The sequence below is a fragment of the Apostichopus japonicus genome, chromosome 3 (genome assembly GCF_037975245.1).
Source record: "Apostichopus japonicus isolate 1M-3 chromosome 3, ASM3797524v1, whole genome shotgun sequence".
Lineage (NCBI taxonomy): Eukaryota > Metazoa > Echinodermata > Holothuroidea > Aspidochirotida > Stichopodidae > Apostichopus > Apostichopus japonicus.
In genome coordinates this window covers 4,367,360-4,474,770 of record NC_092563.1, presented here as the reverse complement: position 1 = coordinate 4,474,770, position 107,411 = coordinate 4,367,360, and the positions used below count along the sequence as shown (strand labels likewise).

At 37.7% G+C, this 107,411-nt stretch overlaps 7 protein-coding genes across 11 annotated transcripts; 2 read left to right on the top strand and 5 right to left on the bottom strand.

Annotated features, from left to right (window-relative positions):
- The first annotated feature begins 3,075 nt into the window (after nucleotides 1–3,075).
- Nucleotides 3,076–6,795, top strand: LOC139960882 (uncharacterized). The gene has a single exon (XM_071959556.1). It carries the CDS (start codon nucleotides 4,009–4,011, stop codon nucleotides 5,233–5,235), a length of 1,227 nt encoding a protein of 408 aa, XP_071815657.1. The 5' UTR covers nucleotides 3,076–4,008; the 3' UTR covers nucleotides 5,236–6,795.
- A 317-nt stretch (nucleotides 6,796–7,112) lies between these two features.
- Nucleotides 7,113–23,719, bottom strand: LOC139960868 (bactericidal permeability-increasing protein-like). Its single transcript, XM_071959536.1, has 16 exons — nucleotides 23,543–23,719; nucleotides 22,027–22,138; nucleotides 20,307–20,435; nucleotides 19,195–19,268; nucleotides 17,320–17,416; nucleotides 16,419–16,482; nucleotides 15,603–15,666; nucleotides 15,164–15,252; nucleotides 14,692–14,868; nucleotides 13,369–13,434; nucleotides 12,074–12,241; nucleotides 11,793–11,860; nucleotides 11,170–11,212; nucleotides 10,279–10,342; nucleotides 9,532–9,608; nucleotides 7,113–9,298 (listed from the first exon to the last, which is right to left on the bottom strand). The coding sequence occupies exons 1-16, from the start codon at nucleotides 23,646–23,648 to the stop codon at nucleotides 9,209–9,211; spliced, it is 1,488 nt and encodes a 495-aa protein (XP_071815637.1). The 5' UTR covers nucleotides 23,649–23,719; the 3' UTR covers nucleotides 7,113–9,208.
- Nucleotides 23,720–24,321: 602 nt separating this feature from the next.
- Nucleotides 24,322–43,017, bottom strand: LOC139960875 (bactericidal permeability-increasing protein-like). The gene is made up of 16 exons (XM_071959543.1): nucleotides 42,718–43,017; nucleotides 39,840–39,951; nucleotides 38,269–38,397; nucleotides 37,149–37,222; nucleotides 36,132–36,228; nucleotides 35,233–35,296; nucleotides 34,418–34,481; nucleotides 33,979–34,067; nucleotides 33,489–33,665; nucleotides 32,409–32,474; nucleotides 31,100–31,267; nucleotides 30,819–30,886; nucleotides 30,201–30,243; nucleotides 29,309–29,372; nucleotides 28,559–28,635; nucleotides 24,322–28,367 (listed from the first exon to the last, which is right to left on the bottom strand). Exons 1-16 carry the CDS (start codon nucleotides 42,821–42,823, stop codon nucleotides 28,278–28,280), a joined length of 1,488 nt encoding a protein of 495 aa, XP_071815644.1. The 5' UTR covers nucleotides 42,824–43,017; the 3' UTR covers nucleotides 24,322–28,277.
- Nucleotides 43,018–45,077: 2,060 nt separating this feature from the next.
- Nucleotides 45,078–64,010, bottom strand: LOC139960867 (bactericidal permeability-increasing protein-like). The gene is made up of 16 exons (XM_071959522.1): nucleotides 63,682–64,010; nucleotides 62,990–63,101; nucleotides 61,977–62,105; nucleotides 61,617–61,690; nucleotides 56,139–56,235; nucleotides 55,601–55,664; nucleotides 55,287–55,350; nucleotides 54,839–54,927; nucleotides 53,970–54,146; nucleotides 52,351–52,416; nucleotides 51,835–52,002; nucleotides 50,565–50,632; nucleotides 50,362–50,404; nucleotides 47,681–47,744; nucleotides 46,871–46,947; nucleotides 45,078–46,695 (listed from the first exon to the last, which is right to left on the bottom strand). The coding sequence occupies exons 1-16, from the start codon at nucleotides 63,788–63,790 to the stop codon at nucleotides 46,600–46,602; spliced, it is 1,497 nt and encodes a 498-aa protein (XP_071815623.1). The 5' UTR covers nucleotides 63,791–64,010; the 3' UTR covers nucleotides 45,078–46,599.
- Nucleotides 64,011–67,592: 3,582 nt separating this feature from the next.
- On the bottom strand, nucleotides 67,593–78,343 carry LOC139960892 (purine nucleoside phosphorylase 1-like). The gene is made up of 6 exons (XM_071959565.1): nucleotides 78,186–78,343; nucleotides 74,394–74,563; nucleotides 72,777–72,880; nucleotides 71,523–71,698; nucleotides 70,490–70,680; nucleotides 67,593–69,137 (listed from the first exon to the last, which is right to left on the bottom strand). The coding sequence occupies exons 1-6, from the start codon at nucleotides 78,197–78,199 to the stop codon at nucleotides 68,917–68,919; spliced, it is 876 nt and encodes a 291-aa protein (XP_071815666.1). The 5' UTR covers nucleotides 78,200–78,343; the 3' UTR covers nucleotides 67,593–68,916.
- A 7,028-nt stretch (nucleotides 78,344–85,371) lies between these two features.
- Nucleotides 85,372–95,277, bottom strand: LOC139960850 (purine nucleoside phosphorylase 1-like). 5 transcript variants are annotated; one of them, XM_071959480.1, is made up of 7 exons: nucleotides 95,126–95,277; nucleotides 94,584–94,635; nucleotides 93,869–94,041; nucleotides 92,131–92,234; nucleotides 90,321–90,496; nucleotides 89,751–89,941; nucleotides 85,372–88,437 (listed from the first exon to the last, which is right to left on the bottom strand). In XM_071959480.1, the coding sequence occupies exons 2-7, from the start codon at nucleotides 94,601–94,603 to the stop codon at nucleotides 88,235–88,237; spliced, it is 867 nt and encodes a 288-aa protein (XP_071815581.1). In that variant the 5' UTR covers nucleotides 94,604–94,635; nucleotides 95,126–95,277; the 3' UTR covers nucleotides 85,372–88,234. The 5 variants fall into 5 exon arrangements, with proteins under 5 accessions (XP_071815581.1, XP_071815590.1, XP_071815583.1 ...); XM_071959489.1 differs by having other exon boundaries at nucleotides 95,114–95,250; XM_071959482.1 differs by having other exon boundaries at nucleotides 94,973–95,235.
- Nucleotides 95,278–97,952: 2,675 nt separating this feature from the next.
- LOC139960848 (guanine nucleotide exchange factor MSS4-like) lies at nucleotides 97,953–100,606 on the top strand. The gene is made up of 2 exons (XM_071959468.1): nucleotides 97,953–98,202; nucleotides 100,225–100,606. The coding sequence occupies exons 1-2, from the start codon at nucleotides 98,050–98,052 to the stop codon at nucleotides 100,462–100,464; spliced, it is 393 nt and encodes a 130-aa protein (XP_071815569.1). The 5' UTR covers nucleotides 97,953–98,049; the 3' UTR covers nucleotides 100,465–100,606.
- The last annotated feature ends 6,805 nt before the right edge of the window (nucleotides 100,607–107,411 follow it).

Sequence of the window (107,411 nt, the reverse complement as noted above, 5' to 3'; positions counted from 1 at the left end):
AATTGCTGCAGTGAATGATCCACCATGTCCATGAAGTGTCTTCCTAGTTCGGGAAGCAGAGGAGGTGAAATATACTAGTGTTAGGAAGCTGGTCTATCTACTCCCCACCCCTCCCCCTCATAATCCCGTTTTCCCCTTATCCCAACCTATAAATAAACTTCCACTTTAGGTTAGAGAATCAGCTTGGCAAGAGCTACTTCTTACCAACTTTCGCGTAAATATAGTAACTAACATCCACTTGATTCTTGTACCGAGTCCGACAGCCTCGGATTGATCAAAGACTCCCCCCCCCATATCCCTTTCACTTTTTGATTTGGCAAGTTACACTCTTGTTGGTCTGTCGACTGTCTTCCTCGATGTGGCATATTGAGCTTTAGTTTTTAATTTAATGCCCTAGCTTGCTTTGTTCGACTGTTTGTTCTTCAACAACTTGATTAAACTCCCCATTGAAATCTGTATGGTTTGTCTTTTTCGTGTATCTGAGTCGATATACTGTATTGATTGCCATTGTAAGAGAATGGTGTGTTTGCTTTATAGGTAATATTAGACCAAACTTTTCATTATATATTTACAGTCTAGCTTTGCCTCCCCAACCCATATATATATATATTTCTCGATGGTGATTTGCTGTCTCGGTTTGACATACCTTGTTGCTAAGATCTTTACAATTTCAACTGCCGCTAATTTACTCCAAACGAGGTGTTTATACAGAGTAACACCTCAACAATATGTTTCTCTTAATTGTAATAGCAAAATCACAAACATCTAACTCAAGAAAGTTAAATAGAAATGTAACCTCCCAGTCCTTTATAGAGTGGATGTAATCATTCATTCAAATAAACTGTCATTTGCTTGTGAACTACTCTTCCAATCGTCAGTTGGATGGAGTTACTGACTCTTACCTGCAGTGCAAACTTCTTATATAAACAAGGAATAAATTGCAGTGCCGTGCTAAAAATACAATGACAACAATATAAACAGTAAAAGAACATCTTTAAATATTAGCTGATGACATCTCTCAGTGCAAGACTTGATCACGTGATTTGACGAAAGACTTGTACAGATTTAGTGATACAATCCGTATACCTGTCGGATCCCAGGATTTCGCGGAAGGAGTGCCGGGAGGATGGGGGGGGGGTCCGGGAAGTATATGGGGTGGAGGTAAATGTCTGTATATCGAAAGTAATACCAAAAATAGTGGCATCAGAAATATTATTGAAAGGAACTAATGCACGCACACATAACGTGCTAAAAAGTGGATAAGCAGTTTGCTAACAGTTTTATTTTATTTTTATTTAAAAAAATATACAGTGTACTTTGCTATCATCAAACTTATATGTTTGTAGATAGAACTAATTCTTAGTGTCACAAAAATGTCAGCGCGGGGCGTGGGAAGCACGGTGCGCTAAAAAGTTATGATCAAACTTATTATGTTTTTAGTTATAACTAATGTTTACTGCCACAAAAAAATCAAGGGAGGGTGGGGTGGGGGACTTTGGAGCGTGGTGCGTCACCCCTCCCTGCATACTTTCATCAAATATGAAACGAACACGTGAAGTGATACTTACGTTAAATAACCTTTATCACTACATACTTCGTTCGAAAGAAAGACATGGTATAGAGTTCTAAATATTCCCTATGTATGTTCACATTGTTCATTATTCAGTGTAACTTGTGCGTTGTAACTTTGTCATGGTGATTTTCAAGCCATATATATGAGATTCACATGTAATTGGACACCACCTCTGTCTAAATCACTTTTTAGTTACAACTACTTCCGGTTGATTGATTATAACTTGTGGGTTTTTGAGCGAAGTTAGACCAAATGTGGTAATTTTATATCCCACAAATTTCTTGAATCATGTGCAAAACGATATGCCCAATTTTATTATTTCTTAAAGTTTGGGCGGCTGAAGTTACCCCAAAACATTAGAACATTATTTATACATATATGTTTATGTCTCTCATTTCTACTACTTAGGCCTGCATACGATATTACCATCAGTGGAATTGGGTCCACCCAACTGCCTATTCTGTATAAAGAATAAATTGATTTCTTTCCTCGACTCGAACAATGAAATAGGCGGGTCCCCCCCCCACCCTCATTTTAAGATAGGGCATATATTCTGCATTGGCTTTACATATCCTAATAATACAATTGGAAAATACCATGCATACGTACAGCCCGTTCCCAATCTTCAATTAAACAGGCCGGCCGGCCTTTTTGGACACGTTATCGGCAGCGACGAGGGGGGATTTTGGTGACGCACAGCTCATTTATGTGGGGAAGAGGTTGGGGGATGAAAAAACACAGCCAAACTAAAATATGGAAACTAAATAGCGAGAGGAGAAGTTTAAGCAGTTGCGGAATGCGAGATTAGTAAACACTTTCAATATGGACTGTAGGCAGGAAGCAATTCAACAAAACAAGCTACCAAACAAGGGGAACATATATGATGTTGACTCCAGTGGGGAGGCAGGGTGCACTAGACCTCCCATACACCTTTCGAGAAGAGTTTTAGGTTTGCTCTTAATCTGATTGTGAAAGGCGACACAAACTTTACAGTGCAAAGACCAATTGTATACATGTGCCTATATACACATGTGTAAGTTATAGTAAACTCAACATGATCGGCTATGGAGCCATCATGGATTAACTGTGTAAGTTCAGAATAGTTTAATTAGGCCCATTACAGAAATATTACGACTGACACTGAGAACAGAGAAAGGCATCCCTATTTTGTAACCATTCGGCGTTCCTTACCACGTAATTTGCCTCAAACTTCTTTTGTATTCAAATCTCTTGATATAAACGGATTAGATTCTCCCAGTTCATCACATGTTGTTTGTCACTTGTATTGTAACCGTCTAAAAGTGTTCACAAGTTTAACAATGACTTAACTATTGGTTGCTTATATTTTATTGATCTTAGCCTAACACTTATTGTGACAAAAGATACTTAAGTGATCTTATCAAAATGTTTATTTGTAACTTTCTCCCAAATCCTTTTGAACAAGATTACCAAGTCCTTTTGTAAAGTAAGTCTCTGCCTAACACGTTAATACGGAAGTATAATTAAAAGAAACTTTGTTCAATCCGTGTGCACACGCATGATGAAGAAGGGATTATTCTTTACAAGCCAACTTAACCGCGATGAAATGATTACTCCAAATAATTGTTTGTTAAAACCCCTCCTGTTGGTTCATCGAATTCAATAAAGTAACCGATTAGAATCTCGCGTTTATAATACTTGCAAATTAAAAAGAGAGAAGGACGCGCCTCTGATATACACGTAACTTCTTGACAAAATTTTGTGACTTTGTTTAAAGAACTGTTTACATTACGTTTGATATCTAGCGTGTGTAGCGAGACAGGACTCTGTTTGATGTTCTGATTCTGGGGTGTCTATACGCCATCGAAAAGCAAACATTTATGCTACCGTTTCATCATCTCCATTGTGAACTCGTGATCAGGACAATATAACCAAAATCGATTTAATTAGAAGATGTCTTTTCAGTCACCATATGTATGCTCGGATTACATGCTTTTCCCTTTTCTTTCTTTCTTTTTGTAAGTTGTGAGGGTGTGTTTGTTATCAACCTATAGATTCATTCATTCATCACATCAGGACCCCATCTGTTCGAAGTTGTGATAAGCAAAGCATCGCAGAATGTGCTTAATTTGTGGATTTTTATCATCAATTGATTTTTTAACATCGTCTTAAAGCTAACAAGGAGAAGCTGGAGAAATTACAAATATAAAGAAAACTTGGTAAAAAAAATGGCAATGTTTGTTCTATAGCGGTGGAATTATAGTTCGGGAATCCAGCTACGGAGACGATGACGGTGATAGCTATAAGTAAATGTTAAGAATGTGAATCGCGCTCCGCCAGTTATTTATCTGTATGATCAATTCAAAACTTTTTACGTGAAACATTTGCTTTCTGTTCCACCGTACTGCCAGAGTACTGACCTAACGAGAGAAGTTTTGAGTATAAAGTTATCACAAATGGATACGCCATCAGTTGACAAGAAAATTACAGAGAGTTTTCTTTCGGGAGGAAACCATACGACGTTAGCCCAAGCCGATTCCACGAAATTACTGAAAGAAGAACCGTTCGGTAACAAGCATATCAGAGTAGTTAACAATATGTCGATGTTTATATCAGAAAATGATTATCCGATAGATTTAAGAAAAACTTTGAAATCAGAGCCTCACTTACGGGACCCGGACCTGACTGTTGCGGGAAGTCCCACTTCTTCTTTCAAACCACAGACTCCTAATGTTGGCAAGTGTCAACCCAAACGACACCGGGCCCGGACCCGTCATAACTACCAGAGACACCCCAAGCCCCCTTATTCTTACATCGCTCTGATTGCCATGGCGATCCGGGAATCGCCGACGGGAAGGATGACGCTAGCGGAAATCAACGAATTTCTCATGAATCGGTTCCCATTCTTTCGCGGTACCTACACGGGCTGGAAAAACTCGGTGCGTCACAATCTCTCGTTGAATGAATGTTTTCAGAAGATTTTAAGAGACCCCACCAGACCATGGGGTAAAGATAACTATTGGACATTGAAAGAAACAGCGGAGTTTGCATTCACCGACGGCATCTTCTCTCGTCGTAGGAGACGATCTAATGGCAAACCCGACGAAGATCCTCACCTAGTCGTGCCAAATCTTTCCGAGATGGTCGAAAACAAGATCAAGAGCAAATCTTTTCACATTGAGAATATACTTGGCAACCGGGACTCTGACGTCACCACGGCGGCTAATTCGACGGTGGATAGACCGCCGTCTCGCGGAGGGGAAACATCGTCATCACCTCCCATACAGGGGGAGACAAGCATCACTGGTAGGTCCTCGGCTGAGGACGTGCACGGGTGCATACCCGATAAGCCGTCAGTCAACCGGCAACTGTTACCGCTACAACGTGGCCAGTACGTTAATCCAGCCATCGCCCTCCAGATGATGTGGCAACAACGCCAGGCGTTACAACTTCAAGCCGCCGCGCAATTCAATCCGTTTGTGACTCAAATCGACACTGAAACATTCTTAAAGCATCAATCGCTTCAATTAAAAGGAAGGGTAACTCCTAACCCACATGGGTCACCCCTTCCACCGATGACGTCACAGTTTCCTCCGTTCTACCCAATGCACCCTATGGTACCTGCCGATCCAGCAATTCTCGCTTCTCTCTACGGGATGAAGATCGTACCAGTGTACCGATGACGTCAGTGAGTTGTTTTATATAGAATCAACATCTTAAATTGCCAAAAATCTCGTATGTATATATTACTACTTGTAAATAATTTTATATTTTGTCATTACTATGACCACCTGAATTTGTTTGGATTTCTTCAAACATCGGAGAGGTACCACAAAAAAAAAGGAAAAAAAAAAAAAAAGAGATAGAAATGTGCAACATTTTGTAGATAAACGCCTGCAGGACAATTCAGTAAACTGAGAAAGAATTTCTGTCTTTCTTCATTATTACCTATTATTATTGATTGAATTATAATTGATTTCGTTGGAACCATTCTTTCTGTTTGATTCCAGATAGTAACATGTGTTACTTGGTCATAATTGCCGTTAATATGACGTCATCGTTTGTTATCTTTGTGTTCGTACAGTATTCTTTCATATTGATTCTGCTATCACGTGTTTATTTCCTCTTCATGAATGTCACTACATCTCCAAAGATACTATAATTAATTCAAATCTCATTTACATGAAATATGACTGTGCATCTCAGAAGTATATTTTCAGTAAATTCATGTTACTTTCTTTTTATTGCATTTCTATATATGTCTTTACCATCAACGTTTCGGTCCCTGTATCTGTATATTATTTTTTCAAAATTGTAACTCTTCAATTATCTGCTACAAAGTTACCATTCCTTCTTTTTTTCTGCTTAGATCGTTAATCAGTGTTTACATGTTTCATATCAAAACAAATGTTTACATTTTTATATAAAAATAATAGGAAAAAATAGTTGGAATCTGCATGTGAACATTGTAACCTCAAATCAACAAATACTAAAATTAAACAAAAAAATGAATGGTTTCAATCGAAAGCTTTATGATCAAGTCACAAAGATTTAAAGATAATAATAAATTCGGTGTTTCAAATTAATCTCTTATGGACATCGGGTGGGGTGCATGGGTGGGTGGAGGGGGGGGGGTAGTTACACGACTGCATATTAAAACAAGGACAAATTCTCCAACGGCGGAAGTGGCATAACTGTCGTATAGTTTTAACGCGAGTAACCATTTCTATTTTATATCTAGCACATTTTGGGACGCTGCTGTAACGTATATACATCAGCATAGAATGTTTAATCATTTTTTTTATCATGTTGAGATTTTCGTGTTTAATATAATCGGAAATGTAATGTGCCCATTATACTTGTTTATTTTCTTCGCCATGAGACATTACCATAAACCAGAAATATTATTAAATCTTAACTAATCAAATGAGAAACACATGATAAAGTACGCAAGTGCGGTTTTCAATCGATATTATGCCACGAAATACAACAAGCTTAATGTATATGTCTGTATGTGATCTCGTCAAGGAAGAATTATTGTTTCAATCGTATATTGCTCTTTAACTTAAAGGAAACGAAAATTTCCAAAGAATATGTTTCTTAATTGCAATTTATTCAATTTTGGATTCAATATTTAATGAGGTGTAAATGAGGCTACCATGGAAACCATATAGTGTAGAAAGTAAAGGAAGAACAATGTTGGTATTATATATATATATATATATATATATATATATATATATATATATAATATCGATTTTCCAACTCATTACGATTTTCATTTATATATATATATATATATATACACACACACACATATATATATATATATATATATATATATATATATATATATATATATATATATATATATATACACATATATATATATTTATATATAATTGTTTTTATGGAAATTACGGTTTTTACGGTATATACCTATGCCGAAACTGAGAATTGCTGGTTAATTCCGTCTCTGAGGATAAACATAACTTCATGAAAACTTTTATCGAGAAGTGAGGGGAGGTGGGGCAGAATAGAGGAGAGACTGACAAACGACTTCTTCGTGTTCCCATTTGAATTTATTGCCATCATTTTTATTAAAAGTTATCATATTGGAAAAATAATGAAATAAAGTAAGAATAATTAAAGAAATAAGTGACATTGTAAATATTTAAAGTACTATTATTCGCGAGAATATTGTTTTTAACGAACTGCAAACATGTTATTTGGATCCACAAAAAAAATCTCACGTTTTCCGATTGATATTTTATGTTGTTTGTGCATTGATGGGACGTATGCTAAGTCCTTGGTATTCAAACGTTTTTGATTTTTGTCCTCAAGTTTCCCCCTTCATCACCTTAGCGACACCTCCAATGACGTATGCTGTAGCCTGGGAAAGGGGCCCTATCGGGTAAGAGGTATACCCCTTACATTTGAAAATAAAAACCTTCAGTTGGTTAATACCGGTAGTGCTTCTGAGTAGCAAAATGGTGTTATACTTTGCAATTCCTGAAAGAAGTAATTTATGATCAAGAATGTCCCCATTTTTTTCCCTGCAACTTTCGGCGATGAAGTTTTGGCCACCCTTTAAAAGAGTCGTGACATAGACTACCCGTATGTTCAACTATTCCCGCCACTGTGAATAATTGAGGGGGTAATTTCTCAACGCACAAACTCTTTCTCTCTCGGTCATCACTCTCAAAACTTGACATAACTATGTATACACAATTAGCCAGTGTTAGAAAAAAACGTATGCAAAACTACTTTTACTAATGGTCACGAACGATCCACCCGGATGGGCGGGGTAATTCACTGCATATTAAAACACGAGGCTATTTATTAGGCTGTTTATTCTACACTGATCTTCAGCCCCGTTGCCAAGTATCAAAAAAAGTATGACGTCACCTATAAAAGGTGAAAGGTCATAACAGATGAAGTTCCAGTCATATCTGCCTCGATTTTGAGGAAGCAACCAAAAACAAACACGTAGAAAAACAGTCGTTTTGGTAAAAGTCGAAAGTGAAAACTCCTCACACAAATACGTCGTTAAAGCTGATTGGTCGGTAGCCTACAAATTGGGCAAAGTGATTGGTCGTTAACGTTAATGTAACTCAATGACGTCACACATAACGCGCTGCTTAAAGTAAAAACGGAAACAGGATCTCGTCAAACGCACATCATTTCATATTGACCTTACCTGTTTACTAAACAATATCGAGAGACAAAAAAAAAATCAAACATTATAGCAGCTGTGACGTGTATGGCAAGTCCATGCGCTATTAAGGGCCCTCTAATCGAGTCCGGCCACCATGGCTATATCCCACTGACTCCCCTGTCTCCAGGCCCGGCTGTCTATAACCCCAACCTGATAGTCTCCGGCAGGGATAACTTGAAAAGGGCCGGGTCCCGCGTGATCTTCAGAAACACCAAGAACGTGTGCCGGGTATGATGTTATTCAGAGACAAAATCTCCAAAGACGCGAAGTGACGTATTAGCCTGATTTACATATAGCCTGCATTACCTTAAATATATGGATCATAACACGGCGACCTGCTCAGAGGTTTGAGCGCGATATTTATCGATTTATAGTGACAAAACTGGAGCCCATTGGTTTGTAATGAGCTCCCAAGACGATGCCAATGAAAGTATTATGATACGCTGCCATGGTAGCCACCTAGTTGAAACTTACATAACATGAGCCCTCCGGTTTTGGAGTTTGCGAAACATCTTTTTCAACCTGGAAACTTCATTGATATTGTGACCTTTGACATATTACGCTCTTATTATTGGACGTGATTGCTTTATACAATCCATAGTACACCAAGTTGGCGTTTTACATGATTTTATACGCTGTTAACTTTTAAAGTATGATAAACTATGTATACACAGTTTGGGGAGCTTAGGCCATATTGTCATTTTTGGCATTATTAAATGTAGTACTTCTTGTACTGTGCTGTGTCTGTAGTATAGGCCTAACAATTGTAAAATGTATGCTAACAACTATCATGCAATCAAAGCCTACATATGAATGAGATATTTACAGTGCATCTATACTAGTTTCGCAAACCCTGTATTTCTACACACTACGCATGTAGATAATGTAGCATCAGCAACAACAAAGAAAAAAAAACAACGTTTTTCAAACGTATATTCCTACACATCTTTTTGCTGCTGACGGCGAGATTTCGCCCTGGTCTCCCAAAGAGGATCGTACACCATATCCGTTCCGATCTTCACAAAGCCCTGTGGATGAGAAACAGATATATCAACAATCACATACAGACGGGAATAATACACACACACACACCCCACCACCACCCCCCACCGGCACACACGCATATATATATATATATATATATATATATATATATATATATATATATATATATATATATATATATATATATATAAACTGAATTCTACTTTCCTATCCCGTCCATTGTAAAGCGCGAAAACACTCTCCATTTGATACATACCTTGCCTTGCGTTAACTCTGGATTTTGAAGGCTGTATTTGTCGAAACTTGGCACAGGTACGCCAGCAGCTCCCATATCTGTAAATAATTCAATATTTGAAGTTATAAATAAAAAATTTCTTTTACCGAGGTAAATGAAGGAAGCTTTACACAAGCTTTAGACAAAGCATACTCTCGGGCATTCACAGTTTGGGCTTTTTGGAAGGAAACGTTTTTTTATATTTTATTTTTATAATTATTGTTTCTTATTGAGAAGACCACGCACTGCAGGTGCACTAACCATGTATGATATAAACAACAAGCTATATGAGATATATACATACTAATACAAACAAGCACGATCGCCTCTCGACCTTCTAGCTTAGCAATGGTACTGTCGTAGTTCATTCCCTCCTGACTGATTTTACATTACGTGTATCCCGTATAACCAGTTTGTAGTTATGAGCTAACGTCGTCGTCATCGGTGACGTAATTGTTATGTGTTCACAATTTTGATGTAGCGTGTTGGAGCCAGGCACGAAGCCAAAGTTCGAATGGGGTGGTGGGAATGTTGGCTGCTGTCTTTCCTGAGAATACCCCCCACTCCCCCACACACAGACATGCCCGTCGTGGTCACGGCTCTGATTGGAGCTGAGCGTGATGGGATTCCGGGGCTTCGTTGATGTGCTAAAGTTCTTCCCGGACAGGACTACGTATATAGGCCTACAGACTAGATGCCGGATGCCATGCAATTGAGAGTATTTCTTACCGTTTATCTTTGGTATGATGAACATCTTACAAGCAAGCTGGAACTTCAATCTCAACTTATCAATCTAAATAAGAAGAAAATGATTTCAGATGTCGGAGAATTAACAACTCAAAAAATACAGTTTAAAAGAAGGCAAATTTGTTATCCACATCCTCCCATTGTTTCTTACAGATAACGTTTTCCCTCTTTAGCTGCCATTACTAGAAGAGTACTCAGTGGCACATCTGAAATATATATATATATATATATATATATATATATATATATATATATTGTTATCTAACATCATATGCTATGTATACCGGTGAACGATAATCAACGGGCACCCAGTATATGCTAGATTCAAAAGCTGTAGATTGTTCTCAACTATATCTTTAGGGATATTATATTTAATTTTTATGATCGATAATATTTCTCGTTAGACTCGCAAAGTATGGTTTACTTTGTGATGACTCACTGAACGGGGTATCATCTCTTATAGTCTTTGCGACGAAGTTCTATAGTATACAGTTTTTCCTGTCGCGTTAAATCGAGGGCGCTATACTTCTTTACTTGAATAGCTTGTAGTCCTTATTGCACTAGAAATTTTCGAAGGTAGATAATACGGGTGGTGTACTGCAACGTAAGTTGGCTATACATACTACAAAACGTAAATACACTGTCTTGTAACAAGCCTTTAACAGTAGCATAAATTGCAATGGTTTATTGGGTGAACTATAAATAATTACGTCCCCCTATATTTAACTGAGCTAGGTATATTTCTGTACTTTATGTTAGCATGATTATATTGATAAAGAACGCTGCTCAAAATGGTACCAATTCATATTCAAATTTCAAATGAATGATAATAACGTTGGCCCTATTTGTATCATGTAGGTTTTTATCTATTACCTTGAAATCTTTAATGGCGGTCCGAAGCAGCCGCAGATCAGCACTGAAAGAGATTATATGGTTGAACGGAAAATTAGTTGCCAAAAACAAATAACTCTTTTCTTTTAACCTTGATGTCAATTAATACTAAATATGGACCTACTTCCAAACCCTCAACACCAACCCTGTTACCATTCTCCCCGACCGACATCAGTGTTTATGTGTTGGTTGTCAAAATTCGGCGTTTTCCAAACCAAACCATTATTGTTCAAAGTCTAAGGCATGCACTGACTGATCATCGAACAAAAGCATTCGTTTACATTTCTCACCTCACGAATCATAGTTACTGAGTTAATTCTATAATACTTTTAAGTCATTTGAAACATTTCCGTCGCCTAGACACTTTTCACACATCATACCAATCACCTGCGAAAGCAATTTCAGAAAAATTTCAACAAATGTCACATTTTCATATTTGGAATGAACCTTGACTACTCAAATTGATAAACCGCATCACTATGAGATTTGTATGTCTAATCCAGTGTCGAGGATTGGCTTAAACTCAACCCAAGAAACTATACTTAGAACCAATCATCTTTGATGTTAAGTTGTTGTAGGAATCATATCTGTCGTCCAAGGTATACCTGACATAGGATGAGTTCCATGTCAAACTTGATTGCTTGAATCCGAGCTTAGCGCTTAACTTCAGGGTCTGAAATGTAAGATGATAGAAAGACAATCGTCACGACCGTAACCAACTGTCTGCCGAATGCCCACTATAGAATAATAGAAATATATATATATTGCTGACTCCATGGACAAATGAACTTGAAAGAACACTTACACTCAACAAAACTTGACAATATGAAGAACGATAACTAAATATGTACATGATACCACGCACAATATGTATTAGTAGACTCACAGCTTCGAGAGTGAACAGATATGCGAGGGTATTGTTCGGTTGAATGACGTAAGCGGCTACGTCACCAGTCACTGTTGCTCCGACTTTGTCTGGAGTAATACTAACTAAGGGCGGTTGGGTTGTGTTTAAGTTCAGCTGCATCATCATATCCGGGTATAACTTGGCGAGCTAAAAAGAGAGGGAAAAAAAGGGAATTAGAATTAATATAATTTACATAGTCTACATGTCACGTGATTGTTACGCATTTAATTACTTATGACGTAAGAAAGGAAACTGTGTAAACTGATTACAACATTTGTTGGTTATAGTGCAATTAATATTGTTCTATACTTTGTATGGAAGTGTCTTTTATCATTTCACTCCTTTAAGATACTTTTAACGAATGGGTTAAATTTAACTGTAAACGTGTATTGATCGAGCGAGAATTTACTAAGTATGTACGCGCTCTGCTGTGAGGGAGGGAGGGGAGGGGGAGTGTTTACTCAGTGTGTAAGCGCACTGCTGGGGGTGTGGGAGGCAATGTTAGGATCTCAGTCATAGCTATTAATTGATATATAATTTGCTACTATCCTGTAAATATAGCTAAGCATAGTATGAAGAGGTAACACAATTAATTTATTGAAAGTTTATTCGGTGATTTGTTTCGAATAGGTTATTGTTATCCCCTTCGCCTCCCTCCTTTTTCTTGTGTTCTAATTTTGATTAATGGGGGGGGGTGGCAAAATATCGGAGGCCCTGGGTCAGGATCCATTCGGGCCCTGTGGTTAATCCGGCCCTCGCAAAATATCTCAATAAGTGTTAAACTGTGATTCCATATTACAAGTTGTCTGATGCTGGTATAATCTAATGTTGACAGTCCGTTCAAACAAAATATCACTCGAATCAGAACCTCTCACAATATTTTTTTCCATTAGCGGCTGTTCAATGATTGCTGTGATTCAGCCTGCATCTTTTATATATCTGTTACCCGAATGTAAATTATCGCAATTTATTGAAAACAAGGTGAGACATTAATGATGGTTATAAAATCGACTGAAACATTTCTGTTAATTTAAGCACCGAAGTTTTAAAATGTAGATTTACTGCAGTCTTATACCGTAAACAACTTAAACGGCCAGTAAAAAGTTTTAACTCACAGTTAAAACTGGGTCATATCCTATTTATAAATATGTATTTTCATATTTTTATTCTGGATTTTAGTCAACGTAAACTGAAAGTGTACCGAAACTAAATATCTCGGAGAAGGCTAAGTATTGCAACATGCAGAAAGCAGGCCAGAATAGGGATCTACTTACCTGAGGAATGAGAAACTCAACTGCAAACTCTGAAGTGTTTAAGCTAATCTTACTGCTTGGTGGAACCTACAATGGGAAGTGAGTAAACATGTCATAAATTGAGGATCATTCTTGTTTCTCCCGAATATACTGACAAGTCTTATAACTCTCACCGATGCAACTTTAAACTTGACGAAACATTTCCCTACGACCCCAGAGCATCTTAAAGGATATTCCGGACAAAAATACCTTTTATTGATTTATTCTTGATACTTGATACATTTATAATGTTTTCTTAGATGTCAATGTTAACAACTTCATCAAAGACACTTTTAGTAGGTATTTTTTCCCCATAAGATATCACAACGAAAAACCCTGAAAAACTACAACAACAAAATAATTAGAACGTGGTTTTGACCTAAAGAAAAACAAAGAAAGAAAGAAGAAAAGAAGTCAAATTTAGCCAAAGAATAACCCATTTAACTGTCTGATATTTAACTCTAGTAAATATCTCAGAATCACATGTATGTACCTGCAGTCACTAGTATACTTTGCAAACTGGCAGCACATTACTGTCTGATCTATATATACATATATATATATATATATATATATATATATATATATATATATATATATATATATATGTATATATATATGTATATATATATATATATATATACACACATATATATATACACACATATATATATATATGTATATATATATATATATAAATAAATATATATATATATATATATATATATGTTTATATATAGTAAAGTATACTCTAGTAAATGTCTCAGAATCACATGTACGTACCTGCAGTCACTAGTATACTTTGCAAACTGGCAGCACATTACTGTCTGATCTATATATATATATATATATATATATATATATATATATATATATATATATATATATATATATATATATATATATATATATATATATATATATATATATATATATATATATATATATATATATATATATAGCAGAATTGAATAAGCTATAGTTATTTTTTATTGTTGTCATGAACATAAAACTTAAAACAATCACCATCTGTATATTTGACCTTTTCAGCAAGGAAAGAAATACTTAAACTGATGATATTGAAAGTCAGTTATGAAATGTCATCACATGATTATTAAAAGAACAGAAAGTTAAAGATATAACCATGAATTTCTTTGAAATGAAACAGCGAACAATACTTACTACATCTTGTTTAACATATGTATAATATTATACTGGGAAAGAAGCCTCAATTCTGAAGGACATATCCAGCACTGTTAGCAACATAGTCATATTGTGCGTGTGTGTGTGTTAGTGTATACTTACTTTATCCTGTGTAACGTTATACTGAAAGAAGCCCGTATTCTGAAGGACATATCCAGCACTGTTAGCAACATAGTCAGTCATCCACATGAACACCATCTTGGATTGATCTGGATCGCTTGGAATTGTGGGTATCTCATAGGGTGCCTCTGTATGATTTCCTTTCTGGTAGATTTCACCCTTGATGAGATAATTGAAACAAATCGTCACTTTAAATAAAAATAATCTGAAAGTGGTTCTTATGAAATACATGAGATGGGATTACCTTTCTGTTCATATACTTATTATCAAACATTTATTTGACTGAAAAAAAGATTAATAATATCTTGGTAACCATAAGTTACACAATTATGATAACCTGATATTTGACAGCTACCGATTTATTGTGAATATGCCCGAAACAACAACCTCAGTATAGGACACGTATATATGAGGACTAGTTAAATATGTTTATAAAAAAAATCAGTTTATTTACCTTGTGTGATGTCGTCAAGGTAACGTCAAAAGTCGGTGACGTCACCAGAGAATAGTCGATCTCGGCTTTATCAGTTATAGAGGCAACGACTGTAGGAAAGTATATGCCAAAGATAACAAAAGAGAAAGTGAACCAAAAGCTTGTCTATTTCAATTATTTTAGGTTTATGGAGAGAGTTTTATCAATCCAAAGCATATAAGCCTCATATAGCCCTCACTAATTGTTATATTGATTGAAATAGGCCTATGTGGTAACTCGACTAAAGGATGCTTACTAATTCTTACATATTCTTCCGGGGTTGCGCATTAAACGAGGTTTTAACAAACTGTTTTATTTATTTATTTATTACATATCGAAAGGAGTTCTCATTAACTAACGTAATTTATTTGACATGATATATAATTACACCTTTTTGAAACTGCATGAAACTGCAACTTACTCTGAATATTCGCTACTTCCTCGGCTAGGTCCGTATTGACCTCGTTAATCACTGTTTGACAAACCTGTGAAACATAAGTAATAATCATTTTTTGTTTCATTTGCTGATGAAGAAAATATTATCTAAGTTGCCGTTTTGGTATGGTATATATCAACGACAAATAAAATCAATTGATGAATTGTGTTAATAGTGTATATATATACTGTTTCTGATTATTACCGATGTATGGTTTGCGAGCATGGATGTCTGTTATCACTTCCATTGTGTCTGCTAATTTTAAATATAAAAGGAGTCTCGAAATATATAACGCAAAGTTGAACGAGGGAAAAATGCGGATTTTCGTCATACAATGTCACTGTAACATGGGTTGGATGCGTCGTTTAGAACACTAATGTAAGGACTCGCTCATTTTTTTTCTCCAAAGAACGTCAGACTCAACTACAACCAGTGGCGTGCGCAATGCGATGGGGTGAGGGTAGGGGCGGGCGGGCGGGCGGGCGGAGGGAGACCGCCACATCCATCGTCAATTAGGGGATATTTTGCAATCATTCGAAAGACGAATACAACCCACATCTACGGGTCCATGGCCACATCAGGCGCGGGCGCGGATCCAAGGATCGCTGGCGGTATTTTCTACCTCCTCTCTTGCTTCAGCCTCACACAAAAATTCCAAAGTGGTTATTAAAAACAACAACAACAACAACAGGAATCAAGTAGACAGCAGTACCGATTGATGGAGTCTGCGCATTAAGAGGTACTTTGCATTGATACTGATCTAGTCAACAAACTGTTAATACTATATCGTAAAAAACTTACCTGGTGGTTCAAGGTGTCTTGTATTTTGTCAGCGATTTCGGAGTCAAACAAATTGTACAGCCAACTTTAATAGAAAAATAGAAAAAATAACGAAATTAATGTTAAATCGATACTTTACTTTTCGAAATTCTGTCTTAAGCCATTTCCTATAATGATGCTTGTAAGGAGACGGACGTTAGCCAGGCTTCATAGCGTCATCATATAATATGTTACTACAGAAGTACACAGATAACATTTCTATATGAATACCTATTATGAAGAATTCTGTTTATTCGACATTAAAAAAGGGTTAAAGGCTCTCAAACGCTCCTTTCACCACATGCAGCTACATCGATAATGACGCCCGTTCCTCGATCTAGAGTTAAATTAATCTTTAATGTTAATCATATTGTTTTATCAACTTTTAATCACTCTACCTAACAGGTTCATTTAATATTATACAAACTAAGGGAACACTCACGTCTGATTTTGTAATACAATAAACAGAAGTTATAGGGGGCTTTAACAATCTTGGTTTTGTGATTGATTTTTCGTTGACCTATGTATAATAGTCTGTTAATGCTAGGCTACACAGTTCAGTCACTTTGATTGACGAGCTTCTCTTGCTGAAAGAGTCATTCCTCAAAAACTGAATGTCAGTGTTATCGAATTGCAACATGCGCTAATGGAAAGCTGTTTTACTGTTCTTTTTTGGTGAGGTTATGAATGTGACAACATTAACAACATAAACCATATATCTATTCAATATTTGAACTAGTTAATTAATGACAAACTTTGACAGCATGGATTGCATATATAGGTTATGTTATATTTCCTGGGGCTGTCTGCTGTAAATTGGTAAAGATATGGTTTAAATGATACTGTTTGGAATGTTATAGTATAAGACGCATTTTAAACAAACCTTGCACCTCCATGTAAAGTTATGTCCACCCTTCCAGCATAAAAGGCACAATCATTAGATGAGCTGTAAACTGTCGGACGTCCGGTAGCATCCACTCCTGTCAAACATAAATTAACGGGGCGAAAATATCTGGTAAGCACTTAAGTTCTAAGGCTTCTTTTTCGTTTGTCGTTTTCAGTTTTTTATGAAAATAAATATTTACATATTCTAGCTCCTTACTTAGCTGGCGGTACTCTACAATATAATCATATTTACAGGTTCGGTTGGGTGATTCTACGACTTTATTACCTTGCAGAATATCCCCTCACCCCACCCGCTCCTACCAGTCCTTTCCTTGTTCCTCCTTATTCAGGATAATGTCCTCTGGCAACTTCCTTAGAAATTTCAAAATTCTCTATAGACGTATTCTACGTATTCTATATATACGCATTCTACGTATTCTCTATAGACGTATTCTACGTATTCTATATAGACGTATTCTACGTATTCTCTATAGACGCATTCTACGTATTCTCTATAGACGTATTCTACGTATTCTCTATAGACGTATTCTACGTATTCTCTATAGACGTATTCTACGTATTCTAGACGTATTCTACGTATTCTATATATACGCATTCTACGTATTCTCTATAGACGTATTCTGCGTATTCTCTATAGACGTATTCTACGTATTCTCTATAGACGTATTCTGCGTATTCTCTATAGACGTATTCTACGTATTCTATATATACGCATTCTACGTATTCTATATATACGCATTCTACGTATTCTATATATACGCATTCTACGTATTCTCTATAGACGTATTCTACGTATTCTCTATAGACGTATTCTACGTATTCTATATAGACGTATTCTACGTATTCTCTATAGACGTATTCTGCGTATTCTCTATAGACGTATTCTACGTATTCTATATAAACGTATTCTGCGTATTCTCTATATACGCATTCTACGTATTCTCTATAGACGTATTCTACGTATTCTCTATAGACGTATTCTACGTATTCTCTATAGACGTATTCTACGTATTCTCTATAGACGTATTCTACGTATTCTCTATAGACGTATTCTACGTATTCTCTATAGACGTATTCTACGTATTCTATATATACGCATTCTACGTATTCTATATATACGCATTCTACGTATTCTCTATATACGCATTCTACGTATTCTCTATAGACGTATTCTACGTATTCTCTATAGACGTATTCTACGTATTCTCTATAGACGTATTCTACGTATTCTCTATAGACGTATTCTACGTATTCTCTATATACGCATTCTACGTATTCTCTATAGACGTATTCTCTATAGACGTATTCTACGTATTCTCTATATACGCATTCTACGTATTCTCTATAGACGTATTCTACGTATTCTCTATAGACGTATTCTACGTATTCTCTATAGACGTATTCTACGTATTCTATATATACGCATTCTACGTATTCTATATATACGCATTCTACGTATTCTCTATATACGCATTCTACGTATTCTCTATATACGTATTCTACGTATTCTCTATAGACGTATTCTACGTATTCTCTATAGACGTATTCTACGTATTCTATATATACGCATTCTACGTATTCTATATATACGCATTCTACGTATTCTATATATACGCATTCTACGTATTCTCTATAGACGTATTCTACGTATTCTCTATAGACGTATTCTACGTATTCTACTTCATCCCATAACCATTTACATCAACACAATATAGGACGTCCGTGGTACTCTGTTATCAGCGAAAACTGTTCATATCTCAAAATCAGACTTTGGCGTTTACTCTGCAGGGAGGACGAGAAAAGGGCCCTGGTTTCATGTAACAGGGACATTTTGACCTTTATTTGTCCTTACCTATTTCAATGGTTACATAGAGGGTTACATCAGAAATCCAAACGTCAAAGCTGCCAGAATCAGATACTGGAATACTGTTAAATGAAGTATAAATATAACTTCACAGGCACAATTGCATACCAAAACACATTGCATGTATTTCGGGAAACTTTATAAGTAATAAAATAATAAATTACCACAACTTTCAATATAGATTTTATCCCGTGTTATGGAGGCGGGGTGGGTGGGGGACTTCTAAATTTCCCTCGAAGGATTTAGGTAGGGACACGAACATTTATTGCTGGACTAGAGAGATCCTGGGGCGTCGAAGGCGACTCCTATAGAGGGGGTGGAGTGGAGTCAGAAAGTGAAATTGTGCAATCTGAGGCACATTTAAACGAAAATTAGGTTTATGATAGGTTTCAAAATGTGCCAGGTTAAAAACGGTGTGCACCCCGCCCTCATTTAACAACTGAACTTTAAAACAAATAAAATCTCACAACTGAAGGTTTTCCAGAGGTTGGGGGACTTTTTAAGAAAAAGTCGCCCAGGACAGAACATGGGCACGAAAACCAAACTACTGAACGACTGATCCGCTTCTAACCCCAGTCCCCTTGCATCGGGACTGTGACTGTGGGATATACCCCTTCCCTCTTTTGAGCGCACCACTGGGCAGAATTTGCAGGGGGTGTGTGTGTGCATATGGGACCTTTGCCTAACCTATTGTTTAAACTGCCTGCAAACTTATTGTATGGTGTGATTGGAAGTACCAAATCCCCGGTTCACGTGCCTAAAGTCATCGGGACAAAAAAAAAATCCCTGACATCCCGGGGCCAAGAGTCACCCAAACTATTGACCATATAGTTTCCTCTTATTGAACATTCAAGCTACTATCCAATGAAATTACCCGCAACACTGTTTATGCTAATTAGGTATGATAAATAGCTGTACGCAAGGCCTATATACGAGTCGTGATAAACACGTTAGCATGATTTGCCTGCATATATACATGTGAGCATGGGAAGGATAATTGTAACAAATATGCACAACACCAAAAGAGGTCATTACATGAATTCATTTGGAAAAGTAGAACCCATTTACAGACATATACGTACCAACAACATGATACTTACAAGCTATCTAGTTTGTAGCGCCAGTCTCCGTGAAGAGAGATACTGAGACCGCTCGCTGAGACCTTGAGACCAACATCGGTCACGGTAGAGATGGACGCAGACGGAATATCAAACCTGGTCACATGGATACTATATGAGAAAAAATACAGCAAGATAACAAGTTCAATTAACAAGCATGGGTGCTACATGATGTCTGGATCAGAACTCCATGTCTTTCACGTATATATTAATGTCGCGTCATTGTGGATCGAGGATATTAGTAGAGATGGATGCAGACGGTATATGAAACCTGTTAACATGGATACTATACAGGAAAGAAAATATATTCGGACTTATTCATATGTGAGATGTAGAGGCATGATGTGGGGGGGGGGTAGGTGGGAAGGGGTCGGTCGTGCAGGATGGGATTCGGGAAGGGGTTGGATTATTGAAGGCAATACTTCGTGTTATAGTCATATTTGACTTGAATTTACTGTAGGAGGAGCTTGCTTAAGGACCCCTGTATCCCCACCCCTCCCCCCCCCCGGCTACATTCTTTAAACCGTTAACGCTGGTGGGGTTAGACAACTCGTCGTCGAAGTTCAACAACGTGATAATCGGCATGTTTTTAATGTTACCTAGTGAGAATTTAAGAGAATAATGCCGCATAGTTTTGGCGGGAATTACAATTATAGAGACGGCTTCAATGTGTAATTTATATGATTACGTTTACGCGGGACACGATACATGCTCGCGGTACATAAGGCAAAGTAATGCGTGGTTCAGCGGTTAGAATGTCCGCCTAACAATCCGGTTAGTTTTCCGTAAACAAAATTCCTCCAGGAGCCAGATTCTCTTGACCTATTAAAAAATCACCGCAGTGCAGTGATGAAAGCGTAGTCTTCCGTGGATTTGGTATTTTTGGTTTGTGAACTTGGGAAAGGGGTTGTGATTTCGAATGGGGTGCCTTTGCCTACCTCAGTATTTGAGAAAGTGGTCAGATGCCGGGGTATACACTCTCGTCCATCTAATGGGGACGTTAAATGGCGGTCGGTGGAGCAGGAATGGGAGTAAATTCACACCCCTGCCTCGTTATCCTCTGAACACTTATCAATAAGGGAAGGCTTGAAATAAGACGGTGTTCATTCACGAAGACTAACACGGATAGGGTCTCAAGTAAGCTACTGTATAGGCTTCCTGATCTTTGGGTCTCTAAACTAAACTAAACTAAAACCCTACACTTGTATTTGCATTGGAAACTTCAGACTTTTCAGAACGCATTCTTTGGATTCGAATTTCAGAGTTAAGAAGTCAAATGCTGCATTGTGAGGCATATTTATACTATAGGTCTATATAATAAGGTCTAAACGCAATGTCGTGTTAATCAATAATTTTGAATTTAAAAAAAATGAACGTTTCGCCCCCCCCCCCCCTCCCCCCTCCCCCCACTGAACGTGCTTCATTGACAGGAGGCAGGTGACAGATGCCACTTTCCTTGTGCACGCAACTGGGAAAACAAAGTTTGATTAAGAGGGGTGTGCCCTTGTCATGAACGATTTCTAATTATAATTTTACTCGTTTATTAATCGCCAAAAAGATTCTCGTTTGAGAAGAGAGGTATCATGAGGTTTAATCGGGGCTCTCGCCTGCTATGTCGGAACCCTCTCTCTTACCACGCTTGCGTCAGATGATCCGACTGTTTCTAAGATTCTTCAAATGTGTATTCATATGTATATCTTACTTGGTTAACGAGTATCTGATAGTGCCAATCACAACATCTGCACTGCCTGATTGGTCAGGTATGGTTGCCTTGGAAATCTCCTCTTTTAGTTTACGTACTCCAACATCACTTACTGCAAAGGAAAGTTTTAAATTATATATATATACATCTATATAAACACATACATAATAAACAGGGTTAGGGTTAGTTATATATATATATATATATATATATATATATATATATATATATATATATATATATATATATATATATATATATATAGATTCATCACTTGTTACTAAAAAAATAAAAGTAATAAAATCTCTGTGACATCCAAAATACAAAAATATAAAGTCATTTTTTCATTCTCCTAATCCAATGAGTAATGATAAGACACCTCTTTAAATTCATGCTTGCTGAAAATGATGACATATTGATACAGATATACTCGAACCCCTGGAACCTAGCTCCAAACCCCACCCCATCCTGTCCCTCTCAAAATACTCTCAATGAGCAGTATACTAGTGACCGTTCCAACTCATTGTAACAAGAACTCACCCCCCCCCCTCCGGTCCCTTCTCTCCCCTGTAGATATTCCGAATGAACCTCAATTTCAGCAGGAAAATATGTCTGGCAGCACAAACAGTATATTTCCATATCATCACCTTTCTAAATAAAACCAGGACCAGTAATGTATGTCAAGAGATCACACATACTCCATAGCATGATATATATATATATATATATATATATATATATGTGTGTGTGTGTTATGTCAGACTAACATTGAACTAACACATACAGCTAAGCAAAATCAAATATTATTTATTTATTTATTGGGATATCATCAATGTAATGTACTTTCACATGCATGATATACAAGTCCGGGGGTTTAAATATGCAAGTATGAACGTTACTCAGACTATAGAGCCAAACTGGCTTCAACTAGTTTTAACTATAGGGAAGTGTCAGTGATACATCCATGGTCAACTTAAGTTGTCCTGTCTTATAAATCATGTGTTCTATATAGATTTTCAACTATTCTTCCGCTAGTAGTGTATAAATGTCAAATACTTCACTCAGTCTAAACATATAAACACAACGGCAATTATCCTTTCCCATCCATAGTAGACATCAAACTCCACACTACGAAGCAGGAAGCGATTAACGACATCAGATATATCGTGTCATGACAACTTTATGTATTGTAACGTATTGTATTGTAATTTACACAAAACTCCAACCTTGAACTTTTACTTTCTCCGATTTGTAACTGCCAAACCTGTGCCTAGACTCATCTTCACGGATGCTATTCAGTTACACTTCACCTCGATTACAATCCTTTCCTTCCCCCTCCCCTCCCTCAATAAATATGAGAAACACCATGTAGTAAATCGACGCTCAAGATTCTGATTACGGCGTTTAATAAGAAAATATAACCACACCTTAAAAGTTATATGACTCGTGTTTGAGAGAGAAACGGTCCAAAGTTATCGTTTTAATCTATTGATTACACTAGTCAGTTAATACTTACAAAATCGGAGTCCAGTGGGTGTAATGCGGGCCTGGAAGCCTGTTTTCACTGCCAACGAGCTCCCAAGAAATAAGATGATCACGATGAAAATATGATACATTGCCATGGTAAAGTCGTAGGCGTATATCAGTACTTTCTAGACTGACAGTAGAACGTTCAATGATTCTTGTATATCGATGTCACTTTCATTCTATAGTTTATATGTATATTTCCGCAGAGAGGAAACACGAATAACGAAAATAAAAGCAAGCTTGCAAATTGACACAATGCATAGTTATATATAACTGGAACTTTTACTTGCATAAGAGAACTGTCACGAGAAATGGTCAACAAGCGCACCACCCCCCCCCCCCCGATGAAGGAAGTTACTCTTAATATAAAATGTACATAAGTTGTTCAGTTTTCGCTGCTAATCGTCGCGTGACCCCTCTTATATGGAATGTGCGTGGCGGAAGGGGTTTCCCCCACCCATCCCACATGTTTTATAGAGCGTCCCCTACCCTGAATGTACGACGGTTAACTTGTATTCACGTAGACAGATGCGACGTGTGCACAATAACAGTTAAACATATATATATTTATATATATATATATATATATATATATATATATTAATTTATATGTATTGTATTTATGGAAATTACGGTTTTTACGGTATACCTATGCCGAAACTGAGAATTGCTGGTACCGTCTCTGAGGATAAGCATAACTTTATGAAAAACTTTCAACGCGAAGGGAGGGGGAGGTGGGGGAGAGTAGAAGAGAGACTGATAAACGACTTCTTGTGCTCCCATTTGAATTTATTGCCATCATTTTTATTAAAAGTGATTATATTGGAAAAATAATGAAATAAAGTAAGAATAATTAAAGAAATAAGTGACATTGTAAATATTTAAAGTACTATTATTCGCGAGAATATTGTTTTTAACGAACTGCAAACATGTTATTTGGATCCACAAAAAAATCTCACGTTTTCCGATTGATATTTTATGTTGTTTGTGCATTGATGGGACGTATGCTAAGTCCTTGGTATTCAAACGTTTTTGCTTTTTGTCCTCAAGTTTCCCCCTTCATCACCTTAGCGACACCTCCAATGACGTATGTTGTAGCCTGGGAAAGGGGCCCTATCGGGTAAGAGGTATACCCCTTACATTTGAAAATAAAAACCTTCAGTTGGTTAATACCGGTAGTGCTTCTGAGTAGCAAAATGGTGTTATACTTTGCAATTCCTGAAAGAAGTAATTTATGATCAAGAATTTCCCCATTTTTTTCCCTGCAACTTTCGGCGATGAAGTTTTGGCCACCCTTTAAAAGAGTCGTGACATAGACTACCCGTATGTTCAACTATTCCCGCCACTGTGAATAATTGAGGGGGTAATTTCTCAACGCACAAACTCTTTCTCTCCCTCGGTCATCACTCTCAAAACTTGACATAACTATGCAGGGGCGGATCCAGGGGGGGCCCGGGGGGCCCGGGCCCCCCTTTTTGAAAATCCTGATTTTTTTTTTTTTTTTACCGCGTTCGAGGGAAAGGGCCCCATGCGTGATCAGTGGCGTAGCTACGGGGGGCCTGAAATTGCAGACATGAGATCCATATTTTCAGGCTAGGTACATGCTGCTTAGAATACTCGGGAAGTGCCGTTTTCGGCCATCTGGGGGTTTGTAAAGCCAAAAATTTTCTTGGACGCTCCGCGCCAACCGATGATGGCGCTCCGCTTAGATAGTCTTACGTTCAGTCGCGGCTGGACCAGTCAGCCCCCCCCCCCCTGTCACAAATCCTGCATCAGCCCCTGATATGTCATTGAATATTCCACAAAACAACTTTTTATGTCCACGAAACTGTCGAAAAACATGATTTTCACTACTGGTAGAGATATAAAATATTGGGAATTCTGAATTTCCTGCAAACATGCGGCTGTGCCTGTTCAATACTCACTACTGTATCGCCTTAAAAAATGATGAGTGGAAATAGTTTCTCCAGGACCATATCGTATCGTGGGTATCGAGTGCGTCTGATATACGAACGTACGTAGTAGTACGTACGTACGTACGTCTATGATGATATGCACTGTACTGTACTGATAAAAAACATAGGTGAATTTCACTCCATGGGAGTGATCACTGAGCACATTCCGGTATAAGAGTGAATTTCCACTCCATTGGAGTAAATCTTAACTCCTAATAGAGTTATATTCACTCATATTAGGAGTGAGGGTTAACTCCAATAGAGTTAAATTTCACTCTTAATTTGAAGTGCGCCGAGTGATCACTCCAATGGAATGAAATCCACTCATTTGTTTTTAGAGTGTTGCTAGATATATGAAGAAGAAATTTACATACCAATACATGTTATCGGTCATCGATTGGCACAAAAAGCCAGATTCTGATGACAGCTGCCTCAAGAAACCCAATAAATGGCCTAATAAGCACCGAGCCACCAATGTGGACCATTACCGAAACATCGATGCGTGTTAGTCTTCCACCCCCTTCCTCTAATGCTATTTAAGTCCACATGTGGGCATATCCTGCAAATCTACCGGTAGCCCACAGGGGTTTGAGTTGGGAGAAAGGCCTTGACAGCTTGAAACGACAAATGATGCCAACTTCCCTCAAGTTAAAAGTCTGGCTGAGTTGGCAAGGCCAGTCAGCATGAAAGAGAAAAAACTTTTTTGCATTTCTGTCACCAAAGTTGCACATCTTTTTGGTTGCTATTTTGCCTCACAGGTGCCATCTCCTGCGATCTGGGGGGTGCTGAAATCTCAAATTTTCTCTGTACGCTCCGCGCCAACCAAGGTGGCGCTCCGCTTAGATAGTAAACTCCGCCCCCCCCCACAAGAAAGAACAGCCCCCCATGGCCCCCACTCAAAAAATCCTAGCTACGCCACTGTGCGTGTAATTTTTTGTAAAATAAATTTGCAAAAAGAGTACACCATCATTCTGATAAAGTGAAGGTGAGAGGGGCACTCTGACTGCATCAATAGTCTCCATCTGGAAGGGGGCATCCAAGATGAAATGGCCTGGAGTAGCCTGGTAAAAAGTAGTTTGCATCACCACCTACTCCCCAAAGACGTAAATCCCAGCTCATTGCTCGAAATTGCAAATATATGCCCGGCAAACCATGAATACGTGATTTATTGGAAATAAATTTTACTCAAAACTTTCACGAAAAGTAGCACCAGATTGCACCGAGGACCTCCATATTTTGTGAAATTTTCCAAGGGGAGGGGGGCACCCACTCCCCTTAGACCCCTCCCCCAGGACGACGATTAGGCATTTCCCATCTGGGCCCCCCCTTCGGCGAAATCCTGGATCCGCCACTGCTATGTATACACAATTAGCCAGTGTTTGAAAAAAACGTATGCAAAACTACTTTTACTAATGGTCCCGAACGATCCACCCGGATGGGCTGGGTAATTCACTGCATATTAAAACACGAGGCTATTTATTAGGCTGTTTATTCTACACTGATCTTCAGCCCCGTTGCCAAGTATCAAAAAAAGTATGACGTCACCTATAAAAGGTGAAAGGTCATAACAGATGAAGTTCCAGTCATATCTGCCTCGATTTTGAGGAAGCAACAAAAAACAAACACGTAGAAAAACAGTCGTTTTGGTAAAAGTCGAAAGTGAAAACTCCTCACACAAATACGTCGTTAAAGCTGATTGGTCGGTAGCCTACAAATTGGGCAAAGTGATTGGTCGTTAACGTTAATGTAACTCAATGACGTCACACATAACGCGCTGCTTAAAGTAAAAACGGAAACAGGATCTCGTCAAACGCACATCATTTCATATTGACCTTACCTGTTTACTAAACAATATCGAGAGACAAAAAAAATAATCAAACATTATAGCAGCTGTGACGTGTATGGCAAGCCCATGCGCTATTAAGGGCCCTCTAATCGAGTCCGGCCACCATGGCTATATCCCACTGACTCCCCTGTCTCCAGGCCCGGCTGTCTATAACCCCAACCTGATAGTCTCCGGCAGGGATAACTTGAAAAGGGCCGGGTCCCGCGTGATCTTCAGAAACACCAAGAACGTGTGCCGGGTATGATGTTATTCAGAGACAAAATCTCCAAAGACGCGAAGTGACGTATTAGCCTGATTTACATATAGCCTGCATTACCTTAAATATATGGATCATAACACGGCGACCTGCTCAGAGGTTTGAGCGCGATATTTATCGATTTATAGTGACAAAACTGGAGCCCATTGGTTTGTAATGAGCTCCCAAGACGTTGCCAATGAAAGTATTATGATACGCTGCCATGGTAGCCACCTAGTTGAAACTTACATAACTTGAGCCCTCCGGTTTTGGAGTTTGCGAAACATCTTTTTCAACCTGGAAACTTCATTGATATTGTGACCTTAAACATTTTTACGCTCTTATCATTGGACGTGATTGCTGTATATATACATTCGTAGTACACCTTTGGCGTATTACATGGTTTTATATGCTGTTAATGTTAGAGTATGATAAATGTACACAGTTTGGGGAGATTAGGCCATATTGTCATTTTTGGCATTATTCTTGTACGGTACTTTGTCTGTAGTATAGACCTAACAATGGTAAAATGTATGCTAACAACTATCATTCAATCAAAGCCTATGAATGAGATATTTACAGTGTATCCTACTTTCGCAAACCCTGTATGTCTACACACTACGTATGTAGATAATGTAGCAGCAGCAACAACAAAGAAAGAAAAACAACGTTTTTCAAACGTATATTCCTACACATCTTTTTGCTGCTGACGGCGAGATTTCGCCCTGGTCTCCCAAAGAGGATCGTACACCATATCCGTTCCGATCTTCACAAAGCCCTGTGGATGAGAAACAGATATAGCAGCAATCATAAACAGACGGGAAGAATACACACACACACACATACATACCCGCACACACGCATATATATATATATATATATATATATATATATATATATATATATATATATATATATATATATATATATATATATATATATATATAACACTCTCCATTTGATACATACCTTGCCTTGCGTTAACTCTGGATTTTGAAGGCTGTATTTGTCGAAACTTGGCACAGGTACGCCAGTAGCTCCCATTTCTGTAAATAATTCAATATTTGAAGTTTTAAATAAAAAAATTCTTTTACCGAGGTAAGTGGAGGAAGCTTTATTTAGACAATATACTCTCTGGCATTCACAGTTTGGGCTTTTTGGAAGGAAACGTTTTTTATTTTTATTTTGTTATTATTATTGTTTATTATTGAGAAGACCACGCACTGCAGGTGCACTTACCATGTATGATATAAACAACAAGCAATATGAGATATATACATACTAATACAAACAACCACGATGGCCTCTCGACCTACTGTAGCTTAGCAATGGTACTCTCGTAGTTCATTCCCTCCTAACTGATTTTACATTACGTGTCACCCGTATAACCAGTTTGTAGTTATGAGCCAACTTCGTCGTCATCGGTGACGTTATTGTTATGTGGTCACAATTATATGATGTAAGCGTGTTGGAGCCAGGCACGAAGCCAAAGTTCGAATGGGCGGTGGGAATGTTGGCTGTTGTCTTTCCTGAGAATCCCCCCTCCCCCTCCAACACACACACACACGCCCACGACGGTCACGGCTCTGATTGGAGCTGAGCGTGATGGGATTCCGGGGCTTTGTTAATGTACTAAAGTTCTTCCCGGACAGACTACGTATAATGTGTAATGTATACAGACTAGATGCCGGATGCCTTGCAATTGAGAGTATTTCTTACCGTTTATCTTTGGTATGATGAACATCTTACAAGCAAACTGGAACTTCATTCTCAACTTATCAATCTAAAGAAGAAGAAAATGATTTCAGATGTCGGATAAATCACAACTCAAAAAATACAGTTTAAAAGAAGGCAAATTTGTTATCCACATCCTCCCATTGTTTCTTACAGATAACGTTTTCCCTCTTTAGCTGCCATTACTAGAATACTACTCAGTGGCATATCTGAAATATATATATATATATATATATATATTTATATATATATATATATATATATATATATTGTTATCTAACATCATATGCTATGTATACCGGTGAACGATAATCAACGGGCACCCAGTATATGCTAGATTCAAAAGCTGTACATTGTTCTCAACTATATCTTAAGGGATATTATATTTAGTTTTTATGATCGACAATATTTCTCGTTAGACTCGCAAAGTATGGTTTACTTTGTGATGACTCACAGAACGGGGTATCATCTCTTATAGTCTTTGCGACGAAGTTCTATAGTATACAGTTTTTCCTGTCGCGTTAAAGCGAGGGCGCTATATTTCTTTACTTGAATAGCTTGTGGTCCTTATTGAATTTGGAATATTCGAAGGTAGCTAATACGGGCGGTGTACTTGCAACGTAAGTTGGCTATACATACTAACCTTCCAGACTTATTTTGTACAAAACGAAAATACACTGTCTTGTAACAAGCCTTTAATATAAGGCTTATTTTAATGGCTTATTGGTTGAACAATAAATAATTACGTTCCTCTATGCTAGGTATTTCTGTTAGCATGATTATATTGATAAAGAAACCTGCTCAGACTAGTACCAATTCATATTCAAATGAATGAAAATAGCGTTGGCCCTATTTGTATCATGTAGTGTTTTTCTACCTTGAAATCTTTAATGGCGGTCCGAAGCAGCCGCAGATCAGCACTGAAAGAGATAACATGGTTGAACTGAAAATTAGTTGCCAACAAAATAACTCTTGTCTTTTAACCTTGATGTCAATTAATACTAAATATGGACCGACTTCCAAACCCTCAACACCAACCCTGTTACCATTCTCCCCGACCGACATCAGCGTTTATGTGTCGGTTGTCAAATTTCCATGTTTTCCAAAACAAACCAATATTTTTCAAAGTATAAGGCATGCACTGACTGATCGAACAAAAAGCATCCGTTTTACATTTCTCACCTCACGAGTCATAGTTACTGAGTAATTCTATAATACTCTGAAGTCATTTGAAACATTTCCGTCGCCCAGACACTTTTCACACATAATACCAATCACCTGCGAAAGCAATTTCAGAAAATGTCAACAAATGCCAGATTTTCATATTTGGAATGAGCCTTGACTACTCAAATTGATAAACCGCATCACTATGAGATTTGTATGTCTAATCCAGTGTCGAGGATTGGCTTAAACTCAACGCAAGAAACTATACTTAGAACCAATCATCTTTGATGTTAAGTTGTTGTAGGAATCATATCTGTCGTCCAAGGTATACCTGACATAGGATGAGTTCCATATCAAACTTGATTGCTTGAATCCGAGCTTAGCGCTTAACTTCAGGGTCTGAAATGTAAGATGATAGAAAGACAATCGTCACGAACGTAACCAACTGTCTGCCGAATGCCCACTATAGAATAATAGTAATATATATTTATTGCTGACTCCATGGACAAATGAACTTGAAAGAACACTTACACTCAACAAAACTTGACAATATGAAGAACGATTACTATAATTGTACATGATACCACGCACAATATGTATTAGTAGACTCACAGCTTCGAGAGTGAACAGATATGCGAGGGTATTATTCGGTTGAATGACGTAAGCGGCTACGTCACCAGTCACTGCAGCTCCGACTTTGTCTGGAGTAATGCTAACTGAGGGCGGTTGAGTTGTGTTTAAGTTCAGCTGCATCATCATATCAGGGTATAACTTGGAGAGCTAACAAGAGAAAAAGAAAAAAGGAATTAGAATTAATATAATTTACATAGTCTACATGTCACGTGATTGCTACGCATTTAATTACCTATGACGTAAGGAAGGAAACTGTGTAAACTGATTCCAAAATTTGTTGGTTATAGTGCAATTAATATTGTTCTATATTTTGTATGGAAGTGTCTTTTATCATTTCACTCCTTTAAGATACTTTTAACGAATGGGTTAAATTTAACTGTAAACGTGTATTGATCGAGCGAGAATTTACTAAGTATGTACGCGCTCTGCTGTGAGGGGGGGGGGGGGGGAGTGTTTACTCAGTGTGTAAGCGCACTGCTGGGTGTGTGGGAGGCAATGTTAGGATCTCAGTCATAGCTATTAATTGATATATAATTTGCTACTATCCTGTAAATATAGCTAAGCATAGTATGAAGAGGTAACACAATTAATTTATTGAAAGTTTATTCGGTGATTTGTTTCGAATAGGTTAATGTTATCCCCTTCGCCTCCCTCCTTTTGCCTTGTGTTCTAATTTTGTTTAATGGGGGGGGGGGTGGAAAAATATCGGAGGCCCTGGTCAGGATCCATTCGGGCCCTGTGATTAATCCGGCCCTCGCAAAATATCTCGATAAGTGTTAAACTGTGATTCCATATTACAAGATGTCTGATGTTGGTTCATGTAATCTAACGTTAACCGTCCGTTCAAAGAAAGTATCACTCGAATCAGAACCTCTCACAATATTTTTTTTCCATTAGCGGCTGTTCAATGATTGCTGTGATTCACTCCTGCATCTTTTATATTTCTGTTACCCGATTGTAAATTATCGCAATTTATTGAAAACAATGTGAGACATTAATGATGATTATATAATCGACTGAAACATTTCTGTTAATTTAAGAACCGAAGCTTTAAAATGTAGATTTACTGCAGTCTAATACCGTAAACAACTTAAACGGCCAGTAAAAAAGATTGCTAAAGTTTAACTCACAGTTAAAACTGGGTCATATCCTATTAATAAATATGTATTTTCATATTTTTATTCTGGATTTTAGACAACTTAAACTGAAAGTGTACCGAAACTAAATATATCGGAGGCTATAACGATTGTAACATGCAGAAAGCAGGCCAGAATAGGGATCTACTTACCTGGGGAATGAGAAACTCGACTGCAAACTCTGAAGTGTTTAAGCTAATCTTACTGCTTGGTGGAACCTACAATGGAAGTGAGTAAACATGTCATAAATTGAGGATCATTCTTGTTTCTCCCGAATATACTGACAAGTCTTATAACTCTCACCGATGCAACTTTAAACTTGACGAAACATTTCCCTACGACCCCAGAGCATCTTAAAGGATATTCCGGACAAAAATACCCTTTTATTGATTTATTCTTGAAACTTGATACATTTAAAATGTATTCTTAGATGTCAATGTGAAAAAGACATTTTTAAGTATAGGTATTTTTTTCCCCATAAGATATCACAACGAAAAACCCTGAAAAATTACAACAACAAAATAATTAGAACGTGGTTTTGACCTAAAGAAAAACAAAGAAAGAAAGAAGAAAAGAAGTCATATTTAGCCAAAGAATAACCCATTTAACTGTCTGATATTTAACTCTAGTAAATGTCTCAGAATCACATGTATGTACCTGCAGTCACTAGTATTCTTTGCAAACTGGCAGCACATTACTGTCTGATCTAGATATATATGTATATGTATATATATATACATATATAGATCAGACAGTAATGTGATGCCAGTTTGCAAAGTATACTAGTATACTACTATATATTTATAGATTGTCTTTTCCATACCAGAATTGAATAAGCTATAGTTATTTTTTATTGTTGTCATGAACACAAAACTGTCTGATCTATATATATATATATATATATATATATATATATATATATATATATATATATTATAGATTATTAAATATATATATATATGTATATATATATATATTATAGATTATTAAATATATATATATATATGTATATATATATATATATATATATATATATATTATAGATTATTAACAGAAAGTAAAAGATAAAGCCATGAATTTCTTTGAAAATGAAACAGCGAACAATACTTACTACATCTTGTTTAACATATGTATAATATTATACTGGGAAAGAAGCCTGTATTCTGAAGGACATATCCAGCACTGTTAGCAACATAGTCATAGTGTTCAGGTGTGTGTGTTAGTGTACTTACTTTATCCTGTGTAACAATATACTGAAAGAAGCCCGTATTCTGGAGGACATATCCAGCACTGTTAGCAACATAGTCAGTCATCCACATGATCACCATCTTGGATTGATCTGGATCGCTTGGAATTGTGGGTATCTCATAGGGTGCCTCTGTGTGCTTTCCCTTCTGATAGACTTCACCCTTGATGAGAAAATTGAAACAAATCGTCACTTTCAACAAAAAAATCTGAAAGTGGTTCTTATGAAATACATGAGATGGGATTACATTTCTGTTCATATACTTATTATCAAACATTATTTGACTGAAAAAAAAAGATTAATAATATCTTGGTAACCATAAGTTACACAATTATGATATCCTGGTATTTTGACAGCTACCGATTTATTGTAAATAAGCCCGAAACAACAACCTCAGTACAGGACACGTATATATGAGGCCTAGTTAAATATGTTTATACAAAAAAAAAATCAGAATCAGATATCAGATTATTTACCTTGTGTGATGTCGTCAAGGTAACGTCAAAAATCGGTGACGTCACCAGAGAATAGTCGATCTCGGCTTTATCAGTTATAGAGGCAACGACTGTAGGAAAGTATATGCCAAAGATAACAAAAAAGAAAGTGAACCTAAAGCTTGTCTCTTTCTGATAAATGTCAAATATGAATTAATTGTTTTAGGTTTATGGAGAGAGTTTTATAAATCCAAAGCATATAAGCCTCATATAGCCCTCACTAGTTTGAAATAGGCCTATGTGGTAACTCGACTAAAGGATGCTTAATAATTCTTACATGTTCTTCCGGAGTTGCGCATTTAAAGAAGTGTTCACAAACTGTTATATTTATTTATTACATATCGAAAGGAGTTCTCTCATTAACTAACGTAATTTAGTTGGCATGTTAATTACACCTTGTTGAAACTGCATTTTAACTTACTCTGAATATTCGCTATTTCCTTGGCTAGGTCCGTATTGACCTCGTTAATCACTGTTTTACAAACCTGTGAAACATAAGTAATAATCATTTTTTGTTTCATCTGCTGATGAAGAAAATATTATCTAACGATCTCTGTGCATGATGAATTCAACACAGCAGACATGTTGCCGTTTGGTATGGTATATATATATTAACGATGAATAAATTCAATTGATAAATTGTGTTAATAGTGTATTTGTTGTTTCTGATTACTACCGATGTATATATGGTTTGCGAGCATGGATGTCTGTTATCACTTCCATTGTGTCTGCTAATTTTAAATATAAAAGCAGTCTCGAAATATATATATCAAAGTTGAACGAGGGAAAATACGGATTTTCGTCAGACAATGTCACTGTAACACGGGTTTGATGCGTCGTTAGAACACTAAAGTAAGAACTCGCTCATTTTTTTCCAAAGAATGTCAGACTCAATTACAACCAGTGGCGGGCACAAGGCGATGGGGTGTGGGGTGGGGGGGGGCCGCCACCTCCATCGTGAATGATGGGATATTTTGCACTCAGACGAGGACGAATACAACCCACATCTACGGGTCCATGGCCACATCAGGCGCGGGCGCGGATCCAAGGTTCGCTGGCGATATTTTCTACCTCCTCTCTCGTTTCAGCCTCACACAAAACTTCCAAACTGGTTATTAAAAACAACAACAATAACATGAATCAAGTAAACAACAGTACCGATTGGTTAAGTCTGCGCATTTGAATTGCTACTGATCTAGTCAACAAACTGTTAATACTATATCGTAAATAACTTACCTGGTCGTTCAAGATGTCTTGGATTGCGTCAGCGATTTGGGAGTCAAACAAATTGTACAGCCAACTTGAATATAAAAATTTTAAAAAATAACGAAATTAATGTTAAATCGATACTTTACTTTTCGAAATTCTGTCTAAAGCCATTTCCTATAATGATGACTGTAAGAAACGGACGGTAGGCTTCATATAGTGTCATCATATTATATGTTAATACAGAAGTATACAGATAACATTTCTATATGAAAACCTATTATGAAGACTTCTGTTTATTCAACATTAAAACAGGGTTAAATCTCTGAAACGCTCATTTCACCACATGCAGCTACATCGATAATGACGCTTGTTCCTCGACCAAGAGTTAAATTAATCTTTACTGTTAATCATATTGTTTTATCAATTTTTAATCACGCTAACTAACAGGTTCATTTAATATTGTACAAAATAAGGGAACACTTACGTCTGATTTTGTAATACAATAAACAGAAGTTATATGGGGCTTTAACAATCTTGGTTTTGTGATTGATTTTTCGTTGATCTATGTATAATAGTCTGTTAATGCTAGGCTACACGGTTCAGTCACTTTGATTGAAGAGCTTCTCTTGCTGAAAGAGTCATTCCTCAAAAACGGAATGTCAGTGTTATCAAATTGCAACATGCGCTATAATGGAAAGGTGTTTTACTTTTCTTTTTGGTGAGGTTATGAATGTGACAACATTCACAACATAAACCATATATCTATTCAATATTTGAACTAGTTAATAAATGAGAAACTTTGACAGCATGGATTGCATATATAGGTTATGTTATATTTCCTGAGTCTGTCTGCTGTAAATTGGTAAAGGTCTGGTTTAAGTGATACTGTTTGGAATGTTATAGTATAAGACGCATTTTAAACAAACCTTGCACCTCCATGTAAAGTTATGTCCACACTTCCAGCATCAAAGGCACAATCATGAGATGAGCTGTAAACTGTCGGACGACCGGTAGCATCCACTCCTGTCAAAGATAAATTAACGGGGCGAAAATATCCTGTAAGCACTTAAGTTCTAAGGCTTCTTTTTCGTTTGTCGTTTTCAGTATTTTTTTTATTATAAATATTTACATATTCCAGTTTCTTACTTAGCTGGCGGTACTCTACAATATAATCATATTTACAGGTTCGGTTGGGTGATTCTACGACTTTATTACCTTGCAGAATATTCCCCCGCCTCACCCGCTCCTACCAGTCCCTTCCCTGTTCCTCCTTATTCAGTCTCTATAGACGTATTCTCTATAGACGTATTCTACGTATTCTCTATAGACGTATTCTCTATAGACGTATTCTACGTATTCTCTATAGACGTATTCTACGTATTCTCCATAGACGTATTCTACGTATCCTCTATAGACGTATTCTACGTATTCTCTATAGACGTATTCAATGTATTCTCTATAGCCGCATTCTACGTATTCTCTATAGACGTATTCTACGTATTCTCTATAGACGTATTCTACGTATTCTCTATAGACGTATTCTACGTATTCTATATAGACGTATTCTACGTATTCTCTATAGACGTATTCTACGTATTCTCTATAGACGTATTCTACGTATTCTCTATAGACGTATTCTACGTATTCTCTATAGACGTATTCTACGTATTCTATATAGACGTATTCTACGTATTCTCTATAGACGTATTCTACGTATTTATATATAGACGCATTCTACGTATTCTCTAGAGACGTATTCTACGTATTCTACTTCATCCCATAACCATTTACATCAACACAATATAGGACGTCCGTGGTACTCTGTTATCAGCGAAAACTGTTCATATCTCAAAATCAGACTTTGGCGTTTACTCTGCATGGAGGACGAGAAAAGGGCCCTGCTTTCATGTAATAGGGACATTTTGACCTTTATTTGTCCTTACCTATTTCGATGGTTACATAGAGGGTTACATCAGAAATCCAAACGTCAAAGCTGCCAGAATCAGATATTGGAATACTGTTAAATGAAATATAAATATATATAACTTCACATGCACAATTGCATACCAAAACACATTGCATGTATTTCGGGAAACTTTATAAGTAATAAAATAATAAATTACCACAACTTTCAATATAGATTTTACCCCGTGCTATGGGGACGAGGTGGGTGGGGGACTTCTAAATTTCCCTCGAATGATTTAGATAGGGACACGAACATTTATGGCTGGACTAGAGGGATCCTGGGGCGTCGAAGGCGACTCCTATGGGGGTGGAGTGGAGTCAGAAAGTGAAATTTTGCAATCTGAGGCACATTTAAACGAAAATTAGGTTTATGATAGGTTTCAAAATGTGCCAGGTTAAAAACGGTGTGCACCCCGCCCTCATTTAACAACTGAACTTTAAAACAAATAAAATCTCACAACTGAAGGTTTTCCAGAGGTTGGGGGACTTTTTAAGAAAAAGTCGCCCAGGAAAGAACCTGGGCACGAAAACCAAACTACTGAATGATTGATCCGCTTCTAACCCCAGTCCCCTTGCATCGGGACTGTGACTGTGGGATATACCCCTTCCCTCTTTTGAGCGCACCACTAGGCAGAATTTGCAGGGGGTGTGTGTCTGCATATATGACCTTTGCCTAACCTATTGTTTAAACTGCATTCCTGCAAACTTATTGCATGGTGTGATTGGAAGTACCAAATCCCCGGTTCACGTGCCTAAAGTCATCGGGACAAAAAAAAAAAAAATCCCTGAAATCCCGGGGCCAAGAGTCACCCAAGCTATTGACCATATAGTTTCCTCTTATTGAACATTCAAGCTACTATCCAATGAAATTACCCGCAACACTGTTTATGCTAATTAGGTATGATAAATAGCTGTACGCAAGGCCTATATACGAGTCGTGATAAACACGTTAGCATGATTTGCCGCATATATACATGTGAGCATGGGAAGGATAATTGTAACAAATATGCACAACACCAAAAGAGGTCATTACATGCATTAACTTGGAAAAGTAGAACTCATATACAGACATATACGTACCAACAACATGTTACTTACATGCTATCTAGTTTGTAGCGCCAGTCTCCGTGAAGAGAGGTACTGAGACCGCTCGTTGAGACCTTGAGACCAACATCGGTCACGGTAGAGATGGACGCAGACGGTATATGAAACCTGGTCACATGGATACTATACAGGAGAGAAAATATATTCGGACTTATTCATATGGGAGATGTAGAGGTTGTGGGGGGAGGTGGGAAGGGGTCGGTCGTGAAGGATGGGATTCGGGAAGGGGTTGGATTATTGAAGGCAACACTTCGTGTTATAGTCCTATTTGACTTGCATATACTGTAGGAGGAGCTTGATTTAGGACCCCTGCCCCCCCCCCCCCCCGCTACATTCTTTAAACTTTTAACGCTGGTGGGGTTAGACAACTCGTCGTCGAAGTTCAACAACGTGTTAAACGGCAGGTTTTTAATGGTACCTAGTGAGAATTTAAGAGAACATTGCCGCATAGTTTTGGCGGGAATTACAATTATGGAGACGGCTTCAATGTGTAATTTATATGATTACGTTTACGCGGGACACGATACATGCTCGCGGTACATAAGGCAAAGTAATGCGTGGTTCAGCGGTTAGAGTGTCCGCCTCACAATCCGGTTAGGTTTCCGGAATCAAAATTCCGCCAGGAGCCAGATTCTCTTGACCTATTAAAAAAAAACCCACTGTTGGTGAAAGTTTAGTCTTCCGTAGACTTGGTATTTCTGGTTTGTTAACTTGGGAAAGGGGTTGTTTCTGTGCTTTACTTGGTTTCGAAACAACTTTGTGATTTCGAATTGGGTGCCTTTGCCTACCTCAGTCTTTGAGAAAGTGGTCAGCTACCGGGGTATACACTCTCGTCCATCGGATGGGGACGTTAAATGGCGGTCCCTAGAGCAGGAATGGGAGTAAATTCACACCCCTGCCTCGTTATCCTCTGAACACTTATCAATAAGGGAAGGCTTGAAATAAGACGGTGTTCATCCACGAAGGCTAACACGGATAGGGTCTCAAGTAAGCTATTGAAGGCTTCCTGATCTTTGGGTCTCTAAACTAAACTATAACCCTGCACTTGTAAATTTGCATTGGAACCCTCAGACTTTTCAGAACGCGTTCTTTTGGATTCGAATTTCAGAGTTTAGAATTCAAATGTTGCATTCTAAAGCATATTTATACTACACACTATAGGTCTATATAATTAGGTCTAAACGCAATGTCGTGTTAATCAATACTTTCGAGTTTTGAAAAAAACTGAACGTTTCGCCCCCCCCCCCCTCCCCCCTCCCCCCTCCCCCCACTGAACGTGCTTCATTGACAGGAGGCAGGTGACAGATGCCACTTTCCGTTTGCACGCAACTGAAAAAAAGTTGGATTTAGAGGGGTGTGCCCTTCTCATGAACGATTCCCCCCCCCCCATATTTTTACTCGTTTATTAATCGCCAACAAGATTCTCGTCTGAGAAGAAAAGGTAACATGTGATTTAATCGGGGCTCTAGCCTGCTATGTCCCAGCCCTCTTTTTTACCATGCTTGCGTCAGATGGTCTGACTGTTTCTAAGGTTCTTCAAATGTTTATTCATATGTATATCTTACTTGGTTAACGAATATCTGATAGTGCCAATCACAACATCTGCACTGCCTGATTGGTCTGGAATGGTTGCCTTGGAGATCTCCTCTTTTAGTTTACGTACTCCAACATCACTTACTGCAAAGGAAAGTTTAATTTATATATATATATATATATATATATATATATATATATATATATATACATCTATATAAACACTTACATATATATAAACACAGTAACGATAAGACACTTTCTCTTTAAATTCATGCTTGCTGAAAATTATGACATACTGATGCAGCTATACTCGTACCCCTGGTACCTGGGTCCGAACCCCACCCAGTCCTGTCCCTCTCAAAATACTCTCAAGGAGCAGTATATAATAGTGACCGTTCCAACTCATTGTAACAGTAAGTCCACCCCCCCCCCCCCTCCCTTCTCTCCCTGTAGATATTCCGAATGGACCTCCATTTCAGCAGGAAATTATGTCTGGCAGCACAAACAGCATATTTCTCATCACCTTTCTAAATAAAACCAGGACAAGGAATGTATATAAAGAGATCACACATACTCCATAGCATTATGATATTATATGTTATTTGAGACTTTGAACTAACACATACAGCTAAGCAAAATCAAATATTATTTATTTATTGAGATATCATCAATGTAATGTACTTTCACATGCATGATATGCAAGTCCGGGGGTTTAATTACAAGTATGAACATTACTCAGACTAGAGCCAAGCTGGCTTCAACTAGTTTTAACTATAGGGAAGTGTCAGTGATACATCCATGGTCAACTTAAGTTGTCCTGTCTTATAAATCATGTGTTCTATACAAGATTTTCAAATATTCTGCCGCTAGTAGTGTATAAATGTCAAATACTTCACTCAGTCTAAACATATAAACACAACGGCAATTATCCTTTCCCATCCCATAGTAGACATCAAACTCCACACTACGAAAACAGGAAGCACATAACGACATCAGATATATCGTGTCATGACAACTTTATGTATTGTAACGTATTGTATTGTAATTTACACAAAATTCTAACCTTCAACTTCTACTTTCTCCGATTTGTAACTGCCAAACCTGTACCTAGACTCATCTTCACGAAAGCCATTCAGTTAAATTTCACGTCTATTACAACCAGTGTTCGATTTTTCCGGTATCGCATCGCAAAATGCGATCCAAAACGACAAACTTGCGAGACGTTTCCAAATCAGCATCGCACATTGTGCCGATTTGTGCGATACAAATTCCTAGTCAGATTTGGGAGCAAACACTCAAACCTTAACTTACGAACTGTCGATCACAATGTAGAAGTTATAATTTATTGAGTTTATACTCAATGTACAACTTATTCACTTGACCGTATAGCGAAAAAAAAACCTGAAAAAATAATATCCTACCATAGTTAAGTGTAAAGCAAATAGCCTAACCACCTCGGCGGTTACGGATCTCACGTAACTAAAAGGTTCCCTGGCAACGTGCCAAAAAAATGTTAACAAACAGGTGTTACACAGGGGATGAGTTCACAGTTGTTGGGAAGGTACCTGGGCAAATTCACAGCACATGTACCGTGGTACAGTAGTTGGGTATAGGGTTAAACACTGCAGTTGTAAAAATGTACGCATAGTGCACGCTATTCATTGTTAGGCAGTCTAGAAACGGGGCTTTGCTGAACGTTGTTTGTTTCATAATATCGGAAGTTTTGTAAGCTGCACTTTTTAAAGATTGAAAGACAGATTAAATCTCTTTTCATTTTATAACATAATATAGCTACTTTAACTTGTCATTTTAAAATTTTCATCAGTTTCGTGACGATTTAAATAAAAAAAGTTGTCAGTATTTTGCATCCTCAACTGCGAATTTTTTCATCGCCAGACATCGCAAAAAATGACAATTTTCGGGGGCTTTCGCCCCCAGGATCCCCACGAGGGGTTCTACCCCATGACCCCACCATAGCCCTAAGACAGGCCCCTGGACACCACGCCTTTATGCTCGCACGTTACGCGTGCTAGGCAGGCGAACACCGGCGGGAAATCGGCAGTGTGTTCGCGGAAAATTGAACAAGGTTTTCCAACACTGCTGAACCGTGCAGTTACTGTATGCATCATATTCAAGGTTTTCACGGAGGCCTTTGAGGAAATGAATGGTTAGTACAGTGTATATATGCTGCACTAATGCTGTGTGTAGGTTCACGAAGGTCATTGGTTATATTCGCGCGCCGTAGACGTGTTTTTAGATGTTACGGAGAGTCAGGTTTCCATGGATATTAATCGAAAATGAATCTGAGTTTAACTGACGCTAAAGAAATGGATCGTCTTGGGCAGATTAACAAATCATTGCAAGTATAAATAAGTACAGGTAGCTCTGCTGTTAAAAAGAAAAGTTCAATATCGGTTTGCTGTTATCGGCAATTAGGCAAAATTTTACCGATACCGATATGCTGCCGATATTGCAAATATCGGCCGATACCGATATTGAAAACGATTATCGTAGCAACACTAGTATAAATAATAATAATAAACAAACATTTTCTAGTTAATACATTGATCGCCAACATTTGGTCCGTTTTGTGGTAATTTCAAAACTGCTATTCAATATTGGGGAACTGCTATGCAACAAAAATATTGTATAGCAATTGTCGAAATTTGTTGCTATGCAATTTTTTGGCCATAAGTCGAACACTGATTACAACCCTTTCCTCCCCCCCCCCTCTTTCCTCAATATATATGAGAAAACTTCATGTAGTAAATCGACGCTCAAAATTCTGATTACGGCGATTAAGAGATTATCACCACACCTTAAAAGTTATATGACTGGTGTTCGAGAGAGAAACGGTCCAAAGTCATCGTTTTAATCTATTGATTACACTAGTCAGTTAATACTTACAAAATCGGAGTCCAGTGGGTGTAATGCGGGCCTGGAAGCCTGGTTTCACTGCTAACGAGCTCCCAAGAAATAAGATGATCACGATGAAAAGATGATGCATTGCCATGGTAAAGTGGTAGGCGTTTATCAGTACTTTCAAGACTGACAGTAGAACGTTAAATGATTCTTGTATATCGATGTCACTTTCCTTTCTATATATATATATATATATTTCCGCAGAGAGGAAACACACGAATAACGAAAATTAAAGCAAGCTTGCAAATTGACACAATGTATAGTTATATATAACTGGAACTTTTACTTGCACGAGAGAACTGTCACGAGAAATGGTCAACAAGCGCACCACCCCCCCCCCCCTCCCCGCTCCGATGAATGGAAGCCATTCTTAATATAAAATGTACTTAAGTTGTTCAGTTTTCGCTGCTCATCGTCGCGTGACCCCTCTTATATGGAATTCTTAAAATCAACGCCTTATGGAACGTGCGTGGCGGAAGGGGTTTCCCCCACCCATCCCACATGTTTCATAGGCGTCCCCCTACCCTGAATGTACGACGGTTAACTTGTATTCATGCAGAAAGATGCGACGTGTGCACAATAACAGTCCCATTCCTTCCCTTTTTTCACCGTGCTCTGCTCCTAAGTAAAGGCTTTCTGTGTATACCCTTTATATATTGAGTGGCTCCCAAGTGCCCCGAACGCTTTAGGTGTAAAGTACGAACGCACCCTTAAAGGGTGTGAAGACTCGAGCACAAAGAAACGTCTCTTGCCGGTAATCTGACCTAGTTTCGAATGAGGTGTAACATAAGTGTTAGACACCGCCATCGATCCCAGAAAATAAATAAACAGCTTTCGTCGGTAATTAGACACTAGTGTACAGTCAATATATATGCAGCTACGGTACACCCACGACACAGTGTATATATCAGCGATGGACATCTCAGGTCTAGATAAAAGATAACAAGGTATCACGTTTCATTACTGTCTGCATTTTGTAGCGACAAGAAGAAAACTTCACTTGCAAGCAACGGAAAGTTAACTTTTTCAATGTCTTTAAATCGTACCTCTATCTGTATGATCAAATTTAGAACTCCTCCTCTGTATCCCCCCCCCCACCACCACCACGTCCCCTTCGTTTTGTTTCTGTTAATATATTAACTCTAATAAAATGTAAACCCGGAAAGTATTGTTCCCGTGACGTCATCAACCACTCTCACACATGTCATTCGTTGGATATCATACGAGGACGCCCAAAGTTCTTCGTTGTGTATTTTTTTGTGGTTATTATTTCAGTAATCTTATAGTTAGTGTTCGTATCCTGTTAGTATATGTCTTTGTATTATACATGACCCTGTTTCCCTTTTAATTGTTGATCTTGACTTATTGATAATTCACAGTGTCGTGTAAGGCGTCATTGCAAATTGAACTGAATTTATTGTCCACAATCGGACATTCGGCTTACATAGGTCGTAAAAGGAAAAACAAGGAATAGTATAAGTATCAATAGACTGCGATACACATACTGTAAAATACAAACATAAACAGCAAGTCCTACAAATAAGAAGCTTATCTTCTCACTTGTGAATTAAATATATGGATAGAATTAGGAACAAATGAGTAATTGGAGCGGGCCCTAAGTGTACGTGGTGGGTATAAACGCAGTCCATCAGAGCTGAAGTAACTGTAGTGCTCAAACAAAGGGTGTGTTGGGTCTTGCATGATTTCTTTCACTTTGTTGCAGACCCTCTCAAGTTTATTCAAGTAACCCAGGAGACAGACAGGTTAATAATTCAATACAACTAAGAAACAAGTAAAACTTTAAAAAAATGAGCTTCTCGAATATTTTTAACAAACGTAAACTAGGTTTTCAGGACAGAACATAGGTAATTCCATGAAAACCTCCAAACAATTGGAAGAAGGGTCAGGTAAATGTGAGATCTAAAAAAACACACAATTATATTATAAACCTGATACAACATTAAATTGCTTACCGATTTCATATGAGAATTAACATCCTCACTCGATGGTTCCCAATATTACCTCAATTTATGTTAGCATACACTAACTTTTCAAAGCTTCACGTATTGGGGGGGGGGGGGGGAATTCTATCAAGTGGGGAAAAATTAAGGATTCCAAAATTCAATGACCATTAGCATTGATACAACTATTGCAAGATTATTTCAACAGATGCAAGCAAGTAGGGAATGACCAAGACCCAAGCGGGGCGGGGGGGGGAGGAGAATTGACTTCAGCCATATTTCATTATCCCAGACCTGCAGCACTACCCCCCACCCCACCCCCACTCAGTAAAGTGTAATGTGACTTTAGCAATAAGCAATCAAAGAAATGACACAATGCAGATATAAAGTACTGAAGTTTAATATATCTTTATATATATTTCTGGATTAATAGATTTTATTTTGAAAATAAAATTTAAAAATATAAAAAATAACTTAACTTAATAATTTGGCAAAACATGATTTGTTTTTTGTGTGTAAAATATAAAACTTCTTTATAGCCTATATAGTATCTCAGTGCAGAACAATATAGTAGATTTGAAATTATAATTTGCTATAGTTGAGCTTTGGCACAAAACCGATATAGAATCAATTCTATAGTTACAGATATTGCATTATAAATCTTTTAGAAAGACAGTCAAATCTATAAAACTATAATTGTAGACCAATGAAAGCATATATCAAAAAACAACAACAAGTACAATAGCAACGAAACATTGAACTAACCATATACACATATAAAGCCAGAGAGCATTTGATCCTAAAATATTATACACAATCTTAGATTACATCATTAATTAATCAATCCATTGATATTTCCTCCAAAATGTTAACATGACAAAAGTTCTATACAGGATATATATATCTGGAAACATTGACCCGCCCAGCTATGACTGGTATATAATAGGGTGGTTGAAATCAGATAATTAAAAATGATGAATAATGTAACATAATTACAATTATTTCGGACAGGGCAAAATTATATGAGATTGCTCTAGATACGAACATCAAAGGTCTCATTATCTGACTGTCTAGTATATTTGTGGGCGAGGGGGGGGGGGGGGAAGGGGAAGGTAATGATATAATACACCAAGTCCCAAGTGTATGGTTAGTATTATTGACCATATCCATACGGTCACTGTCTGGAATTAAATCCCTTTATGTGCGCCATCACCCAGACTTTGTATACTTCCCATGACTACTACGAATACAAGTAGGATTTCCATTGTTTATGAGTATACGAACACGAGTAGGCCTACCAGGCTCTGAACCAGTGTCCGAGAACGTAATCTTGCACAAGTATCTAATCTAGATTGCAAAATGTAATGGGATGAGTACAAATACATGAATGTGAGTACTCGAGTACATGCAGCTATATGCTTACATGAGAACTGACTCATTACAAGCCTTAGCTGACCTGCAGTTTCAAATCCTGGTTTTCGGGGTACCTTACTTAATCCTAACAGGAAGATGTTACCTGACACCTCTCTGATGCACATCCTTGATTCTATAGTGTGCCACCAGCTTTTCCCTGTTTCCCTTTCTTGTGACATCAGAATATACAGTTAACATAAGAAATTGTTGACAAAAAGTGTTTTTATATACATATTAATAGAAAACTACAAACTACTCAAAATGAATCAGGTGAATTCCTTTTACAAAAGAGTGAATAAAGATCGCTGATTTAAAGAAAAACCTAGTCAACGATTTGCCTGCGTATAGCTATCACTGCGCTGATACCACTCCAGGCCTACAAAAATCACAGGAACCCAGACCCTTCCACTGATTAGTCTGCGATCACAGTAACTTAAACTGGTTGGCATAAGGCGCTATCATAAATCCATGCAAACTTATAGGCACAATGGCATTACACTACACTTATTTTTTTGGGGTTGCGATAAGATTTCGCCCTGGTCTGCCAAAGAGGATTGTAAACCATATCCGTTCCGATCTTTATGAATCCCTGTGAATAAATAAAACAAAGTTACCGAAACCATCAGACAGAAATAGATAACATCAATAACTGGATAAAATATCTGTAATTTATGAATAGGAATACATGAAATGGGCAAGTTTAATCATGAAGGGATGCATTTTTAACACCATGAAAAGGAGCTTATAATCCATCTCGTACTGACCTTGCCTTGCGTGATCTGTGGATTCTGGAGGCTGTATTTGTCGAAACTTGGCACAGGTATGCCAACAGCTCCAAGTTCTGTGAATTACAAAGAGAAGATAATGATTTTATCATCACGTAACTACGATATTATCATATTACTATGTTGGTAACGTCTGAGGATTAAATCAGCTCTGCCAGTGAGTTTGATTCATGTGCAACTTTATCAAATCTACTGAGTATTGCTAAAAGAGAAGGCTGCATTTTACATGTTGTTCTTGTTACAGCCAATAAGCCAGGTTGGGGCACAGGGTGCCCTCCCCTTCCCAACCCCCTCACCCCCTGCAGACTACTGTTCCCCTCCCCATCAGATGAGCAACCATCATGTGTACAAAATGGTCACAGATAACACGACATGAGTATTGTGCCCATCCTTAATTTGTTGGTGCTCTCCAACTAAGAATAACTGGTTACAGGCTTTAGTCGACAGTCAATATTTGTTACTTGTTAACTTTTCATATTGAATTAATCACATCGAACACTGCACGCAAATCAAATATCATCAAAATTGTCAATCTTTTCTGCATGATATGAATGACATTGACCAGTAAAATGAATGAACTATACGTTGCCATGGGATACCAGTAACTTTAGAAATTTTGTTTAATATTTACCGATAACAGCTCCAACATTTACATTTGATATAGGAGTTCATATTGACAATGTGACGTGACAATATGTCAACACTTCTAAAGTGGCATATATTCTCTTTCTGTGGCCTGTTCTTATTTTAGTACACCTTTGGAATATATGTAGAGTAGTATATACCTACCATTTATCTTTGGTATAATGTAGAGCTTACACGCAAGTTGGAGCGTTGCCTTCAACTGATCAACCTAGAGATGGATAGAATAATTCAGAATAGAAAAATGGTTAAAAACATTTTAACCCTGATCCCTGCAAGTAAATAAAGCTGTTGTTGTTGTTTTTATATTCAAAGCAGCATTTTTTTCCCCTTGTCCTTTACCACTGTGGTCCGTGGTCAACATAGCCGGTCACTACTACAGTATACAGTGCAATGCAGGTGCGTATCCAGGGGGGGGGCGTTGGGGGCGCGCGCCCCCCGGGTAAGAAAAAGAGGAGAGAAAAAAAAGAGAAGAAAAAAGGAAAAAAGAGGGGAAAAAAGCGGAGGAGGAGAGGAAGGAAGGGAAAAGAAAAAGAAGAAAGAGAGAAAAAGGAGAAAAGGAGGGAGTAAAAGAAAAACGCGAAGACACCGGGGAGAGAAAGAGGAACAGTGACATCATTACAGCGCTGAAGGGCAGCCAGTGAGGGATCAATGATTTCGTAAAAGTGTGACTCACCCTACCCCTTACACCGACAACTCCATTTTTTGACGTTTCCATTTTCCTCTCTCACTAATGATCTATATATGTACTATATATGGTCTATCATAACGCGTGTGTAGAATTGTGCTATGAAACCAACTGTGGCTGGTCTCGAACTCGACCGTGTCGTCGGGGAACATGACGCATTTTGGGATGGGGGCGACCGCCCGCCCCCCCCCCATTCAGCATTTTTTTAAATGATATCGCTAAGTAATTTCAAAATAGAAAGTGCTTAGAGGCAACCTACAAGGCCTGGGAAGTGTCATTTCCAGCGATCTGGGAGGCATTTTCGGCCAAAATTTTCATGTACGCTTCTCGCCAACCTATGGTGGCGCTACGCTTAGATAATTTGCCTACAGGCTTCGCCCCTCCCTTGGCAAATTCCTGGCTACGCGCCTGTTCGAATTTGTAACGCAAACAGCAGATATCACATCATATCAGTGAGCATGAAAATGGCGTTCCAGGATGAAAAGCCTCAAAACTGTCCAACTTGCCTGAAAAAAATAACCAAAAATTTTCGCGCGCGAAGCGCGCATTCAACGTGTTCGTGTCAATATCATATAAGCAAGCATCGGTTATTACATCGCATGCCATCATGTACCGTACGGTCCGTTCAAATTGCGCAGTATTTCGCCGGATGCTAATGTAAACAACGACATGTCTCATGTAGATGTATAAAAAGCATGGAGGTCCAATGATGTCAAAACTCTCTTTTACATTAGTAATGGCGAATTAGGGGCTGCACCCCCGCCGCGCAGTGGCGGAGCGTCCATACGGTCGGGGGGTGGATGCCCCCCTGACGGACTCAAATGGACCGCTGGCGCCTTTTTCAGCTCTTTACCACTTTTTACTTATTCTAGATTATTGACTTTTTTATTGCGCTCTCATCTACTTATTGACATTTCTCACATTTTGTTGCTGTAATTTGGCGATGACACCTTATTCTTCGTTTATCTGCAAATTAGCCAGGCCCGGAAAGGGTCATTTCCGGCGATCTAGGGAGTATCTTTATATAAAAATTTTCTGTACGCTACGCGCCAACCAGTGGTGGCGCTCCGCTTAGATAGTGTCGAAAGCGCTCCTACAGACCATTCTCGCCACTCCTGACCAATACCCCTAGCTCCGCCACTGCCGCCGCGCCTCCTACGCCTATGTGTGTAGTGTTCGCTTTCGGAAATATCTGCTATTTTTTCATTTCCTTCAACCAAGTTTTCTAATAGCCGTTATAACAGGTTTTAATGTTTGTACACCAATAAATTAACTGTGTCTGAATTTTCCAAAATTTCTGACCAACATTCTGCATCACACTTCCCTCTACTCGTGCAATTTTGACCGGTCTGTTAGGGGTTCAAGGAAGTTTTTCTATATTGGTTGTCCATAGATGAAATTTTGTACAACATTATGGGTATGTTTTCAAGTGAGTTTATTCACGAGAAATGTGAATTTTCAAATTCTGAACAAATATGGGGCTTGAAAAGTGGGGCTGACGGGTATTGTGGGCCGCGACGTAGAATCACCTACAAAAGCAAAGACCCACAGGAGATGCCATCAGGTCGAACATGATGTGTGCCGGGTTGACAAACTTCAAAAAGGTTATGGATGGAAAAAAAAAACTATTAGGAAATACCTGGTTCTCAGGCAAAAAGTGTACATCTGGTTGGTCATTTCAAGCCCGAAAAGTGCCGTTTCCGGTGATCTGGGGGGGTTTCAAAACAAGAAATTTTCTTGTACGCTGCGCGCCAACCGGTGGTGGCGCTCCGCTTAGATAGTAATTCGCGCCCCCCGGGTTTGAAAATCCTGGATACGCGCCTGCAATGTACATTAGGTTATGTATGCATGGGTGGGTATATAATGTTGTGTAACAATAGGCTATGTACGGGTGGGTATATAACATAGTATTACATTATGCTATGTATGGGTGACCTTGATAAACAATGACACGTTCCCGGTATTTAGATGAAAGTCACTTTAAACTAGATTTCTGATCTGTATCTATGGATGATTATTTTGACAAGGAAATTTCAGAGCTGGTTTCTCAAGCAATGTCCAATATGGAACGAAATGATCTGGACCTAATTATTTTTATTGAAAGTAATGTGCACATTTAATAATGTAGTGTTTAAGGTACCTTGAAATCTTCAATGGCGGTTCGAAGCAGCGTTAGGTCGACACTGAAGAAAAATATAAGAAGAGGTAGTTTATAAGTTGGAATGAACATTTCGACATACATTAACTAATTCCTTACCATATGTATGATTTTAGCCCTCCCCCGTCCCCTCTTGAATGATACCCATAACTTATGTTGCAAGAAATAACACCATCACCAATTACCTGATAAAAGATGAGTTCCAAGTTAAACTTGTTCTCTTGAATCCGAGCTTGGCGCTTACCTTCATGGTCTGAAAAATGGGGAAAAATAGGAATGCAACTGTCAGGAACTAAAGAATAATTCTATCAGCTTCCCTCGATATGTCTTTGTTATGTCTAACAATCTAACTTCCATGTCTATCTATCTATTTGTTGACATGTCTCTCTGTACGTAGGATGTGTAAAGGGCAGCAAGAACATTCATATGGACACAAGCAGATCAGGTTTACTTGCTAGTTTAAAGAAATGTGTTGGATACAACCATACGTTTCCCAAGTGTCCCTAATACAAGACAACAGGAAATGGCCTATTTATGTATAACTCTAAGGGTATGGCCTCTTTTCTTGATAAAAACCATATCATAAAGATCCAATGGATTCCAAACATTTTGGCATCAGTACAAGAAGTATTGTATACTCTAAACACGCAGGAATTTTGCTTCTTGTTTATCGTGTGAGACTAGTCACCATTATTTTGCTTTCTATCATATTTAGTGGCAAACATGACGTATCGCATTGTTGAAACTATCAAATTGTGTCAGACACCTATACAGATAAATCTCATTGTTGCAAAGTACAGCCATATTTATAGCATTGTAGACAAAAGGCGACATGAGCTGGCCGTAGAACGAGAAGTTGTTGTAGGTGGTGGGTAACGATAAAAAGCCCCCACCAACCACTCAATCCCACTGCCAGCACGAAAAATGAGAATCTTAATGCTAACTGATCCAAATATTTGGAACAACCTGGATTGCAATGCTTGGAGGCCTCTCTCTCTCTCTCTTAGTTTACGTGGAGGTATAAGTCTGCCCTGCTCTCTATGTATTCATGCGTTGTCTTCACTTGGGTTCTAATCTGCTGCTTAAACTTCCTTCCCTTCCCTTGTTTTTTACTCGTTCATGTTCCTTCTGTTAGGTTTCGTTTCATCTACTTTACATTCATTTTGACTTTATTTTTGGGACTTTCCCATTTACAAATTCATGTGTTTAAGTTTCGTGAGAATCTCCTAAATCTTTTGAATCTATTTCCTAAATTTTCATGTATTGTTCTATTTCTTTTCATTCTAAGCATCTTCTCTTTTTCGGTTTATAGTTTTTACATACATACTGTAAAAGATTGACGTATTTTTAATTTTTGTTGAAAGTGACTTGTTGTTACAGTGTATCCCTATGGCATCGAGAACAATATGAAATTTACATAATCAGACTATCGTGAGAACGACACTGCAGGCTTACACTTTCGAGAGTGAACAGATATGTGAGTGTTTTGTTCGGTTGAATGACGTAGGCAGCTATATCACCAGTCACCGCAGCTCCGACTTGGTCTGGAGTAATGCTAACTGAAGGCGGTTGAGTTGTGTTTAAGTTAATCTGCATCATCATATCCGGGTATAACTTGGAGAGCTAAAAGAGCATAAAAAAATAAAAATATATCTATAAAAATACATATCATTTATGTCAACATGTCACATGGTGCCGAATAAAAGGAAACAGATTATCGTTACGCATGTAATCATGTACGACATAAAGGAAAATGAATAAGTGGTGTATGATCGATATTATCCTGAAATAACATGCAACATGCGACATTGTGTCCACTCCCTTTAACATTCTGATTTTTCACAGTGTTTATGTCATTTTGGGATTTCCTTACGTCTCGTTTCTCCACAATGCAATATAGGAACATGAATACAGATAAGAGGCGGGGGGTGGGAGGGGTGGTTAATTGGCACTCCACGCTCCTGAACTTACCTGGGGAATAAGAAACTCGACTGCAAACTGTGATGTATTCAAGCTAATCTTGCTGCTTGGTGGAATCTGTATTAAAAAAAAAAGTAAGTAGTAAACTTTTCTAAAAAATGAAACAAGTCTTAACAGAGTATGTGTGTTTGTTATGGCTCACTGAGAACCAACACCTAACTAGCACATTTATCTTGGTTTCCACTGGGAATGACTAGATCACTTTCACTTTGCCAATCTCGGTGTTTTCCATGGTCGTTAAATATAGGAGGCTTAATTGTTTAAAGTCTTTAAACTCACTAATAGCTAGAGCAAAGGCTGAACCTATGGTTTACTGCAATTTACTTCCTCTTTGTACTTTAACATTGATATTGTTTCAAGTTCCTTTTGTTGTTTCTTCACACAGGCCTATATGCAGCCTATAAACAGCTTATCAGGTAAACAGGTAATCTATCCTGCTTAAATTGCAACAGCGACGGCAAAATAGTTTCCTTGCTCTCGGTTTCAATTTCAAAATCAAGTATAGTCAAGGTAAAGAGTTCAAATGAAAAATAATAAGATGTGAACTAGTTTTCAGTCTCCCAGACATATTATACATATGTTAAACAAGATGTAGTAAGTATTGTTCGCTGTTTCATTTTCAAAGGAATTCATGGTTATATCTTTTACTTTCTGTTCTTTTAATAATCATGTGATGACATTTCATAACTGACTTTCAAATATCATCAGTTTAAGTATTTCTTTCCTTGCTGAAAGAAATGGTCAAGTATACAGATGGTCATTGTTTTAAGTTTTATGTTCATGACAACAATAAAAATTAACTATAGCTTATTTAATTCTGGTATGGAAAAGACAATCTATATGTATATATATATATATATATATATATATATATATATATATATATATAGTAGAAAAGATGAGGACAACATGTAATGCCTTTAAATCCAACATAATATTTAGAATAGAATAGAATAACTTATACAACTTTATTCTATTCTATTCTAAATATTATGTTGGATTTAAAGGCATTACATGTTGTCCTCATCTTTTCTACTATTATTTCTATCCAACACATGGAACATTTCATCATGCGTATATATATATATATATATATATATATATATATATATATATATATATACACATATCAATATTTATGTCCGTGTGTTAGTGTACTTACTTTATCCTGTGTAACGTTATACTGAAAGAAGCCTGTATTCTGAAGGACATATCCAGCACTGTTAGCAACATAGTCATAGTGTGCGTGTGCGCGTGTGTGTTAGTGTACTTATGTTATCCTGTGTAACGTTATACTGAAAGAAGCCTGTATTCTGAAGGACATATCCAGCACTGTTAGCAACATAGTCATAGTGTGCGTGTGCGCGTGTGTGTTAGTGTACTTACGTTATCCTGTGTAACGTTATACTGAAAGAAGCCTGTATTCTGAAGGACATATCCAGCACTGTTAGCAACATAGTCATAGTGTGCGTGTGCGCGTGTGTGTTAGTGTACTTATGTTATCCTGTGTAACGTTATACTGAAAGAAGCCTGTATTCTGAAGGACATATCCAGCACTGTTAGCAACATAGTCATAGTGTGCGTGTGCGCGTGTGTGTTAGTGTACTTACGTTATCCTGTGTAACGTTATACTGAAAGAAGCCTGTATTCTGAAGGACATATCCAGCACTGTTAGCAACATAGTCAGTCATCCACATGAACACCATCTTGGATTGATCTGGATCGCTTGGAATTGTGGGTATCTCATAGGGTGCCTCTGTATGATTTCCCTTCTGGTAGACTTCACCCTTGATGAGATAATGGATAAGAAAAACAAACAATGCCACTTCAAAGTTCTTCCAGTGGTGATTCTCATGAAAATTCTTTTCTCAAGAATTAAACAGTCATTGTGAACTATACAGGTGGTCATACTATACTATTAAACAAGGGCGTAGGAACCGGGGGGGGCTGGGGGGCGCCAGCCCCCCCAGTGAAAAATATGGAGGGGCGGAAGTATCATTCCGCCTCCCGCTTCGCAAGTCAGAAAACCCCTTTTTCATTTTCAAATGAGAAAAAAATCTCATTTGGAGCACCAAATTGCATCTAAGGCCAGGTGAAAATGCAAAATTATATACAAAATGGAGTGGGTGGGTTGAAGTGTGCTATATTGCACCAAACTACATCTGAGGCCACCTGGAAATGCAAAAAAATTCCAAAGGGGAGGGGGACACCCCCTCCCCTTAGACCCCTCCCCAGGCCAGCCATCAGTCTTCAGCCCTCCCACTCAAAAGTACCTTCCTACGCCACTGCTATTAAAGCATAGGTCAAATGTACAAAATATGATAATCGCATCTAACTTCAATTGCAGTGGAGTCAATAACTTAAACGCACAACAGCGAACAGTATCCATTACATAAAAACAATGCTTTAAACGGAAGTGTCAGAATGTAACAGAATGTACGAAACAATATTTCCTGTTATTCGTGAAAACATGATTTACCTTGTGTAATGTAGTCAGGGATACATTGAATATTGGTGACGTCACCAGGGAATAATCAATTTCAGCGTCATCACTGATCGAGGCAACAACTGTAGAACAGTTGAAAGAAAGACACAACATAAAATAATAAGGAAGCCAAATCCCTTGGCTATTTAATTCCTCTCAAAATGAACAGATATTATTTTGTATGTTTAGTTAAAGTAGCCTATTTCCAACATCAACCTTTCCTGTAACTACATCATATTTATAGATGGTATTAATAACATCCAAGTTACTATATGAAGCAATATACAGTTGTGTATCTCATAAATCTATAATAGCACCAACACCGACTGCTGAAGTTATTGAAAAAAAAAAAAGTTCCAAAACATTTAAAGAAGACACCAATATTGTTTTTATATAAATATAACAATTAACAGGATTCAAATTTTAAGAATTTATCACTTACTCTGAATGTTCGCTACTTCTTCGGCCAAGTCTGTGTTCACCTCTTGAATCACAATTTTACAAACCTGTGAATATCAGCCAAAAACTGTCTGTCATTAAAAAGAACGACTTAACCAGAGGAAAATCAGCTTCAAATCACCCCCTCAAATGGCAACAAGAAACAACAACATCAAAACAACAACAACATCAAAACAACAACTACAGTAACATCAACAACGAATGAATTACGCTAAAAGAAATGTACATACTTTTGTACAAGAAAGATCAATAATTGTAAACGGAGGGGTCATTCCACGATATTGTTGAATAATTTACCTCGTCATTCATAGCATCTTTGATTTTGTCAGCGATTTGATCATCAAACAAATTGTACAACCAACTGAGGAAGAGAGAAAAGTGAACAAAATAAGGCTCTATTATCAGATACTCACTGAATATAGTTAACTCCGTGAAATTATTGTTGAAGATTTTAAAGTATGCATGGGGTTCTCAAGAGACGGCCAGCGGGTAAAATGCGGACGCAAGAGAATTTGATTCGTCCCGCAAAACAGTGGACCTGCAACTTGCTTCATGCCTTATTTGGATATGCTGACCCTTAAGGCCATATTTGTGAGCCTCCCTGCAGCAAATTAATCATTCTCGGTAAAATGAAATGTTGTTTCTCTGTGACCCTATGCTCCAAACAATGTTTTTCTCTTGCCTTTGTAGAAAATTGATTGAAAACATAAACGCTTCAGGTATTACAATTTCTTTCAAGCTATAACGTTGACACACAAATACTTTCTACAAAGAAAGAAACCAACATAGTCTATTCTGGATGTCAAATTTGAGTGACTTATGTTTCTAGACAAACCTTGCACCTCCGTGTAAGTCAACGTCCACACTTCCAACGGAGAATTGACAATCACTGCTTGAACTGTAAACTGTTGGGCGTCCGGTAGAGTCCACTCCTGAAAAATAACATGGAAACTTGGAAGATTCGCCTAGGCAATGAGTAATTATTATTTTGTACATGGTCATTTTCACAATCAGTGGTGTAACTTCCAATATTGGCACTTATTGCTTTGTAACTCAGTGACCAAATACCAGAATTCTTAGATTTTTTGCCATTTGACCATCCTAAGTGAAGTCTACCTTGGGTAGCTTAACAAACTTTCTCGGTTTCTTCAGGTTGATTTGGTGGCCATAAATATGCTTAAAATATGCTAGTTCAGCCGTACACTCTCAACTACACTGTTTTTGTCAGAGCCTGTACTTATTGGTGGAAGGTATTTTCCAGTTCTTATTTGGTTGATATTATCAACAAGTGTCCAAACTAAAATGCAATTGTGTTCCCCAGGTTTCCTTCCTTTCCTTCTCCAAGGAACGGTGGCTAGATTTTATCGTTTCGGAGGTGACATTTTCCGTTAACAATTGGTACCTAAGTTTGACTGCAACTAAGTTCTAGTTAAGCAGTGTAAATTTTGTTAAGTAAGGTTGCATTATTACAATAACTAATGTGTCTAATATCTCGGCCAAAAAATATTTTTCATTTGGAATTCTTAAAAAAATTGTGTTAATTTCAAATTTAATGTTAACTTTTCCGTTAACTTTTTCGTCACCTCCGAAACAAAGCATTCTTCAGTCCAAGATTTATGTAAACAATAGTATAGCCATTTTGAACTTATTAAAATATACCTCACCCCCTAACGTAATATTTGAGTAAAAGTTGTGACAACATGACCAGTCGTTTTAATTTCTGGGAGATTCTTAACTTTCCGTTAACATGCGTCACCTCCGAAACACCTTGTCACCTCCGAAACAGGTTAGTTGGAAATTTGATCTCTACTGATCCAATAAACATCTTCCTTGGCTAAAACTCATATTACAGGAATTCTGTAGAGGTGTAGCAACCAGTATGATAATATCTTTTAAAAGGTCCTTTATTAATTATGTTAAATTTGAATTAAACTGTAAATTAATGTTTCGGAGGTGACACAATATTGTTAACACTACATTTTTTACATTTCTGCTGTTTGTGTACCATCATATGCTAATGGATGACTTGATCTACCTTAGAAAACACTGTAACAAACTGAACAAAGTATTAATGAAACTCTCACATGCACAGTTGATGAATAACTTACAAATATGTGTTTTTTTGCCACTTTTTCCCCTTTCTGGACAAGAGATAGCGTACCATTGCTTACATTAGTGCCATTAATAAACTTGAATGAAATGATCGATTAGTAATGAAGTGCTGTCCATAAAAGATCACAATCACCAAACATGCAGTTTTTAAAACTTTATTAACATGGGACAAATTTATCAGATATTAGCTCAATCTGCCTGTGGTCTTTGCTCTTGTTTCGGAGGTGACATTGATTGTTTACATGTAATATACTGAACTATCCCTTTGTTTGAGCATATTTCTGAAATATTCTACTAGTGCATACACTTGTGCCGCAGTTATATGTTACCTTCTGTGAGTTCTACAGTGCTGTTGAGTACATGTTCACAGGTTTAATTTTGCACCATGTTGACCTGTACCAGTATACACATTAATTTGTATGATTCCCACTATAACCACGGAGGGCTCTACTATTTGGTCCAGGTAAATATCCTACAAAAGTTCAGAATATTTGTTCACAATATGTAGACCTGCTGCTGTAACATTTGAAGCAAAAAGAAAGAATCTTATTGCTTCTTTAATGAGCTGTTGTTATCACAGCAAATTGTCTGAAAAAGAGACTTCCCAAAACTACATAAAATTTGAACAGGGAATTCCCCTCCCTTTTCTTAAAGGGTGTGAAGAGTGAAGACTGGTGCAAAAGGAAACGTCTAATGCTGGTAATCTGACCTAGTTTCGATGAGGTGTAACAGAAGTGTTAGACACCACCATCGATCCCAGAAAATACACACACAGCTTGCTACCATCGTTAATAGACACTAGTGTACAGTCAGTACAGCTACAGCACATTGTACAAACGATACAGCGATGGACATCTCAGGTCCAGCTAAAGATAACAAGGTATCACGTTTCATTACTGTCTGCATTTTGTAGCAACACGAACAAAACATCACTTGCAAGCAACAGAAAGTTACATTTTTCAGATGGCCGCACACGGTTTGTGACGAGTCTTCAATGCCTTTAACAACCAATTACAAACAACTAACCTTTATAGAGTGAAAACTCAATTAAATCTAGATTGTTGCTCCAGATGGTCTCTTAGGCCTTGTTCACATTTAAGAATGCAACCTGGGCGATTATTGATATAATAATATCCGCGAGAAGGATTAACTAGTTAAGAACAAGACGCATTCACATTTCGGAACGAGTAAGTTTCGTCTGTTTGCGAGATTAATATACTGCGCAGGCGTATAAAGGTCATATCAGCTGTTTACATTCCCCATGTGCTTTGCCATTGTCTTATGTTCTGTACTAGTACGTACTACTCCATACACCACTGCACGGCAATGTACAATCATCGCACATAAACAGTTAACTGTATTCCAACAACTCCGTACTGGCATTACCATAACATTTTAACCCAGATTTGAATTTCTTCCAAACCCTTCAGTGGATGAGCAAACGATCTTGCTAGTCAGTGTTTTACTGCTTGATGTCGCATTTGAGGCTAATCTAACATCAAAGGCATTTAATGTTAGGTCTAAAGACCTAGTAAGGTCTACTGTATCTGTATACAGTAGGCTAGTAAGTGCAACTTCATTATAGGCCAGGCCAGACGTAATGGTTTTAGCCTTTTACTAACTTCCATAGCAACCGAACTCAAAATCATCCGTTTTGAAATAACCATCAAATTTCAGAGTTTGGCCTCTTCAAAAATCTGTCAGTGCGGCGTACAATGAATTTAAGGCTATTACAGTAGATTTAAGTGGACTGTCATTTAGTTTGTTTTGTCTCACAACCGTTACTGCGTCTTTTCTGCAGTGTTGGTCAAATCGGTTCAAAGAAAATGAAATGGGTTCACGAATAGCATCGTTTGGTAGTGTTTCTGTTAAGAAGGGCAACGCTCTGACAAACACATACATGTACGCGCCAAATAGCAACTTGATATATCGGAAATCTCGGGTCACCATTAAGTCTCCGACCATTCACATCACATTTACTGAGAATGCAGGATAAAATTCTTAAGACTGCATGCCGACTTGAAGTACTGTATGAGTAAGGGAGTGTTCACACTCAGGGAATTAATTTCCCTTGAGGACTTGAAGTACGGGTGCATTCTTAAATGTGAACAAGGCCAAGCTGCTGTTAAATGATTTTAGCCCATCATTTATGCAGTTTTTGACAAGTGTTAACCTAACTTTTCACTAAAACTTTGATAGACTGTGGTTAGGTCATGCTAATGAAGTGTTTTTTCCAGAATAATTGACTGAATGTCCTCTTCAAATTTGTAAAAGGTTACAGGAATGTGACAGTCAGTTTCACTGCCAAAAGTGTAACCAACATAAATGATACTGTAACTAGCAATCAGAATGGCTAATGGCTACGCAATGTTAATCATTTCTTTGTGGTATAATATTTCATATGCAATTAGCCAAAACAGTGTGAATTTAACCAAATAATTTTGAATGGATACAGTATTGTCTCCAAGTTATCATGAATGGCAACAAAAGCAGTCACAGTTCTAGTATCATTAATGTCATTAAAATATTATCAACATATCCTTCTAATGTTTTTCATACTTTCCAAGGTAAGTTCTATGTGTTTTAGCATGAATCAAGCCTTCTGGACTGTGTAAACGTTTAGCGTCACCTCCGAAACAAAAGAGACTGAAGGTATATACAATATGTTGTATGTGAGATAATCATTTGCAATATGAGTGCCACAGTAAGAGACTTCAGCCCAATGTTTACAATTGCTTTTTAAGTGCCCTTATTTGCTTTACCTGACATTTACCTATTTTTTATAACATAAAACTATTGTATTCTGTGTTCTGTATTCTTTCACTTGTTTCACTAGTTGTACAGGTAGTTGATACACATTCTCTGCTCCTTGGCAGAGATATTTTTTATTTAAATCAGTGGTTGATTAAAGATGTTATGAACATTCATTGAGTTTAAGTGTTTAATTCTTTGTTAATTAGCAAAAAAGCCTTTACAACAACTTGTAAACATTTTTGTCGCCTCCGAAACACATGTAAAATGTTAACGTCACCTCCGAAACGCGTAAGTGGGAAAATTCCAACTTTTGCAAAACTGCATGGATTTTTGTGCAACTTGGATTGGATATTAGCCCTCTGTGAGGAGACATTATTTAGGGTGTTTGACTTGGCCTTATCTTTTTATTAAATAGTTTAAAGTTAAAATTAAGAAAAACAATCCTTGATTTCCAATAAATTTTCAGTTAACATGGAAATATCTGCAATAGTAATAAAAAAATTCTGCCAAATCCTTTTCATTTTTAAGTAACATATAATGATAAGCGTTTTAAAGTTTACTTGAAACAGAGTACTGTTTTAACACTGTGTAAATATGGTTGCTTAAAAATATATCTTTTTGCTTAAAGTTTCCTAGAGTCATACAGTCACCGAAAAATTACACCCATAAACGTATATGTATAAGCTCCGAAAAGTTGAAGTTACAAAAATTTGAACCCCAAAACATGTGATCTTAGTAAAAATTTCAATATATATGGTGTTTGAAATTTTGGCCCTGAGTGTACAAAAGTTACACCACTGATTGTGAAAATGACCACATACAATCAGCATATTTCAGTTTTAGTAATTTAATTTACTTCATATTTAGAAAACACAAAAACAAAAAAACTTTACTTCACATTGATGTAACTTTGGTATTCTCAATGGTTTGGACGTTGTCAATATTTGCATATTCATGGCTTATGCATAAATGCCAATGCTCATATGTCATACATAGAACACATACGTAGAACACATACTATATCTACGTAGAACACATACTATATCTTTAAAACAGGGACACTACACAACAGAGGGTATATGGTCCTGCCTTTGTCAAAGGGGTATACGGATGCTTCGTTCTTTCACAGTAACTGTATTGTCACTTCGATCCCACAAAGAGGGTCTATATGGTCCTGTTACCCACCCACCTCCTTCAATGAGGGTCTATGAACCCTTCATTCCCACACAGTGGGTCTTTATGAACCTTCATTCCCACATAGTGGGTCATTGGACTCTTCATTCGAAGAGAGTGGATCTTTGGTCTCTTCATTCCCACACAGCCGGTCTATGGTTATATACCCCAACAGTCTAGTTGTAGCCCTTTAGTTCTCTCATAGAAGTTCCTATTACTATATTGCCTCTGTGTACAAGATCTACCTCTCAGATGTCTGTCTTGTTTTCCTTACCTATTTCAATGGTTATAGAAATGGAAACTGAGGACATCGAAATATCAAAACTGCCAGAATCAGAGACCGGAATACTGCAGGAGGTACATATGTAATGAATAATAATAACATATAATATTTCATGTATTTCATATCAACTTAATCAACAAATTAGACATGTTAACACACTGTCCAAAGCAGGATTCGATGTTTACAAGTTTCTAATTTTGACTGACATGAGAACGTGTATAAGTCATCTATAAATTGTTATATCTACCGTTTAACCCTGAAAGATAACTGACGATGTTTATAAACAAAGATCCATGTAACCACCCTTCATAAATTTTACACATTCAAAATAACGAGTACATATATACTCACAAGCCATGTAGTTTATAGTGCCAGTCTCCATGGAGAGACAAACTGAGACCGCTCGCTGAGACCGTGAGACCAACATCGGTCACGGTAGAGATGGACGCAGACGGTATATCAAAACTGGTCACATGGATACTATACAGAAGAGTAAATGCAGCAGGATAACAAGTTCAATTAACAAGCATGGGGCTACATGATGTCTGGATCAGAACTCCATGTCATATTTGCATGGATATATACTAATGTTTATATTGATACTGAAGTGTCACAATGGATCTAGAATATTCTAACAAGAACACAGTAAAGCCTGTACAGTCTGTAGTGGCAGGAAGGGGACGGGGGGGGGGGGCAGGTAGGGGGAGAACCTAAGACTAACTTATCATTCACTCAGCTTTCCTATCACTCTCCCACCCCCCCACCCCATGTCTCTCTTTCACTTTCCTTTTTTATTGCATTTTTCCACTCCCTCAAGACTCCTCAGTGTTGGTGAGTGGATTAGGGTGATCGACTGAGGATGAAGAAGGCGTTGAAGTTTAGGGGTAAATATTCGGCTGTATTTTCTGAAATTCCTATTAAACACAATAGATGACATCTGTGAAAGCTGTTCAATTCATCTTCTTGTGTTCCACCCACCTTCTCATCCATAGCATTACATTCAGTATGGGTTGAAGTACTGTACATTTCGATCGTAACTCGAAACGTAACTCGTTGAACAAAACCATGAGGGAAGAGCCCAATAAATTCCCTCGTTAACAACTGTGCTTTAGCATTTGCTCTTTAACACAAATTCATTGGTTTTTTGCTTCGATCACCAATCTGCCCATGCAGGCCAGCTCATATGCGGGCAGAGCATGGGCGCAGCAAGATGATTGACCAGGGGTACCTCTACTCCATTCATCTAGTCTCATTCCACCCACCCATCCCATGGTCCCACCCCTTCACTATTACGCCATGAATGGTGGACACAACTTGACTCCCATCATTCTAACATTCTTCATGCTTATTCTTGCAGTTCTTACTTGGATATCGAGTAGTCGATAGTGCCAATCCCAACATCAGCACTGCCTGATTGGTCTGGAATGGTTGCCTTGGAGATTTCGTCCTTCAATTCCTGTATCCCAACTTCACTTACTGTATTTAACGAAATACAGGAATCAATTTAGTAGGTACAAATTTAGACCATCGTCCATAGTTCATGAGTAGGAAATGCAAATGAAATGATGCAAAATCACCAACATATTCATATCAGTACAAGGAAGCTTTCATCCCCAGCCCCTACCCTCCCCAGTCCTGTGTCCTTTATCAAAACCAAGACTGTGTGTCTGAATTATCTCTAATAATGGAAACAGACGAACTTTCCCAGTGAATAACTATATAGCATATATGCCAATGACATTGTTTAATGGTAGTACAACAGCATGAGCAGGGTACATGACTTCCTCTTTAGGCCATCCAAGCACGAATCAAGTACTCAATCTTGCAATAGTATGTATACCAGATAATAGCTTGAAACTTATGCATAATACTTAATAGTATGTGTAGGCAACATTTCACTGTTCTTAGAATACGGGTACATTTCAACTACAAGGATTGTGATATGTGTGGAAGGTGACAATCACTACACAACGTCTGTATGGATGAACCAAAAGTGCTTTTCACAGATAAACATGTAGGCCTAATTGCCTAACTATACGTTAGCAATAACACTTACAAAACTGGAGTCCAGTGGGTGTAATACGTGCCTGGAATCCTGGATTTACTGCTAACGAGCTACAAAGAAATGAGCCGGCAATGATAATGAGAGTAAGGTACGTTGCCATGATAAAGCGATAGCCTTATATTTCAGTTCCTTTCAGGTTGGAAAATGAACATACAATGATCTTTCGATGTCACTATCAGTCTATCACTTCCCTATTTTGTATCAGTAAGGCCAAGAGGAACCAAGACTGAGCACAAGTAAATATACAAAACGTCAACGTGCTAAACTGTACAGCCACTGCAACCCCTTAGTTTGTTTTCAAAGGGTGAAGGGTTAACAATCTCAACAAACAGGTATCATCACAAAGGCTTGACTAGGAACGAAATGTGGCAAAATTGTATGTTCGTCATGATCACTAGTCTCAACGTATGGGAACTAGTTTTTGATAATTCATCAGTAGGCCTATACAGTTCAGAGGACACTAGTGTTGGTTTTATTTACCTGCTCTACATAGGTAACATTTCATAAAAAAGTTTAATATTAAGCAAGGGCGGCGGAAGCACTTTTAATCTGGGGGGGGGGGGGGAGGGGGCACCGACATCAAAGGGCACCTTGCAGAAATTCGATTGGACTGATGTAGCCTTATATTTAGTACCCTTTATAACTGTTATTGTATTATCTTATTTGCGTATACACATCACTCCATCAAGCCCCCCCCCCCCCTCCCATTTCAAGAAAAATATGCATACTAGCACTTCAATATCCAATGTGCAAATTGGGAAACAAGGAACAAGTTTTGTCTTGAGACAAAATGAGGTGAAATCATGCTAGTTGCTAATGTATGAATTTCCGAATTAGAGTTTCTTGTGAATATGTTAAAAACAAAAATTCCATTCGAAATAGCACGACTATCTGAGCGGAGCGCCACCATCGCTTGGCGCGGAGCGTACAATAAATTTTTGGTTTTACAAACCCCTCAGATGGCCGGAAACGGCCCTTCCCGAGTGTTCATTCTGGTTCCCTGGCCTCTTGCTAACTTGAGACACCTCAATTTTTATGTAGAAAAGGGCACATTTTTAACATGAGGAAAAGTGGGGGGGCACGTGCCCCCTGTGCCCCCCCCCCCCCGGTTCCGCCGCCCTTGCCCCTATTTCAAGGAAAATATGCATACTAGCACTTCAATATCCAATGTGCAAATTGGGAAACAAGGAACAAGTTTTCTTTTGAGACAAAATGAGGTGAAATCATGCTATAGTTGCTAATGTAGGAATTTCCGAATTAGAGGTTATTTCTTGTTAATATGTTTTAAAAAAATTCCATTCGAAATAGCTTTGAGTTTGACTCACAGGAAGTCATTAGAAACCAGGTGCGTAGCCAGGATTTTCAAAGTTGTATGCACGACTACCTGAGCGGAGCGCCACCATCGGTTGGCGCGGAGCGTACAAGAAATTTTTGGTTTTACAAACCCCTCAGCTGCAGATGGCCGGAAACGGCCCTTCCCGAGTGTTCATTCTGGTTCCCTGGCCTCTTGCTAACTTGAGACACCTCAATTTTTATGTAGAAAAAGGGCACATTTTTAACCTGAGGAAAAGTGGGGGGGTGGGGCACGTGCCCCTTGTGCCCCCGGTTCCGCCGCCCTTGATATCAAGAAGACTTAAGTTTAAACAAAACGTACCGTAAGTGCGCGCGTGAATTCACACAGCCTTAAGGCTTCAGCGGTGCATTAAAATGCGTTTTTATAAATATTGACTTTCATTATTAACGCGGAAATAAATATTCATGCTTGTTTTAATAAATGTATAGTATCATTAAGAATAAACGAATTTCAATTGTTTTACGGCATTAGCCCAAGCCTGTTCGATCCCATGCACGGGCATGATCTGAATTACACACTGCGTCCTCTGAAGCAGATCGTGTTGTTTCATCTGGCATCATCTTAAAAATGATAGGAGCCCTCGATTCCTTACCCAGCGAAAAGATTGCAATTTTTATATTTCGAGCAGACTTGAACGACGAGCTTCTCGAACCAAAGGTTATCTATATGCGGAAACATATTATCTTTAGCCATATAATTATGTCCTGTTTCCTTGTTCCTTTACAGAATTATTGTGTTGGTACAAAAAACCCAGGTAAAGGGACGGAGAAGGATACGAGGGGGAGATTTGGCTCAGACAAAGAAAACAAAATTGTCCTGACTTTCATTGCAGAGTGTGTATTGATACAAGTTAGCCACACATTGCTATAAATATTACTTTTATAGAGGGCACACTTCATAAAGTGAGTCCATCTAACATTACATAAGAGCTGAAAGTTCAGAACAAACGATAAACTTAGAGAACATACATCCAGTTATATACAATAAAGCACAAAGTATGAAAGCAACACCTCTTATTGTCCCCTGATGGATAGAATGTGGTTAAAGTAATTCTTGAATTTTCAAAGGGTATGCTCCTTGAAGTCTACACAATCACAGCAAGAGTAGATTTCTAGCAGAAAGCATCTATTTTGTTAGTCTGTTTAACATATTTGGAGGCAATTGAGACTGTGTAGCCATCAAAAATATGGTACGTGAATAAATTGCCTGAAACGTGTGTATACGCGTACAGTAGTTCCTGAAACAACTTTAGGTGATAGTTAAAGTGATATTCCAGAGGAATATTTATGCTGACTGACGAAAGAGGAACGAAAGAGGAACGAAAGAGGAACGAAAGAGGAACGTAAGGAGTGTTAGCTCAGTGGTTAACGCCGATGCCATTCAATCATAATTAGGTCCCGAGTTCGAGTCACTCCAAAATTAATGTACGTCGTCCAGTTACAGAGTTGTTGACAATTGACAATTCATAATCATGGACGTTAAATATGAATCTAAGAGACTGATTTCGGTCAGCTTGCAGCTTTGATAAGCCAATGATGGCTTCTTCGCGAGTTCCTGCTTGCAGCAAGATCTAAGATACATACATACATTTTAAGAAGCGTTCCAGTGAAATTTGCACCAATTCCTACATGGTGTTCTCAACTTTACCTAAGGGCATGTGAAGTTCACAACATAACAATGACTATAGTGTTTTCACATTGAGATGCATCTAAATTTTGAAGTAACAAAATTGTAATTAAATTTTGAAGAAAAAACAAATTAAAATCATTTGTAAGTCTGCTTCTATGACATCACCCTTGTTTCCTTCAAGCTCACTCTTGCTACAAAAGAACATGTCAACTTCAAATCTTGCTACCTTGCAAATAGTACATGGGAAAATTTGAAGCAAACTTCATCGGGATGCTAAACATGTGTTCCTCTTTCATTTGTCAAGGGTTAATTTTCCTCTGGACTACTATTCTTATAAGAATCATCATCTGTTTAGTACATCACAGTCACTTGTCTTTAATTGGGAAAATCTGAAGTATCTGATGATACACAGAGCAATAACTGAGTTAGGGGCGTTATGCAATAAAAACTTAGTTTATACAACATAAATCTTAGCACGACAAATTTGTTGGGTATTGTAAACATTTGTGGCGGGAAAAACTCTTCTTTCTTTCTTTGAGTTTTGTGTTTCCCTTGAAGTATTTGAATGAAGGATTTGTGTACCAGACAGGTAGTCCAGCAAATTGATGAGCCAGTGGTGTTTAAAATGGGTTATTTCTACAAAAACGGGTGTCGAAAATACTACTTACGCTAATAGCAGATGCTTGTAACAGACTGCAACATTTCAAATTAATCTTGTACCAATGGTGGTACTTTAACCGATTACACCCTAAATTAAACATGTAACGGTTAAGCTGAACGGCTACACTACCTCATACACTGTAAATACGTTTCTACATTTCTTCTCTCCATCCCTTGTCTACTAATCCCCTTACATCCATCTCTTTGTGTTCACCATGCTCATTAACCTGTCTATATTCTGTGTGTGTTTTTGTCCCTTCTGTTACTGTTACTTGTCATTTAGCTTTTGAAGAAGATCCTGCTAGGATCGAAACGTCAGGCCAACTTACTTTTAAATGTTTTTAAAGAGAATAAAATCTTGAAATGGAACAGTTGTGCACTTACTTTATAGCAAACAAGATGATGTTCAAGTAGTACAACAACAAAGGTTGCCATAACGATATATTAGAACCTAGTGTAGAAAATATATACAGAGAAGTTAATAACAGCCACGATACGTGAAAAACATGTGGAAAAGAGTGCCTGAGATGTTGTATTATTTGAAGAATGAGAGAAAAAATAATACTATGGCACAATTGTTTTTTTGAATTGAGTGTGCCTGACGGTATGTCTCGACGAATTATGGCGAAGAGATTGAACACAGCTGTATAAATATGTGGGATAGTATGATGAATGCGATGGTACAGACATGGGGTACTGTATGACAAACTATTAATTCAACTTGAAAGTATGTTTCACAATGAATAAATTCCAATTTATACCCATTTACCATCAAAAGAAAAGAATTATCTAAATTTAAAAATGTGATGAAATGTTAAAACATGTGATGAAATGTTATCGTTAATTCATATGATGAAAATGGATGTGAGCAAGTACTTCCATGCCATCGAAATGAGCAACAAAAGGACACCATCTCTATGGTAACTGGATCTACAGGATCTTTGAAATTGATAGTTTGTGTGAATTCCTCAGTAATAAGTCACAAGCCATTCAGTTTTGTTGATTTTTAGCTTGTTGATCCCACCCCTGTGAAAAGTCTACATGCATTACTTCAATTTCAATGTTCCAACAAGATCTTTATCCTGCTAATTTGCTAAATGCATTCATCGTCCATTCATGACACTAAATCATAAAATAGCTGGCGGCACTGGGGTGCCATAGAAGCTTGCCCAATTCTTAAAAATTTAATCAACTTTTGCGTGAATGGAGGTATAGCGTTAAAGCACACTAGAAATATATTACTACAATAAATATTTTTAGCATTCCCATTAGCATCTTACACAACCCTGACCACCCACCTCCTCCCCTGCCCCCCCACCACATACTTCTAACTTTCACCCTCTCATTACCCTCCCTTATGACTGTGAAATACAAACCTACCCATCAATCTTATCAGGTTTTTCTTCAAACACTTTACAGAATTTGTTGTTCATTAGTTGATGCAATCGGACAGGTGGGTACTGTCATGCATAAACCTATACGAAGAGTTGCAAACGGAAATAAAAACCTGTTAAAATAATCCCAAATCAAGCATGCTTTTAATAGACATTCTTAAAGTTTCCATGGCAATTCTCATTGATTTTTCATGCTCCATTTTGTTCTTTGTGGTCCATCTTCTCCACTATCTTACTGATGAGTTTACACATGGATTCTCCTTGCCGCTTTCCTGTCTCCAGGACCTCCTGATGGTCCGTCTTCTGTTCGATATCGTTCTCCATTATGCAGGCGTTGGTAACCATGGACATACCCAGCACTTCCATCCCACAGTGCCTTGCGGCAATTGCTTCTGGGACAGTGCTCATGCCTATGGAAAAAAATATCAAATAAGTTATTATAATTTTTGACAATTTTTCTTTGAGCTGTTGATCATCTGCATGCTGTTGATCTTTAAAGCAGCATTTTGTGCAGCATACAGTTGCACCAATATTTATACCAAAGGTACATATATAGCATTGATTCACATTAAGAGTTCTCAATTAAGCAGCCCCACAGGCAAATCTGTCAAACAAAACTATTTCATTCTGGCCCGCAAAGAAGGAAATCAGCCCAATGGGGCTTGTGGGCCTCTGAGGGGTTAGGCTTGCGCACCCTACCACACATACTACTCTGCTACATTCTAGGTACATTGAGATCTGGGCTATTGCTCCCAACTAATTTTCCTTTCTGGCCCTTGTAGAAAATTATATGAGAACACCTGGTCCATCTATTTAACAGACTAAGCAGCCTCCTTGCTTTTTTTCCATCCAACTAATTAAGAAGTAATTAAGAAGGATTCTATTTCACTCCTAACCTACTACGTCACCCAAAGACTTGGGTTTAGATTAGACTCATTGGTTTCACAAAAGCCCAAATGAAAACGTTTAAATTCACTGATTATTTCAAAAACAAAGGAAGGATTGGAGTTAAATACTTCCACGTAAACTAACATGCTGCACTGTTTTAGTGTTATGACACTTTCAGGGCACATATTTCAATTTTCCATTTTTTTAATCAAATTTCAGTTATAATTTGATTTATGAGGTTTGCTAGACTTCATTGGTAACTTACATAGCCAATCTAACAAACCAGTGCCATGTGCAAAGGCAGGCCAGGGGTGCTTCCACCCCAACACCCACCTTCAATCATTAGTCAAGGACTTTTACATTCAGCTCGGAAGAATTATACTTTGTTACTGGTGTACAAATCTATTCAACCTCAAGAGTATATATTAGAGCTAATTATAGACAACAAAAAATTATAGTGCCTCATAAACTCCCCCCCCCCCCCCAGTCCTCCATACCACATGGCTGGCTTTAACAGCACCAAGGACACCCCCTCAATACCAACCTTGATTAACCTTGGCCCTTCCTCAAAGGTTCTTTCAGCTCCTACCTAAATTTATAGTAGGGAATTTAAAATTTGTGCCTTCACCTTTGAAATACTGTGCAATCCAACTGTATTGTTTAATAGTACATCATCACAAACTTCAAACACAAAAAAATGCTTTTGCAGTATATAATCGTTGTTGTATTTTCCAAATCTAACTGATACAGGACAGATTTGTTTGACACTTACGTGTACTGGGTGTGGTTAAGGTCGATATTTGATGAAAAGCTAATGGATATAAACACTCATGACTCACAAAAGGTTTACTAGGGGGCCAGGCTCTATACGTACCTACTACATCTGCTCCAATTGTTCTGAAGAATCTAAGTTCTGCCGGTGTCTCGTAGGACGGTCCCGAAGCCATTAAATAAACCCCCTCCCTAATAAAGTGGGAGAGCCCTTCATCCTTGGCAACAGAATGAGCAAGTTTACGCAGACGAAGGCTGTATACGTCCGACATGTTCAAGAATCGAGGACCGAACCTGAAATCAAAATTGATCTTGTTTCAAAGTTTGTCTTGTCTGTTTAAGAAATGTTATGCATCAACCACTTTGTCCAAATGAAAAAAAAAATTAGAAAAAATTAAGAAATGTTGATAAATGAGTATAGTTAAAAATTTAGTAATAGTTATACTAAAAGATTAACTATTATAGCATTAGTAAAGCAACAAACTTTACTACAAGCTGTATGAGTTACAAACATTGTACAATCTGTATTTGATGGACTTTCAGATTAAGGTGCATGATGTTCAATTCTGATTAGGTTAATTGATAATGAAGGATGCCTAAGAAGATGCTGACTGATTAAAACTGAAGATATACCGTTTTGAATAACATTACATACTGTAGGTAAGTGGACACCTATCTATGAAAGGTTAAAAACGTTTCATACAGTACTGACACTTAGGACAGTTTGAATGTCTTAACCAAGGACATCAATATCAACTACAGAATCTGTTGACTCTTCTTCCCAACAAATCACAACTAAATTTCTAATTTATTAATTTGTGTTAATTGCAAAGATACAAACTTTTTCTTGTTGAAGCTTTCGATACAAATAATGCAGCTCTCGTTTTTAAATATTATGTTGATAGAATGATAGCAGTTACTTCATAAAGTAAACTCCAGGACAATGCCAGCGAAACGAAGGTATTTGACGTCTGTTTAGAAATAAACTCATGCAGGAAGCGTAACTCATTTGAGTGCCCATAGCACTTTTCAGGGTTCATGCATTATTTATTCTAAAAGAATCGTTGCGATTCTTTATCAGTTTTGCCACCTTGTATTTTTATAATGCTGTATAGGAGAAATTAAGTAACAAGTACCTCTCATCATTGGGTCCTCTCAGAGGGTTTTGGCCTGCAAGTATTGGAAATCCAATGTGATCCTTCATCAGCATAAAATCACCTACTTTGAAATCTCTGTTAATACCTCCGGCTGCATTACACACGATCAGAGTCTTTATGCCCAGCAGACTCATTACTCGGATGGGAGCCACAAGCTGGAGAACAAGAAGAAGTGTAGCTGCAGTGACGACTATTGCACAAATTTCATATTTTGAAATTTATGGCAAATTTTACTAAATTGTCAAAAAACTGTCTGCCTTACTGTTTCTGTCTGCAATGAGTAGACATGTATTAATATTTGATGCAATCCTAGGCACAGTTTTGTAAAACTATCTTCTCCACTGAGGGCTCATTTGTGGCAAGGAACAACAAGCAGTCTCATGTGCATATGGGTAGCCTACTTAGTTTACAGATACCGTTTCCCGTTCTTTCATTTCGGTACGACAGCTGCAACTCACCATTGCAGCTCATAAGTGTAATGACTAACGTTCATCATAGTAGTTATTAAATACAGTGCATACTGCATTAACGCCACAACGCTTGTTCTTCATGCAACGGCCGTAACGATTACAATGAATGCGCAATAATTGTTATTTATGGCACATAATAACAGTTTATACTAAATTCATAATGTACACATGTCAAGCATTGCACCCAACTCAATGCGACAATTCGGTTTCTGACTCAGAAAATGTGACTATATTATACAAGAGCACCGGGTACAACGTCAACAGTGTTCTGCATTGAAATGTGAAATACTGCCGTGTGGTTACAAAATTAACATTTATAATAGTAGAAAGAATATTTCACGCATAAACAAATCTTTCTTAAATCCAGAAGAACGGCTGACGAGAAACCTTTAAAATTTCCATTCACTTCCATGTACCATTTTCCAGCCATCGATAAATTGATTTTGGGAACTTGAAAGTCTGAAGTCAACAAATGTGATGTCATAAATGACCACTGAGGCAGACTTGTTAACATTTGATGCACATCACTTTATTTTGCTTCTGAAACTCTACTCCCTGACCGCCACACTTTCTACAAGATCAAATTGATATCCTCTATGTTCTGTTCGTATTGTAAAGATTAAACTTGTTTCAAGGTAACTAAATATTTACTGTTGCCATGTACATGAAAACAGATATCATTATCATGTGTGTTACATCATTAACTAATGCTGTTCAGGTCTATGACCAGGGATTTACATCTGATATGCCTACTATACTGTACCTTATATGGTGGGTACCCTTCATAAGAGTGGAACCTTCCTGACATCACAAGGACAGACTTTCCCTTCAGATTCCCGATAACAAACTGTCCTTTGTGACCTGCCACTGTTGTTAAGATCAAATATAAACACAGGTGTGAGTGATGAACTATGATCCTAGTGACAAACTGAACAGACATGTTTTATATATCTTGGAAAAGTCCAAAGTACTTGTTGTGTTTATTAATCAATAATTCAGCTAATAAAGTTTGCTGTGCATTTTGACCAGTTGCAGTTCTTTTATAGCAGAATAAATAATGAGAAGGAATATGAACCAAGTACAGAATATTTTCAAACTGCTGTATTTGTTTGCCAATTTCAACAAATCAAGTGGGTGTTACATTCAAACTAAGATTGTAATTTCACCAACTGAATCCAATTTGATACTCGACACGCAGTCACTCAGCATGTGTCCTTGCAGACAGACAATTGTTCATTTGATTCAACCTCATACATGAAAAAGATTTAATGGCATTGAAGACTCGCGCACAAAGAAACATCTCATGCCGGTAATCTGACCTACTGTAGGTTTGAATGAGGTGTAACAGAAGTGTTAGACACCACCGTCGATTCCAGTAAATACACACACAGCTTGCTACCGTCGGTAATTAGACACTAGTGCCCTGTCAATACATGCAGCTACGGTCAATACCCACAACACAGTGTACTTAGCAGCAATGTACATCTCAGGTCTAGATAAAAGATAACAAGCTATCACGTTTCATTACTGTCTGCATTTTGTAGCGACACAAAGAAAACTTCACTTGCAAGCAATGGAAAGTTAACTTTTTCAGATGGCGGCACACGGTTTGGGGCGAGTCTTCAATTCCTTTAACTTGGAAAATCTCAAAATATTTTACTTTACTTTACATCATTTGACTTGAAGCTGAAACTTCTTTAATGCTCAGAACAAATTACAGGATTCTAAATACAGGAATTATTTATAAATGGGTACAAAATATACACGGGTACTATTAATGGTCAGATATATTTCTGGACTCTTAGCCCACAACGCTCGGGCCGTGGCTAGGAAGGCTTTTCTGGATTGGTGGTGGGTCCAGTGATACTGTAGTTAGCTTCAATGGTATATTTTTTTTGACAGTTCCAACACATGGAATCTGTGATGTCACTGCCATGCGTTCCCTATTATTGCAAGGGACTAGGTCTGTACTCATACCCATATACCAAGGGGGAAAACTTCTTGTTGTTATGATAATAATGTGTGTGTAAAAGTAAGTTGGCCTGACGTTTCGATCCTAGCAGGATCTTCTTCAGAGGCTCAAAGGCCTCTGAAGAAGGCTTCTAAAGAAGATCCTGCTAGGATCGAAGAATCAGGCCAACTTACTTTTACACATTCACTTACACAGGCTCTCTAGTGGATAAGCAGTTAGCTAACAGTTTTATTTTATTTTGATAATAATGTGTGTTATTTTTGGTGACAGGGAAGTTTTGTATGTCATTACATGTACTTGTAATTCCATCCTCCACCATAGTTAAGTTGAAATGAAACTAATTTGCACGCATTTGCATAACAATTCATAATATTGTGGAAATATACTGCGCACTGGTGTGTCAGTTACCTGTGCTGATAGGGAAGTTTGGTATGTCTCTATATGTGATTATAATTTCATCCTCCACCATTGAGGCTAGGGCTCCTTGACCTGATCCTGCAATGATTCCAATGGTAGGTCTGTGTGCTGTCTTCTGTTTGATGAACTCTGCGAATCCTTGCAGCTCATCGTAAGTATATCTGATAGATGAGAACAAAAGAAGGCGAAGTCAAATAAATTTAATATTCAACGACAACAGTGAAAGACAATAAGTTAATGATCCTTCGTGGCTGATCTAGCTAAAACCCAACTTTTACTCCACCCATCCCCTCACCCCCCCACGCCCCTGCACCCAATTGACCTGAATCGTATCTCAGAGGTGTAGTGAATTGTAACTGTCTAAGAAGATATATCCTTATTTTGAACACCAACATCAAACACCACACAAAGGTATTTCCTTCTCTAGAGTCAAGGCAATAGGTTTGTGGTCTTTGACAGCATCTTTATTGAAAAGTTAACCCACACAAACAAAAATCACTCTATCTTATAAATAACATCTACACATTAGTGTGCACACACATCCTTCCCGTCCACCTCCCCCCACCCCCACCCACTCACATGTGGTCTGACTTGCTGCTCAGAGTGTACATCTAACAGTTACTGTAAACAAAGATATTCTCACAGGTCTACAAAATAATCAATGAACGAAAGACTTTGATTCTCCCACTTTACCAACCAATAACTGACAACCAGGGGCAGGCAAATAGGTGGGGTTGGGGGAGTGGGGAGGCCATGGCCCACATCTGATTAGGTGACGGAAAATGGTGAAGAATTGGAAACTAATAGGAGTATATCGAACAACCCGCCCCCCCCCCCCTATTTTTTCAAACAAACAAATATTTATTCGCAAAACCTCAAACCTTGCATTTAGGGCTACTTGTATAGACCTAACTAATAGCCTAAATATGCCTCAAAATGAACCATTTAAAAAATTTTCAGGGGGAGGACCCACAACCTCTATACACCTGAGACAGCTTCAATGACCCCTGTTACAACCCCCTCCTTTATAAAATCCTTCCTTCATTTCTGGTCATTCTACAACAGTTCAGCCAAAAGTTAATGGTTACAGAAAAAAAAAAGTATGGATGCATATATGAAACAACGCTTCCATTCTTTGCTCCTTGAGATCTTTAAGATACTGCAAAACAAAAATATTATTCCAGTTCCTGCATTCCTCAGGATTTCCAAAGGTTATGGGTTGAATCAATACCTACCTGGTGAACACATTATGGTGTGCAGATTACAGACCGTGTACAGTCTTTCATTAAAGGGACTATGCAGCCTGCTGTGAAAATTTTGTTGAATGAAATTGTCACAAAATAATATATAAAAGAGCTTACAACAGACTTTTTGACATTAAAAGAGACAAAACACAAACTACCATTATTGGTATCACCGACCTACACATCTCTCCTACAGACTCAGTGTATACATATTTGCTACATTTGTTTAGGCTTGGAACCAATTTCGCTGTTCGGAGAACAAACATGTACAGCATGGTTGTCCGAGGGAAGACAAGAAAACATCCTTAAAAATTTGCCTCATGTGAAGAGTTAATGTTTGAAGCTACAGTTCAATGTACAACTTCAATAAATTTAGCTTGTTATTTTACTTTCATAAAAGATGCACGACTACCATACCTACTGCACATCTCACCACAAGCATGAAAGCTGATTTAGGCAGAAAGTGTTAACCTGTTTGTTTTATCATACAGAGTATTTACCTTGGATGGAAGCCATCTATTAATTTACCAATTATAAATATAAACATTGCACATCTGTCAAAACATCCTCCCATTTTGATCCTCCCATTTTGCTTTCAGGGAATAATTTAATAGTACTAACATATTTCAGAGATATTGTCTCCATGAAAAACTGTAATAACCTAAACATGATTGGATGTACCTAAAAATTCTCACATTGAAAATATTAATTTTCAATGTGTGTACACTATGTACTTGTACAATAAGCCATCAACGTGATGTCCTTACTCCACTTTCAGCCCTTTGGAAGGTTTTGTCTAGACTATCTCCTCGCTGCAAAGTGCACATATACTGTAGTTTCAACATATATGCTAAACTCGACACCAACTATTCCAAAACTACAAAACGCTTTTCAATATTTCTTAAATTTCAAGTAGGGGCTACGGGGGGGGGGGGGGGGGGAGGGATAAAAATATGTACACATGGTATAAAATGAGTCTTAATTATCCGACATTATCTGGGTTCGCAAGTTGTTATGCTTACATCCCTTACTTGTATCGTATCAACTCCCTGGTGACATTGAACAGCATGGTACATTTGTTTTCCCTGGAGTTTGGTACTATCAAGCAATACTCGGTTTGCCTCGCTTAGAAATATAAAAATTGTTTCTGGGTTTCTTGTGTTTTTGTTGTTTCATGAGGGCTTTCTGGGATTCTTGTTTCTATGGTTCATATCTGTCTATTAGTTGTCAACAAATTAGTTGTCAACATAATGAAGCCTGCCAGAGTGCACCTGTTAAATACTGGAAGCAAACATGAAATACCACACCTATCTGGCTGTGGCAGCGCAGAGCATAAATTTTCCTTGAGCACACCAACTCACACATACATGGAAAAAATATCGATAAACCAGCATCTGGTGTACTTGCATAACATTCTATACAAAATCGAACTACATTAGCCTTGATCAAGTTTGAAATTTATGGCCTGTTAAGGACAATCAAGGGTGAATTCTCTTCAACTATTGGAAATCCCTGCTTTGCAATACTGTAAACTATAGTGTATGTATGTACGTATGTATGTATGTATGTATGTATTTAAGATCCTCCTGCAAGCAGGAACTCGTGAAGAAGCCTCATTGGCTTATCAAAGCCGCAGGCTGACCGAAGTCGGTCTCTTACATTCATATTTAACATCCATCATGATGAATTGTCAACAAATCTGTAACTGGACGACATACATTAATCTTGGAGTGTCTCGAACCGGGGAACTTATGATTGGAAGGCACCGGTGTTAACCACTGAGCTAGTGTAGAAATAAGTCTTCCATGGATTTGGTATTCTTGGTTTGGGGATTGGGTCTGGTTCTGTTCTTTCAAACAATCTTGTTCACCATAACCTAGCTACATAGCACGTGATCATGAATGGGATGTGTTCACCTCCCTCTGTATTTACTTGGGAAGTGGTGAGATTCTAAGGTACACTCTTTTGTCTGTTGGAGAGGTGACGTTAATTTGCAGTCCACCATGGAATATGCCTGCCTTGTACCTCTTTGAAGACTCATTGAAAACAGAAGGCTTGGTATACACCAATCATCACGTGGATTGGGTTTCACATTCAAATGAGCTGCTTATAACTTAAGACTAGAGCAATTATAATTAACTTAGGCCTAGGTCTGTTAGTGTTACTTCATACTTGTTAGGAGTGTTACCTATTATTGTTAGTGTTACTGTTAGCCATATTACTAGCAACATCATGATCCATGAACTGAGTATGTCACGTTAATAATGAAAGATCATCATTGTGTGCACAACTTGTTTTCTTTCGAATTCTCTGAGAGTTTTAATAAATTTAATGTTTCGCTTTCCAACAAACTTTCATTAATTTCACCACTGGACATCTAGCACTAGACTATTGAAGTTTAACAACACATGTCAGTCGATCATCATTAGTACTTTAGTTTAGGAGTAGGCTAGCCTACTCTAAGTTCATGTGATTCAAGCACGTTTGACGAAACTGTGGTTGCAAGCATGTATTTTAGCGGACGTCACTATATACTTACGGTGTTCCCTCCATCTTCGGTCGAAAAATGAACTCGGAATTCCTTCAGAAACTTGAAAATCGTTCCCTTAATGAGCCTTTAATAAAGGACACGATGTGACGGACATGTATTAACCTCGATATACTGTAGTGTTACAGCTACACATGTACTGTGCTTTTGAATGGTATGCCAACGAACCTGTGACCAGTTGGGAACGATTACGGGAACGTAAACATTATATTGATAAACAGTACCCGCCAATACGTCACAAACTGAACAGTTGGCGGGAAGTTGTAATTTCAGAAACATTATTTATTTTATTTGACATTAGAGGAAACAATGAAATCTAAATTTCTGTCAGCACATGTTAAGAATTTGAAAAGCGAAGAGCTAATAAGTTACATTTAACTTTGAATATTCAATTAAAACGTTATTTTTCTGTAATAAGCTCAGTTAATTCTCACCTTTATCAAATATGGGAGAGCCAAAAGGATGACGTCACTACCGCGCCCACACCGTACCTCTTGTTTACGAGATCGAATTGCCATATAGCATGGCACTTAACTCGAACTTTACGCGAGTGACTTATTATTGAACTTATTATTTATTAGTGAGAAGCTGGTTATTGAACACAATGTTCCTGGATTCCTAGAAGAGATTCTAACTTGTAAATGTGTTTTTTTTTCTTGTTGGTGTTAAAGAAAAAATGGATAACTAAACTCTCTTTCTGTCCCACTGTAAGCTCGAGGACAGTCTGTGCCAGGGGCATTCGTAGCCATGGATGTAAACTAAATTTTAAAACCCTCCAAAATATGTTAAATTAGGCCATGCATCGCCCCACGAGGTCACCTGCGTAGAGATACATTTACAGCAGCCTACATAACATATGTTATGTCTTCATTGTACTGTAAAAATGGAAAGGAACTTTGCCCGTACGAATTAATTTTGTAACTGCTGATCAGTCTTCATATCTTTACCAAATGATATTATCGAAGATCCAAACGCTTTCGAATATACATGAATTACATTGCGTGTTATCATCGAATTGTTACGATGGCACTAGGATATATCACAGCTGATGGTATGTTGGTTGGGCCCAGCTGCCATTGCGGGCCCTAAAGCGGCTTGTCCCGGTTAGTTCGGTTGGACCAAACGGATTTTTGTCCAGCGGCGACCCGGAGTTCCAATTGCGCTCCTTTTTTGAAATTCAACTTTACAGGGCCTCATAAGTTTGTTCAAAGTTGCCCATTTGAAATGCATGCCAGCAAGCTATTAGGAAGTCCCAGGTGGGTTCACATATACTGGCCTTATTTGGGCAACGAGGAAGGTCAATTTAGCGAAAACTGCGTCTTTCTTTTGCCCTATAGCTGCATCGAATTGAAATAATGTTCCGTTATTGATATTCTATCTCGTAAGATTACTCACTTTGTTGCCGTACATTACACACAATGTGTGAATGGCGGTCATGAAGCTGGCATATTGCCATGTTATAGGCCTACACTCCAGCGACGTAGCCAGGAATTTGAAAGGGGGGGAGCACTTTTTGCGATTGATATGGATTTTCAAAATTGTAGGCACGACTATCTAAGCGGAGCGCCACCATCGGTTGGCGCGCAGCGTACAAGAAAATTTCTGGTTTTGATACCACCCAGATCACCGGAAATGGCACTTCTCGGGCTTGAAAATGACCAACCAGATGTACACTTTTTGCCTGAGAACCAAGTATTTCCCGATAGTTTTTTTCCATCCATAACCTTTTTGAAGATTGTCACCAGTCACAAATCATGTTCGACCTCATCGCATGTCCTGTGGATCATTGCTTCTTATATGTGATTCTACGTCGCGGCCCACAATATCCGTCAGGCCCACTTTTCAAGGTTCCAAGCCCATTATTTGTTCAGAATTTGAAAATTCACATTTCTCGTGAATAAACTCACTTCAAAACATATCCATAATGTTGCACAAAATTTCATCTATGGACAACCAATATAGAAAAACCTCCTTCAACCCCTAACAGACCAGTCAAAATTGCACGAGTAGAGGGAAGTGTGATGCAGAATGTTGGTCAGAAATTTTGGAAAATTCAGACACAGTTAATTTATTGGTGTAGAAATATTAAAACCTCTTATAACGGCTATTATAAAACTTGGTTGAAGGAAATGCAAAAAATAGCAGATATTTCCGAAACCGAACACTACACACATAGGCGTAGGAAGCGGGGGGGGGGGGCTGCAGCCCCTAATTCGCCATTTCTAATGTAAAAGAGAGTTTTGACATAATTGGACCTCCATGCCTTTTTCTCCATCTACATAAGACATTTGGTTGTTTACATTAGCATCCCGCGGTACACTGCGCAACTTTCACGGACCGTACGGTACACGATGGCATGCGATGTAGGGTAAATAACCGATGCTTGTTTATATGATATTGACCATAACATGTTGAACGAAATTTGGGTTATTTTTTTCGGGCAAGTCGGACAGTTTTGAGGCTCTTCATCCTGGAACGCCATTTTCATGCTCACTGATATGATGTGATATCTGCTGCGGTTGCTTTACAAATTCGAACAGGCGCGTAGCGAGGAATTTGCCAAGGGAGGGGCGAAGCCTGAAGGCAAATTATCTAAGCGTAGCGCCACCATAAGTTGGCGCGAAGCGTTCAAGAAAATTTTGGCCGAACATGCCTCCCAGATCACTGGAAATGGCACTACCCAGGACCATTTGTTGGCGCGAAGCGTACAAGTAAATTTTGGCCGAAAATGCCTCCCAGATCGCTGGAAACGACACTTCCCAGGCCTTGTAAGTTGCATCTAAGCACTTTCTATTTTGAAATTACTGGCGATATCATCAAAAAAATATGCTGAAGGGGGAGGGGGGCGGTCGCCCCCTTCCCGAAATGCGTCAGGTTCCCCGACGAAACGGTCGAGTTCGAGACCAGCCACAGTTGGTTTCATAGCACAATTCTACAATTGTTTAAGGCGTATATACACACACACGCGTTATGATAGACCATATATAGTATATAGATCATGAGTGAGAGAGGAAAAATGGAAACGTCAAAAATGGAGTTGTCGGTGTAAGGGGTAGGGTGAGGCAAACGCCCCTTCCGAAATCCTTGATCCGTCACTGACTACCCTGTGTATATAATAGGGACCAGCGCTGTAATGATGTCACTGTTCCTATTTCTCTTCCCGGTGTCTTGGCGTTTTCCTTCTACTCCCTCTTTTTCTCCTTTTTCTCTCTTTCTTCTTTTTCTTTTCCCTTCCTTCGTCTCCTCCTCCTCTTTTTCCCCCTTTTTTCCTTTTTTTTTTCTCTCCTCTTTTTCTTACCCGGGAGGCGCGCGCCCCCAACGCCCCCCCCCCCCTGGATACGCGCCTGTTGTGCATACAGTTCGTGACATTCCATAGAGTGCGGTTAGGCAGGCAATATGTATTTTATTACGCAGTGGCCAACTGTTGGCTTGTAATTGGCTATAAGCTAAATTTAGCTAATTGCATCTGCCAAACTAAGTAGTTGAATCAGTAGGCATGAATATTACTACGATTACAATCGAGTTAACGGAGCTGACGAGTATTCAAGATCAAAAGAGCACTGACAAAATACCATGCTAAAAAAAACGAGTTTAAAAAAAAAAAAAATCGACACTGAAAGGGGGGGAGCGGTCGCTCCCCCTGCTCCCCCCTGGCTACGTCCCTGCTACACTCCATCAATGTTTTGTTTTAATGAAACAGGGCACCGGCCGGTATCATCAAACAAAGTATGATCAATCACAAAGCATAAACCCGACAAAATAACTCCTCGATCTTATCTACTGTATTACAAACGGAACTTGTACTGTTTACTTTGGAAGTTTATGGCATTATATAGAAACAATATGATAGAAACAGAGGTATATTTAATAACCTAAAGGAGGAAAGTTCACTGGGTTTTTATACTTCACGTGTCATCTGTACGGCAATAAAATCATATACGGAGGAGTATAATAGTCGGTTGCCGGATAACTACCCCCGGACAAATACCCCCGGCCTTATATCCCCGGACTCATACCCTCGGGACAAGTACCCCCTGACAATCACCCCCCCCCCCGGACAAAAACCCCCGAGGACGAACACCTCCGAGGGCACCTACCCCCGGGACAACTACCCCCGGACAAATACCCCCGAGGATAAGTACCCCCAGACAATTACCCCGGACAAGTACCCCCTTGACAATTACCCCCTAACCCCCCGGCAATTACCTCCGGGAAAACTCCACCCGGGCAAATACACCGGCACAGATACCTCACCCAGGTTACTACCCGAACTAAACCAGAATACACCCATAAGTCCCCCCCCCCCCCCCGAGCCTGTGAACCAAGCGGACCTTTAGCTGGTGAACCCCGTAGTATATACGAAAGCCCATTAGGGCCATCAAAGAAAATTTTCTTAATCTGATCTATCAGATGATTATTCCGTGATATAACCAAATTTAATAGTGCCATATAAAGCGCTATAAAAAAACTAACATAACATAACATAACATAACAAATCATCAAGTAAAATTACTCAGCAGAAAACTTAAACATGGCGGTAAGTCGCAATAAGCCAGAATTGTTCGGAGATTAATAATACAGAATAGTGTCACTATAACTAAAAGTTAATTAATAGTTACTACCATCAGTGCTTATATATGAATCTTTTTAAATCTTTGAATCTTTTTAAATAGTCGGGAGGTGGTTAAAAGTGCCAGGGCACACGACGACCCTAGTGGTGCCAGTTTAACCGGCACCATGACCCAATTGTAAATATCCTCTCGCAGTTGCCTGAGGGACCAGGGTAGGTGTTGAGGCCCGCGTGAAACTAAACTCGAAAAAAGACCTGCGTATCGGTTGCTGCATCTGTCCCCTATAGTTAACGGCATATGTCCAGGGGGATATTCGTCCAGGGGGATTTATCCGGGGCTAATTGTCTAGGGGGTATTCGTCTGAGGAGGTAGTTGTCCGGGTGGGTAGTTGTCCAGGTTTTTTTTTTTTTTGTCCTCAGGGGTAATTGTCCGGGGTATCTGTCCGGGTGGTAGTTGTCCTTGGGGGTAATTGTCCTTGGGGGTAATTGTCCTTGGGGGTATCGTCCAGGGGGGGTGTTGACAGGGGATAATCGTCCGGGGGTATTTGTCTGGGGGGTATTTGTCCAGTCACGTAATAGTCATCCAACCCCAATCCCTTACATAGTGTAGCTTTAACTTACATAGAGAAAACAAATATACCTAAACTTAAGCACTAACTGCATAAAAAAAAGAGACATAATATTAGGTTCTCAGAAAGCCACCATTTATAGAGTTTCTATTGCTTGAAATTTTATATAAATAAAACTTGAGACTAATACATTTTTTATCCAAATTAAGGTTATTACAATTTATGGTATAACTGTTAATTTTTCTCTAGTTTCTTTCGCAATCTCAAATAATTGACAAGGGAAGAAGACGATGAAGAAAAAAGAGATGAATTTGCATGAATGGTAAAAATTCAGAAAGAGTACTTTGAAAAAAACCCATCTGCATATGCTTTCAGCCTACACCCTACCCTAGCAAACCCTCGGCTGCTTGCTTGATACTGACAAAAAAAACAGACAATCTCACAGATGAAGACGAAAGCAAATGGAAAGTCCCACTAGGAGTTCATTTCCTGTGGGAGCTTTGTGTCTTCTGCACTTAAAATGTTTGGATGCATCATGTCATTTAAAGAGCTTCCTTACCTACCACCCCCCCCCCCCCACCAATTAACATAAACATTATATATGGTGAAATGTGTATCCGAGGACTGTTAAATCATTCATCTTATTTCAAATGTAATGAACAGCTTATATTTGCTGGCAATTTTTCCACAAAAGTCATTATCTATTTATAGCACTGTATAAAGGTTATATGGAGACTACTCTATTAACATTCACACCAACAAAGTGAAATTGAGCAGTTTTCTAAATGAATGCAATTTTGTTCAATTTTTGAAGTAGCTTTAATCTCCCATAATAGGCACTGATAATTATAAGTGTGTAATTAATAATTCGAGGATTACCTGATTAATACTGATATAAAATCAGTCTCAACCAAAGGTTGTTTTAAAATTGCTAGGCAACCAGTTAGCAAAAGGTTAGACCAAACTTGGCAAACAGCCAAATAGTACCTGTAGGTTTAGAATTTGGAGTATCTTTACTGTCAACAGATATGTGTAATAAGAGATCATAATTTATATGGTAGTCATGACAATGACATTTATTTCTTAAATACAACTGAACTATATTTTCTGCTTGCACATAAAAACTTTTAAACAAGTTGTCCTAGAAACTTAGGAATGTATAGTGTTTTGGAATCCTTCTAGTTGTGTAATAGCACACTAAAATATTAAATTATTATTAAGAGACTGCCATAGTACATGTGAAAAATCAATGTTGGTAAATTCAGATGCAGGCGCGGATCCAGAGGGGGGGTCCAGGGGGTCCGGACCCCCTGCTCCTGGCCCAAAAAAAAAAGAGAGAAAAAAAAGGAGGAAAAAAAAGAGAAAAAAAAAGAGAAAACAAAAGAGAGAGGTGCTTTGCATGGCTAAATTGAAGGGGGTTCCCTGTTGTACTTAAATATCCAAGAATTTCACAATGGATAGAGGGAAACCCACTCCCCTTAGACCCTAGGATCACTGGAGGCCAAACCCCTCACCCTTCCAGAATCCTGGATCCGGCCCTGCATCAAACAGTGGTGACGAAACGGGAGGGGGATTGGGGGCTAAAGGCATTATGATTTTTGTATCATCTCAACTCATCTGATATGTATTACCATATTTCATAGATTGTTTTTTCTCATCAATTGAGAAATTGCAGACATGAGATCCATATTTTCAGGCTAGGTACATGCAGCTTAGAATACTCGGGAAGTGCCGTTTCCGGCCATCTGGGGGGTTTGTAAAGCCAAAAATTTTCTGGTACGCTCCGCGCCAACCGATGGTGGCGCTCTGCTTAGATAATCTTACGTTCAGGCGCGGCTGGACCAGTCAGACCACCCCCCCTGTCTCAAATCCTGCATCCGCCCGTGAGATGTTGAAGTCATCAAAAAGTACCATCCGACCAGAATGAGCCAGACATCACGTTATTATACACATCAATCCTCCTAACAATGGAAACAGTTTTATTTAGTCACAGAATTAAATGAAGGGCAAATACAACAAAATCACCCAAGGAGATTGATCAATGTACACACTTCTTCTTAGAAACAACCTTCTCAGTTTATCACGTAAGCCGTAGAACAAATATAAATTTGAAACTAATCATCACATCATGATGACAATTAAGCCAGAAAAGTCCTGATGAATTAAAATGTTTGGACAACAGGGTAAAGTTATTAGTCATTCATTCCAGTGATAATATAATCTTGGCAAGGCAAGGTCAAGAAATCAAACTCCATCAACAGTTCAGAGTACAAGATTTATGCAGTAAAATTAGAGACTTTAATATCTTGTGAATTTCCTCATCAAGGTTCCCTGATGAACAAAGGATTCGGAAAAGGCACTGTACATAATTATTAAGAACAAAGTACTTAATAGGTCAAAGATAAAATACAATGCATGATGGGTCAGCAATGCATGGTGGGACAGCTATTAAACTTTCTTAAGTTAATTATGAAACATCATAAACCTGTCTGCAGTTTTGGAATACATAACTCAAACATTAACATATCTTGAACTACAAAAGGAAAAAAAATTAAATGTACATGTCCTGTAATGTAATGCTTTTTTTTATGGACTTTTTGCTCAACTCCACCGACTCAATGAAGAATCCATATCATTATATTGTAAACTTATGCAATGTTTGTTTTCTCCTGATTTGAGTCGTCTTTCCTTGTTCTTGACTACTTCCAACATGTCTGTCTTATTTAAATTATTTCAAATCTTAGTCGAAAAAAAAGAAGAAGATATTTCTTCTAATTTGGATACCAAAAACATTGATATTTTCAGTCACCTTCAACTGATATCACTTGAAGGCTTCTAAACGAAAAGCGTTAACAAAAAGGTAATAATGTGCATGATCTGAACGGTTTAAAAATCTTTAGATATGTAAAGAATACAATCGCATGAGAGCACAACGCTCACAAACGAGCGAGCACGCTAGATGAATTTGTATGCAGACGTAGTGGATGATTGACTCAAACATTCCACTCGTGCAATTTCGGCGAACAAGAAAAGACAAGAGGTTGTAAACAACAAATCGTCAGGTGCTTAAAATGTTGTGTTTGACTTGGACATTCCAACAAATATTTCACATGACCTCTCCTTCAAGAAATTACGAACACAAGTATGGCGGTCAACTCATGTTACCGCTATGCTTCTGCTGGTGGATCCATGTCCACAGTTCTCGAACTCATAGCAACACCTTGATAAGTTTCTTGGCAGTAGACAGGACCCATCGAGAAATAATTTATTCAGTATTGCATCGCAAAGTGCTATACAAAATGGTCAAGTTGCTAAACAAGTATCAAGATGTATATTTGTTTTCTACGCAGGAACTATAGTATTCGATGAGAGAAAGAAGTCCAGACTGCAAAAATGCCATGCTGATATGACTTGTGTTTGTGAATGGAGAGCTCTAATGAACCTCACTACTCATGATATAAATACAGCCTCTGATACATTTACCATTTTGGAACATAAATTTCATCTCTCTGGCGATGAAAAAACTTCATACAGCAAATTTAAAGACACCGATGTCAGAGAAAATTTCACTAGAGGTGTATTATTTGAAATCTGGAAAAGCAGTTAATTCAAGGGTATTATATGCATTGTATTCATTATGCCAAAATAATTTCCAGGACTGTAATTGGAATTGGAATTAAAATCAAAATTATGAAAGTGTTTGAGTATACTCTGAATGTTGAAATGATCAAAACTTGCAAAGGTGGAAACTAAGAGAGGGTTGGGGGGGGGGGGACCAAGGGTCCAATGGATCCCATTACATGCTAAGATTTCTACAAAAAAAATCAAGGAGAGGATTTTGAATGCTTGTTAGCTCCATGCCAATCTCAGCTTCAAAGTAAAAATAACTAGTAATATAAATCATACATGCAGCCCCATTGTACATTTATACAAAAAAAAGGTCATTTAAGTGATAGATAAGAATCTGCCAAGTGAGCGGTGATTCCATTAAATAGCCAGTTTTGTACACCAACTGGCCACCAGTCCTGGTAATTTAATTTCATATCGATTATCAACCAATACTTTCAAAATCCTACTTTGGTTTTAGTAATTGCACATAATTGTTATCATATTCAGCCTCTTACGATGATATATTTCAAGTTTTGAAAGATATGTGGCTGTACAGAGTGACCTCCACCAAAACAGTAAGGTTCTTGTACTCATTATTGGGAAGCCACAGGCAAAACAAGGGAGCCAGTCTGGAAATATCCTGTGTATAAGTATTTCAAAGTTTTGACCCCTTGTGATCTTAAATGAACTCTGACCTGCACTGAATTGTGTAAAAAATTTACACTACATAAAGCTATTGTACCATGCATATATGACCTCCTTTGATGTTCAGGTTCTGGAGATATATTGCATTTTTAAGATTTTCACATGTTGCCCTCTGCTGACACCAAATGACCTCCACCCAAAACAATAGAGTTCTTGTTTTAATTATTGGGAAGCCACAGGCACAATGTGAGAGCCAATACATTTTCCTATCTTGAGATATCGTGTTTACAAGCTGGAGCATCACATACACACACACAAACTTGACTGCATAAGTCACTTGCCTGCCGGCAGCAAGTAAACGAAAAAAGTTCCTAAATTGAGGTAAAAAGTTATGATGTTTTACGATTTCACTAATGCCAAGTTAAAGTGACTTCATGCATTAGTTGAGCAGACTTTAATATGATGTAGAGGAACACTGATTTTTGGAAATAAATTCAAAGAAAAGAAAGAGAAGCAATGAATTCATCTCAACATTTTCTCATCGATGAAAATTGAGTACATCCTCGTAGACCACAGGAAAGGTTCCCTTATTGTACCCTATGGATGGCAAGTCCACCGTAACAGCCTCAACGTTTTAACGAGACAGACTACTTCAGTTTCATGACTACTTTCTCGATAAGTGCCTTCATATCGCCCGCTTTCTTGGTGCTCACTTTCAGTACTTCTTCGTGGGTCAGTGGAGGTTCTTCATCATCAACGGAAAACACGCAGACATCTGTTACTAGGGTCATTCCAAGTATATCCATTCCGCAGTGGCGAGCGGCGATAGTCTCTGGACAGGTAGACATACCTGATGGTACCAAACATGAAAAATAACCTTAATATAACCTTACCATACTGCTTGACATTTCACAGATTCCAACAAGTCATCAAACAATGTCTTGTATCAAGTCTGTATCAAGTCTGTAGCAAAGGATTTCAATGTCTCAAGTCTCCTTAACATTAACAAAGGATCCTACTTCTAGTCAGCATTTACATTCTGGAAAAAAACCTTTGCTCAAAATGTCACCAGATTTTTTTCCCAACTTATATGGAATGAACACATCGGTATATCTATTTTATAGATCAAAGATGATGGTTGGGTATGTCCCTTTAAAGCAGCATTTTGCATTTGGTCGCCGTTTTCTACTTTTTTGACATGTCCATCAAGTTTTTTACATATATCAATCACAAAACAGCAAACTAAGATATAAGCCAAGTTTTTCCCTGCCAACAACGTTAATTGGCGAGTAATTAAGGATATTTGCAGATAATGAGAAAAGTGTCCACGACAAATTCCACATATAAAATTAATCGCATACACTTCCCCCAAACCCACTAGTTTGAATTCAACCAATCAGAGATGCAGGTTTAGTTATGAGCCGTTGCTAAAAATAGATTGAAGACTTTGCGTTGGTACAACCAGGGAGTTGTTATGGAACTCTCTGGTACAACTGCCATATAGACTGTACACAAATCAAGGATGGTGTTGTATTACGTACTGGTCAATGACGTTCGTAGTGTTTAAATATTCATATTATGGGGATCCCAACGGAAAATATCTTGGAGAAAAACAAAGTTGAAAGTTGCAAATTTTTCGACTTTTATGCCACCATTTGAAGTAAAATTTAATTAGATAAGCTAGTTATGTATATCGTTATGGCATAGTGGAGTCAGTGAGGTTGAGAAAAATAGAAAAGGACGCAAAATGCTGCTTTAATAATTAATCAAGTTTAGTACACGATGGTTTCAATACAATATAGCAAGTCCTCGTTCAAGATGTCTGATCAATGTACCAGTGTCTTTAATATCCATAACGTTCCCTCCGTTCAGATCATTCCTCACTCAAGTGCAATATTCTAAGAGCTGAACTGCATCCATCATTATATTAGTCTCTTTGTATAACAATAGTCTAAACCATGAAGGAAAAATATAGCACATGTTAATAGGATTATCATAGGATTTTGTAAATAGGATTTTTAGATGATTTTGGTTGAGAAAATTAGCCATTTACTGCAACCCTATAAATTTTATGTTTTTGCTCTAACCCTATATTGTTTCAGCCCCTTATCTTATTGATGGGCAATATTCTCTGATAACCCTAGACATTCTCCACTTACTTACCAACAACATCAGCTCCAATAGATCTTAGATATCTCACTTCTGCAGGGGATTCATACATTGGTCCAGATACCATACAGTAAACGCCCTCAATCACGGCGCCACTAAAACCTAACTCGGCAACTGCTTCTTGGGCTACTATTCGTAACTGCTTTGCATACGGTTTACTAACATCAAGGAATCTTGGACCAAACCTGAAAAGAAGGGGCAAAGAAAAATGTATAAGCTAGTTTTAAGAACTTCATAAAAGGTTTATCTGTTGATTCAGGTATGCTTTTAGCGTTACGGTCAAGGGCAGCAACGCTATCAGTAAGTTCCTCAAATGGATTACATTCTCATCGAACTGAGAACGTTTACTTTTAGTTACGTAAGTTCCAACAATCACAAGCAACTTTCTGGAATTATTGTCAATTTAGAGCAGCTGTGTCTATGGGTAGTTCTAAAACTTGTTTCACTTTGCCAGCTAGTTGTTTATTTCAATAGTGTGTTTTTGCTTTGCATCAACTAGGAAGAGAATGAAGCTTAATAAGTAAAAAATTATCAAAATTATATGCAAGTCATTTAAGGGGGTACCTTTCATCGTTGAACCCAATTAATGGATTATTGCCGCATAACCCTGGTAGATATATATGGTCCTTCAGCAAGACAATACTACCGACTGGAATCGACTTCGTCAGGGATCCTGCTGCGTTTGTTACGATTAATGTCTTTATTCTCAGAAGATGCATGATTCTGATTGGTGCTGTCACCTGCATATATTAAAAACAAGCAATTATGTTTAGTACGAAGTCGGAACAACTTGGGGGAAAAAAAACAAAGGTCTGGACCAGACTTCCACCAATTCAATGTCAACATTCTTGAATTATTTGGAGAAACATATATAGAAGTTGCTTTCTCTAGCTTTTTAGTGTATTTTTTTATCTCTTTAATGGGAAACAAAATAGACTTATAACAAAAAACTTATAACAAAAAGACTTATAACAAAAACTTATAACAACAAAAAACAATAAAAACAAGTTTAACCTCAGTTTGTAATAGTTTTTGGATTTACCGAGCTCTTGCAAGCCTTCATGTTTTTCCTTTTCAATAAGAAAAATTAAAAGCATTAAAACTAAAAAATCTGTGTATAAAAAGTTGTATATGACATGTTTTCATGCAAAGTTTAACTTGTTCTAAATGAACATCTCATCCACTTACAAAATATTATCAACAATTAGGTAGCACTAACAAAGTTTTATCTTTTCAAAGCTTTCCAGTGACATTATACACAGTATTTAGGTATTTTGTATATAAACGGTATGAAAAATCAGGTCAAAACTATCTCTATCAAGATTTCACACACACACATATATACATAAAAAAATAAGTATGCTGCATTTAGATATATATACTGTATATATATATATATATATATATATATATATATATATACAAGAACAGCAAAAATTGAAAAAACGGATAAATTCATGCCAACTTGAATGTTTACAGAAAAAGATACATATTTCAGGCAAACCACCCTTCTTCAGTTGTATTAATGGAGTGAAAGAAAAACTTAGACCCTGTACCTCGGCTTGGATTCTCGCATGGGTGCTCATGAAAGACAGGTTTCTGTTGAGACTAGTCTTGTGTGTTCTATTAAGCTGTAGTTTCGATGTTATTTCTTGGTTGCTTCTTTTTTTGGATGTTGGAATGTTAGCATATAAAATACTGCATTTAAGATGGACATAGCCACACCTCTCTACCTTCCCCAAAAGGTACCAACCCCTCTGGCGATGTAAAGTGTAACAAGTCTAGGTGATTGATCTCATCATTCCTCAGTTTATGATTTTGCCATCTCTGCAGTCCTGTTACCTCGGCAACAAAGCACCATTTGCACACATTTCCCAATACTGTATTATTTCACTATTTTGAAACACATTTTGCACTATGTATAAACTGGGAATAATTCGTCCAGTACTAACTCATCACAACTTGCTATACAATATGGGCATACAAATGCAAGGATATATAACAGTTTTGTACACAGTACTTTATAAGAGACGTCAACAAAATTCAGAACTTTTGCAAAACAGCTACACAAATTTTGAACACTGAATTATTTCCTGATGGACAACTAGAATGAAAAAATTGACTACATTACATGAAAATCTATTTTTCAGAGTATTTCATATCAGAATGACCTCTGCTCGCTTGTCCGGATATCAAAGAGTTGTACTGTTCATGCTCCACTAAGAGAAACTATATTATAAAGAAAAAGTATTTAAAGGACAACTGTTCCCGACACCTTTTGCCTACTTTTCACCACAATCTTGATTGCAGGGTAGGGGTATGGTAGGATAAGAATAGGCTGGGGATGGATGGAGGGTGAGAAACATGTCTGTACCTTCCATGCTGGGTAACCTTCGTATAAGTGCAGCCTCCCTGACATAACCAGGACATCTTTATCACCGATTTTACCAACCACAAACTCTCCCGAATGACCAGCAACTAAATAAATTGAAAATAAACAGAGACAAAACATTCTGGATTTGAGTTTACGTGTTAAAAGCAGATGGTCACAAAACTTCTTATTTTAATGAAATTTCACGCACTTTAAAGGTCATCAATATTGACCCCTCATATTAGCACGCTAAAAATTGCGATAACTTTTCAAAAAGTATTTTCCTCGACGTTCTGATCGTACATATTTTTCCAAGCCATTGAGGAGTAACTGGAGTATTAAACCAGACAATAAAATATCTTAAAGGATTGGTTCAGGTGTTTGACATGTCTATTTTGTATGAAAGAGAACAAAAAGACAAAAAGAACAGTGAAGAAACTACCATGATAGCATGCTCTGTTAAGGAGATATGAGGCTTTGAGGATATCAAAATTTCTTTGAAAACGACTGGTGTAGAAAGACTTACTGTGAGGGTGTGACGTCACATCCTCACTTCCTTAACATTTGTGAATATATTTCTTTAAAATTATTTACATCTTTTGACACATTTGAAAATAATATCATCAAAAATTCGTCAGATGTTTAATCTCAAATACTTCCTTTGACAAATATGAGATCTCCTGACATATCTTTTGGTTGAAAGTCATGAAATCTCACAAAATATTTAGAGAAAAAAACAAAGACTTTTCAGGAATGTGAGGATGTGACATCACAGCTAGTCAGATTTCAGCAGTTTCTACACAATCTGATGAAACTTTACACTTGAATATCTCTTTAACGGAAAAAGATATTTGAACAGTTTTTTTCACCATTGTGTTTCTTTTATTGTCCTCTTTCATATAACATAAACATGTATGACAACTGAACCAACCCTTTAAGGATGGTTAGACTTTTAAAGTGGCAATGAAGTTCTTGTTAACAATTTAGCATGGGTGACCATGCATATGACTTTCTAGCATATTTTAGGTCAATACTGATAGCTTGTAATCACACTTCTTTGGGCTGGAATGTGTTTCCCACAATGAGTATATACAATTGATTACTAGCTGATTAACTCTGTTTGAAAAAATAATTGTTTTGTTTTGTGTTTTTGTGTGGGAAAATGTTGCACTAAGTTGCTACATTTCATGAATTGCAAGGACATTGCAACCTAAACTTGGTGGGGTAGATGGTGGTCTCACTGTAACTGTCACCCTTTAACCTTTTGGTCGTCAAGTTTTGGTCATTTTGCAAATGCAGTTTAGTTTAATTAGAAATATGATTACATTGATCAAGCTCAAAAGGCAGTCTTCTACTTTATGTCATTAGTGAACATTTATTTTACCAGTGCTGAAGTAATATATGCTTCTATTTGATATAAAATGTTGCAATGCATACATAATAATTTATTGTATATAATTTCGTGCCAATCCAAGCGAATCGGAAATTTCCAAAAACCGTATCGCTATACGTTATTTTGCTTTTGAAGGTCAAATTTTATGAGCTAAATTGTTATGGGAAATTGGTATCCTATACCACTGAACACTTCCCATTATGCACAATAGGTAAATTTGAAGTTATCATATAATCCAGATTTTGGCATGGAAATTTTTTAAGAAATTTAAATATCTGAATTATTAAAATAAATACTTTTATTTTGTAATCAATGTTCACTAGCTCATCAATTGGGCATGGCACTTACCTGTACTTTGAGGAAATCCTTCAATATCTGTGTATGGAATAGTTATAGCATTCTGTACAGCCTCTACCAATACACCTTGGCCAGAACCGGCTATGATGCCAATGCTAGGATGGAAACTTCCAGTTTTCTCTTTAATGATTGTTGCAAACTTTTCCAACTGCTCATATGAATATCTATCAAGAAGAACACAAAAGTGTTACATCAAATCTGGCAAATAAACATAACATATCACCATGGTAATGTACAGTAAGTTACTTACAGAAATTTCACAAAGTATTGTGTGTTAATTCCCTTCTTTGAATAGTTAAATAGCTAACCAACAAAATGGCTTGCTAACTAACACATCAGGTTCTGAAATCATAACATTTGGTTAACACATCAACTTAAAATTGCTCTGAAACAAGGGCTGTTGCATTTTGTGTACATAGCTTTGTGTCAATAATCAGTTTCTAGAAAAGTGACGACTTTGGCAATTATGACCTATGGAGACCTGGCATAACTGGTTGGACTTGAGCATTATTGTAGACAAAGAATTTGTGTTTTGTTTATTAAAAAATCATTGGTTCAAATTCTCTTTTAGTCAAAACTTCCTGTTTTGTTTTCATTTTTTTTTTTATATTGAAGATCTGCCCCCCTGCTATACATGCATCAAGGACAATCAATGCTTGCCACCTGGACTAAACTATAGTCCAGACTTTGGCTTTGCTTTACTTACGGAGTATCTTCTTTTGACATCTTGAAAGTTTTTGCAATGACTGTCTAAATATCTGAAATAAATATAAAGTTATGATGGCTCATTTACACATTTAAAAATATACTCCTTAATTATACTGCTCAGTAAAAAATTCCATAAAAACACCAAACATTTTAATCTTAATTTTAGCCAAGGCCCACTTTGATAGGCCCTTGTCTTTTAATTGTAATTATACTTAGGCATAGCAATACAGGCCTAACTTAGTATAAGGGCTAAGGCAAAGCCCTGAAGTTAGGCCTAGGTCTACTCTATGCCACCGAGTGCAGCAATATGTAGCCTTGTTTGTAGGCCCATAGGCCTATTTTATCTAACTTAAAAGGGTACACGTTGGGAGCGTCTGTACTACTTACTTGTAATAGTTCTAAGTAAAGTACTACTAGTACTAGTAAAGGCTAACACAGATCGAGCTAACTGAAACACGAAATTACTTTTGAATTAATTTATGATCTATTTCAAGTTGAAGGAAAATAAAAATAACAGGCGTTTTCAACTTTCAAACGAACTTCTCTTCAACTTGATTGTGGATTTAATGCCGAAAGAAGTCAGTATTCTGTTCTTCTAAGGTTCCGATCAATGTGGGCGACGCAAGTAAAACAATTTGGCGCGGTTATATTTTCGCGGAACGGAACCGGAAAAGGTGTAACCGGATATTATAGTTCCCATTCGTAGAATTCATGCAAAACTTAAGTTTGTCTTGACGCCTAGAATTAAAAACATTGACTTCTTTCTAAGATATAACCATAATGCAAAAATGCATAGTGGTTTCGATTATGTAACATGAGCTATTTTCTTCATGAATCTGACGTAGTATATAGTGAGGGTGTATAACATAATTGATATTAGTAATTAATACAGTGAAAAGTTCACAGTGACACAGGCTGTCCTGAAATGACCATTGACCTCAACAACAAGCTTCTTGTACCAAATGTGATATACATCAACATACTAAATATGACATCAGTCCTTGTTGAAATATTGTGTAAAACATGGTTTCACAATCTGACCCCTGGTGAACTCAAACGACCATTGACCTCCACCCACAACATTAGGCTTCTTGTACTCAATGTGGTACAATTACATTCCAAATGTGCGATCTGTCCAAGCTTCCCTTGCAATATTATTGTTTAGGAAGATGTGTAAGTGTGGAGAGACAGGTAAGGGGGAGTGAAGTAAATGTTTGGCACTTGTTGACTTTAAATGACCTTTTACCTCCACCAAAAGCAATAATAGGCTCTTTAAATTTGGTACATCTACAAACCAAATATCTGTCCTTTCTGGCAATATCATGTTTACAAGGTTGTCACGATTTGACCTGCTGTCCCCAATGACCTTTGACATACACCAAAAACATTAAGCTTCCTGTACTCAATGTGGTATGTCTACACACTAAATATGAATTGGTCCGATCTTCCCTTCTCGAGATATCGTGTTTACAAAGTTGTCAAAATTTGACCTCTGGTGACCCCAAAAGACCCTTGAACTCCACCAAAAACAATAGGCTTGTTGTACTCAATGGAGTACGTCTAAATTCTAAATATGAGGTCTGCCCAAGCTTCCCTTCTTGAGATATCGGGTTTACAATGATTTCACAATTTGACCCCTGGTGATCCCAAAAGACCCTTGACCTCCACCAAGGCGTTTACAAAGACCCTTGACCTCCACAATAGGCTTCTTGTACTCAATATGGTACGTCTACACACTACAAGTTAGGTCTGCCCATGCTTCCCTTCTTTAAATATCGTTTTTACAATGATTTCACAATTTGACCCCTGGTGACCCAAATTACCTTTGACCTCCACCAAAAACAAAAGCTGCCTGTACTTAATGTGGTACATCTACATACCAAATATGAGGTCTTTCCAAGCTTCCCTTCTTGAGATATTGCGTTTACAATGTTTCCACATTTTGACCAGGCTTGCTGAGCCCAAATGACCTTTGGCCTCAACCAAAAACAATAGGCTTACTCTATAACTACACACTAAACATGAACTTGGTCCAACATTCCCTTCTTGAGATATCGTGTTTACAAGCTGCAGGCGTCACAATCGCACACACACATATACGCCATCAAGATTACAAAGGTTACGATATTCAACGAAACCAAAAATGAAGTAAATTATTTATGGTAAACCAGATTAGATATTCCAGGTTTGTCGCTCGAGAGTCCAGGTTTTCTTACGGGTAATCAATGTTGTCTAGCAATAACCTAAATTAATTATCTGTCTACAATCCGGTCATCGATAAACTTGGATTATAAATTGAAAAAACCTATATTATCGCCTACTACCTGGATAGTCTTCGAAAACTTGGATAATTATCGGCCGATAAACTTGGATTGATCGGTTCAAAATGTTGAGTATATCAGCGAAAACCTTCGATTATCGACCGAAAAATATATAGACCCATGATTTTCAACAGATACACCTGGATGTTATTCCAAAAAATCTAGGTTTTTTGCTGATCATCTTGTTTCTTCATGCGATATTCCAAGATTTTATTTAGTAATCCTAATCCACATAGGCATACGGGACCATTTCAGTTTGATGGGGCAGAAACTTTTGTTCCCGAAAGTTCCCGTGACACTATCTAAGCGGAGCGCCACCATCGGTTGGCGCGTAGCGCACAAGAAATTTGTTGGCAAAAAATGCCTTTCAGATTGCCGGAAATGGCACCTCTGAGGCCTTGCAAGTTGCATCTAAACATTCTTTATTTTTATAATCTCACGTTATAGAAATTTACACTTCCCCAAAAATGTGGTAAATTAGAAGAAAAAAATGGTAACATCAGTTTGAAGGGGAAAAACAAAACGCTCTCCACGGAATTGTCGGGCAAAAATTTAAATAAGATTCGGGCAAGCTATTGCATATATATATATATTTATTAATTTTTTTTCTCCTCTTAGGCTGCCCGAATCTTTCAGGACTTTTGCCCGAATTTCTTGTCCTCTGGAAATTTGGGGGGCAGTCTTCCCCCTGCCCCCCCCCCCCCCCGCGCCTCGTACGCCTATGCTAATCCATGTTTATCGACCGAAAAACTGTCTTATCTACAAGTTTTTCGACCGCCAGATTATGATAATCCAGGTAAGTTCGCCAAGAATCCGGCAGTTTTATTTCTGATAATCCAAGTTTTTTTTTTTTTTAATCTATAATCCACATTTTCTTTCAAGAATCCAAGTTACGCGGCGATAAACCTGGATATTTTGCGAATATCCTTTGCGAAAAACTTTGGTAATTGGTTGATGTATCAGGTTAATCCACGTTTTGGACCGAAATCTTTGGGCATTTGGCCTGCTATACATTTAGGTACTGAATCTTACTTCCGATCCGTGCACGAACCATTGTCTATACAAAAACAGACCATAGACTGTGTGCCGTAAGAGTGATTGCACGAATTAACTTAGTTTTAAAGCGAAATTGTACAGCTAAGAATGGCCTCTGAACAATCAGACTGTGCAGCTAGTTCAGAAGCTAATGATTTGAGTTCACTTCTTGAGGATGGTAAAAATGCAAAACATCTCAAATGTGAAAGGTGTGGAAGCACTATTCTTCGCAAGGGCGATGCAGTCCATGTGAAGAAAGAGGTAGGACGGCTCGCACTAAAAGCAGTGTAGGCCTAGGCTAGGCATAGTTAGACTAGCCTAGGCTTATACTGTGGTACTGTACCTTGGCAAACGTTTATGCCAGTACATGTGTTGGTACATCTCGGAGCAATAACACACGAAGTCAGTGCTAGCGTAAAACTATTCCCCCATCGATATTTGTGCTCCTTATAGATTGCACGTATATATGAATATGAGTTATGTTGAGGGGTGGACGAAGGCAATGGGAATGCCAGGTCGTGGCTATTCACCGGATGTTTGTTGAGTAAGGGTGGTGTTCTTGTTGTATACTGCACACGATACCCTTAAAGTGCTTATGTCTAAGGTACTGTAGACTGCATTTAGTTAGACAGGCATATTGCTCAAAGTCTTAATTCATCTTATGATGCATGTGTAGTTTTAAGTAAAAAGAAATAATTGTGCAATGATTGAGTTCAGTAACTTTTGACAAATTATCATCTTGTATAATAAAAAAGTATCAGTAAGCATATTTATATAAAAGATTCCCATAGGGTCAAAAGAGCCATTTCCTGGCTACCTTGAAAGACTGTGCCTGAAAGATAATTGAAATAAATAAATATTTTTTGGTAACAAAGCCAAAGGCTCAGTAACCATTACAATTGTGCTGGCATGTTTGTGTGTGTGTGTGCGTATGTGACAGCGATATCTCAAGAAGCACAAGATGAGTCTATTTCATGCTTGGTAGGTAGATGCCCCATGATGTGTAGATGTGCACTATTGTTTGTGGTTCCCATCTCTTGCATATTGATGTATGGGTGGGGCCGAATGTAAAATTCTAACAATGGCAATTTTTTCAACGGTATGAGTGATTTAGTTCATACTTGGTATTGGATGTCAGTTGACGATAGATACATGGTCATATAATCAAGAAATATATTATTATTCATGAATGGGCGTGGCTAGAGAGTTATCACAGTGAAAATCTTGTAAATGTAAGCACATTATCTCAAGACCAGCAAGTTGAATCAATGTCATACTGGGTAGGTGCCCCATGATGCATAGATGTGCCCTGTTGTCTGTGGGTTCCCATCTCATGAATATTAATGAGTGGGCTTTAAATGTCAATCTCTCTTCAACAGAATGTCCGATTTAGGTCATAGCTGGTATGGTCATGTAACTATATAAGTGTATGCTCTTTGCAACAACAACTTTGACCTCATTAACATTCATGAGTTGGTGGGACTTAATGGGAAATAGCCAAAAACAGCTTGTAAACACATTATCTCATCAAACATAAGTTGAATCAACTTTATAAGGAAAGTTCAAGGAAAGTAGATATATAGTATTGCGTTAAACACACTCAAGTGGCCATTATGCAGTTTAACCCTCTGAGATTCAGGGGTCAAAAAGTTATCTCAATTGGCCTGCAATTGGCCAGTTTTTGTGTGTGATTTATACCAGATTACTGTAAGTTGTCAAAATATTTCCCTCTGTGCATGTTAACAATCTCATGTAGAGCTCTCAGTCTATGATAACAAATCTTAAAGGGATTTTCAATAAAAATTGGAATAAAAGTTCTATACTGTAAGTTTGTACCAGTGCATATAATGGTTGATGCTTTCTCTCCCCCCCGCCCAAAAAAAAAACCCATTAAAACCCTGACATCTACATACAGGCCTGTGGTTATCTTGTTATATACTGATGAGGGTACAAGGTCTATCATGTTGTAGCCCTCGTCTTACTTGTTTAAGCATGAATTATTTCAGTACACCACAGACATCCTTTCAAATACTGACAACAGTTATTGCAAATTAATAACACATCTCTACATTGTTTGCAGTTGCACAAGGATCTGTAGTTTGTACTTGTTTAGATACTACTGTAGATAAAGCATACCTGATATTTATATGACATGCAAATGCGAGTCTTTATTCCATTAGTTGAAATAAGCTGAATTTAGTCAATAAATATATATGAATATCAATGTTTGATTTGCCAAATTTTCAATCTAATACCTCTCACATCCTCGCATCTCCTCGACAGATTTTCTTACCACACATGAAGAAAAAATCAGAAAACCAAGCACCTGACGATGGAGAAACCCTAACTGACTTTTGGTTGGTCAAAGACATGTTTACATTTGAAAATGTTGGTTTTTCAAATACAGTGGAGAACAAAAAATTCTTGATATGTGCCGATTGTGAAGTCGGACCGATAGGATGCCAGGATTTAGCTGACGCTATTAATCTTTATGTCGCATTGTCAAGAGTCAAACACGAATAATTCCTACGTGGAAGCAGTTGAATAAATGTTTATATATTTAGCAAGCGCAGACAGACTATTCTTTTGACTGGTCCTAGGATTGCATCTTTCCATCTGAAAGGGTCGTGAAAATCGGCACACTAAGAATTTACAACCACGGCAAGTCGGAAGAAATTCGAAAACAGCTATCATGTCAACTGAATCATAACCCTCTATAAAATCATTTTGAATAAATGTGATTGTCATCATTTGTTCAAAAATGACATATTTATATCGGTCTTGCAATCCCATGAAAAATTTCAGATATATATTATCTGTAGTGAAAACAGTAGAACTCATTTTTCGAAGTAAAAGATAAAGGCATGTTATTGAGTGAATGTTTGAAAATTTTTACTTTTTTTATTTTTTATTAATGTGCATGCATTAGGCTGCTTTGCTGTCATGTTAGCCTGTTACATATTTTTAACGTGTCACATTCCACTGTGTTAAACATTTTGGTAAATATGCTAGGACAGCAGGGCTATTAATAGCTTTACAAGTAATTACATATGCTAGGGCTATTTATAACATAACAGGTAATTAAACTGAACCCATCATCACATTGCTTACAAGTTAGATAGCCTCATTTATGTACAGTTTGCCTGTTTAGTATTGTATGTTTTATTCTTTAATTGAATATGGAACCGTTGTAAAGCTAATCTGGCATTGTATCATAATTAGACTGAGCTTGCTTATGGCTGTTTTTTACGGAAAGCATATTTGGTCATCCCTTGTAGGCTTGACAAAACGTAAATTTCGTTTCAGGGTTTAATGTAAAATGTAAGTTTCTCTTAATGATCACCATGTTAAGTTTTTTGCTATTTGTTTTGCTCATCTGCAATATATTTTAGTCCCAGACAAACAGACAACCCGTTGAGTATCACTTTTTGATTTGATAGCATTTTTTGTGAGGTTCAGTGTTTTATATGTTAGGTCAAAAGGAGAATCATTTATAGTTGTGTGCAGTATCCATCATCATGCACGTGAAGTAATTATCGTTACATGCAAGATTCGCCAATATACAATTCCACGTCAGGAAGAAGAGGTCAGCAAGATCTCAGTTCCAGTGTAAGGACAGTAAGTAAGTTTGAGATTTTAGTCTGGAAAAGTGAGGAATATACTGATTTAAACAGTTCTTATCTTCACGATTACTTACAACAACAAAAGGAAGTTTCTTTTTTTGGCCAAAAAGAACAAGTTTGTCTCCGGAGTAGTCAATTTTGGATGTGTAAGACACTGTATATGCTCCTGTGATTTGCAATTTAATTATAGTGGTTAGCATATCTTGCTAGAGTTACAAGTAACATCTTTGGAGGCCTACTATAGTTAAGTAGACTAACATTACGTTAATGTTTAGGCTTAATAGTAAACTTTGAAGCAAGTTTTGGTCTTGAAAAAGTCTGGAATTTTTTGTTGTTGAAAAGAGTGGGAACCATATGTAAGAGAGGCATCAATGTAACAATTTCTTCATACAATGTAATGGTTAGATGTTTGTGTGTGGGGAGGGGGGGGGTTAGGATCCTGTCTACATCAGAGTGTTTGAATGATTAAGTTATTGACAATGACCTGTTTTACCTGTAAGTCTCAAAAAGTTGTGATCTTACATACTTAAGAAGTTAAAAGATAGTCCGATTTTGCAGGGAGTTACGAGTATCATTTTGTCCAAGAAACAGAAAAATTATGAAATGTATCGAAACACTCGATATTGATTATCCTTCAGATTTTACATCGTTCTCTGACTGCGGCTCTGATGCCTGCAAAGAAAGAAAAAAATTAAAATGTTTGTGTGATATAAACTAATTCAATTATAACAGAAACAATAATTCCCGCAGGGTGTCAGTTCAGGTGTAAGATTAGAAAAGTTTGGTCCGAACAAAAGGATTAAGCCTTTCTCTTCTTTTGTCTTTATTAAGGGTGAGTGGGGTTTAGGGGACATAGGTGGGATCTGGGGCGTGTTTCATGATACTGAATGACATCACCGATTATTGCTTCTTATTCATTTTCAACTGATGAAAAGTGACAAGTGATGAAGACTTCAGGCTTTCATAGCAAAAACTCTACATGGTCATGATACGGAAATCTTGTCAGGTATCCAGTGGTGGGTAGCGATTAGCTAGTGAGAACTTCTATCTAGACTTAGAGACCACATTACTTTTGTCAAGGGCGGCGGAACCGGGGGGGCACAGGGGGCACGTGCCCCCCCCCCACTTTTCCTCAGGTTAAAAATGTGCCCTTTTTCTACATAAAAATTGAGGTGTCTCAAGTTAGCAAGAGGCCAGGGAACCAGAATGAACACTCGGGAAGGGCCGTTTCCAGCCATCTGAGGGGTTTGTAAAACCAAAAATTTTCTTGTACGCTCCGCGCCAACCGATGGTGGCGCTCCGCTCAGTTAGTCGTGCATACAACTTTGCAAATCCTGGCTACGCACCTGACTTTTAATGAATTTCTGTGGGTCAAACTCAAAGCTATTTCGAATGGAAAAATTTGTTAAGATATTGACAAGAAATAAACTCTAATTCGGAAGATTCCTACATTAGCAACTAGCATGATTTCACCTCATTTTGTCTATAAAGAAACTTGTTCCTTGTTTCCCAATTTGCACATTGGATATTGCAGTGCTAGTATGCATATTTTCCTTGAAGGGGGGGGGGGGGGGCGTTGATGGAGTGATGTGTATACGCAAATAAGATAATACAATAAGAGTTATAAAGGGTACTAAATATAAGGCTGCATCAGTCCAATCGAATTTCTGCAAAGTGCCCTTTGATGTCGGTGCCCCCCCAGATTAAAAGTGCTTCCGCCGCCCTTGACTTTTGTGATTTAGTGTGTAAGTCAATAGGGCTTTTAATGGGCGTATACTACCTTAGGTTTTGATCAAGAACACTTTCATGTTAGTAGAGTCCACTCAGATCAACCATCTGTATAGTAGCAAATACAATGTTTGCTAATCGGAAGAAGCGTCACATGATATCCTTGCAACTTAAAGTCAATGTAAATAATACTCAGTGATATCATCAACAGTCTCCCTTCGAAAGGAGCTGTTACCGGTTACCGGTATCAGCTCTTTTATCCAAGTTAGGTTACAAGATCATTATAGCATATAACCATAGCAATTTCCCGCATTTTAATTATGGGCTTATGGATGTAGAGACCACGACATATGTAAATTGAGATACGCCAGTTTCTCACCTAACACCATGATGATTGAAATCCTTCTAGAGAGTGCTTTTCTTCTGGTTTAACAAAGTTTATTCAGATTAAACTTCGTCACATTTTACTGAGTGTTTGGGAGATGAGTCACAGGCATCTGACACATAGGACGTCATATAGCTAGCTTACCCAACAGAAAATAACAAAGAAGAATTTAAATAAATATAGACTTAAAATAGGCCGAGATTTACAAAGGTATATAATTCGATTATAGTGAACGAAAACAATTTTAACATTTTTGGTTTGACGGTCATCAGTATTGTCTTCATATATGCTAGAAAGCTAAATAATGGTAATTAATGCTCCGATTTCAACATGTTTCACTCTCCGATAAAACGGCCAGCCTAAAAGTTAAAGGCGTTGATGGCTCGTCCCAAACAGCGTGCCGACATCTTTAAAAAATTTAACTTTCCGTTGCTTGCAAGTGAAGTTTTTCTCTTGTCGTTACAAAATGCAGACCGTAATGAAACGTGATACCTTGTTATCTTTAGCTGGACCTGAGATGTCCATCGCTGTATCGTTTGTACACTGTGCTGTGGGTATTGACAGCAGCTGTGTACTGACTGTACTCTAGTGTCTAATTACCAATGGCAGCAAGCTGAGTGTGTATTTTCTGGGATCGATGGTGGTGTCTAACACTTCTGTTACACCTCATTCGAAACTAGGTCAGATTACCGGCATTAGACGTTTCTTTTTGCGCGAGTCTTCACACCCTTTAATGTGTCGTATAGTTTTGATGAAGGTTTGGGCGTTAAATAAAGGTTAGGCCTACTAATTGCATGCCTTGTAAGAAAGTCTTCTAGAAAGTAAAAAAGACACAGGAAATTTGTGTTTATTTATGTTTATGTAAAACGGGATTAAACTGAGTGCAGGTGAACATTCCTACGCACAGTTTTCGAGATAACATCATGTAAAGTTGAAAGGTTTCATACCAACAGCAAACTTGAAGCAAATATTGGTGTGATCTCATAAAAGCACTCTGACAAATTTGTTTTAAGATTTCCTTCAAAATTAGGTAAAGTTTGAACTCTAACCGATCTAAGGTCAGAACAATGACATGAAAAATAGAGGAAAAATAAAATATTTTGATGTCAGGGTAGTTACAATTATATAACGTACACTTGTTTGTTTCAAGTTGACTCATGGTACAATCAATGACCGTTCGATAATCAATATCTTGATATAACTCTTTGTTCGAAGTGCTGGTAAGCTTCACCAGGATGGTTATATAGAATGTTCCTCTTCCATTAGCCAAACATAATTCCCCCCTGAATGATCATATACACAAACATGTTGCGACATTAAGTCCCCCCCACCCCCCCCCCCAGACACTAATCAGCGTGCTATCTTTATCCACGACGTAAGCAGCTTCCAAAGTATACCGGTAATCAATGTTCACATATAGGAAACTATAAGAGGTAGCATACGCCTATTAAAAAGCTCCATTGACTTACACAATAAATCACAAAAGTAATGTGGTCTCTAAGTCAGATATAAGTTCTCACTAGCATGCATCACTTGATAGATGACCTTTCATGGCACCATCAATTTCCGGAACATGACCATGCAGATTATGAGAGCCTGAAGTTTTCGTCACTTGTAAACAAAACTCTTTACTCGGTAGTAAACAATTTTCGTACGCTGATCCTGGGAGGCCTAAAGGGGTCTAAAGTTGCCTCAATTGACCCAATTTTGCACTACATGTACTTCAACATGCAATCCACAAGAAAAAAACAGATCCTTGCTAACAGAAAGATCTTCTCCTGCTGCTTTTTGGTACTTTTCTTGAGATAGGAGAACAATCAGGCGGATGGATGTAGACTCTAATAGGATTACACCACCTATGAACACTGTCCAAAGCTTTTCAGTGTAAATATACGTTCATTTGAACTTGATTACGATGCATACTATACTGCACTGCATTGGAGTCTAGATGTTGAGGACAAAATTGGGTTTTCAATTTGCTGCCAACCTATATCTTACCGGTGGAATTGAGTAAGCTATATTAATGACAAAACTTTAAAAGAAAGGTAAGGCTCATGAATTTCGACCATTTAAATATTTATTTCTTTAAAAGCTAAGAACGTTATTCATTTTATCAAATCTTCAGTTAGTAGATAAATTGAAGGAACCATATTTCACGAAAAAGGGGGGAAATAAGCGTAGATTTGTATAAAAAAGTGTCATTATTATGAATAAGAAAAGGGGATTGGTGTTACGGTTTTTGGCATAGTTCACAGTATTCGGTTTACACGTATACATTATTCGCCAGTTAATAATCAAAACTATTTTAACCAATCGGGCACAGTTAGCAATAATCGACCCAAACAAGAATTCGACATTTCGTAATCAAAATTTGTAAACATCTTATTTAAAAAAGGGCTTTTTCCAGCATTAAAACGTATCTCATTTGACGAAAAATAGAACTAAACATCTTCTTTTACTAAACGAAAACGAAAGATATCTTTAAAGATCCATAAATGCAATGGAAGTAAATTCGTCAAGATTCCTTATCCTTAATTCGACAGTTTTGAAATACCAACCATTTATATCCCAATGCCAATCTTTGCATCTCAAATTAAAAGAAAAACTCACACACACACAAACAATGTTGGTAACATATTTAAATCATGTATCCTCAACCATAGACGAAAATAGAGAAAAAAATTGACCTAAATGTTACTAAATGTGGAAATGTGGTTTTCGGGCACATGTTGGTTTGCGAAATTCGACTATTTACAACGAAATTTGGAAATATTTCATGTCTATTGGAATAGGCATATTTTGGAAAGATAAATGCTAATTTTCGATTTCACTCCAAATACGCACATTCAAACTTTAGCAAGATTACGCAATACCCGTATCGTAACCGCAATACTATAAAGTTCAATACTATTGTGAGAAGTGACGATGAGCATTTATCGACCAACTGTCGAATTTGTTCAAGTTTCGATCATTTGATTGAAAACCGATTTTTTAAATATCTGCTCATGTTTCTGAGTTAGCATGAAGCCATCATATTTAACTTTATTCAAAATTCATGACAACTAAGCAATGTCTCTAAATAGAAGTTTAAATAATAAAGCCTGGTCGAAGGTTTGAGTAGTACAAAATCCGACCAGGCTTTCCTTAATCCGAGAAAAATGTCCAAATAATTGGATACATGTAGTTTTGCTAAGTGTCGAAGTGTGTTTTTCGGCCACATGCTGGTTTTGTGAAATTCGACCATTTACAACAAAATCTGTAAATATTTTCATGCCTATTGGAATACACATATTTTGGAAATGAGTTTAATAACTAGTCTAATACAGCCTGGTCGGAATTTTGAGTAATAACAAATCAAACTTTCCTTAATTCGACATAGCTAAACTCGTTGGGATTAGGATTAACCTAAACGGTTAGAGTAGGATTTATCTAATCGTTGTCCTACCTGCGAAACCGTTTCGATGGGATTAAGAGTACTAAACTATAACCTACCACATGACCAAAAAAAATAACTTTGAAAACAAATTAAGTTGGAACGAATTTTGCCTTGTATTGATAAAGATATTCGACCATTGGTTGATATTTGCAGACTTCGATCAGATCGTTTCACATTTTCGTTTTATCTTCTTATTAAAAGGAAAACTAAGATTATATCATGACGCACAATTCGACCATATTATTGTATTGTAAGGATTAATGCTTCCCAAAATGTTAACACATATTTCCAATTCTAT

Coding starts and splice junctions, on each gene's coding strand:
- LOC139960875 (XM_071959543.1), bottom strand. CDS start 42,823: ATGGCAATGCATCATCTTTTCATCGTGATCATCTTATTTCTTGGGAGC. Junction 30,244..30,818: donor TGGAACTCATCCTATGTCAG/GTATACCTTGGA, acceptor TATCTCTTTCAG/TGCTGATCTGCGGCTGCTTC. Junction 28,636..29,308: donor CATCATACCAAAGATAAACG/GTAAGAAATACT, acceptor AATTATTTACAG/AAATGGGAGCTACTGGCGTA.
- LOC139960892 (XM_071959565.1), bottom strand. Junction 71,699..72,776: donor AAGGGTACCCACCATATAAG/GTACAGTATAGT, acceptor CTTGTTCTCCAG/CTTGTGGCTCCCATCCGAGT. Junction 69,138..70,489: donor AATTGGAGCAGATGTAGTAG/GTACGTATAGAG, acceptor TTTTTTCCATAG/GCATGAGCACTGTCCCAGAA.
- LOC139960848 (XM_071959468.1), top strand. CDS start 98,050: ATGGCCTCTGAACAATCAGACTGTGCAGCTAGTTCAGAAGCTAATGAT. Junction 98,203..100,224: donor CAGTCCATGTGAAGAAAGAG/GTAGGACGGCTC, acceptor TCTCCTCGACAG/ATTTTCTTACCACACATGAA.
- LOC139960868 (XM_071959536.1), bottom strand. CDS start 23,648: ATGGCAATGTATCATATTTTCATCGTGATCATCTTATTTCTTGGGAGC. Junction 17,417..19,194: donor CTATGTAACCATTGAAATAG/GTAAGGACAAAT, acceptor TATGTTTGACAG/GAGTGGATGCTACCGGACGT. Junction 16,483..17,319: donor ACTTTACATGGAGGTGCAAG/GTTTGTTTAAAA, acceptor TTTCTATTAAAG/TTGGCTGTACAATTTGTTTG.
- LOC139960850 (XM_071959480.1), bottom strand. CDS start 94,603: ATGTCAAAAGAAGATACTCC. Junction 90,497..92,130: donor AAGGTTACCCAGCATGGAAG/GTACAGACATGT, acceptor TAATATATGCAG/GTGACAGCACCAATCAGAAT. Junction 88,438..89,750: donor TATTGGAGCTGATGTTGTTG/GTAAGTAAGTGG, acceptor TGGTACCATCAG/GTATGTCTACCTGTCCAGAG.
- LOC139960867 (XM_071959522.1), bottom strand. CDS start 63,790: ATGGCAACGTACCTTACTCTCATTATCATTGCCGGCTCATTTCTTTGT. Junction 63,102..63,681: donor ACCCACTGGACTCCAGTTTT/GTAAGTGTTATT, acceptor CGTTAAATACAG/TAAGTGAAGTTGGGATACAG. Junction 50,633..51,834: donor ATCTGTTCACTCTCGAAAGT/GTAAGCCTGCAG, acceptor CCCATTTTTCAG/ACCATGAAGGTAAGCGCCAA.
- LOC139960882 (XM_071959556.1), top strand. CDS start 4,009: ATGGATACGCCATCAGTTGACAAGAAAATTACAGAGAGTTTTCTTTCG.